The 144,179-nt window shown below is 37.4% G+C and overlaps 1 protein-coding gene across 6 annotated transcripts; it reads right to left on the bottom strand.

Moving 5' to 3' along the window:
- Window positions 1-11,010: 11,010 nt before the first annotated feature.
- On the bottom strand, window positions 11,011-111,299 carry VPS13A (vacuolar protein sorting 13 homolog A). 6 transcript variants are annotated; one of them, XM_069880796.1, is made up of 73 exons: window positions 111,152-111,298; window positions 104,843-104,886; window positions 104,350-104,392; window positions 103,295-103,390; window positions 102,913-103,014; window positions 102,125-102,234; window positions 99,406-99,465; window positions 98,604-98,663; window positions 98,296-98,376; window positions 97,816-97,873; window positions 95,516-95,643; window positions 95,199-95,305; window positions 94,352-94,523; window positions 93,926-93,988; window positions 92,970-93,105; window positions 92,235-92,329; window positions 91,058-91,200; window positions 89,548-89,749; window positions 89,344-89,458; window positions 87,152-87,288; window positions 84,554-84,686; window positions 83,673-83,790; window positions 78,899-79,037; window positions 75,402-75,486; window positions 73,552-73,724; window positions 72,186-72,342; window positions 71,729-71,808; window positions 71,447-71,506; window positions 71,191-71,347; window positions 69,082-69,198; window positions 68,894-68,997; window positions 68,331-68,498; window positions 67,401-67,708; window positions 66,505-66,652; window positions 65,517-65,667; window positions 63,112-63,236; window positions 62,050-62,219; window positions 61,256-61,476; window positions 59,821-60,053; window positions 58,810-58,902; window positions 57,260-57,616; window positions 56,404-56,505; window positions 54,987-55,145; window positions 54,607-54,868; window positions 53,516-53,676; window positions 52,279-52,382; window positions 50,744-51,041; window positions 48,588-48,983; window positions 48,003-48,107; window positions 47,762-47,908; window positions 42,500-42,535; window positions 41,343-41,471; window positions 40,523-40,656; window positions 38,693-38,822; window positions 38,113-38,348; window positions 37,350-37,503; window positions 36,350-36,496; window positions 35,719-35,800; window positions 34,334-34,403; window positions 34,094-34,199; window positions 32,007-32,120; window positions 29,614-29,759; window positions 29,420-29,501; window positions 28,315-28,428; window positions 27,781-27,856; window positions 27,521-27,684; window positions 27,113-27,158; window positions 26,731-26,854; window positions 25,585-25,699; window positions 18,407-18,492; window positions 17,679-17,802; window positions 16,085-16,159; window positions 11,011-13,950 (listed from the first exon to the last, which is right to left on the bottom strand). In XM_069880796.1, the coding sequence occupies exons 1-73, from the start codon at window positions 111,249-111,251 to the stop codon at window positions 13,900-13,902; spliced, it is 9,624 nt and encodes a 3,207-aa protein (XP_069736897.1). In that variant the 5' UTR covers window positions 111,252-111,298; the 3' UTR covers window positions 11,011-13,899. The 6 variants fall into 6 exon arrangements, with proteins under 6 accessions (XP_069736897.1, XP_069736896.1, XP_069736898.1 ...); XM_069880795.1 differs by having other exon boundaries at window positions 42,500-42,538; XM_069880797.1 differs by lacking the exon at window positions 42,500-42,535 and having other exon boundaries at window positions 111,152-111,297.
- Window positions 111,300-144,179: the final 32,880 nt, after the last annotated feature.

The raw sequence follows: 144,179 nt of genomic DNA on the forward strand, positions 1-144,179 counted from the left end.
GCTTTCATGTCAGATTATCCACCTCTAATTCATTTTTTTTAGTGTTTCCTCAGGATGAGGAAGACACACCCATGGAGTGATTCTATTTTATAATCACAGGGTGCAGGGTGCTTTAAGTAATATTTTGCTTCATTGTAGGATATTTTTTTCTTTGAATTATGACTGTGAGACTAGCTGTCAGTGTTCATTTATGAAATGAAAGACTAATCTGAATTATTTTCAAAAAAAAGATTTTTCCTAATGTCACATGGCTCTTGGCCACATAAGGGGACTGAGGTTTACAGATGTATGCACTTGGAATAAATTTCTTTTCATAAGGACCTGATAAGAAAGCTGATTTTTAAGATACAGTTACATTAAGCCCTCTTTAGATACATACAAAGTTTTAGCATGGAGTGAAGCTTGAGTCAGCCCGAGTCAAAATGCAGTGATGCATATTTGCATGTCAGTGCCCTTTCTTTTCTCTAGAAAAGGATATCTGTTCTGTGACTTCAATGAATCGGAAAAGGAGTTACTCATAATCCAAAATATTCTGCACGTCTTTCATCAGATAAGATTGGAAGTATGGTAGTTACTGCCAAGACACAGGGTCTTTAATCTGTTGTTTTATATACAACATCTAAATAAAGTATAAATCACAGGTGAAGCTCTTCCTACATAGTTCTAGATCAGTAGTGAGATCTGGTCATAGTCATAGAACAGAAAAATGTATTCAATAGACAATATTACCTGTCTTGCTAACATAGTTATGTTGCATAAAATGAATAAAACTGTTATAGATTACATTATATCTGTAAAGAACCTACAAAAATACTAACAGGAATGTTTATACCATGATGCATTTTAAACTGTTTTACATCGATTAACAATTTACAGCATACCAATAACTATAGCAGTTACGCTTAAAGATTTTAACTACTATTAAAAAAATGCCCAGTTTAATAAAAATCGGAAGAGTTGACATTTGGTTCTGTGTAACAGAATACCTGTAAAATCAAAGATAAATTCCAGTCATGGAGAATTTTCCTAGGTATTATGACTGCTTTGCAAGCCTTTAATATGAAAACTCAGAAGAGTAGTATATTCACAGCATTTTGGAGATTTACAATACTAACTCCAGAAGTCCTGTTTTCTGATTGATCTTTATCTTGCTCTCAATGACTAGATTAACAGGCCTATGTGTATTCAGATTTCACAGTTCAGACCCAAAATTTTACTGCCCCAATCACTGCAGCATGATAAATTCTTTTGTATCTCTTAAAGACAAAACTTACATTTATCTTTGCAATATATTTTACACTTAACAGCAAAGACAAAAGCTTTCAGACTGCTAGGTACTAAGTACACTGCATGATTACAGTGACAAGTCAGACTTAATGAAGTTAATTAGAGAATAATTTATGTTAGAAAAGACCTTAAAAATCACTGAGTCCCAACATTAATCTAACCCTGTCAAATCCATCATTAAACCACGTCCCTTAGCACTACATCCACATTTCTGTTAAATAACTCCATGGATGGTGACTCAACCACTTCCCTGGGCAGCCTGTTCCAATGCTTGACAACCCTATTAGTGAAGATATTTTTTCTGATATCCAATCTAAATCTCCCCTGGCATAACTTGAGGCTGTCTCCTCTCCTCCTATCATTTGTTACTTGGGAGAAGAGGCAGACAGTCAACTCTGGCCTCGCTGCAACCTCCTTTCAGGTCGTTGTAGAGGCCTATAAGGTCTCTCTTCAGCCTCCTCTTCTCCAGGCTAAACAACCTCAGTTCCCTCAGCTGCTCTTTGTGACTTGTGCTGTAGACCCTTTGGCATTTTTGTTGATCTCTGAACACACTCCAGCCCCTCAATGTCTTTCTTGTACTGAGGGTCCCAAAACTGAGCACAGTATTCAAGGTGCAGTCTCACCAGCACCATGTACAGGGACAAAATAATTTCCCTGGTCCTGCTGGCCATGCTGTTTCTGATACAAGCCAGGATGCTGTTGGCCTTGGCCATCTGGGCACACTGCTGACACAAATTAAGAGATAGGTTCACTCTGATTTTATTAGCATGTGTCTGTTGGCCTGTGGTACACAACAAATTTTAAAGCCGGAGCGATGAAACAAACTAATTTTAGGCTTTTTGAACATACTGGAACCATCATCAGTCCCAGTTGTGAGGTCAACACAGCTGGTATGTAACTCAGTTTCCTTTGGGGAAAATAATGAAAAACAGCTGTGCAAAATATATGGACAACAAGCAGGCAGGTCAGACTGTTCAGTTATGTGAAAAGCTTAGGATATAAATAAAAATTAAGACAAGTCTCCCCCCATCCTCATAGAATCATAGAATCACCAGGTTGGAAGAGACCCACCGGATCATCAAGTCCAACCATTCCTATCAAACACTAAACCATGCCCCTCAGCACCTCGTCCACCTATCCCTTAAACACCTCCACAGAAGGTAACTCAACCACCTCCCTGGGCAGCCTTTTCCAGTGCCAAATGACCCTTTCTGTGAATTTTTTTTTCCTAATGTCCAGCCTAAACCTCCCCTGGCAGAGCTTGAGGCCATTCCCTCTTGTCCTGTCCCCTGTCACATGGGAGAAGAGGCCAGCACCCTCCTCTCCACAACTTCCTTTTAGGTAGTTGTAGAGAGCAATGAGGTCTCCCCTCAGCCTCCTCTTCTCCAGGCTAAGCAACCCCAGCTCTCTCAGCCGTTCCTCATAAGGCCTGTTCTCCAGCCCCTTCACCAGCTTCGTTGCTCTTCTCTGGACTCGCTCCAGAGCCTCAACATCCTTCTTGTGGTGAGGGGCCCTGAACTGAACACAGTATTCAAGGAGCGGTCTTTTCATAGAATTTGTGAAAACGTTATTGTTGCACGAGAACAGAAAATTTACATTTCTGGTTTTGCCAAGGCTGAGAAGTAACAGGCTTAAAATTCAGCAACGAATATTTAAATTAGGCATTTATAGTAAACTTTAACTCAGAATGGTTACACACAGGCAATCTGTTCCTGTGTGTTAGGCATTATCATTCTTGATAGGTGTTTGTCTGCCTTCTTCAGTATAGGATTATTTAAGAACAAAAAGGATCTACTGTAGCCTCATTTTCTAATAAATCAGCCACAACTGATACTTAGTTTTATTTTAAATTTCATTAAATCTTCCTGTTACTGTTAATTACAATTGAGCTCTCAATAGCAATTTACTACATTACTGGTGAGGAGGAATTTTTTTACTATTAAGAAAAGTCTTTTCTGAGTAAGTGGCAACATTAACTGTACGATTTATTTTGAAGCCCAAATGTGAAGGATGTCTGGGCAGCAAGAGGAGAACATATCGACACCAGCAAAGGAAAAGGGGGGAATTAGTGGAATTAGTGCTGAAATAAAGGTAGTTTGCGCTACCACCGTGTTGTATGATTCGGAATACACCTTATGCTTTCTGTAGGCCTTGCTAGGATTTTCTATGCTCTAATGTTGCCTTCTAGTGGAGGGAAGATAGATTGCAGAGAGGAATACTGGGCATTGGTTTTCTGTGTCTTGCTCACACACAGCTCATTTATTGAGACACAGGAATGTCATGCTAGAATTTAATCCTAGCCATGAAAAGCACAAAAGCCTTATGAAACTAAGGGGGTAAAGCTGAGAGTGATTGCATGGGAAGATGAGAAACTAAATGTGTCATCTTTTATGTAAAAAATATTTAAGTTTGAAGGACTAATGTTTGTAGCACCTTCCATTAAATACTTTTCTGAATTCTGTCCAGCAACCTTTCACATTTGTGAGCAATATTAGCATCACAGATGAACTGACAGGGTTTAGGCATTGTTGGTAAACATTATGACGAGCACTGATATTTATACTTGTGCTCAAATTGTAATTTTGATGTTTATTTGGGGGCAAGAATAAAGGTAATTAAAAGAAAATTAATAATCTTGGGTGTGAGCTGATTGTCTATGGAACACTCAGGGATCATCTCTTGACTAGTATTATTCTGCTTGAGATGTACATACAAGTCTCAGTTAAAGGGTTTTATTGTTTTATACCTGCAACAATTGCACTAAGGCCTTTCAAAACTCCATTTGTTTAGTTACTTCTGTGGAACGCTTCTGTGATTGCTAGTTAGTACTTCAGTATTGAATCTATGTGATTAATCTATGATTGATAGTGCATTAATCTTGTTTCTGCTGTGTATTTAACTTTTCGGTTATCTTACTGACCTTAATTGTATTGCTGTGCCCTCATTTGTGCCAACTCTCAGCAAGATACTTAAGAGTCCCAGCGGCAACTACAGGAATTATTGAGTATCCTTTTGACTTAGAAAATATTATATTTAGGTAAGACTGACTGTCAAATGGTTCGGTATACAATTACAGAAGTAATTGCTGCAACTTTACTTTTAAGGTCCTTTAAACTTTTGCATTCCCTGTGTGTTACATGCATTTGAAGCCCTTTTAGTCTCCAAAGTCAATACAGTAACTTAAGGTGTGTTCCAAAACATTCCTTTTGAAATGTACATCACATGAAAAAAAGCTTTGCAATTCTAATAGCTCAGTTTCTGTGTATTCTGAACTATTAGCTTAATTAAAAGCCTTGGATGGAGGAGTGCAGAGGCAAGGTATGTGTCATAATATGAGTGCTCATATCCGGATGTAGTTTAATTCTATTTATCAAATATTTTTTGCCTCCTGACTGTAACTGTTTGGAAGAGAAGACCCTAATAGATATGATAAAGACCTCAAGTGAATTTACAGCTTTCAGTTAGATAAACTTAGGGAAGGGAGTTGGAGACACAGCAGGAAGGATGAGTTAAAAGAAAGAAAAAAAAAAACAAAACAGTGGAGGGTCATGATAGTAGGTGCTTCTATTCTATGTAAAATATACATATGCATGTTCAGTGAAACTAAGAGAAACAAATGCACTCCAAGTTGAAAGAAAGTCTGAGAACCACTTTAAAGTTATTTTACCTGCTGGCAAATTATTAATCTATTGCAACACATGGTGCAACCGATTTTTAAAAAAAAATTCCAAATTGCTGAATTTATATGTTCTTCCACATAACCACCCATTTCAGCATGAACAAACACCTGCCTGCAGTTACAATTGAAAACCAGAATCTATTCTGATAACATATGGTCAGGCCAGCCTAACTGATTTTGTTGTTTGTTTTTTCTTGGAAAATGGAATGTTCCAGGGAACACACTGACCTGGACAAAATGTGAGAGACTTACAAAACTGTCAGCAAAACCATAGGAATTTTATTTGGAACTAAGATATTTGTGAGCATTTTGATTGTTTTGAGTAGTAAGATATGACTACACTGGGTTGTTATTCTTTTAGGGGAGTGAGGGGAGAGGGAGATTTTACAGTGTGTGGGAAACCAAAATTGAATATGTTGACCTCTGCCTTTGCTAAAACTTCTACCAACACAAAAGAAAACCCAGAATTATGTTTTGAATTGTGCCCCAAGTGGCTTAGCTAGGATAAAGTTAATTTTCAATTTTCTTCATATTAGCTAATATGGTTATGTGTTTTAGATTTGTAACCAAAACAGTTTCAATCATATTACGGTGTTTTAGCTTTTACTGTACAGTGCTCACATAGCACCAAGGCCTTCTCCACTCCTCTGCCCCCCAAGTGAATAGACTGGGAGGTGACTTAGAGTCTGGGAGTGGTATCAGCCAGGCAGATAACATGAACTAGCCAAGAACTTATTTCATGCCATATAAAGTCATGCTTAATAATAAAAAATAGAAGGGGCTTTGGGGAGTCTGGCCATTGTTTTCTCAAGAAACGGCTGTGCATCAGCCTATACACAGGACATGGTGAGTGGTTGCTTTCGCATCACTTGTGTTTTCTTTATCTCTTCTTTCACTTACCCTTCACTTATTAAACTTTTTTGGTTTTTAACACTGAATCCATGTTTTATTGCACTTACTCTTTCTTTTCTTTCTCCCTGCCCATCCATGGTGTAGAGGGGAGGTGAGCAAGTGGCTGCATTGTGCTTACCTGACCACCAGGATTAACCCACACCACCACTGAAGAACAGTGAAAGCTGTAGCACTACAGCAAGTCAGTCAAGTTTAAATGTTAAACAGAACATAGAAGATATTAAGATACACTTTTAACAGTTCAAGCCTATCCCAGATAAGCATTGTTACAAGGCCTTTGGATATACTTCAAGTACCTTATGAAAATGGACAGAAAGAAGGAGGTTGATTCATTGTTTTGGAAGTGTTACTTCCATAGTTTTTTTAGTTGCATTAAGTTAATATGATCAAGTGTTGGCAGAATGTGACAATGAGGTAAGGAGTGGGGGTAGACAAGGTACAGAAAAAGATGTGTGCTTTTTAGTAAAAGCAGCATTCGCATGTCTTCATCTGCTCTAGAGTGCTGTCGTCAGCAATAACCAGATGTTGTAGAGAAGGATGCAAAAAAGAAAACAGTAGGCAATTAGGTAGAAGCATATTGGTGGAACTGCATTACTTGTGGTAGTGGTTGATTAACATCCTGCAGTAAAAGAATTCCTTCAAATGTCAGTCATTCAAACACAATTAGTACTATTCAAACTCTAAAGCCTAAAAGCTCTTACAGATCACTTCTTCAGCATGTTTGAAATGCGAAAAGCATACCCTACTTCACTTGCTGAAGTGTCACAACATCTAGTGTAGCTGAGACATAGTTTTCAAATTTGCCTGTCATCTTTCAATGACTGAACAACTTCAGTAATAGTGATTTTCTATTTCCTTTCACTGTCTTGAACATTTTATTACTTTGGACATTAGGAAATAAATAACAAACTGATTGTCATTTCCAGAAACTCCAAACAGCAATTTCTGAATGCAGTGTTCCTTAGATCTCTCTTGAAATGGACAGGTTATATTATTTGTATAAATGAGTACATATGGTCTTAACCTTCAGCTGTGTTAACTGTATGTTAGTATCAGATATTTGCCCTGATACACTCTGCTTCAGCTATCACTGTGAGGTCTGAAGAGGTTTTCATAGAGCAGCAGTCCATGGCTGTTCACTAACTCCTAGAAGAATTAGAATAATTTCTATTATTAAGGCTTAGCTTGGTTTCACATGCCATCATGCCATTCATAGAGGTGATAAAAAACCCAGTGAATACAAGGATATAGAACATGAAGAGTAATGGTCAACCAATGCATTGCAATTGTGTTTAATAAAAACAGTATTTATAAAAAAGCTTTCAAAAAACCCTCTATGATCTCTGGATGATGTGATTTGTATATGATACTGTCTAAAGAATGTAATTTCCAATTAAGTTTTGTTGTTGTAGAATTGAATGGAAGACAGAAGACAGCAAGGCCTTATTTAAAATTACCACTATCTATCCTTGGCTTCTGAATTCTTCAGTCATTCTGTCTTTAAATAAAAAAAAAGATCTGCTAGAAAAGAAAATCATGTATTCTCATCTAATTAGTTACTTTCCAGAATACACAGGTAAGCATTTACCCCACACTATCTTTAAAAAGTCATATTTAAACCAATTAGTTTTCCTCATGAAATAGAACACACGAAGTGGAACTATGCAATATATTTGATATCTATGCTTTTCTGCTTTGTCCTGTAAAATACAAACTTAAGTTACTCAGTTGTACGGGGACTTTATTTACTGGAGCATTGTGTAGAGTCTTAAGAGATTTCATGCAGGCATCCTTTTGCCTTTAGAGTGGCATGATCACTGATTATAAGAAGCAACACCTGCAGTATCAAGAGACATGGGGAAGAGGCTATTAATCCAACTCCACATGGACTAAAACCCCATAGTATACTTTGGTATTCATTGTTGTAACTTGTTATCTATATAGAAGTCCAAAGTTACAAAAGCACTCTTGAATAACATTCCTTAAGAAGTGTTACTGATACTTAAAGACAAGACACCAAAGCAATGATGAAATTAATCACAGGTGTATTCCACTACTTAATATAGCATTATATTCTGCAAGACATATCATGTTGAATCCTTCAATTAATAATTAAAAGAGTTATAATGTATTACTAGCTACCAAAACAACATATATTCCTTTCTTGGCCGAAGAGAATCTTGTTTACTCTGTGTGTTTTAGAAAACTTAATTTCTCTAACAGTCTTTGAAATACTGCAGTGATATAGGAAACTATAAACATATGCTGGGTAATTGCAGTTGTGTAGACTTTTATTAAAAAATCACTTTGACTGAAAAAGTTTACCATTGAAAAGAACACACTCCACAACTTTTAAAAGGAGTGTTATAACAACTTTTGCTCCACTAACATATGAATGAGATAATGTGGGAAAGGGACTATGCTTTTATGGTAATTTGACATCTAACTATGAAATTAGCCTGTTAAGGTACAGTCTGTATGTTTCTTCCTTGACCCACAGCTTTTAACTGTTCAAAACCACTGATTTTGCTTTTGACTAGGATCTAAGCAAGATATTCAAGCTACCAGAGATTTCATTTTGAAGCTGTACCAGGATCAGAATCCAGACAAAGGGGAAGTAACCTATTCCCACTTCACTTCTGCCACAGACACAGAAAATACTCATTTCATCTTTGCTGCCATCAAGGACAGGATTCTACAATTAAACCTGAGGAAGCTCAACCTGGTTTAAAGTAAAAACATGGTTGCAGCCACAAATATGGCTTAGTCATTGCACAGCATATATTAGTATTAAAAAAAGGTGTCTTTTCAATACCAAAAATGAATTTATACTTACTGAAGGAAAAGAAAATGGAATAAAAAACCTTTAAATAATGAGTTTCAAAGGTTACTACTTAAGGTATACATTTAAAATTTTGTATTCTTATTTCTTGTATGAGTTTTGTTTGCAAGTTAATTTTTGACAGCTGCAGGAATAGAGAATGCACATAACTACATTGCTGTCCAGGTGCTATTTTCTTAAGGTTTTTTCTTTTTTTCCTTTATTTAGCAATTACAATGAAGCTTATAAGTTTCAAGCTATGATGCCTTAAAAATGACAAGTTAGGGCTATTTTAGGGTAGCAGACATTTTTATATTCTTGTTCTAAACAATGTAGTTAAAGACTAGGGTAAAACTATTACACTGTTTAGAAACTTCTTAGTACTCTTGCTAGGCCAAATCCATTAATATTCTATAAATCATTAGAAAACATTAATAGATGACTCTTGCACATCACTGCCTTTTTGTTCAAGTGTCGTGCAACAATCAAAAACCTGTCACAGTTAAGGAATGACAGATTAAAATCTTGTAGGCAGGCCATGGAATTTACTATTTTCTGAAGGGGAAAAGCATTTCTCAAATTGCGTGGCATTTATCAAACGTTCTCAGCATTCACTGCCACATGAACTCAAGAGATCATCTGCAGGTGACTGTGATAATCTAAGCCTTACATTCTTCTGAGTCACTAACATAAGCTGGTTTTTGTACTTTGCATTTTCATGTCTTTGAGCTTCCCAGGTAGTTTTGCATGGATTATAAAAAAGCCTGTCCTCTAGAAGATTTCCAGCCAATTTCCCATTTCCTCCACTCTCTGCCCAGAGAATTCTTCACTGGGTCAAAAATTCTTAGACAAAATAATAAAGACCTTAGAGGAATCTCGAGAGTGTTTTAGTAGAACAGCCTGTTATTAGCAGTAATTCAGCCCAAAAGATGTGCTGAGGTTCTCCTGCATTTTAATACATGAAAATTCCATTTTTCCAAGAAGAAATTATAGACATAGTTTTTACGGTCAGCATGAAATAGCAATTTTTATGCAGTATAGAAAAATAAACATGTTACACTGATTTTTCAGCTTGCATACTGCGCCTCTATATTCAGCCAGGTTAACAGCTCTCGTAATTCAATCCTGTGAAAAGCACATCCTGACCTTCCACTGCCCACCAAAAAATGTTTACCATTTCACATATTAAACGGCAGAGTTCCCTGTTGTCCAGCAGTACAAAGAAGTAAAGCATGTCCACGGCTGCTTTTGGTTGCTAAGGAGAAAACAGCCTGTAACATTTAATTAATTTGTTCTTTCTTAAGTGTTGGAACAAGCAGTAGAATTCTCTTCTTACACTGCTTTAATGGTTTTTTTTGTTAGGGAAGTACAGTGACCTGTATGTTGTGCCCACACTAGAGAATAGCAGTAATAAATACTGAGGGAACAGTGCAGTACACCCTGGGATAAGGTACAGGCTATACTGCCACTTGCTGAAACAGAAGCAGCCAAGGAGGAGTGAGAGAAAGCATGGAACATAACAGCATGTCTGTGCATATATCCCTGAAAATGTCATACTACCCACCCTCAGAAGTACTGACATCATGGCAAGTCCTCAGATTTGCTGTCCTAAACTAACCATTGTTGCTCAAAAAATAATTCAAAAGCATTTTGTATCATTAAATACTTGCAAACAAGCCAAAAGACTTACCATCATATTAAGGTATGTTATGTATTTATTTAAACTGTTTTACATCAGCAGACTAATTAGGAAACTTAGGGTTTATAGAGCATATTCTTGAATTTGAACTAAGTGTTAAATATTAATTACCATTGCACAGTAATACTAATCTTTTCTTGACTGGCGTGTGGTATTTGTTATTTGCAGATACGTGGCTAAAAATAATGCAGAAGCAACAAGGATCCTTGAAGTGATCTGTTTGGAAATGTGAGTGTATTTTGCAAAGGACTAAAGATAATAAACAGCTAATGGTTTATGTACAGAACTTTTTTGGGAGAAAAAGAGGATTTCATAAGAATCTGGTTTTTTTAATGCAGCAAAAGATCTATTTTAAGAGGAGCTTACAAATATAAATCCAGTTACTAAAAACCTGTCCTTTTAATAAACCACAGGTAAAGAGTAAAGTCTGTATTTTGCTTTCACTGAGACAGTTGCATCAGAAACTTGACCTTGTGATCTCAGAGATGGGATTTTACTTATTTTATCAATTTCTACCTATGTAATTACTTATGGCATTCAGTAATAGCAGTACCTGTTTTACCTGTTAATTAAAGCAGTACATAAAGAAAACAAGTAATAATCACATTCGAATCCAATAAAATTCAGTTTCACTTTATTCAAGGTGATGAACAAGTCTGGGGGTGAAAGGGTGTAGAGGAGTGTAGAAACCAAGAAAGCCATGCCATTCAAAGCCATGCAGCTAAACAAAGACACTTAGAAATGTTTCAGCAATGTGTCTAGCATGTTTGATTTTATGTTTGGTTTATTATCAGTTCCTTAGAGGTAATTCTAACTCTTAATGAACTGCTACTGAGAACCCAAATGACATTTCCCAAAGGTATTGAGTTTAGGTAACATTCGTCTAGAGGATAAACTGTTCTTCAGTAAAGGCCATGGTATACTTTTCAACACCACAGAGGGCAGACCTAAATGCCTACATTTTTGTTTTCACTGAGATCCCCTTGTCTAATAGCATACACATTTTTAATAAAAAATAATCTATTCTGCCTTCTTGTTGAAAAAAATATGCATATTGAAATAAGAAACGAGGCACAGCAGAGCAGATATCTCAAACAACTTAGACTAAGCCATAAAACCACACAATGGCAGAAGTCTGAATACCTTTCTCCTTGCTCCAGCCTGATGTGTAGCTAAAACAGAGAATATAATTGTGCCATTTCCTGACAGACACAATTCATAACTTTATGGGGAAAGTATTAGGAAAAAACAAAGGAAAAAGATACAATTTACTGACTAGAAAAAGGGAACTACAGAAAATCATGTTGTGGAGACAAGGAGGGAGGTGAGGGAAAGCTACCATGTTGACTTTTGAGCACTTCCAGTGTCTTAGATCTTGTGTTAAGGCTTTTAGTTAGCATGGAAGATCAAAATATTTTGTACTCTATAGGAAAAATGCAATTTTTGAGGCAATTGTTACATTTCCTCAAAAAAAGAGTTTAAGCACAGACACACACATTTAAAATAAATCAACATTAATGGTTAAATTGTTGAAATATTACTGAAGAGCCAGCTGGGAGTTGAGAATCACTCAAACTATGAGTTTGCTAGTAAAAGACATGTAAGAAAATGTAGAAACAAAAGAGATAACAATAACTGATATAGAGGCTCTGTGAAGAAAAAGTATTTAGAATAGGGTATATTGAAAAGCTACATTAATCATAACGTATGAAGCACATGCAACAGTTAGAAGAAGTGAATGTTGCAGTAGATACTTAGGAAATACTGGGGACAGAGAGAGAGGAGGAGACAACACATTAATCAAGAATCAAGATCATTATAAGGCTATTACTTGAACTATCATGCCTAAGATGAAAAGCGAACAATGAAAAAAAAGAAATTCCAAGTACAGAATGCTACTCAGTGCAACTAATAACACTACTTATCTAAGGCAAAGTATTCTATTAGCATAGTTTGGTATGATTATAACCTGAGTTAATACTCTTGGTACGTGCTTGGTGTACAAACAAGTGGAGTAACACAGTCATTGCCATAGTTTGGAGTTCTCTTACAATCTTTTGACTCAATTTACAATTTCTGGGAAAAATTACAGAACTGCATATATTTTGTAATCTGCTAAATGGTTACTCAACACCAAAAACAAGACTTAGAGTAAATTAAAGAACCGCAATCGTATGTTAGCATGCTAGTAATTTTAGATATTACAGTAATGCAACAGTTAGGATATTTCAAGCACCATCAGCAATCCTGTAGCTTAAACCATGTAGCTATAAATGTTTCAAACAATTGTTCAGAAAGAATGTTTTGGCAGTAGGTACTTACTGTATGTACCAGATATTCTGAAGACTTTGAAATGGGAATTTATGGAAACCTTCATGTAATAGTATACTGTCTCCTGTACTACTTATATCACCTCCAGCCAACGGTTATTCAATAATACTATTTGTACTGTATCTAAGAAATACAGAGAATTCCACACATTCAGGCTCTCCCTATTAGAGTTTTGCTGTCTGGATATGAAACAAAAACATTTCATTAGGTAAGAAAAGTTCACAAAAGCAACTGTGAAATATTATATATATTATTTAATAGAAATTTGACTTTATTAGTCACTTGTTTAGCACACAATACTGTGTAATCCAAGGCATTTATTTTTGGTATGCAACAGTGCATTTATAACCCCATAAACTCCTTGAGCTGCAAGACTATCAGTAACTTTTATTTAAAATAACAGACTTAAATATTTTTAGTGCAGATATATTAATTATTCCCATTATACATTTTTGTAAACTTATATTTTCTGTGAGTATTGACAGAGGTGCTGCAACATTTCCTTGAGTAGAATATAAAAAAGTTTATACTAGAAGTGATACTGTATTGTAAATTCATTGTGACCTGGTCCACTCATTTACAAAAGGAAAGCATTATTATTAAGCAAGCAGCCACTCCTGTGATCACCTAAACTAGACTTGTCCGGTCAGTGCCCTCCTTCTTAAAATCTGAGTTATAAGACTAGTGAATATTAAGTTAACATTTCCTTTGATAAAGAAGTTTTAATTTCAGCACAGCCTCAAGTCATATGAAAACTAAGACAGAAAATAAGTAGTGATTTTCAGAATCAAATAAAAGCTGAAGTATTTGCTCTTAATAGTATCGTAAGAATTATTAGAGTTCAATTTCAATGTCAAATGTCATGCTAAAACAAATTAATTTTGCACTGTATTTATAAAAAATGAAATCTGGAATTTTTATGTTTAAAAAACCAAACCAAACAAGCCAAAACTTGGCAGATTTTTTTTTATCACTAGATTTTTGTAACTTAAGGTCACCTATTTTTGTGATATAGCCAATAGACTGTTGCAACTGCAGTAAACAATTTCATAAATCATCCTTCCCTCCCGATTCTTCCTTTGTTGATGATATTCAAAGAGTTTTGCTTGTTAAACAGGAATTAAAAGGTAGCTGTTCAGTGTTCTCTGTATTTTCGTGCATCTTCATTCATTACAATTTTGGCTGAGTCTCCCTCACTTCTTCCAGTTTAGAAAGAATCCACTGTGTGAGAAAAAGGAAAAGCATTTACTCAGTAAAACCAATACAAAGCAGCTGAAAATTAAGATTGGGTTGGCCAGACACTTCAATACCTGCTCTCTTCCTGAGTTTTAACACAGTGCTCAAAATTCTGCTGTAGATTATAGAAGTCCAGTTTTCACACAAGAAAGTGGAGGAGTTCTTGTACCAGTATCTGACATTGAGTACCATAACTAATTAAACTTACTAAGTTGATATTTCAGTCTCCTGGTCTGTATTTGAATGAATGATATTTTTAAAAAATAAATTACATCATGATTTCACCCACATAATTATTAATGCTCTGCAGTAGTCTACAACTAGACAAATCACACATGACAACAGAGAAGTAAGGATAACAGAAGGCAGGACAAGACTAGGTTGCAGAAATACAGTTATTTGGAAAGAAGCTTTCTTTAACTGTATTGAGTTTCTTTTTGGGATTTTCAAATTTGCATTTACTGAACACAAAGAAATTAGTTTCCCAGGAGCCTTTAAAAAAAAAAAAAAAAAGCATGGGGAAAGAGACAGTGACATGGAAACCTAGGACAGGAGATAAAAGTTATACGATAGATTTGCCATAAGAAAGCTGTGTAATGCTTTGTGTAATCCTTTCAAGGAAGAGGAAAGATTATTACAAATCAGATTCTGTTACCAGATCATGTTGTGTGTTACAGATTTTTAGTATCCCTTCCACCACATGGCAAGATCTCCACCCTCAAGGAAACCACACCTTCTGTTCAGCAGGATGATGAAGGTTTGAAGGAAGAGTTGGCCATTCAAAAAATTACTGAAAACATCAGAATACAGCACTTCTCACAGATGGAACAACCTTGTAGTGTCCACTAGACTGACACAACATTCAGTAGTGTCACTGAAATGACCTTACACCCCTTTAACCATGAAGGATGCAAGTTTCATTTGCACTGTTCCTAAAACACTTCTCTCCATGTCATCTCTCTAGGTACACAAGCTCAAGTGTCAGAATTGTAGAAGTGAGGCATAGGCTAAACAGCCCAGAAGTGACTCTCAAAGACTTTCAGTAGGATACCCCCTATGGCCCCGACGGCAATTTTTAAATGAATTCATTAAGTATTCCCTCTCCAAGATAAAATCACATTCCTCACCAAGCCTGTCTGAAAGTGACACACAACCTTTTCAGCTTTCTTCTCCTTGCTTAAGACTTATGACATACATAATACCAGGCACTAATTTGATTTCTGATATTGTTCCCAATTTAGCTGGGCCGTAGATGGGATTCCCTTCCCACACAGACTACTGGACCCGAATGCTGCCTCTGCTCCACCACAGCCAGAAAGAAAAAAAAAGAGGAGCTCAGTACCTCCAAAGTGTACAGACAAGTCATATTCTGCATAGGGCCCTTAAATACCTTGACAATATTTGTAATGCTTCTGAGGTGAGAGTCAAATGGTATCACTCAGCTATGGTTAGGAACTACCCTCATTATGACAAAACCAACTTGAACTGTTGATATAATGCAACTTTTGCAGGCTGTTTCAAAGAGTAGTCCCAGGGTAACACATCACACTGGTGTATTATATACGTAAAACTAATTCATTGTTTGGGAAAATAATTAGCTGCACTAATAAAAGCAAGGCAGAACTTTTGCAACTGACTGCCTTCATAGTTCTGGTATCAGACCTGAACTGTTTGCACTGTCTGCAAAAACTATTTGTGTTTCTTTTAGGGATTTTCTTCATTCTTCAATCAAAAGAGTATATTGAGGAACAGAGGAATGACATTCCCACTCCCCTGGTTCCCAGAATTAAACCGGGAGTAATTTGCAAATACTTTTTGTTTTATTAAAACATACTATTATAATTCACATTCTTGCTCATTTTTGTGATAGCAGTGGTGTTAAATCAGCCATCTGAAAGACAGTTATAACTCCAAAGATTTATGTAATGAAAAGTTTGTTCCTGGAATTCCATTGATTCTTCACATTCAGTAGTGAATAGATCATTGCTATTTACATCTGTGTAACAGCTGTGTGCAAATACTGAAGTTTAGATACAAAGTAGTTTCAGGTCAAGAATATTTGTTACACTTTTTAAACCAAATTTAGCATAGCATAATTGTAGCAATATTTTGACATTACCTTTGCATCCTCTGGACTCTTAAAATTAATAATTTTTCCAAATTCTTTGGCATGGAACACAGACTTAACTCGTTCCTAAAACAAAAAAAATAAAATAAAACACAAACCAAAAAACAAGCAGTGATTCTTCAAATGTTATGACTAAGATGTTATTTACCATTAAGGCAGCTATACGGTTCAGACAGCAATGTGTACCCAGTATCCTAATCTGAGTATGTTAAAATTGCATGCACAAACCCTGAGAAACTTAATTTTCTGCATGAAAACACAGTGAAATGGAACACTCTACTAAGAACAGACTTCCCTTCTTATCACGTTGTTCCTGGAGGCCGGACTATAAAAGTGTGTAGGAATGGAAGGCAGATAATGGAGTAGGCGGGGTAATAAAATTCAATTTTCCTTAAGATTGTAAGTTTTCACTCTAAGTCATTACTTGGGTGTACATTCCACCAATACTAACTTGCAAGTAGTGATCTTAGGCAGTGAAAATAGCAAGTTAGGCTTCAGAAATAAAAGATAAGCAGTGCATTGCAAAATACAGTTTTCAACCACAGATTTCAATAAAGAGCATACTGCAGACATGTGAATGGACTGAAATGACTGCTGTATAGAGGTAAAGATGGCTATGTTATTCAGTATTGTCTAAAATGGCAGAAACTCTTAAGAATTTTGTCCTGTAAAAGTTCACTTGCAGTCAGAAATCCAGTTTGGAGGATTCCAAACCAATATATAGCTCTGCCTGTCATGCTCGCTGCAACAGAAACAAATAATCTGAGTGTAAAACTGAATGACTTTGTAAGCTGCCAAGACTGACCTGACAACCAAGATGTGTAACTATACATATGAAATTTGTTAAAAAACAGAAACAAACCAAAACACTGGCAGGTTAAATTTATTGACTGAAAATAAATTCGGTGACCATCACAACAAGAATTTAAGAATTTTTTTTTTGAAGGAACTTTGCTTCTCTAAGTACTTTCTGTCACCAAGAGTCATCTTTGTATGTCATTGGCTATATACCAGGGAAAGAAAATTTTGAGAAAAATTGCAACTGAGAGCAACATTCTTCAAGTTGCATTCAAAGGGATTAGCATATGTCATCACAGTTTTTATGAAGACATTAATAGCTTATTACACTTTTGAAGATTACGAGCAAATGGGAAAAAAAATCCTTGAAGCACAGCACATGCAAATGTATTGCTCTGATATATTTCTATCTTTTGGATCACAACAAGGTAGATTTCCACATATTGGCATATTCCCACAGTGCAGAAGCATGTAAAAATACTCTGCAATTTTCTGAAAGAGTTTTGTTATATCACTATTTTTCAAACTATGAATATATCACAAACTGGCATATTCAAACAAAACAAATTTCTAAGGTTCAAGGAGTAACTTCTTCTGTGAACACCAAGTCACCATTCTTCTTAGAACAGCCAGAAGCTAGTTATTTGAAGAGTGTGTCAATACCAAATTTCAACTCCCTTCTGGGAGTACACCTCAACTAGAAGAAAGATCAAGAAACAGGAATTAAGTTGAATGTTATAAACACTAACACAAAAAGAAAACAAAAAACATGATTAAATTAACATACCTTTGCTTCAATCCGTAATCTTCTGCCATCAACAATAAATGGTTCTTTGGTAAATTCATCAAAAGTGTATTGCCACTCACACGTCAGCTGTCCAAATGTCCCTTTTGTCACAAATAACACACCACTAGACAACAGAAAATAATAATTTTAAATTTAATGTAATAATACTTAAAATATATCAAACTACTTTAGCTCTAGTGAAGTCATTCATTGTTCCAGAAGAGATCTCATCTAATAACAAACAACAATCATATAGCATACTTTCCAAAAGAGTGAATTTTCCACTTTCTTCTAACTTTATGTAAAGTACTATGTTTTATAGTGAAACTGTAACGCTGCCTCTAGCTGTACTTCTACAAGAAGTTGTACAGACTTTTTACTGGGCAAGGATGCCTCATACTCCACTGTTAAGACACAGAGTCTGTTCCTGTAATTATCCTTTTTCCTTCAACATACTAATTTACACAGTTCCATTGACTTCAGCCTAAAGAGATATATAACATTCCTTTTCTCTCCTTTCACACAAATTACTGACACTCAAAATCACAGATTCTTGTGCTGAACAATGTCATTGTTGAACAAGCTTATTAGGCATGCCTTCCCCATTATTTTATCTACATACAAAATGACAGGCATGTCAAAGCATGGCTACAGATCAACAATTACCAAGGCACACATACTTTGATGATAGTTTTAAGTACTTATTATTTAGAGTGAAAACAGTTTACCTTTTTGTCACCATTAACATATCCGTACTGTTGACCATAGCATGCGCAATATATCTGAGTTTTGCAAATCTTCCATTTTCAATTTTCTAAAAAGAGATAAAAGTTTTATAACTTCAAATACACTAGTACAAATTAATGTAGTAATTTAGTGCTTAAAATCTATTTATCCCCGAGAAGTATAAATTATAACAGAGCATATAGCATGTTTCAAGACTCACTTTCCTGCATATTTTTAGTACAGGCCAAATTTCTTGTGACCAAAACAGTCCTGAGACAACAAAAGAAATAAGGATTCATATTCCAATTTATGCCAAGTCACTTCCAAAAATTTGAAGCAATTAAATCTGGTAATAAATCTATACATAAGTGCACATTAGAGCCCACTATCATGAATACAGTGGGACTAAATAAAGCACTTGAGATAAAGCTTAACCCTTCTCCATATCCTTGTGTTTCCCATGAACTTACTTAATTTTTTCATAGAATCATAGAATAACCAGGTTGGAGGAGACCCACCGGATCATCGAGTCCAACCATTCATTTTCCTGCAATTGCTGTGAATATTGTAGCAGGCTATTCTGTAATAGCTAATAAATTTAAAATATTTAAAATATTTAGAATATGACAGCAGAATAATATTTAAAAAGAGGCTCTGTAACTTTAACATGACTTGTCAACCATTGCATTTCTGGCTTTCTCAGCAATAAGTGATTAAAGTAGTGATCAGATTAAGATTGCTGCATCTTAGATGGGAACAGCAACATGACTGCATACTTCCCATCTCTTAGAAATCGGAAGCAAAACCAAATCACTGTAAACAAATATGATTCAATAAACCATTAAGTACAAACATATGCAGGCTGTCATTTAAAAACATGCAGGCTAGTTCTCAATACAGATAAACTAGAAAAAAAAAAACATGTAATAAGTATTCATCACCACTGTAAAACAAAAAAACTTAATTAGGCCTATACTACAACTTGAAATTTGGCTGTGTGGGTAACTCCACTTGTCCAAAGATATTTCTTTAAGTGATACCTTCCCTCATAGATGCTTATTATGTACTGACTAAAATGCAAGAATATTTGAGTAATACGTTCCAAAAAGATAGCTTTCCAGAAAGCTCTTAGAAATTTCAGACTATTGGAAGCTCTCAGAAACTTCAGATTATTTCTCTCACCCTCATCATCACAAATATTGATCATGGGCCTACTTGGGTAGGTCACTTCTTGAATTCACTTCTCCAAGAGGTAGTCTAAGGGGCAGGATGCAAACAGCAAGAAGAATGGCATAAGAAATGAGAAATTAAGGCCTTCAAAACCTGAGATTATTAAATTTTTATTTTTAGAAACTTCTTATTCAGGCTTTGTTTAGGGGCTGCCATGCCTCTGATTTGAGTCTCTCCCTGCCATGTCACCCCACTGTAATTTACTTACTTTACCAAAAATGAATTGAGAATTATGAAAATCATTATGGAATTACAGTGTTTAACTGTCATGCAGGTTGCAATCCTAAACAAAAGCTATTTCAATGTCCACCAAATTCCACAAAAAGTATTTCATTGTACTAAGACAAACAAGTGATTTGCTCAACACAAAAGTATTGTTAACATGTGGTATGTGCTAAGCTAACTACTCATTGTCAGTTATGTGTCAAAGATCATAAACTCAAGTTATCTGCATTCTGTAGACAACAGACATTAATTGGGAAATAAATCACAGGAAAATGGTGCATGATCCACTTGCAAAGGTAACAATCTATGCCAATACTGAACAGTAATTACTTCCAAATTTTCTGCCTAAATTTTCCAATTTTTCTACTCTTCATTTACAGTCTTTATCCCTTTCAGCATTTGACTTGCATCTATTCATTAGGATATACACCATACACCAATTTACTGCCGGTAACTCTTATATCAAGATTGTTACGGTGCTCTACCAAAGCACCTGATATAAATCACACATGAAAGAATATATAATTGATCCATCAATACATAAATATGCATAAATATGTTGTTCAACTTGTTCTGCAGCTCACAGCAGAAAACTTGTCAACCTGAGCTGAAAGGATCGAACTTAACCCTGGAGTTCTCAGCAAAAGCAGTACTGGACTTCAAATTCAATGCACCACTGAAAACATGAAGAAAAAAAAGATGCGCAGCCAACTATTAAAATACATTAAAGAATGGGGGGCGGGAACAAAAACCCAGGCTGGCACAAAACCACACCCACTGTCAGTGAAGGAAGTGTTGGTATGCAAACTGCTCCAGGAGCTTCACCTCTACAAATCAATGGGCCCTAACAATACCCACCCAAGGGTGTTAAGAGAACAGGCAGATGTACTAGGCGGCTCTCTGTAATATTCAAGAAGTCAGGGAGATTGGAGGACATCTCAGAAGACTGCAAGAAGGCTAATGTCACCCTCACTCAGAAGAAGGGCTTGAAGGAGCATCCAGGAAGTTATGGGCCCATCAGTCTTACTTCAGACCTTGAGAAATCTATAGAATGAATCCTCTGGGGGCTACAGCAAGTTAAACGAAGCATGGGATAGGGAAAAGCCAGCACAGACTCACCACAAGCAAATATTTTCTGACAAACCTGACCGCCTTATATGACAATAACTGGCTGGGTTGATGCGAAGCAAGTAGTGGACATTGTCATCTTGGATTTCTCCAGGGCTTTTGATAGAGTTTTCCATAGCCTCCTCCTAGAGAAACTGACGCATTATGGGCTACACAAGTGGCCTGTGCAGTGAGTGGGGAACTGGCTGGCAAGGGGCACCTGGAGGCTGGTGGTGAACAGCTCATTTTCAACCTGGCAATCAGTTACAAGTGGGGTTCCTCTGGAATCTCTGTAAGTGATCTGGAAGATGAGATGAAGTGTACCCTGATGAAGCTTGCTGATGATACCAAACTGAGTGGGAAGTGGACACCCTGGAAAGGAGAGCCAGCCTGTAGGGAGACTGGGATAGGCTGAAAGAGTGGGCTAACAACAACCTTTTGTAGAACGAACCAGGACAAGTGTAAGGTCCTGGGGAAAAACAGAATCCATGAGCACAGCTCAGGCTGGGAGCTATGCAGCTGGGAAGCAGCTCTGTGGAAAGGGACCTAGGAGTCCTGGTGAAAAGCAGCTCAATGAGTTAACAGTGTGCTGCTGCAGCAAAGGAAAGCCAACAAAATACTGGGTAGCTTCAACAAGGCCATCACCAGCAGAAATAAAGAAGTAATGATCCCACACCTTCAGGACATGCTTCTAATACTGTTTTCAGTTTTGGTCCCTGCTCTACAATAAGGATGAGGACAGGCTGTACAGCATCTGGAGAATGGCCACAAAGAACACTGAAGGTCAGGGAAGCCTGCTGTATGAGGAAAGGCTGAGAGAACTGGGTTTGTTCAGCCTCGAGAAAAGAAGGCTTAGGGGAAACCTCATTACCATGTGCCAGTATACAGAGTGGCTAGAAAGAATATGAAGACTCTCCTCCTACAAGGAATCACATGGAAAACAGGACAGGTAATGGGTATAAGTTACTCCTGGGGGAATTCCAATTGGATACAAGAGGAAAAGATACTCACAAAGAGAACAATCAGCCACTGGAATAATCTTCCCCAGGAAGCTGTGGATTCCCCAACGCTGGACAATTATAAAAGATTCAGCAGGACGGATGCTGGGCCATCTTGTCTAGGCCATGCTTTTGCCATGAAAGGTTGGACCAGATGATCCTTGAGGTCTCTTCCAAGCTGGCATTCTACGATTTTACTATCTAAGATTCCCTGGCTCATTGCCCAAGAAATCAGGCTGTACAGCAGCTTTTGAAGGCACAGAGCTAGAATAGGCAGTCTTACAGATTTTAATGGTTCTTCCCTCAGAATTTTGATAACTGCAAGACAAAGCTCTTAATGCTTTGCAGCAATTCTGACTGTTCAGATGCTGGCGGAAGAGTTAGTTCTTACTACAGTATCTATTGATAAGTATCTATTGCAAGGCATCTTCAAAAATGGAACACAAACCACAAAATTTAGCAACAAACTCCTCAGAAAAGAATGAGAAAACTGTGCAAGCATTCCAGGGAATACAGAATAGAACAGCTGAAGAAATAAGTAACTTGTAAAGCTATATTGTAAAATTTATGATACAGAATTATAGTGGTTCATTGTTAGGTTTTTTTGCCCCCTCTTAGATAAACAGAAAGCTAAATACTTCTGCGTGTTACATACATTTTACTACACAGAACCTTGTAAGAGACTTAGTATTTTCTCCAGTTACCTGTGATTCTACATAGGGTTTAGTTCTGGGGTAGATTTTTTTAGATTTTTTTGTTGCTATGAAAACAATAAAAATATTGATTTAAGAACCAAATAAGTTAGTCACAACCAAAAATAACTAAATAAACCACTATTTCACAAATCTGAGAATTCAAAAGATACACAAAATAACTACTTAAAAATAAAGGTAAAAGAAATTATAAATAAAAAAATTAAAGGCTTATATTAAATCTTGCTTTCAAAATATATGTATGTTTTAAATACTTTTTATAGGCCATATACTGGTTTTACATAATCTAGTTCTGGGGAACATGAGACACGACGTTAGAACAGAACAGATTCATCCATTCTCAATATATTTTGGACATGTTTATTGTGGAAAAGCAGACAAAATACTTTCGAAATATGAAATAAAACCATCAAACAGCATTTTAACATCAATAATGACTGTACAACTCAGTAAAGTTTCACTAAACAAATTGAAAAGCATTCCATCTAGCAAATTATAAATAAAACCTGCCAAATACTTATGTAAATGCAGAAACATTAAATACACTTCAAAGAAACATAAACTCTTAGTCACAGTATTACTATTTCTTCATTTCACTCAATACTATGTTCACCTAATATCCAGTTTTACTTTTAAGACTATTTGTATTACATTCTTTGCTCCTTTGCCTAGCACTCATCATCATACAGTTTATTCCTCCACATGGTATTTTTCAGTTTCGAAAATAAGAATTTAATATCAGACAATTTCAGTTTCTCAGTGGGAAGTATAACAGCAACATTTAGTACTTAAAGGTCGAAAGAAAGTGACAAAGGCCATGTTTATCTTCTACAGTCCATATTACCCTAACTGTCATCATCATCATCATCACTACTATTGAGAGTCTTATTCCATTCCCTGTAGGCCTGTCTTTTCTGAAGGCATGGTAAGGGAAGAAGAAAGTAGAAACATTAGTTTAGAAGTGTTAGTTTGTCCAACATATGTGTTAATTAAAGCAAAATAAAACCTGAGAAAACAAATTATAAAGTGATATCCTAATCTAGGACACAGTATGAGCACATGAAATCACCTATCTCCCATTTACTTTAATCAGTATATATAATGTCTCAACTGCTAAGAAGTTTTATTCCAATCTAATACAGTAACCTGCTGAAAATGCTCCAATATGGTGACTGCAGTGGGGCCAGTCACCAGACCTGTATGCATAGAAATCGTACAAAACAGGAGAATAACCTTAAGAAAACATGCTTTGGATAAATAAACTGCTTTGGATAGGGGACATATAATACACTGAGTCTCATGCAAGATAAGGAAATACCTCTAAAATGAAAAAGATTTAGAACCAAAAACATTAGTACACTTGAAGATAAAATGACTTTAAGACATCAATCACAATATATCAGAAATTAATGTCTGAAAAATATTTACACAATTTACTATTTTCTCTTTTCACTGTCTACCGGAAGAATCACAACTCTGGAGCTTTCACATCTCCTCAAGAGTAGTTCTGCCTTAGAATTGTCAGTAGTGAAACCGAATATGAAGCATACTATTTTCCTAATTTATCTACTTTCAAATGGTGGCTGCCACCACAAAATACTACAAGCACTACACAAAGCAATGCCTTTATGCTTTCATAAGATGTATAAAGGAAGGTGGTGGTATTGAACTCAACCACAGAAGAAGAAAACAGAATTACATATTGCATTGCAAAACTTTTTACAGGTTTCTCAGAAAAGAAAAACAACCAATCCCAAACACAAATAAATTTAAGAAGCAAAAGCAATGCAAAGCTATTAGAGAAGTCTGCACTTTACAGATGACTCCGCTGACTTGCAAACACTATTTTACTGATACACTTTGAAACACAAAAGAGTATGTTATGGAATTAATTTTCTTACCAAAAAAAAGGAGAAAAATGAGCAAGAAAGTTTATGCCACTCATGAGCAGTACCTTGTAACTATGCTATAGTTAAGGATACACTGTTTTACAACACTGGCTTTATATTGGAGAGCACAGGTTAAAGCTACCTCACTAGAAAAAAAGGCAGATGCATTCTATTTATTATCAAAGAGCTTTCACAGTCTGCTGAACTAGATCACCAGTGAATGGTACATAGCTGAGATGCCCTAAACAGGACAATCCCTTCTCCCAGAAAACAAAAGCCACACTAATGAAACACCAAAGAAACAGAAACAACCAGACTGGTTGGTTAACATTAAACAAATGGCTATGGCAATTCTCAAAACAGTCTAAAAAGTCCCCTCAAAGCAAACTTCATTATTAACTATTTCTTCAGAAGCTATTTCCGTATGACTTTTCCAACATTTCCCTGGCACACTGCGAATCCTTCAATGTGTATTTTAAAAACACTGTTTACATTCATGTATATCATTAATTACTATTTTATTTCTTAAGTTTGAATATCTGTAAGATGCAGTTTTACTTCCAACAAAGCAAAAAAACAGAAACTTTGTCAGCTGCATAGGAGTCTGTTTAAAATGCTATTTTATGTAAAACTGACATAAAAAACTTACTGTTTAAAATGTATATTATAAAATTACTGAAAAAATATCTGTGTTCATCATCACTGTTTATCAAAAATAAAAATGAAAGACAAAGTTTTTAACTACACAAAGCTGCTTCTTCTTTCAAAATGCTCTAAATCTTGCACAAACCTATACAGAAACACTGATATAAATTAGTGTCTTTTTCAAAAGCTGCATCACAAAAGCTAAATCACTAAAGTGATCATAAGCTTAAGAAATTAAACGGAACTTTTTGACTACTGAGTTACTACATGAAGAGGTGGTAAGGAATTTAAGAAATGGGAAATTCGGTAAAATGTTTATTTCAACATATGATGAGTTAAAATGTTATGCCAAATTATCTTTCACTTTCTTCACCTGTAACATTTGACTTCCAGCTCCATCTCTTAATCTGTACGGTCTAATAACTCCATCTTCACCAAAGAAGCGAGGTGGGCGCAAGCTTACCACATCTTCTGATGAATCTGCAACTCTGAAAATAGAGCAGCAAATTTAAAGTATGTGTCAATATCCATACTCAGCTATAATATTTAGCAAAGGCTCTGAATTATTTTAAATACAAATTAAATTCAAGTACTAGTACAGCAACTGTTGTTGTCTCTAAATGTGTTTTTGATTAAGAACAGACAGTAGATATTCTATGGAACAGTAATACATTTTACTCAGAAATCTATTTCAGAGAATGATTATTATCAAAGTAGATGGCACAAGGCAGCACAAAACTGCAATACTCAAACGCTAATTAAGTATTGTCCTTCAAAACTTCTAAATTTAAGACTCTGTGTCACACAGAAGTTCTGCTTGATATTTTTCTTGCATTTCTTTGCTAAAGAACTTGTAGTAGAAAGCCAGAAGAAAACTGCCAATTTTACGGCAGCAAAAGTGGGCCAGCTCACTAAGAGCAGGGCCGTTAAACAACTGTATTCAGACAGAGCTACTAAATGCCCCCTCAAAATACTTTCTCCTTCTTCTTTACATATTACAGCATGAGACAAATTACAGCAATACATTTACTAAAGTGACTATTATGGTATTCAATATATAGTCTTAGCAGTTTTCAGCCTGAATAATCAGGACAGATACTGTCATGACCTGGTAGTCTTGGAAGTAATCTCACATAGTAAGAATAATATAAAAAGTAACATTTGATGCAGCAGAGAAGTCCTTTGTCCCTGTATATCTGGGTTAAAAGGTAAAAAAAAAAAATCAGCAATCAAATGAAATCTCATCACTAAGACTTTTAAACTACTTTATTTGGTAGTGCTAGAAATACCCAAGATCTGATGTTGTGTTTTTAAGTGCTATTAACTGTGTAATTTTTAAAGAATTGCCTATTATATAAATAACAATATAGATAAGACTTTTTTTCTATCTCATCTGTATTGACAAAGTTGAAAGATCCAGAAAGACTGACGCAGAAGAGATACAAAGATACAATGTATTATTGCTGTTATTGCTGCCTGTTTCATGCAATATGTCACTCTTCATACTTACTTTACTTACTTTTTAATACCCTGAAATGTGCTGCTGGCCATGTCTATGATTCCTCCAGTAGGCCGAGCTACTGCTCCCACTAAGCCTTTTCCAACACCCTTGAAAAAACCAGCTGCTCCTTCCTTCTGGGCTCCTAAAAGGATTAAGAGCAGCAAATCATCACAAAACACTGAGATTTTTGTAAAATCGTAGTAAACTTCATGACCATTTAATTACAAATCTTATTTGATATGCAGCTACATAGTCTCTTCCACACAAAGTTCATATAAACAACATTTAAACTAAAAGTCAGTAGGAATATAAAATCTTTATCAATATTTATAGAATATAATCAAGTATCAAGGATTTACCATCAAATGAATAGTTAATGCATCAGAAGACCTAAACTTACCTCTTATTGGTTTTGTAACTATTCCTGTTATGCCACTGACAAAACCCTACCAAGAAAAACAAAAGAGACATTACAAATACAGCTTTTATTTTGTTTTGTTGTTGGTTTTTTTTAACATATTTTTCGCTTTTCTTATTACTTCATTGGTGAATAACCTCAAAGTACATCTGTTGGAGTATTCTAAAATTCACTACAAGTTAACAGAATTAGAGGCACCTACTTCACAGTTCCTACCTTCTCTTCTACCCTCATATATTCTTCTTCGAAATTACTACTCAATTGCGGATGTACTTCTGCAAAACCAGAACTAAAAGAGGGACAAGTGTCTAGTGAGCACAGCAGCTCCTATATCTGTTACTCTTGCCTGCACAAAACCTATTAAAATTTTTATCTTTTTTTTCTCCTTACAGAAACTAATCCTTTTCCACCACGAGTGATACCCTCTCTCAGACCAGTGGGTTGTTTATTCATAGCTTCTCTCCTTTTCTGCTGGTAATCCTCATCCATAGTTATTGCAGCTACTCCTTTTGCCATAGCACCAGTGATTCTCGATGCAGCACCAGCCAATCCACCTGTTGGAACATAAAGTAAAATGTTAATGCAATTTACAAATATTAACCTATATTGCTTATTATTTAGTATACTGTCATGATAATGCTGAAACTTACCAACAGCTCCCCCTACTAGTGCTTTAAGTCCTAGTGCCATTCCTTCTATAAACTCTTCAGGACCCTGGATGGCTCCCTAAGAAAAAGAAAAAAAAGTATTTCTGATAAGCTTCAAATAGAATGCATTACATTTTTTTTAAAACTTATGTTTTTATTGGAATTCATAGATAACAAAGAGAACAAGAGCACAAGACTGAGTGAAAACGTGTGAAAGTGCCCATGAGAGCACCTATAAGGGAAAGATTATTTCAAAATATCAATATGTTCCCTGAAGGCTGCTTATTTTAAGGAAAATTTAAGAAGAGTTTTTATGGAAAAAAAGCAAATTTATTTCAAAATAAGAACTATAAGGAAGAGGTTTTTGTTAATTAACACAAATGTACTACTCTCTCCCTTTTATCTGACCTTTCCAATAACGTTTCCTGGCACTTTCACTTTAAATTTTCAATTCTAAATCTAACATTAAAACCAGAAAAGACATTAATATATACACACTTGTGCTACATTTCATAACAAGGCAGCAGAAAGTTTTACCTGGTAAGGTTCATAGAAGAATGCTTCTACTCCTTCAGACAAGCCTCTTATGAATCCAAATGGATTACCCAGTACGTCAAGGCCAAGAATAAGAACATACATTTGTTTAATAGCCTAAAATAAAGACATTCATTAATTAAAATATTTCAGAAATTACACTGAAACGAAGTGTAGTATATGCAGATGAAAGAGTGAAAATAACATGAATTTAACACAAACTCCTCACAATTATTAGGAAAAGTAGAAGGAGATGTATTAAACAGGATCTTACAATAAGTAAAACACATTAAGTCAGCCAAATAAAAATTACTTCTTAACAAAGAACTGACATTAATGCGCTTGAGATTTTACAAAACAAGTATTACCTGCATATTTCTCATACTACAGGACAAAATTTGGTCTGTTTGCATATACTGACAAAATACTGTTTGATTGTCACTGCAAAACATTATAACCACATCTATATGAAGTGTAATTAGATTATTTTTTTTTAAAGCTGAGCAACTCCTAGGAGATTGCAAATTTCCTCTCTGGGAAAAGGAAGGGTGAGAGCACAACAGATAACTTGTTCCCCAATTGAAACTCTTTACGGTCATCTTCTCCTTTAAATATGGACAGAGCTCTAAATTAAATATGTCAAATGAAGCCTTATTATTAATGATGGATGGATAGAAAAAGACTAGTTCTTTTACGCAAAAGCATGTCTGCTGGATTCTCTTCACTGGACGACATGACCTGAACAGTACACAACAGCCAAAGAGAGATCATAATTCATATATTACTAACATGCAAGAAAACACATTAATAGAGCAGAACTGATATCAAACTATCAGAGCTGTATGCCTGCTTCCAGCATGCATCCCAGCAAGCTGTTTTGTTATGCACGCCACTTTTCCTGTAGTCATAATTTGAAAGCAGTACTTGCCCCCCTAATAAAGGCAATAGACTCTATCTAATGAGTAATTGTTTTGTATGTGTTTGTATATTTAACCTCTATACAAAACATATGAAACTGAATTGTATCTTTTTCCACAGAACCAAAGCGCACAGTAGTGCTTTCAAAACATAAATTTATTGAAAAATATTGAAATTTATTTATTCTAACCTGTTTTGAATAATGTCTTCGAACTGCTGACTGGAGCTGTTGTGTAGTACAGAAGTGATAGCTGAGTTCAAAGAATGCCAACCTAAAAAAAAAGAAAAGAGAAAAATTAAGTCCTTACTAAGAAGAGCAATCTAATACATGTAATATTAGTTTAATATTTGCAAGTAATCCTTACAATTTAATTTTTAACCTACTTAAAGACAACATCTTGTACATCTGTGAGGGTGGCCCCTATACTCTTCAGCAGGAGATTCAAGGACTGTAGTGGTATCAATTCATTCTTTCTTTCTTCTTTGTTACTGTCTTCTCCACCCGTACTGAGTGAAAAGCTTAAGTGTAACTAAAGGATAAAAATGAGATTGGGATATAAAGTGGTTGTTTATCGGAAGCATAATATGTCTATCTTCATCATCTTTTAGATAATTTAAAACTTGATATAAGACATTTCCAGTCTTCATTGAAACCAGTCTGACCTCACAGCAGAGAACATAAATACATTATATAAACTAATAAAAAATGAGTGACATTTAAAAACGAAACCAAATAACTGGAACTTCATTTAAGAAAACAAGAACATGAAATTGCTAACTTATGTTTTCAGGTAAGACTTCTAGAATCTTTTACCTATAATTTAGGTTATTGGCTCATTTACAAAATATTTTCTTTCTACAACTGATACCCCAAACCAAAGCAGACTGGAATGGCAACACAGCATGGTGTAAAAGTGAGAATGAGTAATCAAAACCTAAGAACAAATAAATTTTAACACAATTTTTGCAGCTGATAAATACTAGAACATGTATACAAGAAGAAAAAAAACCCCAAAACCCTCTGCAGAACTGAATTCACCAAAGCATTTGTTTCACAGAAATTAAGGCGACAGTCTCAAAACTGCTCAAAGCGCTTTATAGTGTATTCAGCAGTTTTCAAAATCAGATAAAAAGAAGTGATGCCTGTTTACAGTTTTCTGAAGGCACTACCACACGCCATTTATTAATTTATAGTATTACAGAGCTTAACTATAGCTCATTTCAAAGATCATAGAATCATAGAATGGTGTGGGCTGGAAGGAACATTAAAGACCATCTAGTTCCAACCCCCCTGCTATGGAGAGGGGCACCTACCACAAGGCCAAATCCTGGCCTTGGACACCTCTAAGGAGGGGGCATCCACAACTTCTCTGGGCAACCTGTTGGGAGTGCCTCACCGCCTTCACAATAAAAAAAATTAATCCTAATATTTAATCTAAATCTCCCTTCTTCAGCTCCAAACTGTTAACTCTCATCCTACAATTACACTCTCTGATAAAGAATCGCTCTCCATCTTTCCTGTAGGCTCCCTTTAAGCACTAGAAGGTTGTTATAAGGTCTCCTCTCACCCCTCTCTTCTCCAGGCTGAACAAGCCCAACTCTCTAAACCTGCTCTCACAGGGCAGGCGTTGTAGGTCTCTGATGATCTCCATTGCCCTCCTCTAGACTCACTCTAACAGATCCAAGTCCTTCCTGTGCTGAGGAACCCAGAATTGAAACCAGTACTCCAGGTGAGGTCTCACAAGAGCAGAACAGAGGTGGGGAATCACCTCCCTTGACCTGTTGGTCACAATTCTTTTGATGCAGCCCAGAAAGAAAGCTCATTTTGCAGAAACACTGCACTTAATTCACAGCTCTACACTGACTTCATAACTATTAAAAACAAATCTTTTATTAGAATTTGAAGTTCTTTAATTCCATCCTACCTCCTCATTATTTTTGTCAAATACGACAGAATACATTAAAACAAACCTTTTGCTTACTTTCTATCAAAGTGTTCACTTCATTATCTTAACTCATAAAGGGCATTTTATTTCTGCCAAGCCCTGAGCAGTTATTGTAATAAAAAAAATGGAGACATACCTATGAGCATCTAGAGGAAGATACACTGAAACAGCTAATAAGTATACTGGGAATGAGTTTAGGCTAAAGTGTTTACATAAAGCTAGCCAAGCATTTCCTGGAATTACCTTTTCTAATAGTGGATCGTTTCTAACATCTTACCAGATATTGTATAGAGGTGAAACCATTCCTTGATCTATTACCCATAGGATGGAGGTGAAATTCTCCTACGAAGAACTGTTATAGAGCCTAGAAAGTACCATCATAGCTTTAACATCAGCTACATAATAATCAAAAAACGAAGACCAGTAAGCTAAAAATGCATGAGAGGTAGATTTGGACAAACATGCTGTTGTTCCCACGTAAGCATCCAAATACTGTTCAACAGTACCTGAATATTTATGGGAATGGCAAAATAGCCAAAATAAACACACAAACTAGAGCATTTTGTGAGGATCACTTAAATAAAAAAACCCAATTACTGTATGTGAAGGAAGCAATGGACAGGAATGAAATATTTTTTGATGTAAATATTTAAAAATATTAATGTAAACCCCATATAAGTTAGTGGTTACAATGAAAACACTTTTCTGGAACATTTGTATTTTATTTTTTATCATTTCTATGGGTTTTTTATTTCCAGTGCCTACTATCCTGCAGGAGAGAAAAACCCTTCCATCAGAGAGCAAACACAGGCTATACTGTGAAAGGTATACCTTAATCGGAGAGATATGAAAGTATTCATACAAGCTGATTTGTGACGTATCCATTGACGACACGCTCATCAGTTCTTCTTGAAGAGATTCAACATCCTTTTTGAAAAGTTCAAGCTGTGAATGCATTTTGAAACAATGAATATTTAGACTATATGAAAGTACTATGCATTTGTCAGTGATGCAATACATTGAGTAATACTATTTATACTCTCACGACCTTATTTTTTTAATTAAGACTCAACATTTCAGAGGATTTGACTAGTTTGTTTGATGCCTTTCTTTGTATAAAGAGGAAACATATACAAAGACAACCCAAGGTACATCTATTTAATAGGGGTTTTTTTAATCTATTTTTATGCAAATAATGCTGTTTAAACTTTCAAGTGCAGACAGTTTTTACAGAAGACATATATACACACTTCTGAACGTATCCTACAGTGCATAGGTTTTTAAATACAAAAAACAGAGTAAAGACTATTTTCTGTTACATACAATCTAGACTACTACATACTCTGAGAAGACCTACATCTATCCCTTTTCTCCTTCAAAACACAAGAGTTCCTTTCCGGAAGTTCTGAAGACACATACAAAAAAACATTTTAAGATTTTTAAATAATAACAATTCTAAAGCTACAGTCAGAAAAGACTTAACAGTCAAAGAAAGTGAAGCTGTAACTGAAAACAATGTGAGAAATCCTTTCAGAATGGTAAACCCAGGTATAACTTTGCTATTAATACTTAAAAAGCTAAACAGTGAAGGCAATAAATGTTAAGTAGGAAACAAATCCTAAAAATATGCCTTGCAATTCCACTAAAAATGAAAGTACAGAAGAGGGTGTCCTCTAATCTCTGGATTCAGTGATTCAGCTCACAATGCTGATCTGAAATAATTCATCCTTCAACAGGGAGGAGAAAGAGAGAGAGAATAAAACACAACAATGCATTTTTTCCACTACACAACCATGCATTGAAAATTAACCTAACTCTTCAAATTTTAGAAATCACAGGCAAAACTGGCACCAATAGATGCAACAGTCTGTATGCCCTAGCACACTGCTGGACCCACATGTTTAGAATACATATTCTTGCATGTGAAAATACAGCAATGTTTCTGAAACAATGCTAAAGTAACATTATTAATGTTCGTTAAATATCTGCTTTGTTTAAAGAACCTTTCAAATTTCTCCTTCATTTTTCACTAGCAGCATTTCTGAGATGCAGACTAAATGGGTACACTATCTGCTAAATAAATAATTATCAGTTCATTGTGTACTGACATTCAAACTTCAATAATCTTATCAAATAGAGCATGCCCAATGTACGTCAGAATGGCATTGTAACTACGCCGCTTACCAGCTTTTTTCTTTCCCCCCTCTGGCAAATCCAAGGAACTCTGGCTCTTCTGTTGCCTTACCGTTGTATCTGAAGTTTTCATTATTATTTCCCAAGCAGACTACCTTGCACTCCATATTATCACATCTACTGTTCCTGTGTACAAACTCTTCAATTCTCCCTGTATGTTAATGCAATTCCTTCCCACTACCCTCTCTCCACTTAGTATGAATGCGTCAACACCACCTCCCAATTTTTCAATTTTGCATAAAAAAACTGAAGACGGTTCCACTTCCTATGCAATCTCTCACTTCGTCACTCTTACATTCTCTTGCTCTTACAAGCAGGTAAGTTTTGGGAACTTCCTGGCCAGGATCTTCCTAGATTTATTTTTACCTTTACTTTTTTAAATAAGCTGCATTAAGGAAAACAGTATTATTTTCACTTCCTCCTTGTCTGGCGTTCTTAATTAACTGATCCCTCAGGCATTATAAAGACCAAAGAATCTACAAAGAATCTAGCATTAGTTTAATTCTTTTCAGGTTTTGAAGCCTTCTTCGCATAACATACAAGATTAGAATAAAGTTTACTGTCTGCCTTAGACAATGGTAACTCCTAAAAACCTCACAGCTTCATATTAGACACAGCAATTAAACAGTGTTATGAACATAGAACACTAAGGCGTTTTTTTTAATACAAGTTGAATAATTACAAACTTAAAATCTATTAATCTTTAAACAACAAAAGGTTTCTACCTCTTGGTCACTTGGCACATCAGCCTGTGTAAAGAATTCAGCCAGCGCATATAGAAAGCCAAGATCTAATCTGAGATCCATCTCTTGAATCAGGACCTTAAAATATCTGCAAATGAAGCAAAAAACAGTTATTAAGGTTTTCTATGAAAATGCTTAGTACAAAACTTAATTAATAATAACTTTAAGGCTTGATTAAACGTAATCAATAGTAAAAGAGATGGAATGTGTCAAAATACTTACTTAATATGAGATATTTGTGAATGTCCTGCAGTCCTCATGACAATACTGACATCAGTGAATGGTTTTGGCGCTATGAAGTTGTAAAACAAGAAACCAGCACAGATTTTTACATGCTATGCATATCTTTATATTTTTAACTTCAATATGTCATATGTTCAGGATTTTCTCAATCCTGTAATGTGGGATTATATAATGGATATGACTAGCAAATAACTAAGTCAGGAAAAAGAGCAGGAACAGAAAGGAATAGGAAGACAAGGATGAAATGGAACATCAAAATTTTGTGTCACTCATCTTTCAAAATATACCATTTTCATTTAAAAACAACTAATATTGATATAATCTTAGACTTAAATAATTTCCCTAGTCATGGAACAGGGTTTTCCAACAGCTGATACTAACATATAAACTAAAAAACAACAAAAAAAAGAATTCCACAGATTTATGCACTCCAGCTTGAAACTGTTCATATTTAGAATTAACAGCTGACATCTTATTAGATTCTGTACAAAATTACAAGCAGTATTATTTGTTTCAATCAAGAATCCCTCCTGAAATTACTCTGGTCTTTCTAGCAAGTTTCACCCTAACAAGTTTATGGAAGACTGCGGTTGATCACATAGTATACTGACTGAGCTCTGCATTCCAAATAATAAAGAAGCTGGAAGGCCATATACAAAACAGGCAAAATATAATTTGCCAACTACAGAGCTAAGAAATGGTGCCTTACATAGTAATTTTGAGTTTAGGTTGGCACTGGCGTACATTTCTAATTAGTTAAGATTATTTCAGCTAAATCTCTAGGTGATCTATTGCATGCAAGCAAAACAAAAACAGCAACACCAATATAGTTAAATTGTCTTATTTGCGGCAGTAGGGAAAATACTAGATGACTAAAGATAAAAAGTGAATCCTTACTGCCACAGAACTCCAAACGCAAATAATACAGAAATGACGCAGCAGATTCACTACTACCAAAAGAAACAATAATTTGATTCCTTCTTATTTTCAGCAGGCAACTGTTTTCCTGTACTAGTCATCATTAAGTTTTAATTGTGGTCTGAATGCAACTGCCAAGAGGCCATTTCAGGTTTGAGCCAAATGTAGCTTTGAGGTTACACAGTCCAAGAATGCTGAATAAGCATGTCAAGATGATGTGCTTAAAAGGTATGATATTAATGGATGAATAATTCTGATTGTTAACTGTTCAAATAGTTTTCTGTATAGCTTCTGTGTAGAGAAAACTTTTCTAACATTAGTATTTGTGTTTCCTACAGTCCGCAAGCTTATACAGACTTTCTCTGATAAATATGACATGGTTAACTTCAGTACAAGCAAGTTAACTTATCATTAATTATGGATTATGTTAAACTAGAACAACAAACCTGAATCCAGGGTGATGGACTTTGGAGGTTTAATAGGATAGAACACAAAGGGAAATATGGCTCCAGGAATCTGGTTTTGAATCTAATAGGGGTAAGGATAGGACAAGGTGCAGCATGTTAGGTTTTCAACAGCGATATATTTTAAAATCAGGACAAACACAGGAATAATGAACACTACCTGTAGCATTCCACCAGTTCAAAAGAAGAAGAAAAATCCACTATCACAATTCAAAATATTGCTTTTTTCCCCAACACTAAATAACCAATGGAACAGTCTAGAAAAATGTCTCAGTTGGTGGTAATAAATGGCCCACAGAATTTTTACAAAGGACTTGTTTTTAAAATCTTGGAACATATGCAAGACAACAAATCATACCATTTTTTTATTTTGCTGTTAGTTGAAAAGAAAAGGCACAAGAAAAAGCATGAAAGATGGATGATAAAAGTTTTTCCTCAACAGTCACAGTTGTTTGGGTTTTTTTTCCCAGAAGCATCTAAGCAGTAGTAAAAGCCAATGAGTACAATTAAATTTAAAAAATGACAAATCCAAATAATTCTAAAAACAAATCCAGGTTTCCAGAAAAGTTGCTCTTTCTTAATAAATAACTCACTGTTTTTTGACAAGACTCACCTGTATCCTGTAAATTTGAATTCTGAAAGATTTCTGATGTGCAGATGAACTGTATTCCACTTTTAAAGCTGGCAGATAATTCCTTCTGATTGGAATCTCATTTGGTTGCTGAATTTTCATGTTCATTCCATTAGGAGTTAAACATACCTATTGAATTATTAAAGAAAACTTAGTATGCTACACGTTTCAAAAGACTGTTTTTTACAATATGAAGTTTACATTGTTCATTAACATTGCAAACATAGCTTAGCAGTAAAAGTTTTGCAGCTTTTAAGTCAGATGACATAAATTTCCTTTATTCAAAACAATCAAATTTTGTTACAAATTTCAACAGAGGTAAATACAAAAAAAGTATTTGGGGGATTACCACCATTTAATACATGGCATTCTAGAGGAAAGGCAGAGTAGTATAGTACTACAGTATATCAGAAAGATTAGCTCATTTATTTATCTACAATTCAGTTCTAATGAATGACTAGCATTTATCCACAGACAAGGACAGCAACATTTGTAGCATAATGTGCTTCTATGTTCCAGAATAATTCCTGGAATGATTCTTTCAAATGTATGTGGTTGAATGACAAATTTGAATTATCCCAGTATAAGGCAGTTGAAACATAAAAGATTTGGCGCTAAAAGAAACCAACCAACCCAAAACTAAAACAATGCCCACCTTCCCAGTAAAACAAAAGAACCGAGTGCAAATCCTCTTTAGTGTAGCTTTATGCATATTTAGTACCACGACATGCAAATATGTTACACTTTGATCTCAAAGTCAGATGCTAACAACAAAAAACCTATAGCAAGCTTTCAAAAGTTTATGGATTTTCCTTCCAAAACCTTTTTTTCTCAACAGAAATAAAGGAGGGTTTTGAAATGGATTAGACAAATCAATCATCTCAATTTTCAGTGAAAATTTCTTCAAATATGACAAAACTGATACTTTTTTTTGTCTTGTACGTACACATAAACAATAGTACTGGAGAACTATCAGTATTACCAAAACATTTGATTCCAATTCAACAATCTTGTTTTCTGAAGGAGTTAGTTCACTGTAATCTTTGAATTCTTGTTCTAATTTATCAGTCTGCTTGATACTCATTGGTCTCCATCTTGATTTTTTCTTGGGTTTTGTCTCCCAGACCACATCAGAACTTGGAAAACAAAACAAAGGTCAAAGAGAGAAGAATTAGCTATTCCAAAACAAGTTTTACCTACCATAGTATAGGTTCTAACAGGATATAACTACAGAATGGGAAATCACATCATAAAGCATATTTACTGTAGTAAATAAGAGTAATCCAAATCACCCACTGCCTAAAGGATTAGAGTCTTAGATAATTTCTCAATCAAAAATAAAAAAGATCTACAAGCTGGTACTGCCATCAGAAATTTAAACACAAAATTCAGCAACTTGCTGCTGTAATGAAGATAGAAAAACCCACAGAACTTACTCCTTAAAAGCCTATTATCACTCCCCAAATTACACGAGCAGGAAACATTTCTGTTCAATGTATTGGGAAGTTTCTACGCAGAGTTACGATCAGGTGTTACAAAAAAAGGTACATCCAAATACAAAAAGGATATGTATTAATATAAAACAGTGAAAATATTTCTTATTACAACAGGAAAACATAATGATTTAATTTTAAATACTCTTACTCAGGCCTATTTTTCCTCCTCCATCACACCCCAAAATTGAACTCAGTGAGTGAAAATACCTCAAGTTCACATTTTAGTCTACAGGGAGACAATTATGTTACCTTGTAATTCCAATGTAGGACACCTCCTGCTTTGTATAGTTATTAACCAACGAAATTCCAACATCTTGCAATGAAAGAACAATTTCCTGTTCTGCTAGTTCTGCTTTTACACTTTCATACGTCAATTTAAATACATTCTTATCTTCAGTGATTAGGACAATACGCTGCAAACCTTCAAAAAACGACACTAAATAGACCACTTTTCTGCAGTCCAGGCTGAATATTTCCATTTTGTCCTAAGAATAAGAGAGGAAAACTTTTACAACTCTATTCATCATTCTACCCCTCAAGCAAATGCAAAAGTCTTAGCAACACTAACAACAACAGAAGACATTTTTAGTAAGTACAGGAAAACTAATTATCAGCAGCCTCTCACACACATACCTGCATCTGAACTAAAGACAAGGCTTACTGGCACAAGCTCCAGCAAACTTAGTGCTGTTACTGTTCTGTGTTTGAACCTCATATATGAGATTGCCGATCATGCTCATTACATACACATACAGATTCTTATACATACACTGATGACTAGGATAATAAATTAGACAGCATTAAAAGGAGATTTAGATAATAAATGTACCTCTTTTGGGGTGATTTCCTCAGTTCTATTTCCACATTTCCATTTCAATTTTCTAGATCCTGCTGGGTCCGCCCACGTATACAGTACTGCCTTATTTGCCTGAAGACAGTCTTCCAATTCACTGAGGGAGCTAGAAAAAAGTAGTGTTAAACTAAAATGTCAATTAATATTTTGTGCCAATGAGTTCTGCATTCTAGCATTTCAACAAGAGCACTTTAATTTATTTTTTTTTAATAGTGAAAAGGAAAACTTAAAACAACTTTGCAGGAAAAAACCAGGCACAAAACAATTCTCAGCAGAATAATAAAAATAGGATTTATACTTCAAATATATATGTATACTTCAGAAATAAAGAATAAACAGTAGATTTTAAATACTCATTTTCTTCCCCACTTGTGACAATTAGGGAAACATTAAGTAGAGGTGGGGGCGAAAAACAGACAGTACAGCTTACAAGCTGAAAGGAAAATTCAGGATTAGTGCTGTCTAACATTAATATTCCAAGAGAAGAAAAGTGTGTTCAAAATCCATTGTTTAGGAAAGGCTTCCCCTACATGATTTGTTGAAGGGAAAGAACTCCAGTGTTTAGCATCCGGATACAGTGGATATTTTCAGATAAACAAACTTTAAACTCATTCCCCGTCACAGTTAAAAATTAGCAGACTTGCCTTTTAAAGCTCTCTGAAAGGAGCCTACCCCAGAATGGAAAGCAGAGAAGGAGGTGCTGATCTGTTCTCCCTGGTATCTAGTGATAGGACATACGGCAATGGCTCAAAGTCTCACCAGGGGAGGTTTAGACTGGACATGGAGAAGCATTTCTTTACCAAGAGGGTGGTGAAACACTGGAACAGGCCTCCTAGAGAGGTGGTTGACACCACAAGCCTGTCATTGTTCAAGAGGCATTTGGAGAATGCCCTTAATAACATGCTTTAACTCTTGGTCAGCCCTGAAGTGGTCAGATTAACTTGTTGTAGGTCCCTTCCAACTAAAGGATTCTATTCATTACTAAAGATACATATGTACCCATTAAATTTACACTAGGAATGCCCAAAAGCCAGCTAAAAGACACAGATTACTAATCTTTACAGATTAAAAAAATTACTGTATTCTTCAGACGAAGAGGAATGTTCAGCTGCAAGCTTAATTTGACTAGCAGCTCTTGATTCTTGAAGTAAATATCTTGAAACAACACTCATCTGATTCACTGAAAGAAAAAACTGTAGAGGCTGTTTGGCTTTTAAAAAGAAACAGGTCAAAAATGCCATGGATATCCTTATACTTCTCAGCACTGTATAACAACTGCATACAGTAGCAAAGACATCCCAACTTGAGAAAAGAACCAGTATAGCTGCCTCTAAGTGCACAATGAAACTTTCACTCACTGAAGATAACTCTTATTTGTTAAAATAATCTTAGTTTTAGTCTGGTTTGATAAATTTAATCTAACCACCTATGCATTTTTCAGTCCATTCCCTCATCCCTCTTGATTTTTTAACCCATTCTTTCAGCTAAATCTTGACTAAATATAATAGAATATTAAAAGTTTCAAACATAATAATGCTTACAACTCATTTGTTATTATTCTGCACAGTCAGCACTTGCACAGTTCCATAAAAGCCAAGCAGATCTCCCAACAGGGAAGTAGAGGCCAACAGTAATATAACAGTTGTTCCGCTTCCATTTACAAGCAAGACATTTTTGAGTGTTCAGACAAAATTAGACAGTCGTTTCTTTAAAAATACGCTTCTTAAGAAACAGGCATGCTTACAGTACATGAATAACGGTTGATGTCTCCATGCAGACATCCACATTGAAACTCTTTTTACATACCTTTGTCCATATTCAATGATTTCCTCTTTAGTATGGTTTATCAACAGAAAAGGAGCAGCACCGTCATGGTAATTAGAAAAGGTAATCACTGTGGAATGTTCAGTCAGGTTAACATCCACAGTAATTCCTCCAAGCTATTAGATGTAAAAATAATAATGTAAACAACAGTGGAATGTAATTCTAGTAAATCAAAAGTAAAATAAATATTTTGGAAAACTTTTATTTTCATAGAAGCATCACACAGTCAAACAACTACTAACGTATATTTAAAATATTTTCATGATCTAACTACTAGGTAACAGGCATTGCACTTAGTAACCAAAACCATGGAGTTCTGTACTACCAAGATTTAAGCTAGTGGTAGAGGAATCTTCCTTGAACCATTCATACTCAGTAATGCTGTCCACAGCTTTCTACTATTAAGTACACTCGTATATTTAAATACTACTGCTAGATCAAACTGTATGCAATACAAAAGTTAAAAGACAAAGTTACTTTTCAAAGTAAATTAGTGATACTTTAGAACTAATATAAATACTTCTCAGCCTCAGCTAGAGAACATCATCAAAACAATCTGTGTTTCAGCTTCTATAGACCTGCTTTGCAAGGAAGCGCTTAAAATGGAACATCTACTTAAATCTGCATTTACACGTACAGGAAAGAGAGCATGAAAATGAAAATAATACAATTGTGCTTACACAGTCTTTTCCCCAGCTAAGGTTTTTCACTACTTGATTTTATAGGAAGACAGAAATTTTGAGAATGGGAATTAAACAGTCATTGACGTTGTTTTACCTAATTTCCAAGGGCATTCATTTACCTTGTTGTCCAAATGCAGCAGCAGACAGTTTTCTTGCTTATCAAAGTTTATCTTCTTTGGGGGGAGCTCAGAATTTTCAACTCTAACAAGCAGTTTGTTGGCATCACTTTCAGGCCAAAATGGAATGCACTAGAAAAAATATGAGATACTTTAAAGTAAGTGACAAAACAAACTAGATTCTAAAGGGCATCCCTCTCAGCCCAAACTTAATTTACTAAAACACTACCCAAAAATGTAGTGAGTTGGATCAGAAACTATTAAAAACCCTAGAAGTAATTACTTACCTGAACACAATAAATTGAAAGGAAGTCAGAAATAATTCATATGACAGTAAAGGAACCAAGGAGTTAAGGAACTACAAGTGAAAACAGTAAGACTTCATATCCGAACAAAGTAGTTTTAGAATGGATAAATGTATACAAAATCTAGAATGTAAAGCTGAGCATGGCTACAACAATGAAATGGCGAAGCTTGTTAAAAAAAAAAGAAAGAAAAAAGCCAATTAAAAATACTGTTCTTCCACTGACAGGCCAAATAGGTATAAATTACAAATCAATCTTACAGGGACAGTCAGTGAAAAAAGGGATAATAGGATAAATACAACCCATAGTAACTTGAGTATGCAGGACATCAGTACACTAGCTGCTTTTTTGAAATATTTTATATATATATATATATATATAAAAAAAATACATACAGACATACATACACATATACCCACACATATATGTGGACATATAACATACATAAATAACATACGAAGCATTAGGTGGTTAAATCAGAGAGCATGTTCTGCTATCCATATCCACAACTGACATCACAGCCATTCTGGGTTTAAAAATCCCACAATCTCTCTTCAATAGTTTACGTGCCAAATGGATAATACAGGGAGTCATGGAAGACAGAAGTTTTAATTGTAACTAATGAAAATTTTCCAGCTAAGAGTCCTGCCATGGGAACAAGCTATTACCAACAATAACTGTCAACATCTGTCTACACAGACCGTTTTCCTATATTTCAAACTGTTCCCCTGCAACATCCAAAACTTTAGGAGAATCTTTCTCCAACACAGGTCAAGAGCTGAAATGTTTATACTTAATTGCATCTGAATCCTTGAATTAAATCTTCAATGGTGAAAAACTAGTTCACCAACTTACCATGCCACTAAGTTCCCTTTCCCATTGTTTCTCACACCACAGGAAGCAGGAAGACAAAGGAAAAAAATATAGTTAAACAGCAAAACTGAGGGTGTTACCTACATCAAAATGTACCCTACACACAAAGAAAATTTAAATTGCATTGTAAACTATCAAAAAATATAGCAATAAAGTTTCAACATGGAAATTAGGAGAGCTCAAAGAAAATTGAAGGAGAATCAGTCAATAGTAACTGAAAGTCCAAGATCAAAACCAACATAAGTAAAAAGAATTGGGTAAAAAAGGAGTTACAGAATCAACTACGAAAAAAGAAGAAAAATATGTTTTCAATAGTCTTTAGCCACAGAATGTGTCACAATGATGCTGTTTCCAAATGTTTTGCCACACACTCAATAAGTGTTTCATCAGATTATATATTTATATACCAATCTCCATTCCTTAATAGTATCTTTGATACATGTTTAACAGTGGTCTCACACATAGTCTCCTGCAATGTTTTCTTTCTTTCTTTCTCCGAGGGTGTTGGTCAACTGTCTTGCACTATCCCTAACTCAAAGGACTGTCCTTAGAAGGCAAAGCCATTTCATACTGATTACCGTCCAACAACTTCTATTAAAAGTTTTGAAGAACAATGGATTTTTCTAAGAAAATTTTTAAATATATTTCTGATGGATTGACTGCTTTCCATACAGAGAATATGTTCAAGGGAGACACATCTTTCTACATAAAGATTCCTCTTCCCCCGAGAAGACAGGCTATCTGTTACTAAGAAAGAAGAGTGGATATAAAAGAAAAGCAGCAGGAAGGATTCTGCTTAACTTAAAATGACAAAAACAATGAGGGGAGAGAGGGAGCAAACTGATACGAATTACCATTTCAACAAGTTGGTTATTTCTTTAAAGAACAATCTAATATAAAAGTATAAATTGAGTAGTCAAAAGAAATCACAGACATAATTAAAAAATATCCAGGCTAGCTGGATAGCAGAATTTAATAGCTCAAGAATAGAATCAGATGAAAACTTATTCTTGGAAATCTGTCCTGGATGCCCAAAGACAGACCCATAGGGGCTGGTCTCTACCTAGATTTAGAAGAGATAAAGAAATACACTGGACTGAGCAACTAGTGTCACCACACTGATTTCTAGAGACTTCTTATCAAAAGGGAAAATATCACCACAATGTGGAAATGAAAGCAATTTGGGGAGTGAAGTTCAGCATAATTTAGGAGGGGATACAGATTCCTTTGTTGACGTCTACTACTCCTTGTGTTAAACTACCTTATCTAATCTTTCAAAAGATAGCAGGAGTGATCCTGAAATCTACACTCCTCCTTCATAACTTAAAGGAGACTAAGACCAATTAGACCAGTTAATACAATTTGTGAACAGAGAAGGCCTTGTGGGGCATGTGGCAGTAGGAGGACACCTAGGACAAAGTGATCATGAGATGATAGGGTTGTCTGTTCTAGGTGAAGTGAAGAGGGTGGTTAGTAGGACAGTAGCATGAAACTTCCAGAGGGCAGACTTTGAACTCTTCAGAAGGCTGGTTGGCAAAGTCTCATGGGAGACAGTACTTAAGGGCAAGGGAGCCCATGGGGCCTGGGAGCTCTGCAAAAAGGAAATCCTAGCAGCTCAGGAGAAAGCCATCCGCATGTTATGGAAAAAAAGCCAGCAGGGGAAAAAAACAGCTTGGTTGAACAGAGAGATCTTGAGTGATATCAAGAAGAGGAGAAATGTTCATGAGCTCTGGAAGAGGGGACAGGCCTCTTGGGTGGACTACAGGAAGGAAGTGAGATTGTGTAGAGAAAAAATCAGAAGGGCTAAGGCTCAACGAGAAATCAGATTGGCAAAGTCTGTGAAAGACAACAAAAAATCCTTCTATAAATATATAAATAATAAAAGGAGGACTAGGGAGACCATACAGTCCCTATTGGACACAGAAGGAACAACAGTGACAGGGGATGAGGAAAAGGCTGAGGTACTTAATGCCTTCTTTGGCTCAGTCTTTAATTGTAAAGAAAGTCGTTCCGTCTGTGTACAAACCCAGGAGCTAGAGGAGCAAAATGAGGCTCCCATGATCCAAGAGGAGGTGGTCAGAGCCTTGCTAGCCCGACTAGACACCCACAAGTCTATGGGGCTGGATGGGATTCATGCAAGGGTATTGAAGGGCCTGGAGGATGTGCTGGCCAAACCCCTTTCCATCATATTCCAACAGTCCTGGAAGACTGGGGAAGTCCCACTGGACTGGAGGCTGGCTGATGTTGTGCCCATCTACAAGAAGGGTCGCAGGGAGGACCCAGGAAACTACAGGCCTGTCAGTCTGACCTCAATGCCAGGGAAAGTCATGGAACAGGTGATCCTGAGCGCTACCATGAAGCACATGCAAGAGAACTGGGTGATCAACACGGGTTCACAAAAGGCAGGTCTTGCCAAACTAACCTGATCGCCTTCTATGACAAAGTGACTCGGCTGCTGGATGAGGGAAAGGCTGTGGATGTGGTCTTCCTGGACTTCAGTAAAGCCTTCGACACAGTTACTCACAGCATTCTGCTTGAGAAACTGTCAGCCTCTGGCCTGGACAGGCGCACACTCTCCTGGGTGGAAAACTGGTTGGATGGCCAGGCCCAGAGAGTGGTGGTAAATGGTGTGAAATCCAGCTGGAGGCCAGTGACAAGTGGGGTTCCCCAGGGCTCAGTGCTGGGTCCAGCCCTGTTCAATGTCTTTATTAATGACCTGGATGAAGGCATTGAGGGCACCCTTAGCAAGTTTGCAGACGACACTAAGCTGGGTGGAAGTGTTGATCTGCTAGAGGGCAGGGAGCCTCTCCAAAGGGATCTGAACAGGCTGGACCGCTGGGCAGAGTCCAATCGCATGAGGTTTAACACGGCCAAATGCCGGGTCCTGCACTTGGGGCACAACAACCCTATGCTGTGCTACAGACTAGGAGAAGTCTGTCTAGAAAGCTGCCTGGAGGAGAGGGACCTGGGGGTGTTGGTTGACAGCCGACTGAATATGAGCCAGCAGTGTGCCCAGGTGGCCAAGAAGGCCAATGGCATCTTGGCTTTTATCAGAAACGGCGTGACCAGCAGGTCCAGGGAGGTTATTCTCCCTCTGTACTCAGCACTGGTGAGACCGCTCCGCGAATCTTGTGTTCAGTTCTGGGCCCCTCACCACAAGAAGGATGTTGAGGCTCTGGAGCGAGTCCAGAGAAGAGCGACAAAGCTGGTGAAGGGGCTGGAGAACAGGCCTTATGAGGAAAGGCTGAGAGAGCTGGGGTTGTTTAGCCTGGACAAGAGGAGGCTGAGGGGAAACCTCATTGCTCTCTACAACTACCTGAAAGGAGGTTGTAGAGAGGAGAGTGCTGGCCTCTTCTCCCAGGTGACAGGGGACAGGACAAGAGGGAATGGCCTCAAGCTCTGCCAGGGGAGGTTTAGGCTGGACATTAGGAAAAAATTCTTCACAGAAAGGGTCATTGGGCACTGGAACAGGCTGCCCAGGGAGGTCGTTGAGTCACCTTCCCTGGAGGTGTTTAAGGCATGGGTGGATGAGGTGCTAAGGGGCATGGTTTAGTGTTTGATAGGAATGGTTGGACTCTATGATCCAGTGGGTCTCTTCCAACCTGGTTATTCTATGACTATGAATTACAAAATACCTGAGAAATAGTGATGTTTGTGGGACAGGCTAAAAAATTCTGTAAACAAACAGTTAAGCAGCCAACAGAAGAAAACCACATATTATATATGTAGCAATGTATTTGAACTTTCAAAACTATTATCTTCCAAGTTTTTGCAGAAAATTTTCAAAAAGTTCCTACAAAATAATTCCATTTATTCTAGTACCTCTGTAACAAATACAAACCACAAAGCACCAAGAAGTAATAAAGTCTGACTACATTTTCTCAGAGTACGAAGTCAGATATCAAGTAGCCCAGCCCACTACACACAAACCTTTGTCATTTCAGAGCTTTATCAACAAACTAGGTGACAAATCATGCATGTAAAGAACCCAAAAAACTATGCAGAGTCAAACAAAAATTTCATTCAGAGTAACACAAGAATATCAGGAAATAGAACAAATGTGTAGGCTTATGACAAACAGTCTATTCTGGAGTAAAAGCAAAGAATTTTATTTTTTTTTAATAATTATAAACATTATGGGAAGCTGAACTGACCAAACACTTAAAAATCTAAACATCTTTGTGTACACCTTAACAAAAATCACGATAGAAGAATGACACGAATAAAATGAGCGAAGTACTATCAATTTCATAAACTGAAAGAATAATAGGTAAATGGTATTTATCCATTAAAGATAAAAAGCACACTTAAGAAGCATGTGTTTAAGGTACCAAAAATGCAACAAAAAGACATAGTTACAAATCTGATTTAAAATTTTATTTTACTGTTATTTTAGTTTGCAAGCATTTTTGGTACCCATTTTTAGTATCAGCAGTGCTAAAGAAAATCTAGAGTGTCTCCAACCACACAATTTGTTAGCATCTGTGTTTTGGATATGCTCTCTTCAAGACACATCGGAAGAGGTGAGATTTCACTCTTCCCAGAAGGCAGTGTAGATCACTCTTCAGCTTTCATAGACCTTCAATACTATCCCAAAGGTTGCATTTCCTACATGTCCTGAAGGAAGGTAGAATGGCCTCAAAACACATAGGAAAATTAGCTGTGGGATGCTGCAGTTGAAATAGCCAAGCTGCACTTCCACTTTGCAACAGTCTAGAACTCAGCAGCACAGTCAAAAGCCAAAAAGGCATTTCCATACCACTTGGCCTGGAAGCCAGTGATGTCTCTCTAGAAATGATGCATTAAGCACCAAATGCCAGTAGTGAGACTATTCCCAGAACAGTTTGGAGCTATCTGAATTGATCCAGATGAGGAATTTTCTTCCTTTATGAAAGCAGCATGACACGTACCCAGTCAGTCAAACCATTCTATCAGATACTACTGCAAAAACTCAACAGAAATGTCAGTGCCATTGCAGAGAGAGCTAATACAGTAACAGTAAAGGTCTTTTTCTCATACTATTTATGATGCACATAAGAGAAAACATGCCAATTACAATGTAAACCAGCTTTATGGTGTGTCCTAAGGTAACAACGAGTAAAAGCAACAGGACACACAACTTATTGAAAAAATACAATGTCTTCAGACACTATGCACTGCTTATCTTCCACCAGTGAGTGTTCAATTCAATCTTTTTTCCCCTTTTAGAGAAACAAATTAGAATAGCTTCCTTTGTAAGTTTACCTGTTGCAAAACAATAGGAATCCACTTTTCCTTGCCTTCTTCAGCTACTTCCAAAGTGTATTTGCTTCTATTTGAGATCATAAAAAATGGAGTGAAAGTTACAATTCTAGTAATATTAAAACTGCTGTTGTTTATGGTGACACCAACCTGTAAATAGAAACACACTGTTAGAAGCACACTGCTCTTTTCTTACATTTGAATCTCCTCAAAGTGATAAATTTGAAAGACAAATTTAACTCACTTGATATTCCTTTTTATGACTCTTGCATTTCACAGAACCATGACTTCCAACAGTGTCCAGTGAAAACGGATCAGACAGTTCACTGTCAGTTACCATAAGCTGCACCTATGAAGAAGCACCCTGAATTAACTTTCAATTTACAGACACTGACGACATTTAAAATCATATATACAAGAATACATATACATAAAACGAATAAGGAAATACTGGTGTTTCTACTAAGATTCCAAGACATAACAATTGCCAATATTGTCTCAAAGATATTTTCTAGTCCCCTTTGTTAAAAGTTACATGGACTAAGCATTATAAGATACTCCAGAGGAAGCAACCACAAGGATCCTTTCCAAAACTCATCCCAATTAAAATCTCGAAGGCAAATCAACAGTCTTGAAATCCCTCGTGCCATTCATTCATCACAAACATAACTGACACCAACATTATTTAAAATATCTTTAGACAGAGTTATAGTAGGTGTCATGCCCTTTGCGGAGCACGGCATAGTTCAGTAACTTTAAAGGTTAAAAAATGCTTTCATACAACAACATAGGGGAGTACAGAGCTGTCAGGTTTTACAAAATATAATACCTTGTTATTTTGGAGGAAGTTTTTGGGCTGGAAAGAAAAAAGAAGCGGCTTTTTGTAATCTGGAGGATGCTTGCGGTGAATACCATCCGCTTTGTATTGCAGTAGTCGACCAGTTTTATTTACCATCCAGTATGGACTGTGAATTGCTATAACCATCTGCCCAGTTGTGTAGGTCACGTGGACAGCAATATCCAGTTCAGTCTTATCCAACTCCGTGATGCAGTAAAACGTTGTGAAGGTGATATCAGATAGATTGCTCTTTATATGGTACTCACTTTTCCAATTTTGATCAAGATAGTTAAGCAACTGTAAATCTAGTTTTGTTTGATCCAACACTGCATTATGAATCTGGGCTGAACATCCTTCTTGCAGAGTGTCACAGTTGTTCCCACTTCCCTTTAAAATAAAATCCAAATAGCGTAAACGAGTCACACAAAATTCACCTCAAGTCTTCTTTTCTAGCTAGCTTTGAAAATGAAGACACAAGTTGTTAAGCAGAATTTTAAAATGCTTATTATGCTATTTAACTCTCACAGACTCAGAACCATTTAGGTTGGAAAAGAGCTTTAATAAAAGTCCAGCATTAACCTAAGACTGCCAAGTCCACCAGTAAAACCATGTCCCTAAGCGCCACGTCTACATATCTTTTTACATACCTCCAGGGATGGTGACTCAACCACTTCCCTGGGCGGCCTCTTCCAATACTTGACAAGCATTTCAGTGAAGAATTTTTTCCAAATATCCAATCTAAACGTCCTCTGGTGCAGCTTGAGGCCATTTCCCCTATTCCTACAACTTGTCAGTTGCGAGAAGAGACGAACAGCTGCCTCAATACAACCTTCTTTCAGGTACTTGTAGAGAGTGACTAGGTCTCTCCTCAGCCTCCTTTTCTGCCGTCAGTTCCCCCAGCTGCTTCCCGTAACAGATGTGCTCCAGACCCTTCACCAGCTTCATTGCCCTCCTCTTGACACGCTCCAGCACTTCAATGTCTTTCTTTTGGTGGAGGGGCTCATAACTGAACACGGCATTCAAGGTACAGCCTCACCAGCACCAACTACAGTGTGACAATCACTTCCCTAGTCCTGCAGGCCACACTATTTCTAATAAAAGCTAGGATGCTGTTGGCCTTCTTGTTAAATTCTTAAACACCTACTTTAATAGAAAAAAAACCAACACCCAACTATGACAGTCATCAATATTTAATGCAAAAAAAACCCCTGTCAAATTAAAATACATAGTCATGCTTAAATGACAGAGATCCTCAATTCAATATTTCTTTCAGCAAATCTAAATTTTTAATAGACATACAAAAAAGCATCCATTAGTTCCATACATTTGGTAAAGGCCACAGTCTTTGGTTCTAGTAATTGTGCATTTGTGATAAAATCTGATGATTAAATTTTACTGCTTGAGTTCAAATACTAAATATTAAGACCATTTGAAAAAAATTATTCATTGTCTCCCATCGACACTTCCATTTTCCTAAGTCTATATGAGGAAGCAGTTGGACAAAACCACAGGAGATCCACAGAACGAAATGTTCAGTGCTCAGGAACCAATGTCCAACACTGTAAATGTCTTCAGTGTTCTGCTTGAGACTGGCTGTCATCTGGTCCTGGAATGAATATCTGTTAACAGTCAAAGTGCATCTAATCATTTAATTTCACCTGAAAAGAACATACTGCCTGACACTAGACTGCAATTCAAGCCAAAACCTGGAGAAAAGGCAGGTTTGTGACTTCATTTAAAAGCACGCTACTGCAAAAAATCAGTGACAGCACATAAAATACTACTGTAGGTTCACCCAGTTAATGTCATCTGAGGCAGTAACAATTCACAGGAAAATCTACACTGTTTAATTAGGCTCGAGCTGCACCTGAGCGACAAAAAGTGACTCACAGGGCTGAACTTGTATAGTCTAAGTTTTACTTTGCATATGTGTCTACTTATGATTAAAATTACTACTTTTCATATTCTGGTACCATTTCATTTCTGTAGATACAGTCTTGCCCTTACAAGATCTGTAAGCTTCCTTCACAAACACTCTACAGAAGTCTGCTCTTTTAACATCTATTTGTAAACACATCTCAAACAGCTGGTCAGTTTTCATATAACAGATATGAAACATAATAAAAAAATCACACATTAAAAATTACCTCTATAGAATAAGCTATCTGATAAGGGAGAAGATTGTGGAGAAGAACCGAAGGCCATAAATGAACAACATATGGAAAATCCCATTGATCTTCCGCACATGATGAAGATGTCAATGTGTCTTTTACAGGAACAATATTGATGATAAGTGAGTGGTTAGTTGACCTCACAGACTGGCATTTCCTTTGTAATAAACTGTCAACATTTTTCATAATTTCATCAAATGTAATTCCTTCACACATATCATATTCTCTATCTGCTCCACTTTCATTGGCTAGTGGTTGCAAACTCAGTACGGATCTGTAAATGAAAACATTTTTTAGACACTCAATATGAGACTGAATTGTTCAATTATAAAAAAAGTACTATGCAAAACAAACATTCTAGTACTATTTGAATGTTGGAAGACTTCTGATAGTAATTCAGTGCCTGCCTTCATCTTGCTTAAAGGACAAAGTAAAAAGCGGTCTGGATTGCAAAAGTTCACGGAACTGCACCTGAGAGAGCTGCTTGTTCCGTATTTCCACATAATTCCCTTGGAAAAAAGGGACTGTTGGAGATTCTCATGAAGAAGCTAATGAACTTCCTTATAAGTGCTGTTGTATTCCTGTTCTAAGCAAAAAGTCTGGTTAAAAAATTCACTCCTATCTCAGATCTGCAGAAAGTGCCCTTCTTTCCAGTACAAAGCATGAAGTTCATAGATTGTTTACGTATATGGCTTCTGTAAGGCAACTTTTTGTAATCCAACCAAGCTGCTTGTAAGCTGCTCTTTGACTGAAAATTTTTATCAGTAAATATTTTCTGACTGCCTAGAAGGAATCACCCATTTATCTGTGCAATGAATCAGAATGTCACTAAACCTTATTAAATAAAATACAGCAAATTGCAATTTATTTAATGAAAAGCTATCACTTTAAAAAATGGGGAAAGTTTTGGGGGGAAAACAGAAGGAAAAAGTCTCTGTACTTACAATAAACAATCAAAGCAAACATATCTGCCTAGAAGTTGGTGACAGTTCAGCTAAATCGTACAAACAAACTCACTGCAGTTTTAGGTGGTTATTAGCTTGGCTTGAAGGTGCTTACACCATAGCTATGTGGGGAGCCTATTGTTTCTAAGGTTGGCAAGCCTTTTTCTATAGCTGTGATAGGAATTTAAACAAATTAATTTCTATTTTTCACTTCCGAATCACGTTAAAAGCAGAAGCCCTTAAAAAAAAAAAAGCTGTAATACATCACTAAGAAGAGAAGTCTGTAATGTGTGGATAATAATCACTGTGTCCTAGAACCTAATCTAGCGTGTTTGGTAAAGTGGATTTCAAAAGATTTACAGTTCAAGCATTACACACTATTCTGTTTAACTCAGACTAGATGCTCAGAGAAGTTTCTACCCGACAATGATAGTACAGTATTAATTATTAATTATCAGTATTAGGTAGTAAAGGCAAACAATTTTATTGTACTCATATAATTAAACACAAAGAATTAACAACTTATATGTGTGTTCCATGTTAAAAAAAAAAAATGCAATAATGTACCTGTAAGAGGACAGTGGTATGTTGAATTCATTTGCTGGTGAAGCAGTTCCTAAACATCTTCCTTCCTCAAAAATATTTAATGGGATTGAAAAATGATTCCTTATCTACATGAAATAAAAATACAGCCACATACATTAGGAAAAACTGGAAAGACAGTGTTTTGAGCCTAATAGAGCACAGAACGAGAACTCCCTCATTGTTCACGTTATCTGTTTACTATTCAAGGTCAGTTATTTAAAAAAAACCGTCTAATAGCAGCAAATCCCCTTAAATGCTTTGGTTGTGCAGTTGAATGCTCTCCTTTAATTATGGAATTAACAGCTGTAAAATTCTTCTCAAGGAGAAACATAAAGCCCTGTAAAACCAAAGACAAGTAAACCTGAACTACAGCAACAACATTCCGAAGAACCTTCTCATAAATAAATACATATATATATATATGTATGTAAAAGGACATGGGGGGTCAAAATCCATATGGCAGAAAACACAAGGGAAATCAAACACTTTAAGGGTAAGCTACCCACGCTCTTTACAATTTTGGGGTTATATAGTTGTCTTGTTCTTTGCAAAGAGTTGGTTTGGGTTTTTTTTCTTTTCAGGTTTAATTTAAAACCATTATTGGCTGTAGAAGAAAAAACTAAAATTTAATTGAGGTAAGAATAAAACAGTAAATCTCTACTAACCAAGTCATAAATCACTGGGCAAAAACCAGCAAGTCAAACGCAACAGGGACACTACCACTACAGCATACTCATACCTGGCCACCTCCTGGTACTTGTAAACTACATAACGTCTGTCAAAAATACTACTGAATCAAAAAATATACATGCTTGAAGGGCTCACTCCCCAGCTGACTCGTTAACAAATTCGAAATTTATGTAACAATTGTACAGCATGAAGAAAAAAGAAATAATCTTATAGGCAGATAATCTTGCAGAATCAAGGCAAGTTTAAGAGAGCAATGCAAATAATTCTAAAAGATTAAAGTTTGAGATAGTACCAGAATATATTACTGATTAATTATCCTGATCTAAAATCTGGTACATTTCTACCCTCATCCCATCTTCTGTCTTTGCCACTTCAAAAAAGCTATTTACTTTTAAAATCTCCTCTAAATTACAATATACAACAAATGAATATTTAAGATTTTTTAGATGTTTATTTAAAGACAACAGAATCATTTTCATTCATTAGCAAATTAAAACAATGAAATTATAATACATAGAAATATAATAACCTGAATGGGAGAACGTATCGTTATCATCTTGCTTCCTTCAACAGTATCGATTTGGCAGACAATGGACCTTTCAACACCTGATTCCTCATGTCTCACTCTGTAAATACATCGACCAACTTTTGTCAACGGAATCTTCTCCACAGTGGAATGATTATGTGGACCTAGAATTTGCAATATGAGAAATTAAAGACTCAAAAGAAGCATCAAGATCGATTTGAAAGACAGAAATATTAATTCAATGGAATTTTCAGTATCATTCAATCTATTACAAAAAATAAATCTGAAGAAAAAAAGTACAATTATCACTTCTAATATTCCAGTCTCGCAGCACTACTAAGGAAACAGCAAAGATTCTATTTTCACCACAGGAAAAAAAGAGTGAGTCAGTGACTCAAATGTTTATATGGGTTTTGCCACTACAAATAAAATTAGTGCCTAAAGAGAAATGTTTACACATGTAATGTTTACAAGGTGTAATGGCTTACTAACAAGGTACTGCTTATATAAAGTGTGAAAACAATTCAAATAATAAATCATTATGGGTAAGCCCAACTGAAGTATCAGTTTTGGAAAACTGACAATTGTTACAACAAAACCAGCGTAAATTGTTAACACTTATCCATTAAAACCAGCTGAATTTTACTTTTAGCTTTAACTGTGTTTTTCTTCAAGTTATTTAAAACAATCTTTTCTTAAAAACATCCTTCTTGAGGGTAACTTCTTAGCGGACACACATATAAACAGGCCTCAGAATTCTACAAAAAAAATTACTTCGGGCAGCTTAATTCTGCATTAGCATGTGAACAGAAACAAAAATATTTATTGCAGTAAAATTACGAAATAAAGATTAGTTACCTAAATAATTTATAACAATAGAAAACGTATGCTACAAAAACTAAAGCATGATACATGTAACTTTTAGCTGTAAAGATTAATGCAGGATTTCAAATACCGCCATACATGTAGAATCCAAAGAAATGCATCTTTCATATTATGTAGTTCTCCAATACTTACTGACTTACAGAAGATGCAGTATTATGCATAATACAGTATTTACAGAAACAGAAGATGTATGGAGTTTTAAAACTTACAGATCTGAATGTAAAACCTCTTGCTACTCAGAGTTGTCATTGCTGTGAACTGATCGCTCTCATTTTTAGTTCTGACAAATTCCATATTTAAATTCTCTCCATCTCGTAAACGAAATGTTTTTATTCCTAATTCAACATTCAGGACACTAAAGGAATCACTAGGGAAGACAGTGATGGGAAGTCCTAAAGAGTTTATTATTACAAATGGTGCTCGGTCTTTTTTGAAGATGTCTGAGGTTTGAGTAGCTGCTTCAGCAAATGCCTAGAAAACAAAGATTAGACACAAAATACAAATACAGTGAATAAAACTTCATCAAGATGATCTTTGCAAACATTCATTTAACAATTCTGACACTGCACAGTCACATATTCTCTCTTACCGTGCCCAAGTTACTCAACATTTGCAGTCCACATTTGGATAGTGTAATGTTCAGCTGGTCTTTTGAGGTAACATTTATTACTGTTTTATATTCTGGAACTTTGTAGTTCTCTTCTTCTGCATCTGATTCAACCAACGCTTTCTTAGCCTTCTTTTTCATCTGAAAGGAAATTTTTGAAGAATTCTTATTTAACTACTCCTTCTGCAGAAGCAAGTTTCACTTCAAGACTCTTCCTATCTTGCATGTCCTGCCATGGTCATAGTTTTGGGGTTTATTTGTTCATGTTTTTATTCAAAAAGGAAGAGAGAAAAAAGGCAGCAAGAGGCAAAAGATCTATTTCAGACATCAATGAAACTTCAATAACAGTAACTAATTTAATCACTAGTCAGAAATAAAGAGCATACACTTATATACTAACTGCTAACATATAAGGTAAATGCCTCATGAAAACATTCATCATACCATGTCTAATAAGACTGTGTAAAAGCTATTACACGTAATTGATTTCCTACTCTTAAAACTCCAAACTTAAACTTTGTATGTTGCCAAACTAAATACTTATTTTGAATGTATTTTGTTTCTTTGCAGGAAAAATAATAAAAATCACATGTAATATATTTTCTGGCCCTCAACATTTCTGGAAATCATATATTTCCAAATGTTATACTTCAAATCTGGGCAAGAAGATATAAAGTTTGACTCACTATCACTATATTATCTGCATTAAGTCTCTGGAAAATTCTTAGGAATATTTTTAACAGTCATTTCTTAATTGCAATGTCTTAGTCCATAATTTCTACCCTTCTGAGTAGAAGTTGTTTGATCACCACAGACTTAGGGAAAGAATGATTCATCCATTCTCAGTAAACTAACAGGTTAATAATACTCCAAAACAATGCAATAAAACAGTTAAGAATGAAGAAGGAAAGAAAACCAACCTCTCTTTCCTTGAATATATGGTTATCTACTTTGAGATCAGAATCTAGACTATTTCCTTGTAAAAGATGAAATGGAAGTGGTAAGAACTATTCCCATGGTGGACTTTGTGCTAGTACATAACCAGTTTTTCCAATATTTTTTGCTACAGACACTTCCATGGAACAAGATGAGTGGTCTTCTATCTTTCCAAAGTCACTGAACGCTTCATTAACACATGACATAACTTTAGAAAAATAAAGCCATTCTGATTATCTAGTGCAACTGGAATCAAATCTTCCTGCCACCTGAAAGACACTTGTTTAAAAAGATCTGTGATAGGCGCAAGACCTGTTTTCATTCACTAATTGGTCAAAAAGGCTCAATAACCAAGAAAAAGGAATAAAACTGTTAATTAGTCTCAGAAATGAAAGGTGCAGAGCATTTGTTTTTTTCTAAAGTACTAAAATAGAAAATTATAGTTCAGCTTTGGAAAACATACCTTGATTTCAAGAATCCATGGTTTGAATAAATCTGTTTTTTCAACCTCTAGTGGTTCAAGCAAAGGTTCCCATACCCCGAACATCTCATTAAAATAGTGTACCTATTGAAATGCAAAAGTTAAGAAAAAAATTAGGAAATTAGACACAACTTTTAAATCAAAAAGAACTCTACAGATGTTGAAAGACTTAAAATTCTGATTTACAAGTATTATATTACTGAAATAATTAATAAAAATTTATATTCAGATTTCACTTTCAACTTCCACCATAAGATGAAGCAAATGCATTAGAAAAATAAATGAGGTTGCTAAGTCTGTACTGCAAAAACTGGTTCATTCCCGAATGAGTGGTATAAGGTGTGCCACTTAAAATGTAATTCTGCCTTAAACTGTAGGCAGTGGAAGTCTAAAGTACTACAAATAAAGAAGACACAACCTACAACAACCACTGAATTTTAGGTCACTAATATGCAAATACCAGACAGTTTGAACATTTTATGTACAATACTAGTACCACATGTACATTATGGAAATGACACGAGTAGATTCTACTGTAATCTTAAATTAAGATTGTCAAAGATGTTTAACCAGTTGCTACTCCAAAATTTAATATTGATGCAACAGGCCTTTGGGAACTCACATCAACTGTAAACATGAGGTCGTATAACACCAATTAATGCCATTAACACATAACATCCAACGCATTAGATTATCATTTTAACTACCTTAGCACTTCATTCAGTATCTGCAGGAGTTTACTCACCAAATACATGGATTATTTTTCTTTTATTGTCTAAATAACATAAGCTTTCTTAAGACACTATACTTGTTCTTTTTCTTACGTATGATTCCTCACCTCTAGCTCAAGACGAGAACGTAAGTTGATTAGAGTACTCCAATTTTTTACTTCTCCAAGAAATGAGGACTTGGCTAAAAGCATTGGTACAGTTCGGTGCCCAACACCAGCTTCAAGCGTGAGAAAAACAGATTCTATATTCATTTTCAATGACTCTCCCGTGGGAATCAGTTCAGTGGCTGGATTTGTATCTTTATTTTCATTTGACTCCTCAAGAAACCACATTTTGAGATTTTTTATATCTTTCTTGTTCCACAAGTCTGGAGGAATTTGACTTATCTCTTCTTCTGCTGTTTCTGCAGTTTGATAAAAGGCTGATGTAATAGTAATTACTGTGTTTATGATTATTGGTGAAACCTACAAGTAAGAAATTGGAACAAATGCAAATGAGAAACTGTTCCAGGAAGGAGTCAGCAACTTCCAGATACAAAATTCTAATGAATTGTTATGCTACCAGAACAATTCTGTTCTCTGCAGGGCTCTTATGTTTGCAAACTCTTTCCTTCCCACAAGCTACAGCCCAGCCCATTCAGATTTTCAACCTCTGCCTTTCTTCCAGATCGAAGATTTCTAAATTACGTCATCCAACACTATCTAAACACCTTGAAAATTTTCTCTGTACATCAGGTCATTTTATAAAACACAGATTCCAAACGCAAAAGTAACATGATTGCCAATTTTTCATTTTGGGTTTTTTTTTTTCACACGCTAAACAGGTAGATGACCTCATGAAGAACAGAAACAATTCCCCACTTAGAATCATAGAATCACCAGGTTGGAAGAGACCCACCGGATCATAGAGTCCAACCATTCCTATCAAACACTAAACCATGCCCCTTAGCACCTCGTCCACCCATGCCTTAAACACCTCCAGGGAAGGTGGCTCAACCACCTCCCTGGGCAGCCTGTTCCAGTGCCCAATGACCCTTTCTGTGAAGAATTTTTTCCTAATGTCCAGCCTAAACCTCCCCTGGCAGAGCTTGAGGCCATTCCCTCTTGTCCTGTCCCCTGTCACCTGGGAGAAGAGGCCAGCACTCTCCTCTCTACAACCTCCTTTCAGGTAGTTGTAGAGAGCAATGAGGTTTCCCCTCAGCCTCCTCTTGTCCAGGCTAAACAACCCCAGCTCTCTCAGCCGCCCCTCGTAAGACCTGTTCTCCAGCCCCTTCACCAGCTTTGTCGCTCTTCTCTGGACTCGCTCCAGAGCCTCAACATCCTTCTTGTGGTGAGGGGCCCTGAACTGAACACAGGATTCAAGGAGTGGTCTCACCAGTGCCGAGTACGGAGGGAGAATAACCTCCCTGGACCTGCTGGTCACGATGTTTCTGATAAAAGCCAAGATGCCATTGGCCTTCTTGGCCACCTGGGCACACTGCTGGCTCATATTCAGGCGGCTGTCAACCAACACCCCCAGGTCCCTCTCCTCCAGGCAGCTTTCTCAGTCATGCCTGATGGTGGTTTTTTTTTTTGAAGAAACATATCCTACAAACAACTTCAAAGCCTTCTAAGCAGGAAGGAGTAGAGAACTAAAAATATGATAAAAGTCCACCTACTTTTATTGTTAGAGACTTAATCATTAGATCAGCTGTCTGTGGATTAGCACCTGACTGTTTCATTTCAAAGAAGAAGTCACATGGCTGTAATACCTATGCAAAAGAGTAAAAACGCATATTAAGTAGAGGAAAAAAAATCTTTTTAAAATCATATACTTTTAAACACCACACAAAAAAAGTCACCATTATTTGCTTCTTCAAAATTAAGAGTAATCTGAAGACTAATGACATGTTCAAATGTAAAGGAAAAAGAAGTACCAGAATGGCTGAGGCGATTATTCTCGATCATTAAATATTCAAACATTAGCTACAGTAAAATGCATTACACTTCAGTAATACCATTCTTTTGGTAAAGTCAGCAGGGGTCTTCACATCATCATGTCTGTGACTTCCGAGAAGAATCAGACTTTTCAGTTAAAGGCCAAGACAACAACAACAGTTACAGATTTCCTGAATAAATATTGTTTGAATCACAGTCTCTGAGATCCAGCTTTATTTTACAATCAGTGCTTACACATTCACTCTCACTTTTTGATTCTGCTGCCAGAACACAAACAGGCAATTTAATATAATGGATCTATGGACCTCAACACCAATGAACTTACCCTAAGTAACCTATTTCATAGCATCTACTTCCCATTCTGTCTGTGACCCTTTGCTATTTGCTTACATAGCTATTTAATCTGAAGTTTCAAACTGAAAGTATTCAAAATTTACTACACTGTACATGAAATAACATACAATCAAAATTGTATTTATTTTATTTATTTTGGGTTATAAGAGATTATTAATATACTGCTCTTAATTTCAGCTTCTCATAGATAGCCACATATCAAGATTGCACTTCTTGGCACACCAGACAAAACAGAATAAAACCAACAAAATAAGTTAGCCACAAAATTTTACTCATGTCTGTAATGCACAGTCTAATGATAAAAGCTTCAGAATTAACTTGCATTCTAGTAGTTACACCACACCTTTTAAATACAAACTGGATGTCTGCAAACTCACCGTAGTAATATTCCCTTTCCTTTTTTCTGGAAGAAATGGACAAGCTTTCACTTGTATCTCTTTAACAGCGGCTGTCATGCTATACTTGTCAGGACTATTTTTAATGAAGACCTCACACTGTGTTGTAACCACCAATGCAGGAGCATCACTTCTTGTTAAATCAGCTACAAACACAATCTCTGGATTTTTAACAATGATGTTCATTTCCATTGTAGTTACAGGCTGTACAGGTGCTTCAAAAATATAAATTAGATTAGATTAACTGGTCAAAGATTGAATTGTCATTATTTACATCTGTCTTAAAACTTACAGAGAAGATTTAAAGATTTAGCAATAAAATCTAGCATAACTGGTGTCAGAAAACCTGTAGATCCTTGCAACTAGCTTATTTCTAGGCTCTTCACTAGAGATACTAAACTATTAAAGCTTTAATTACTTTCAGGTACAACAGAAGATTGCATTTTGGCAAAGGAACTTTGTGGAAATGTAAGCAGTATCACCACTGTTATTACCTCTGATACTAGCAAATTTATCAGTTTTACTAAAAATTTACATCAACCAGCTATGATAGGATGTTATGAAAACCCTGACCACATTTTCTGCTCTCTGCAGGTGTAAAACGCACATTTTTCCACAGAACAATAATGCAGCATTTACTATTGCTTGATGATACTATTCACAGTACCAATATACTCCTGCGTAAGACTTCCTAATTTGTTTAGATTTTGTTCATCTACTAAATTATCACAGAAGACCTAGCTGAGGTGGACACAACTAAGATATTCAGAGCACAGGAAACCAAAAACAGAAAAAAGGGACTTGGTTTGCAGACCTGATGTGAATTACCTGCAGTTTGGAAGCATAAAGCACCCATTTCCTGCTCTGATGCTGTAACATACTTATTTCTGATGTCAGGTATAGGGTCCTACACTAGAAAGATCAAAGCAGGCACTCAAGCTATGTTTCCTGATGTAGGGAGAAATGCACATCAGTAGGCAAATGAAATGACAACATTGTTAGGCAGCAATGTCTGAATTAATTTTTAAGCATTATATAATATGCTCCATCATTTTGAAGAAGCATAAAAATTATGATGGTATTAATTATCATTGCAAACTTTGCTGAGACTGTAAGATAGACAAACAAATCTAGAGAGTGCCAGCTGTAATTGTTCTTTCCCATTTTATTTCAGAAGTCCATTTTTATGCATTTCCTTTGTCTGGTAAGACAAAGGTTCCTTTGCAAATAAAGACCAAGGGACATGAACCATTTTCCATGATGCAAGTAAAGAAACATCAATGGTTAAAGAAGTTGTTCTATACACACAATCACAGGAAATACTATAAAAGCAGTATTATGATTTTTAAAATAGCATTAAAATACCAAAGTTAAATGGGTATTTAAATACAAATTTTTCAATAGTTCCAGTATATACCTTGCTCCTTCAAAGGTAATGACTGTTTGAGATTTCTCTGTGCAGCAGCACTTTCTGCATTAGCCTTTAGGAATATATCTGCAACAGTAAGTAGAAACTCCATGCTCGCACAAAGGTATATCTCTTGAACAACAACGTCAAGAGCAGTGCCATCTCTTCCTTGCTTATAGCTTATATCCACCATAACTTTCTTTTCAAATCCATGTTTCATTTCCACCATCCTGAAAGACCATTAACGTGACATTTAAAAAGACAACAAACCCCAGCCACAACTACTTAAAACACTCAAGATTCTCACTCCATCTGCAATACACTAACAAGAGTAAATTTAAGAAGTAACGTCAAAAGATTTAAAACATGACCAATAAAAACATTAACAAAAATTCTATAAAACCTCAAATATTTGGACTCCCACGCATTGGCAACTAAAGGTGATCATAATTTTAACAAGTCAAACCATCACAATTACTTGTTTACAGAATCGAAAGCATCACACTTTATTGAAGTTTGTTACTCTTAATGAAAAAAAGTAAATCTTGTCTCCCTTAACCAGTGGTAAGGCTGAAAACGAAATTTGCTTCTGAATACAATTATTAGTTTCATATTTAAGGTTTGCTTCTAGTATTTATGTTGATGTCTCCAAATACATGGACAAAAGGCAAATAAAACACAAGTCTAGAGTAACATGTACTTTAACAATGATTAACAACTGTAGTTTTAACTGAATACTAAGATGGAAAGATATGGAACTCTGTCAGATTCCAATAAATAGTAGCTCATGTCAAAATGCAGACCTTGGTGTAGCCTTCTGGATTGACTGTCTTTTATCATCTAATGTACAGTTTGCCAGCTTGACTGAAGCATTCATTGAACCATCCGATAACATTTTGACTGCGGCTGACATCAAAACTAACTTAAACTCTGCAAGCTTCAAAAGGTCATCTCTCTGATCCAAATTTGTAACCTGTTTAAATCAAATGAAAATAGGTTTGTAGATTTGCTTACAGGTAATTGAAATAAAACACAGTAATGATATACAGCTTTATTCTAACAGGTAATATTTCTAACAAGCATAACTTTAATGAACCCACTGGTAAAAAAAAAAAACAAAAATAAATAATACACAGTGAAAACTGAAAAAGGTAAAGCTGTAGTATCCTACCAGCTTGTTAAAATAAGCTTACATTAGTGAGAAGGACACAATGTTTAAAAGAACGTAGAACTGTCATATGAAATTTTGGTTCCTTTGCATAAGCAAAAATACCAAGTAAGTAATTAATTTTTGTCTCTTTAGACTACATAGTGGTTAGTCAGGTACTAGAAAACCATTCAAAACAAAATAACAGACTATAAGTTCACAACAAAACGTTACCAAACTTTTAGTTAGAAATTTGTTGAGTTTTTTAAATTTAAACCAAAAAGAATAAAAATGCATTACTATTGTAATATAAATTTACAATCTCTCCCCACAGTTTTATGTGTCTGTCCACACGTGTGTGAAACTAAAGAATGTGTGGCATTTCTTCGCACTTTTTCTTCCTAAACTGTATTTTAAAATAAGATAAGAGCTCAGCAACTTTTCAGTCAGATCACAAAAGATGCCATGTATTACGTGCTGCTACAGGTCATTCTTTCCTTCAATATCTACCATATAACTTAGTTACTTAACTTAGTTATATATACTTAGTTATATAACTTAGTTATATGGTAGCTGACTTCCATTTCCATCATGTTTGTGACTATTGCTAGAAATCACTTTCTCTACTCATAAATTAAACTACTCCTATTCAGAATTTCCAGAACTCTAGGGAGCCTTAAAGCTGTTTCTTCCTCTTTGTAAACGAAATTATATTTACCTGTTTTGAATTTGGACTATACAATACTAACTTTAGAGAGTCAAATCTGAAGTCCAGTTTTAGTGTCGTTTTTATCTTCACAGGTGAATGTAATTCCACTACTGCTGATGTCACAACAGTTACACCTTTCAGAAATAAGAAAAACTTTAATATGAAAGGAAGTTACGCGAGTGCAATTAAGAAAAAGAATCCATGCTTAGAATACATTTATCGTGCTCTTTGTAGTAACTTTTGGCAAAATCATAGAACGTTTGAAATAATAAAATACTCTGCTTATATAGTCTATGTCTACGGGGCCAGATGGGGTTCATGCAAGGGTATTGAAGGGCCTGGAGGATGTGCTGGCCAAACCCCTTTCCATCATATTCCAACAGTCCTGGAAGACTGGGGAAGTCCCACTGGACTGGAGGCTGGCTGATGTTGTGCCCATCTACAAGAAGGGTCGCAGGGAGGACCCAGGAAACTATAGGCCTGTCAGTCTGACCTCAATGCCAGGGAAAGTCATGGAACAGGTGATCTTGAGTGCTACCATGAAGCACATGCAAGAGAACTGGGTGATCAACACGGGTTCACAAAAGGCAGGTCTTGCCAAACTAACCTGATCGCCTTCTATGACAAAGTGACTCGGCTGCTGGATGAGGGAAAGGCTGTGGATGTGGTCTTCCTGGACTTCAGTAAAGCCTTTGACACAGTTTCTCACAGCATTCTGCTTGAGAAACTGTCAGCCTCTGGCCTGGACAGGCACACACTCTCCTGGGTGGAAAACTGGTTGGATGGCTGGGCCCAGAGAGTGGTGGTAAATGGTGTGAAATCCAGCTGGAGGCCAGTGACAAGTGGGGTTCCCCAGGGCTCAGTGCTGGGTCCAGCCCTGTTCAATGTCTTTATTAATGACCTGGATGAAGGCATTGAGGGCACCCTTAGCAAGTTTGCAGACGACATTAAGCTGGGTGGAAGTGTTGATCTGCCGGAGGGCAGGGAGGCTCTGCAAAGGGATCTGAACAGGCTGGACCGCTGGGCAGAGTCCAATGGCATGAGGTTTAACACGGCCAAATGCCGGGTCCTGCACTTGGGGCACAACAACCCTATGCTGTGCTACAGACTAGGAGAAGTCTGTCTAGAAAGCTGCCTGGAGGAGAGGGACCTGGGGGTGTTGGTTGACAGCCGCCTGAATATGAGCCAGCAGTGTGCCCAGGTGGCCAAGAAGGCCAATGGCATCTTGGCTTTTATCAGAAACGGCGTGACCAGCAGGTCCAGGGAGGTTATTCTCCCTCTGTACTCGGCACTGGTGAGACCGCTCCGCGAATCCTGTGTTCAGTTCTGGGCCCCTCACCACAAGAAGGATGTTGAGGCTCTGGAGAGAGTCCAGAGAAGAGCGACAAAGCTGGTGAAGGGGCTGGAGAACAGGCCTTATGAGGAAAGGCTGAGAGAGCTGGGGTTGTTTAGCCTGGACAAGAGGAGGCTGAGGGGAAACCTCATTGCTCTCTACAACTACCTGAAAGGAGGTTGTAGAGAGGAGAGTGCTGGCCTCTTCTCCCAGGTGACAGGGGACAGGACAAGAGGGAATGGCCTCAAGCTCTGCCAGGGGAGGTTTAGGCTGGACATTAGGAAAAAATTCTTCACAGAAAGGGTCATTGGGCACTGGAACAGGCTGCCCAGGGAGGTGGTTGAGCCACCTTCCCTGGAGGTGTTTAAGGCATGGGTGGATGAGGTACTAAGGGGCATGGTTTAGTGTTTGATAGGAATGGTTGGACTCGATGATCCGGTGGGTCTCTTCCAACCTGGTTATTCTACGATCCTATGATTCTATGTGCATTTTTTACCATCTTTATGACACAAATGTACCACTTCCCTTGATGTTATAGGATACTGAGTGTAAGAACGTTACAAATAATACAAGTTTGTCCCATCTTGCCACATTTTTGCTATTTTTCTACATTTAATAGAAGAGCTGGAGAAAAGATTCTGTTCTTAACCTTGTTCTTTCAGTGTGTTCTGAACAGTTTATGGGCAATCATGCCTACTGAATAGGAACAACTTTTAGGGATCTAAAACTAAACAACAACAGAACACAGGAAATAGTAAAATAGCAACTTTCCAAATTTGGGATGTTACCAAATCCAACTGACAGACTTCCAGGTACTTACCACATTATTGTCAGTAGAACAAGACCGTCCTTACACTAACACATCCTGCACCAAAACTCATTACAATAGCCCATTTGCGCCTATTCATTATCATTATTGTTACGTATAGTTCACACCACAATGTCAAGATAACAGAGGCATACTGTTGAAAACAACTTAATCTGGCATCCTTTCACAAAGAAACAAACAACAGTTTCTATTAGAAACAAACTGCCAGTCATACCTAAAAATGCAAGACCACACAATTTGAGGAAACATTACCTGCAGATTGCTGTGAAGTACTATGCATAACACTGCTATGGCTAGTCATGTCTTTCGGTTCTGGTAAAGATGTGGATGAAGCAGAGCTTCCACCTATATTTTCATTCAGTGTCCTCAATATTGTGGTAATGTCTTCCTGACTGAGAATTAGCTTAGAAAAGGATTGTTATTAAACTCAGAACAATTCCATTCATGAATCTTTTGGTAGCTAAAACGTAAGTTTACAAATAAACAGATAAACCAAATTAATCTCAGATACTAGAGTCAGATATCAGAGTCTCTGTTCTCTGTACCAATCTCTCTGTTCAGGAAACAGAAGAGTCACATCCATACATCCTCTTACAGTAAATTCTAGAAGTCATTCACACATTAGTTTGGTTTTGTCCATAAATTTCTTTACAAAGCTACAATTTAGAAATCAAATGTTAAAGGTCATACATGTATAGATTGACTTACTGCTGCTCAGAACAGTTATCTGCTTATAGTCACAAAGTAGTTTACAGTAATTTTACTAGTTCTATTTAAAAATTTCACATACTCATTTTCCTCAAAGAACTGACACGCTTTGTATATTTTTATGCTAAATTTAAATGAGCACAAGCATTAACTCATATGCAGGCTTGTCACAGATATGAATTCAAGACATGATGGCGCTGTTAATGGACAGATCAATAAAACTCAACTTTTTCCAATCCTCTGTTGAAAGATACTGATAGATAAAAGTCAACTGTAAAAGCATACTGATTTCTAATCAGCAACAGTAACATTCAGTACAAAGCGTGCTCACTGTATCACCAATGAAATATAGACCTTAATAGTAAGATATAAAGCTATTCACTTCCCTTTTCACCAATAAACAAAGTCCCCTCTATCTATATGTGTTGTAATCAAACAATATCCAAACTAAGGAACTTGGGCATTTATGGACATAAAAATGCTTCAATTCTGCATGCAACTTTAGCAGCTGCTTTCAGAAATGACTGCTTACATTCATAGGCTTGAGTCGGCCAGATATTTCAATATCAGGAACTTCATTATACCATGCAGCAGCTAAATTTCGTTCAACAGCTACTTCCAGATTGAGTGGTTGCAGCAACTGTACTTCAGTTTGCAACAAGCCCTGCTCATAGCATGATCTGCAGAAAAAAAAAAATACAGTCTGACATATTTCACTTACACATTCTAAGCAGTACAAATACATTTCTGTATTTTCCTCACTGTTTTGAATAGTACTGTAAAACAGTTTTCACACTATTCCTAGTATCTCTAGTTAAAGCCTTACTGCACCAACTAGGCAACTTTTCCTGGCAGGGAGGAGGCATGACAGGCATATACCACAGGCACACAACATAGTAACTTCCAAGTTAAGACCTCTTCCTTCTTCCACCATTGGAGAGCAACTCCTCCTTTCAGTATCCTTCAACCATGTCTGAAAATCCCCTTCCCTTTCCCCCACCAATCCCCTGCACCAAGGCCCACTCTCAAATATCACTTCATAGTTATCTGACCCGTTATCTTTCCTGCTATGTATAGCTTGAAAATCCCACCAAAACTGCCATTTAAAAATGGGCATAACCTGCCTCAAAGTAGTGAATGATGCTTAAGTATTATTCTACACGATGTTCCCTTAACAAACGTTTGCTTCTGTTCAAAGATACATAGAATACTATTTCTTCTAAGCTACACATTTCAATTGTTTTTACATATTTTTTATTAATTAGATGTTATGTTTCAAGATTAGTGTATCTGTGAACCACCAAACATTAAATAATTATTTTGATAACAACTTCTCACAGCTCTCCAATTTAAGTATACCAAAAGAACTACATGAATTTACAAAAAAAAAACCCAAACAAACAAACAAACAAAAAAATCACACATTACCTGTACAACTTCAGTTCACTCAATTTCACTGTCATAGAGTCAATAACAGGTGGAAGATTATACCGTGTTTTCGTTTTAGCGATAAAGAATTGGTTTTTCACAGTGATTAGACCAAGATCAGCCACCAGGACATTTGCAGACATTGCTGACTGTGGAACTATCACAACAGGTGCTTTAATATTGATATCCAATGCCAAACGGGAACTACGCTCTGCTAGTTCTTTTACACCAGTAGCTGCTTTCTCTGCAGCTTGAACAGTTGCCTCAGTAAGAGCTTCCTTGGCTGCTTGAAAGTTATTTATAAAAGCCTAGGAAAAGAACAAAGATCTTGGGAATTTTGTTAAGAATCACATAAAATTCAAAAACACTAAGAATCATTGGTTTTTTAATAGCAAAACACCTTAAAATACTACTTTTTCTAGGCACTTTTTCAGAACTCTTTAATAAAGCATATACCTATATGAATAAATTTCATATATATAAAAATATGAAATAAATAAATAAGTATTTGGCATCTGGTAACAGCAATGATCTTATAACATAACTTGTATGAATTAGACTTTATTTGCCTATATGGAGAATAAAAGATACATTTACTTACCAGAATTCATGGAAAAAGAATTATTTACTTATATTTCAGTGTTATAAACTATGAATAGTGTTCATATCTAAAAGCTGCCATAAGTCATTTAAAGAGGAAAAATTACCAAAAATAATACAAATATTGTTGCTTAGACACCTACTACACAATAATAAACATATAGACAAGAGAAGTAAGTATCCCAACCACCAATTCCACTCAAGTTTTACAATATTATATAATAGTTCTTATACAAACAGGCACTACCCCATAAGGGATGCTTTATTGTTTTGTAGCTCTGAGAAAGTTATCTGAATACTAATGAACCTTAACTGGAAAATTTTACTTACTAAAACAGATGCAACAAACTTGTTGACAAAAACTACTTGAATACACCCAACAGTCAGGTAAATACGATTGTCAACAACATCCATATTTGTATATGCCATGCCATCTGTAGCATTCACATATGATACCATTCTAAAGTTGAAGACTTCTTTTCCTGTGATATAAAGAGCCTTAGAAAGAAAGAAAACCAAAATCTCTTCTGTAAAAAACTTCTGCTGGAGAAACTGAATTCCAAAATAAAATGTAGTACCCCACACATCCAAGACATTTTTACTTCAATTATCTCAACAATAAATCATTAAAAACAATAATCCTTGATAACGCTGAAAATACCCAGTTGGATGAGCAGCTGGGCATCACAGTCACAGAAAATCTACGGCAGCCTAGCAATCACTAGTTGTAAGGGCAACATCGGTCTGCCTATAGAGAATAATGTTCCCAGCAAATATATGAAATGTTATTTAAAAAAAATAAAAATCACAGTTAAATATTAAAGTTCACAAAGTTAAGTTCAATTTCGCATCTATATTCCATTCAGATGTCAATAACACATGCAAATGCATACCTTTTTATACAACGCTGTCTCATCAGAATCCACAATAATGATGTTCTTTAATTTTGCAGTCACTTCTGTTGCTGCTTTCTTCATGATAACTTGGCTATCTAGACCTTTAAAAAGAAAAAACATTCAAAATCTAAAGATTCTTCTGGTTAGGAAGCTTTGTTCCTCTGTGATTGAAGTTTTGTTCCTACCTTGAATGTGAATTTCAGCTATTCTGTGTTTTTTCTCTCTAATAAAGATACGTAAACAGGATAAATCTGCACAGATATTGAGGTCAATAACATCTTCATACTTCGATTTTTTTGATGCTATGGGAAACAGAAAGTAAGAAAAATTACACTTCTTCAAGAAAGATATGTAATACTTTAGTATCCCTTCCCCAAAGTGTAGTTTGTATCAAGCCAGCACCACCAACAAAATGCCCTGGACTATCAAGTATGACACAAAAGAATTGTATATACAGGGTTGTATACACAGAAGTCCTCATAGGTGTCACAAACTGTGGCAATCAACATCAGTATTTTATTAACTGTAAGAAGTACATTTAATGTATATCTACATAGCACAATGCAAAATTATAGAGAGATTATTCAGGACTAAACAGTTTACCTCAAATAGTGGTAACATTGTTACTACATTAATACACCATTCTGTCTGGTCTGTTGATTAATCATCTGCAATCAATGGTCTTGTTGACATATGGCAGGTGACTTTTTATTAAGTATCCATAACCTATACTTTCTAAGCTTAAGTTTTAAACACGAAAACATTTAAACATCGTATATGTAATGCCATCTGCAGCATTCACTAAAGATATCACTCTAAAGTTGAGGACTTCTCTACTATAAAGGCTTCAGCCTACAGAAGAGAAGGGTCCAGGGAGATCTTACAGTGGCCTTGCAGTACTTATGAGGGGCCTACAGGAAAGATGCGCAAGGATTCTTATTCATCAAAGAGTAGTGACAGGATGAGGCGAATGATTTTAAGCTGAAAGATTGTGGATTTAGATTAGACATAAGGAAGGAATTCTTCATGATGAGGGTGGTGAGGCAGCGGAACAGGTTCCCCAGAGAAGTCATGGATGCCCAGTCCCTGGAGATGTTCAAGGTCACGATGGATGAGGCTTTGAGCAACCTATCTAGTAGAAGCTGATCCTGCCATGGCAGGGGGGGTTGGAACTAGATGATCTTTTTACAAACATTTCCAGATAAAAACTTCATTGCAAAAATACTTTTCTCATTAATTCACAGAATGGTTTGGGTTGGAAGGGACCTTAAAGATTATCTAGTTCCATCGCCCTGCCATGGGCAAGGACACTTCCCACTAGATAGGTTGCTCTTTTTTTCACCCAGCAGAGGGTATGCCTGTCCAGGCCAGTGGCAGCCAGCATCTCAAGCTTCTCAATACTATGAAACACAGTGCCAAAGGCTTTACTGAACTCAAAGTATACTACATCCACAGCTTTTCCCTCATCTATTATTAACAGGTAAGCTCATGTCAAGCTTCTCCTCAACCACCACCCCCAAGTCCTTCTATGCTGGTCTCAACCATTTTGTCCCTCATCCTGTATTGAAACCGAGCAGTGCCCCAACCCAGGTGTAGGACCTTGCACTTTCCCTTGTTGAACCTCATGGGGTTCACAAAGGCCCACTTCTACAGTTTGTCCAGGTCCATCTGCAAAATTGCTGAGCGTACACTTGATCTTGCTCTATATATCATCAATGAAAATATTAAACAGCTCTGGTCCCAATACAGACTTCTGAGGGTCCACTTGTCATGGACCTCCGTATGGACATCAAGCCATTGACCACCACTCTCTGGATGCAACCACCCAAGTAACTCCTTATCCACCAAACAGTCAACCCATCAAGTCCATGTCTCTCCAATTTAGAAAGAAGGATGTTGTGGGCTTTACAGAAGCTCATTTATGGGAGAACGCCATTAGGAACACAGTGACTGCCAGTAAGCAACCATTCAATGCAGGTTATCATAACTAAGTGAACGTGAACATGCATGTTAAAAAAAAAGAAGCTAGTATTTCTACCTCAGGGAAAGTCAACAGCTGCAACATCTACACTGTCTCATTAATTATAGTTATTCCTCACCTACACGCTTCCAGCCACAGAACAAGAACATATCCATGTGAATCCACAAATAGTATTCCAAGGACTAATATTCTTATTACCACTTAAATTAAAAAAGCCTGTTAAGTGGATAAGTAAATATAACCTAAAAAAAAAATTCTCATCTCAAAAGTCATTGACAGGCTTGCAAAAAGAGAAAAGAGTAAAGAAACTCACTTAATTTCTTAAGAACATCCTTCTTCTCTTCTGTTTTTTCATGGACTGGTTCTTCTGCAACTTTAGTTTCTTGTTTGGGTAGAAGATTATTCAGATAGTTCATAGCATTCAGCAGAGTTTCAGTATGCAAATGAATATCTAGAGATGAAAAGTTGACCTAAAAGAACAAATAGTGTTTGTTCTTTTATGTTTGTTTATCCAATATGCCTCTCTTCCCACAATGAGAAAATTACATTAAAAAAAAAAGATATCATACCTTAATTTTCTGTAGAACATTCTGATAGGCAGTTTTCAGTTCTGGTCCATTAATATCAGCCTATTCCATAAGAACAAATAATGAGAAGTTTTCAAATTTCAGAGAGAATTTATTTCAAAAACTACTACAACTTATGATAATAGGGAGCAGATAAACTTTGCACATGACACAGAGTATGTTAAGGAATAAATAAGTGAAGAAAAACTTTCAACAAATTCTCTATAATACCAAACTGTGTATGACTGGCTTACAATTCAAAAGCAAAGCCTCCTCTTTTCTCACCTTTATATACTCCAGAGTGAGAAGATCATCTTCTACGTTATCCAAAGTAGTAATTATGTAAACCGGCTTGCCATCATCATCTTAAAAAAAACCCCGAAAGAATAAAAAAAAGATTACTTTTTTTAAAAGAAAAAAATCTACAAGTTTTTCACAACTCTTTTAATTTCCTATGGACTAGAAACTAGGTTATTGTTATTATTATCTAATCACAAAACCTCTTCTGCAGACCTAAAATAGTTAGATGTCTCTACTAAATCATCAGCATTAGAACATATTTAACAAAGCACAACTATAACTAGGAGAATGACTTCTGGAATTACTTTTCCCTTCCTCCCCCACCACACAATGTCAGAAGAAAATCTTCCTCAGTTGACAAAAGAAAGCCCTACAGGCTTTTTGAAGACAAATTCACAGGGTTACTTGTGAATAGTTTTTCCATCAGGCTATAAGTACTTACCGATATACTCTGGGCACAGCAAACAAACTTCACGAAGGAAAGCATTTGCAGTCATGTCAAATGTTCTTAATTTCAGTTCAGTGCCTAACCCAACAATTTCAAGCTGCAGCACAGGTGTTTCAGTATTACTGGTAAGACGACATAATTTAATTAAGACCTAAAAACCCCAAACAAATAAAAAAAAAAACAGTAAAAAAAATCCTCTTAGTTTTTAGATAGGATTATATATTCACATACTTTGTACTGATTAATGTGTTCTGATCATTGAACTTTAAATGCCCTGGAAAAAAATAAACAGGTCAACAAGAAAAATTGCTAGAATATTGTTTGCTGCTACTGTAACAACTTTGAATATGCATACGCATAATACCAAAGTTATACTTACATCCACTACTTTTTTTTTAAAAAAAAACAACAACTCTGTAAAAGACTTTGTAATGTTCAGCCCAGTCAAAACTAGATTTTTCAGCCAGCATGAAGAGTTCACTGCTTTCATTGGAACATCATCAAACTCTCCTGGAAAGAGTTAGATTCCCAAACTGAGTATCAGGTGAGTTTTCCTACTTTTTCACCCACGCATAGCAAAGATGATGTTAAATAAACACATAGCTGAGCTACTGTTACCTGGCTTTTAACCAAAGCAAAACAAAAATAAGTATTATTCCTTTCTACATAATGCCCTCTACAAACAGGGAAAACCAAACCCAAACCAAACAAGTCATTTTAAACTAAAAAGCCAACAAACAGATAAGGTAATTTGTAAAAACACAACTGAGAAGCTATTTTCTTATGGATTGTAAGACAGTTTCCATTAGAGAATAGTGTAGAATACAGCATCTGTCTTCCCAATAGCAGTTCTTAAAAAAGCCTTGTCATCACACAAACCACAGTACATATCAATCTTATTTTACGTATTTTCTGCAAGGTGTAGTCTATACTAAGATATGCCTCAAGTTGAACACCTCACAGTGAACACCTTACAGATTCAGGCATAAGGGAAACAGCCTGTGAAAAACTGGAGTAGAAGAATAAAGTGCTTGTTACAAGATGAAACTAATGAAGTTCTCCCCACTGTCAACAGCAATAATAGGAAAATACTTGTCAAAACCTACATCTTAAGCCAAAACAAATACATAATGTGATTTTTGAGTGACAGGTGGGTAAAGGAAATTCAGTCATAAAAGGACTTGGGAAGAAAAGTGAATAAATTAAAGCATTTCAGTCATGACATGAGCAGAAGCCTAACTGTGACTTCAAAAACACAATAGTTTCAGCAAGAAATGTAGAATCAATACTTCCGTAGACATGAACAAAAGAGGGGAAAAACACAGTTCAGATGTACTTCAGAGAAAAAAAATTACTTTACCTCAGCTACTTCAAACCTTAGCTGAAATTCTGTCATATTTTTCAAAGATTCTTGTTTATGTAGTTTTTTTCGCCTTGTACTGTTAACTCGCTTGAGGGAACCAGATGAGGCTTCAAAAAATGGCATGTCTTCCACAGGACTACTTAGAGCATCATAAAATTCTTCTTCTGATTCTAAGGATTAATTCACAACATTACATATACATTTTTTTAAATAGGCAATATTTTGCAGTACTATGACCTAGAATTTTTATGTCTAAATCTATAAAAACTTACACGTGCAAGTACAGGAAGGTCACCTAGCTGATAATTAGGAACCTAAGCCTGTTTCTATAATTAGCTCTGCTCCTGCCTCCAAAATTTTTCAACACATCTAGAGCTCACATCATCATAAATAAGTTCTCATCAACTGAAGTCCTTCACCAGCATTCTCTCACTATTGGCTGTACAAAAGACAGCACAACCCATATCGTCTCTCGTGGGCACTGACAGCTTAATAGTTTGTTGGTCTAACTGCTGCTGGCAGGACAGAAGCCTCACTAAGACTAGCACTACTTTGGACCTCATTCTAGAAGAGACTCCTAACACTATCAAGCCTTTAATACACCTGTTTATTACATAAGTAAAACCAAAACAAAGACTGCACCATCTTTTAAGGCTCTTGCTTCACTTTAAAACCATAAATAGCAGAGCTAATTGGGAAAGAAGTATCCTCCTTGCAACAAAACTGAACAAATTACATTAAGAGGCATTTTCTAAGGTTTAAAAGCACCATTGAATGAGTCTGAAGACAGAAAAATAACGTGAATAATTTAAAATGAATGCACAGCTGTCTGCATTATAAACTAAAACCCAAACCTGATTCAATCTAAATCTAGTTACTACTTTCTCAAACTAATTGTTGCTAGTGTTTGCTCTCATCTCATCCTAAATTTTAAGAATTGAAAAACACTTGCTCTCTACCTTCGAGCACTTACAGGAACTCATAGAAACAAAAATATGAAGATACACAGATACATATTTCCATGCATACTGTACACACGTCGAATTTAAAACAATGAAGTAGGTGTAAAAATAACTTTGCTGATAATTTTGCTAGTGTTTGCAGACCACATTTATTAATGAGAGAGAAGAAAAAGTATTGCTCTCTATTTCTCTAGTTGAACATTCTGGCATGACAAAGGTGACTGACAATGAAATAACACTGATACATTCAATTATTTTTCAAATGTAACTACTAGATGGAACACCACTATCTAGCTAAGCTGCTTGAACATGACAATCTAGCTAAGCTGTTTGAACAGCAAGGCAGCATTAAACATTACTAATTTCTCCACAGCTTGATCTTGTAGGAGTCAAAATGATGTTTGTTTCTTACAACACAATAGTTTTACAGTTGTTTCAGTACCTCCTAATTTAAATAAATTCAGCTAAGTACAAGAGAAATCCTGCAGCACAAGAAAATAACTAAAATCATCATCAGAGGACTAAATACATATTGAAGGAAAAAGTACATAGGTACTTCTTCAGATGATCTGAGTAGATTTTTGTAGTAACATATGGAAAGAAAAAAAATAAGCAAATCAATCCTACAAAACAAGCATTTTACTGTTTTGCCTTCAAAATGGGAACAGTAAGAACATGCACACAGAATTTTACTGCTATAAGAAAATAAACAGGTATTTTGTATAGCGTGAATTACAACAAGGTGCACAGAATAAAACACTACCCAACCTTTAAAAGCTTGAAACAAAACCACAAAGTCCTTTACTCTCAGAGAAACAAATTAATTCAATGAACTCAAAAACCTGACTAGTTTATTAAATTAGACTTTAAAATAGATTGTAGTACCTGACTCAGCAAATGAATGAAGATCCAAAACAGGAAACACATCTTGTGATAAATGTGGTGCTGAGAGTACAGGGGATATTGCAGCCTGAAACAGGAAAGACCATAACTGATTGGTCATGCTCTTGCATATGCAAGTTTTACAACGTAAGGAAACTGGCCGAATTTTAAGTGCAAATCATTACAGTTAAAAAATTCTGTTACTGAAATTAAAAGCAGGGGAGAAATCAGGCCTAAATTAGTTAGAAGTAGTATGGGCTGCACATTCATCTAGCAGGGAACATGGCAAAGAGGTTCAAACATCTTCACAAGACAGACAGAAACAACAAACCATATGAAAACTCAAAACCTAGTTCCTCACAGGACTACAGTATGGTAATTTCAGAAAATAGTAAAATATCAACTATTCAGAATGAAAATCAAATTATACTAGTGGTAGGCGGTGGGGGGGGAAGAGCTAGAGAAAAGACCACCAGAGCTGCAGAACTGTTTCTAAGTTTTATAGAATTATAGAATCATTTAGGCTGGAAAAGACATGGAATCATGGCATTTAGGTTGGGAAAGACTTTTAAATCAAGACCAACCTTTAATCTAGCACTGCCAAGTCCACCATTAAACCATGTCCCTAACCACTCTCTAGGCTGAACAACCTCAGTTCCCTCAGATGCTCCTCATAAGACTTGCGCTCCAGACACTTTACTGGCTTCACTGTCTTTCTTTGCACACGCTCCACCCCTAGATGTCTTCCTTGTAGTAAGGGGCCCAAAACTGAATACAGGACCCAAGGTGGGGCCTCACCAATGCCAAGTATAGGGGCAGCATCACTTCCTTGGTCCTGCTGGCCACGCCGTTTCTGATACAGGCCAAGACGCTGTTGGCACACTGCTGGCTCATATTCAGCCAGCTGTCAGCCTATTCAGCCTATTCAGCCAGTGACCCTATTTGTAGGATGTAGTATTTGGCCTTGTTGGATCTCCTTTCTTGTATATCTGGGTAAACAGATGCTAGTACGGTCCTTAACTGTAAGATGCTGTTATCGCAAACCAGAGCAATAACTGAAATTGTGTGAAATGCCACTGTTTTTCCACTAGAGTGAACAAAAAGACAAGAATCTTCACTCTGTATGGTATCATATGACAGATCTAAATTCTCTTAGAGAAGGTACCTAAATGGTTTTATTCACAAAAGCCAAATTTCCCATCAAACCTCAGAAAACAGTCTTGATTGTCTGCATTTGTAAAGAACTCTCAGTTGTGTATTTACAACACAAGCCTTGCTCAGAGCACTAAAGTAAGGAGAGATGAGTGCATTGTCTGCATATTCATTTTCTTGAGTGTGCTCGGCTCCAGACTACATAGACAGTGGTTTTGAGGGTTTTGTTCCACATTACAGCTACTTTCAAGGCCCAGCCTCAGACACTATACAACAACTCACAGTATTTTACAGAAATCTAAGTATCATGGCAACAAAGAAACACTGTTCTTCCAAAGTTGTTCCCAGGGCTCCATTTTTCATCTCACTCTTCACACTTCAACAGACTTCACAGTAACAAATCATGAGATATAAAGTCTTCCATGCTGACATGGAGAGCTTTCCTGCAGTGAAGAACAAGGAAGTGCCACACGCAAAAACTGTTCTGAAGAGTCTTCTGGTTTTGGGCTACAAGAACAATTCCTTTTCTAACTCAAAATGTAAACAACAAAGTACACATGAGGAGCTCTGAAAAAGGATTTCACATCTTTTTCAGTTCAGAAGTGATGTGACAGCAACAAAGCCCAGAAATTCACCTACAAGGATGAAAGCATGTTAGTATATCTGCCCTCTTCAAAGCAGTAAACTCACTCAACTGAATTTAATACCAGCAATTACAGTCCACCAAGTTCTGCAGGAGATGGAAGCAGACAAGTTTAACCATAGGTTTTAATATATATGCAGCATATACTGCAAGAACATTCACACTGGCTCAACAGCCTCTCCTCATCTCATTCTGTACGTTACAAGAAATGTACAGCTAATACTAAGCACATGAAAGTCAATTAAAATACTTTAAATATAATAGTTGAATGATATAATTGAATTTAAGCATAGGCAACATTATAAAGTACAGGATGATCAACTTATATGAGTACATTTTATTTATGTAAAACTGAAATCCCATCACTTATCCATGAAGAAAGTTAGTCTGGGATAGTTGTACAAAACAAAAGCTAGAACAGTTTTTGGCTAGAGATACTATGAAGAGTGAAAGAGCAGGTCAGACTAACTAGAATTCTCATGTCACCACTAAACAGATAGCAGGAAGTACATGTTGAAGGGAAACAATCTTTACTCATTACATACTTTCAATATGGATATACGTCTACTCATGTGCATTTTCAGTTATTCAATATTATGCTAACACCATCCACAGAAAACACTGCCTAGACTGCAGCAACAGCCATCAGGAACATGGCAGAATAATTTTTATAAACATGGAAAGATAATTATTAAGTAATCTTAAAAAAAAATCCAAAGATGACCATTACTCCTTTAGAATCAAGTACTCAAAAAATTAAATAATAGATAATTAGAAGCATTACAAATGACAGAAAAATGTATAGCCCAATTTTGTCTTTGTCCTTGTGATTTCACATATATTCAAATGACAGGATTGCTTTAAAGATACATAAACATAGCCAGACCACACAGACTGCAGTCATGTCAAAAATTAGCAATTAGGAATTTATTTCCTAGCTTTGTTAAAAGCAGCTCAAATAGGAAGGTAAAATATACTTTTCAGAGGAGTAACAAGGAAGCGGCAATCCTCTGTCCTGAAGAAAGTATAAAACCGTAACCTAAACCATTTTTTTCTAGGGAAAAGGGGTGGATAAATAGGGAGAGAACTCATTCCAAGCCCCTAAACCTTAGAAACGCAAAGTAGAGCTGTCAGCCACTCAGGTACATGGTATAACTGAGTAAAGGAAAGCTCAGAAGAGCAGTGAAGACTGCCTCTTCTGCCAGGCAGGCACTGCTTAGCCAACATTAGCCACAGATGGTGGATATTTTTTGTCTGAAAGATAATCTCCTAAGATCTACATAATACTTCAACTGTAAAAACTGCAATGTTTCAAACTTTTCTTCTCTAAATAGAGCAGCTGAATCATAATTCCACAGCATTCTGACATGTGTGTAAATTTGAAGGTACAATTAAAGAAGGTATAATTCAACAAAAGTGAAGACATTTGTTAATTGAGATTAACATGAGCTACAAAGTAATTCCAGAGTAGTCAAAATCTGGGTGGTTTTTTTTTAAATTTTAAGTTCAATTACTAAACAACCATCTCATAATTACTGGCTAATGATCACAACAACAAGCAAAACTTTTAGACAATTAGTCAGGTTTTTCAGGAGGTACTAAGTAAATGCTTATTCTCCACTGTTGTGCTCCTCTCAAAATTCCAATGCGAACAGCAACAAGCATTTTTCTGGTAATTCATGAAATGTTTTTTTCCCAAACTTACCTCAGTTATTTTTGGAGGAGAACCAGTAGCAGGAGCACTTTCTGGCTTAGGAATGCTATCAATTAGCTCCAAGATACTCGTCAGCTTCTGGTCTGATATTTGGACAGAAAGTAGAGGGAGCTGTCCTGACAATTTGAACCTGTTTTGTAAACAATCAAAGTTATCTTAAAACTATGCCATTCAAATTTAACATTAACTTTCATCAGCAAAACACAAGTCCTCCTTGTTAGAAAATCACTCACCTAACCATTGTATGTTGCACACAGAAGAGTTACTTAACCAGCAAATACCCAGTTATTAATAAAATTTATATTTCCATTTGATACAATGTCTACTAATAACCACCTCTATATGGCTACATAAAACTTATTTTCCCCACAATCAGAAAGTGTTCTCTCTTGTTTGAATATTTAATTTAACTACTTGTAATAAATCAAATAACTGAGACTTTACACACTGTTTTACAGAAGAAAAGGCAGACAGGTGCATAAGAATGTCTACAGTCCAAGCCTTCAAGTATAACAAGTACTTCCTAGAAGTTATGCATATTTAAGCTGAATCTAGCAGTATCCAAGGTACTTACTACAGCAATAAATGGCACAGCTATAAAGGACTTAAAAGAATAAAATATCAGTCTTCCAGTCTTAAAGCAGTAAAACATATTTTAAGCCTGTCTGAATAGTAGAATCATCTTAAACACTCATATTGACCTTTTGAAGACCTAAAACCCAGTGCAGTTTCTTACAGAAGTGAGCAGACAACTGGCTCTAAGAACATAATTACGCTTTTGTTACAACCTTTACCTAGAACAGAGGTCTGCATAACAGTCTCCAACAACTGGGCAGCACCAGATGCTCAACACATGGGGTGCAAAGGACAGAACTTGCTATTTCCTCCTAGTTCTGCTGTGTTAACTCACAGCTCAGTCTTCAAAACCACATAAAATATAATACATTGGAAAAGATACGCGGACAAAAATTCCACAATTTCCAATCACCCTCAACTAACTTTAAGACTATATGAGTAACTCGAAAAACAGCTTCTCAAACCTCTGCAAGCAAAGCACAAAATCTCGAGTTTTCTACATTCATTACTTTCTTCACATCCTTAAATTCTTAAGGAATTAATTCTTGACTACTTTTGATTGTTATTCTCAATTCCAGTTCTGTCGGAGATACATTTAGACTTCTTTTTTTCTTTTTTCCTTCTTTCATTTTGACAGAGAGGGGTTGGGTAGCAGCATAGCTGCTGAGTCTGATTGATGAATATTTGTGCAATAGACAATCCATGCATTTACATTTAACAGACACAGAACGGATCCATACGAGGACTACGAAGACGATGAAAGGGAACCTCTGCTATGAAGTCAGATAGAGATAGTTGGGGTTGTTCAGCCTGGAGAAGAAAGGGCTCTGGGGAGACCTTATAGCAGTCTTTTAGTACCTAAAGAAGGCCTACAAGAAAGCCGGGCACAGACTATTTACATGGGAATGTAGAGGGGGAATGGCTTTTAATGGGAAGGCGGAAGGTTCGGATTAGACAACAGGAAGAAATTCTTCATGATGAAGTTGGTGAGGCAACTGGCACAGGTTGCCTGCGGAAGTTGTGGATGCCCCCTCCCTGGAATTGTTCAAAACAAAGTTGGCTGGGGCCTTGGGCAGCCTGGTCTAGTGGGAAATGTCCCTGCACATGGCAGTGGGATTGGAACTGGTTGATCTTTACGGTCCCTTCCAACCCAAGCAATTCTGTGATCCTGTGCATCCCAAATAAACCCAGACTCACTACACTGCTCTTTTAACAAAAGCTTTTAAGGTTCAGAAAACATCTGGAACTGGAATACAATTATTACAAATTTGTGCAGACTAAGATGCAGAAGAGATAACTACTTCAATTGATGCAGAAATCTGTGCAGAAACTTCTTCCAAGTTTAGGCTGATTATATTTAGAGAGAAGGAAATGTTAAGGACACCATTCTCTACGTTCCAAATTGGTACATTCGTCCACGTAAGAATTTATTGGTTTAATGAATGCTATTATATAAAAGGATGTTCTTTATATTGGTATCCTAATACTGGCTTCATACACCTTCAAGAACCAGATGTCAAACTTCCAGATATTTTCTTCAGAAAATGGGGATAACAGATCACAGGATAAAAAAAAAAAAAATTTAGAAAACCCCACACTTACACAAGCTAGAGAACTAGAATCATATTAGTATTTCCAAATGTGAAGTGACAGAAACTGTTAGCAACATTGCATCCTGTTCTCAGAAATGAAAGGCAGATATTCAGATCAGTGATATAGTGGTCTGAAAATTGCATAAATTAGTTTCAAGGCAGTAGCATAACAAAGCCAGCACAACATCAATATGAACTCATTACTAGTTTTGAACAACAAATTAACAAGGAATTCAACTAAATTCAATGGTCACCAAGGGTAGTATAAACAAAATTTAAAAAATACAGACACCAAATTATCTGCATTTTAGATACCTGAAAGTAAATCAGGTGCACTCCAAACTAAGGGATTCATTCATAAAATTCTATTGCAGTAAATAAGGCAGTTTTTGAACTAGTTTTTGCTGTAGAATAAAGATTTTCCCACTCATCTTTCTCAAGAAACTATGCTGTTCTACAACACATTTCCAAACATTAATGAAAGCAAGCTCAGGAAAAATATAATGCTGGCTTATGAAAATTGGAAAACTTATGAAAATTGGAGTATAAAGGAATAGCTACATGTATACTTAAAATATATTTATCTATGTGCAACTGATGTGAGCAATGCTGATGCATGAGGCCTATTCAACAATAATTACAAAAATCTAGTTTAGGGGATTTTTGTTGCTGTAAGAGCTATTAGCTAAATTTTATCATTTATGCACAACATAATGTAAAGATCAACAGCACCTAAATATTTGTACATACATACTCATTAACTGACCATTCTTAAAAACAAAACAAGATTGTGCAGTGATAGGAAAAGAGTTGGCATTTGAAGCTACATTGGCACTGATAATATTGATGGGTTTGTTCAGTCAAAGCTAGAGACCAACACAAAATAGAGCATTTGTCATTTTAACTGATTTGGGAAATATGTAAACCAAACACAAAATTTATCGTACAATCCTAACATGATATATATTAAACAGAAATTCACGATTTTCAGACTGAAGGCTTTCCTAAATCTCAAAGCAAGAAGGAGGAGCAGCAAGCCCCTAAAAAAAGTGTCAAATCACTACCACTGGGTAAAAAGCTACTGTTATCAGTCATTTAAAGTCTGGTAGATGACTCTAGAGTATTGTACCCTCTGCAGAATGCATCCTGGAAGCACCTGGAGACTGAGCTAGACACAAATGAACAAGTTCATGAACAGAAATAATAGCCACTGGGGAAAAGTTTCCCAGAATCACTTCAGACACAAACTGCCAAAAAGCGAATCAAGCCAGTGGCCAAAACAATACTACAACAGTTGTTCTCATTAACAGCAGACACTCCCTAAAATGGGTTAAAATAGCATAACTTGGAGATGTCCATTTTAAACCTACCTTAAAACAACATTCTGTTTATGACAGAAGAAATTAAATCTCACTTTCCTTCCCTGAACTTTGACATAAAAAGACATATTCATAAGAGTTGTACTTCTATTATCTCATCTTCACCATCAGAGAAAAGGTGAGGAGGGAAGAAATTAGAATCTTTTTGTAAAAAGTCAAGCAACAAAATTCAGCATCTGGCCTCCCCACTTTCCAGAAGGTGGCACCATTATACTATGCAATCAGTGACCTGTCTTTACAATACAGAGCGCTGGTGAGGTACAGTATTTTTAGGGCTTTTTTCTGGCTAAGCAAATCCTAGATTCTGTGTAATTTTTTTATTTTATAAACGGCCTCTTGATTTTGCTTACTGTACTAAACAACTTTATGCAACAGCCTATGTCTATTTTATGCTACTAAGTTTCAGAAGTGCCTAGCTAAAATTTGAATTTCCAGCAGTCTTAAGAATTAAGCAAGTATATGCTAGCTTGTTGTAACATAAGAATATGATTCTTAATACTGACTTAATAAACCAAATTACCTTGTATGCATCAACGTGCTAGTCATGATCTACTTTAGAACTGATTGGAGGAGAGTCCTTATCAGTCTTCATCACATATCAATGAAGATGCACTTTCCAAAATACATGCAAAGTTCATCTTTGCCTCTTTAACTCAGTGATCATGAATATCAAACATTTCATCATTAATAGTAACACACATTTTCCTCAGATTAAGTACAATTTCCATAAACAAAAGGGGTTTTGCTAAATAAGGTCAAGTGCAAACTAAATGCATTAAGAGGTGTTTTCCTGAAAAGTGTCTTCTAGCAGGTAAATAAATAAGATTAACAGCCTCAATAAAAGAGAGGGAATATATCTGACAGCTTGTTACAGAATATTTTTATGATATTTATAGAAGACACTTTACATGCTCAGATTTTTTGCCCCTCACTATTTCCCATGAGAACTGAAATGTAGCTGTTAGAAAGACTTAATTAGAACACACAGTAATGTATTTAATAAAAATCTTTAAATTATTATACATACTTATAACAACAGAACATTTTGTCATGTCTTCAGTATGTGGCAACTCTGTATTTCACGATTAAGGTATTTTACTTCAAGAGTCACACATGGCCAATATAAAATAGCACAAGAATAATTAGGTCATTGGTTTTCTTATTTTCCCCTATAAAAGTCATTTACCACAAACTTTTAAAATAGAAAGACATGCATACTTGGGCATTCTTGCATCTGTAACAACCATAGCCCTGCTAAATTCCACTTTTACATCCAAGGGCTGCAAGATATGTTGAGATGAATATTTCAGCTTCCGAGCCTCTTGCCAGTTCTCATCTAGAGAAGCAAAGAAAACCTAAGTTTGAACATTGAAAGAGATTTCGCCTCATTAGATATATTACCAAATTAAAGTATCTGGTATTATTTAGTATAGATAGCTAAAAAATCAGGTGACGTCTCTTGCAGATCTATCAATACATATATAATATACAAGACCCTAATTTCAGGCACACAAGACTACTCACTTTCTACCGTTCACAGCTAAACAGCTACCTCATCCACACCGCAGACTTCTAGCTCTTAAAATGCATGGTACTGGGAGTTAAGGCTCTGGATTCCCCTCTGGAACCAGAGGGTTACGAATTAAAAGCTTAAGACTTCTCTGGTTCTGATTTTTTACACTGTTAGTCCCACAATTACTAGTAGAAGTTTCCTTCATTAAGGGATTCTGATCCTTTCTTCACCCTCACAAAACGATCAAACACACAAATATTCCTGGATTCTACTTAAAATTTGGAGTGGAGGGCCCTGAAGGAAAATAACAGAAATAAACAAATTTACATTTACCATGCAAAAAATTAAATTAGATGTCTCCAAGGATTTACTGTAAGTTTATTTAGCAAAAGCTAAGGTTGGAATCTAAGGCCTAAAGATATGTTTTGGAAATTGGTAATATTTTCATAGGCCCGAGTTTAGAAAGACTTTTAAAGACTTAATTCCCAAAGATCCTCAACTGCTTCAAGTTAAAAATATAAAAGGCACATTGACCACCAAAAAACTTTAACTCACACAGAGAAAGATTACTTTCATCAACACTTACCATGTTTGCTGTACAGTAACTGTATACTGCTCAGCTGGATATCAAAAACATCATAGGCTCTTGACATTATATCTTCAATGGTGCTTTGTCCTACTTTGAGTTCTGATAAATCAGAACGACTTTTGCTTTCCATCTTAAAAAGGAAAAAAATCACAAAAAGTATAATTTTCAAAAACATTCAAAGCATTATTTCTACAAATAATTATTTGTCATGGTGGGATCAAGTAAGTTCAAAGTCTTCATTATAAAGGCCACAGTCTTGCAAGTATCAAATCAGAGAAAATATCTAAAAACTATATCCTATATAAAAAAGCGGAGTGTTAAACTCCATTTCTCCTTCAAATAAAGAAACAAAAAACTATTTTAAACTGTTTAAGCTTTATACAATTATTTGATATAGAATAATTTTAATAAGTGACTCATGCACCCAAGTCTCAGCTCCCTTGTAATCAGTAGAATAAATCTTCCATTTCACCTTTGTATGTGCCCTCTCTGCTGTTCATGTCTGACAAAGCATGGCTGTCCTTATCCTTAAATGTCTAATAATTTTGGATCCATACCTGGTTTTGTCAGACCCATGTAATATTCAAGATAAGGTTCATAACCGTGAAAGAGGTTTAAATACTAGTGTCTTAAGACATAGCATTACTTTCTGCAGTACTACTGAACTATTACTATTTTTACATTAAAAGTACCTTGCAGAATGAAAATTCAGAATTACGAAATTAATAATGCCTGTGCAACCTTGATCAAGCCCATATATGTACCTCCAGTGAGATGCAGCTTTAATTTTACATGTCATTTGGGGCTTGGCCTTATTCAGTACATAACTAAGAGAAAGAGACTATTTGCTTTGCACTAAGTATTCCTCCAACGCATCACCTACATACCCCCTTAAGCATATGTCAGTCAAAGTGAACACAGAATTACTAATCATATCTTAAGAAATACCTAACTTTTTTCTTTTGGTATTGCCCAATTCCTTCATCTTGCTTTCTAATTTTTATTGAAGGACAGGAACCAACTCAAGAATCACTATGAAAATTACTCATCCGTTTCAGAAAAAAAATATCTCACAGACATCTACTGGAGTCTGATTTTGAAACGTGTTCTCTCATTTATTATGCTGAGAGCAATTTCCTGTAGGTGTAGCAGAGGAGGTGGGCTGTTCTCTTCCTTCCCTTTCATTAGATCTGGGAGGCACTCTCAAGCACACAACCAATATACAGACTGATTACTGAATTCCAAGTGTCTACTAATGGACCAGCATTCAGAAGAGCTGGCAAGATTATTAGCTACTAAGGGACCTGGTTGTAAATCTGAATTATTTTTAATATCTACACAGCAATGTTTTCCACTAATTCCACTTCCTGAAGCACTAGATACCTTCTGAAAGGTACATACATGCTCAGAAAGTCTGTAGCAGAGGCATAGAAAACTCACTTCACTTTATCAAGATTTTAAGTTTTGAAACAAATTCTTATTAAAAAAAGCAGATAAGGCAATCTAAACATACAGTTAAGTGGCAGAATCTTTCTTACCCAGAATATAATTTAGAAAAATAAAATAAAATCACCTGTATATGTGTAAGATCACTTCCTACAGGTCAGTCAGATCTGTTCCTGCTCATCTTAGGGACAAGTTTTATAGCTGACTTTCCAAACCTGGAACATGGATCTGTACCAGTTTATTAAGCTGCACTCCTACTGGCTTCAGTAAGAGCTTCAAGTAGCACCAGAGCCCCAGATTCACTGCATAGAAATGAAGAGTTTCTTCACAATGAAGAAACCAAGCTTCTTTACGATGAGGGTGGTGAGGCTCTGGCACAGGTTGCCCGGGGAAGTTGTGGATGCCCCATCCCTGGAGGTGTTCAAGGCTTAGTTGGATGGGGCCTTGGGCAGCCTGACCTAGTGGGAGGTGTCCCTGCCAATGGCAGCGGGGCTGGAATCAGATGATCTTTAAGGTCCCTTCCAACTAAAACCATTCTATGATTATATGGTGAACACAAGTTCACCAATGAGTAAGAAAAGTTCACAAATAAGTAATAATATGAAGGAAGTCTCTATGATTTTATAGTGCTAAATTATTATTTTTAAATATATCATTAAACTACCTTTTTTACTTTTCCTTTACAGTATCTCAAACATATCTCTAATTTTATCGCAGTTTACTAGAACTTGTCAATATGCTTACTAGTCTCATTTTAAACTAAACTGAATACCCGAAAGGCAACTGATAACAAGAATAGTAGCAATATTAAACACAGGAAGATCATTTAATCATTTAAGTAAGAAGCTTACTATTTCATATTCTAAGGTAAAAAGTTGTTAGACATTTTCCACATAACAGTTCAAAGCATCAACAATGGTTTCATTTCATGTGAGGATTATTTTCTAACGTAGAAAAGAATCTACTGAGCAGAAGAGTTCAATAATTTCTGCCTTGACTGGAAAGCAGTTGAAAATAAACAGCCAATACATAAACTGCATGAGGAACTTTCACTTAACTGGTCAGCAAAATACAAATTAAAGAAGTGGAAATCACATAAGAGCCAAAACATCCTTTTCAGTAAGTTAACCTCATTGGGTAAGTACCTACTTTAAGACTACCAAGATCCAGAAGCAGTAAATTTGATGTACGGTCATAGAATCCTTTTTGTGGAACAATGATGTATGAAGCCATGAGGTTAATCTTGAGGTCAAGAACTTTCTGGGTTTCAATAACATATAGCAAACCTGAAAGATCATGTAATTAGTAAATATAAACAAATTAATCCATACAGAAGCTATGTAATTAAAAAGCTATAAAAACAAATTCAAATCTAACGTCAAATGAGCTGTGAATGCTAGATAACTAAGTCTAATTGCAGTTACAGATGCTCCTCAGATTTCTTCTGAAATAACAGTTACAGGCAGTCTTAAAGGAAGCACCAAGCAGATGAACTGATGACAGCAAACAATGCTAATGGACAAGTAGAGACAGCAACAGGACACACGCAAATCCAAAAAAGCTTCACACTAAGCAGAAATTAAATGAGAACTGCAGTATGTACTACTACTACTTGGAAACTGCCGAGTTAACCCACTGTGCTCCGTAGATTCAGAGATTTAATTGTTCTAGAGGTTCTTATTGGAAGTATGCAACCGCACTGGCCAAACTGCTAGTGTTATTACTTCTGAAATACTGAAGTTTACACTGATTCGGCTGACAACCACCTCAAGCTTGAAGATTAGCAAATATATAGGTCTTACAAAATTAATGTTCAAAAATCACGCAATTAGTTGGGAAATTCGGATTGTAAGAACATTTGAGACCAATTTCTGACTTCTTTTAGAAACATAGAATAGAATCATTAAGGTTGGAAAAGATCTCGAAGATCATCAACTCCAACTGTAAGCCCAATCACATTTTTTTTTATTTTTGTGCTCATCTGAGGGCAAATGCATGCTCCTGCTTCAAGTTCGCACTAAAAAGTCTTAGGATGGAGCCACAATCCATTAAATATTTACAAGGTGCAACAAACTGATGATCGCAGTAGAGATAATAAATTCTGAAGATGACAACATTACACTGCAGTATACTCAGACTGGTAGGAAAGAATTAAAACTGTTCCAACTGTATCAAAGGCTGTCTCACCAGAGGACAGCCAGATTATCAAGTGAATAACTAGCACAACATTTCAGGATTTCCAAAATAACTAACTAATTTTTAAAGAGACTAAGTTTTTTTTCAGGGTTCAATGCTTAACTACACTTGAGTGATGTAGGAAGTTCAAGAACAGACTTCATTTTTTCCTGCATTTGGGAAGACTACATAGTTGAGTCCATAAAGAGAATTCTGGGAACGGGAAACAACTCTTTTGGTATAGCAAGTTCCTTCATTTTGCAGCTCACAGCTCCCCAGTGAATATCTTCTCGCACTTGAAACAGAAGTATTAAGAATTATTTCCTAAGAAGGACTGCAATTCTGAACATATTAATTATATTGCTATGACTTGGGGTTGTTTTTTTTTCCTTCTATAATTAATTCATATATGAAATTTCCTCTTAGCACCATCTCCCATCCACTCAGACAGTACACAGTGCTTGACACATCTCTGATCTATATAGCCTCAGACATGCTTACTGGAACAAGATAATTCCACAAATCTCAGTCTTAAAAATATTCACATTTTAATTCATGTCATGAAATATAAGATCTCTAGAGATAAAAATGAAACGAAAACTAGAGGAATGGCTTTAACATCAAGTAATTGGGAGACAGATAAATATAATTCACATTACTTGATCTCAGCCAACCCAGGTCAAAAATCAACATTAATTGAGCAATAAAGAAAGTAGAAAACACCTACACAAAGACTTATAGTTTCCTGAAAACCAACAACTCTGGAAAGAATTTAGGGGTTTCATTAGCGAACCAATACCTCAGTATCAGTTTGTGAAGAATATGAAACAATTAAGACTATTTAAATACTAAGATAAACAAAACAGAAAGGCTGGAAGTCATAAACTTCTGCTTGGAGTACAACAGTATAAATACTGAAATATACCCTTAGAGTGTACAGCATATTTTATAAAGAAAGTTTAAGCTGAAAAAGAAACATGTATAAAATTACACAATACATGGAACAGCTGGTTCGTAATGAGATTTAAGAACTGAGCTTATTTAGGTAGTATGTTAGAAAGCTATGACTTGGATCCATGCACTCCCATACCGAAAGAGATAAAATTTTCATTCTCCTAAAGTCTAAAATCTGTCAAAGTGTGCAACCAAAAGACCACAGCACTCACCTGTCGATGTTTTTTCACGGAACTCTTCAAGCTTCATCAGGGTTGCTGATGTCAATTGCTCTAAATGAACATCTTTTGGAGGTCTGAAGAAGTCCACTAAGCTATTTATTGTCATCTGTTAAAATAAAGCAAAAATAATACATGGGAAATTTACTATTACATAAGATTTTTCATGATTTACAACCAATTCAAATTTTTACTTACTGCATCATATACTATTTCCAGTGGCTGCGATTCAATTCTGAGCCTCTGATCTGCTTTCTCATCCAAAGGATTAGTCTCAAACATTATGCTTAAGAGTGAAGTACTCTCATCCGAATAGACTGTCCGAGAAGATAGAAGACAAGGTGTACACTTTTCTCGAGACACGCCTGTAACTTCAAGTGAGGTAATTTCTGTTTCAAATCTGTAAAGAATGGTAAGCAGTAAGTGCAGATGTAATACCCACCTGGTTAAGTACAGTTACATGGTAAGAACATAAGGAATGAGCGGAAAGAAAAAAAAACCCACAAGAACAAAACAACAGCATATCTCTATTCTACCTCAAATACAGTCTAAGTCTTAGATATAGATAGATAAGCTTAGTTTAAGGATAAAACACATATCCCACGGGTTAACTGTTTCCAACTCACTATCTTCTGTGTCTATTAGCCATCACTGACTAAGTATGAAAGGGAATCCAAGTTATCCACTTCCAGTACTTTACTTCAGGACGGGTGGCAGGGCAGGGAAGAGACATGAAAATGGGACTTCTGTAGTATAAATTCAGGAATTAGATGGCACAGCTTATACTGCAGAGCAGAGACACAGCAGAGTCAAGAGGTCCAGTGCAAAGAAATAAAAGAAATACTACAAACGGAGCACAAGATTAATAGCCTCATTACACTGAGGAAGTATTTTTAGGTGTTAGATTTATTTTCAGTACCCTGCCCACCTCTTTAACAGCTCTAACTTGAATATCTGAATTACCTAACAAACAAAAGTAAAGCATTTCACTGTAAAACCATAATATTTTCTTCCCTTTTTCTCAGTTTGATAGTTCTATTAGGGTCACTTAGATGCACAGGGGAAGACAGAAATGCTGCAGCAAATCTTTTTTTAAAAAGCCCTATGCATAAAACTCAGCAAGATCAATAGCATCTTAATATCATACATACATTATACTAATATGTCCCCTAAGTAGAGAGGACAAGGCTTGAAAAAGTAAGTCTACCCTTCCCCAGAATTTTTATGTCATGACATGTGAAATGAAAAGATTACACATATTGCTTCTTTTCATTATCTACTGTGAAAGCACAAAGCCCAGCCAAAATTATCAGTTACAGCCTTCTGCAAATCTAAAAGCTCATCTGAAAACTCAAGAATTTTTCAGTTAAGTTAAATGCCTCCACACAAGTAGTTGTGGTATCACCTTGCTCAGTTAAAGTTTCAAAAGGAGTAACAGTCACTCTTCAAAGCAAGAAACAAGTTAGCAGCTGGGTTGCTTGTAAGTAACAATGGTAAACTGACAAAAAAAAAGCAGGGTACTGCTCAAAACACTGAAGCTGGAGATAGTCACAGAGACAATATCCATTTGCTTTGCCTATCAGTCAGAATGAATTGTGCCCCAACTACACAGTGAAAAATGGAAGTTAAATGTCACAACAGAGCATTAAATGCCTATTAGTGGTCATTAACACTGCATAAGGAGCAGAAAAGTTTGACAGAAGTTCACCTTATTGCTTGTGCACCTGGTCGTTGGGTAAACACTGTACTCAAGCCAGTTAATGCAAATTCTACCAGCTCAGGACTTTGCTTGTTTTCTCTTATTGATATAGACATGCTTAGTAACTTCACAGAGAACTTCATGGCTTCATACTAGATACACAAGAAACACAACAATGGATTATAAAATACATTCACATATACATTTTGATACAGTTTATGAAAAGGTAAAAAACACAAATACCAGTTTGATACTATTTTTCTAGTGCTATAAACAGTTTGTGTCATAGCTGGTGTTAAAAGTCATTCCCAAATAGTCATTACAAAGAAGCAGGGTAAGTAGACTGTGCTTACAAACGTGTCTTTGTGTTTCTACACCGCATAGGGGCCTACAGGAAAGCTGCAAAGGGACTGTTTACACAGGCTTGTAGTGACAGGACAAGAGGGAACAGGTATAAACTGGAGAAGGGCAGGTGGAGAAGGGCTCTAAACTGGTGTTCAGGGCCAGGTTGGATGGGGCCTTGGGTACCCCAATCTAGATGGATGTCCCTGCCCATGGCAGGGGGATTGGAACAAGATGATCTTTAAGGTCCCTTCCAATCCTAACTATTCTCCAAGTCTGTGATTCTGTGACATAGAGCTGGAAGGCAGTCCATTGTACCATACATCATCTCCATGATCTCACATAAAGATGGCTTATCAGACTACTTATGAATGGGTCAAAAATACCACTCTTCCCCACTACAAGCCCTCAATCATCTCTTTCCTTACATACTCACCTACTCTTCCTCATCAACTAACACTCATACTTAAGATTCCAGTAAATCACTTAATGCACTTTTTTTTAAAAGGTTTCTGAATGTTTCAAGAGGACATATTAAGCACTTCATAACTTAAACAACAATATACTACTTACATGATTTTATTCTACCTAGATTGAGCAAAATTGCATTTGGAATTCTTTCAGAAAGTCCAAAGTAAGCTCTATTACCACTTTCCTGAAACTACATCCAAGGATGTCCCATTCTGTACAAGGCCAGCATGCAGTAACTTTTAATTAAATTGTCAGAGCAGTACTCAAATACAGAGACAGAGCCTCAAGCACTCTTGGAAGTGATTTTCTATCATCACTTCCAGATTTTTTATTAGCTACCAATTGTTTGGTATCATAGTGAGTTATAACTTACTGATTTTGGAAGGGTTGGATCCACAGCTGTTTCACTGTACCCAATTGCTGCATAAAGTTTAGCCTTCTCCTCAGGTGTCATCAGCTCTTCAAGACCTGTTACATTACAAGAGGTTAGTTAAACTCAACGTAAGTAACTGAAAAACTCAAACACTCGCTCTACGCTTCAACAGTGATTTATAACATACAGTAGATACCATCTAGAATTAGTAAAAGCAAAAGTCTCCTTAATCCTACTTTAAAATGCAGTTATCCTTTTATTCTGACCTACTCTATTTCCTACCTTGCTAACAACAGACGTAACCTTTTTTGTTTACATTCCACGTTCCACAACCTTTACTAGGTGTCCCGTACTTAAGTAAATCAAACCCTAATACACTGCATAAAATAGCCAAATTATAAAATGAGTGAAATTAAAATTGTTTACATTCCATTAACTGCTACTGTTTTCTAGCGCTGTCTTCAAATCCCCACACACAGTATAACACACAGACAAATATGAAAGCTGTGGCTAAGGAAAGCACAATCTGAAGACAGCTCAAAGACCTGTGGAAGGAAATGTAAGACACCTCTGTAACACGGAGTTAACTCCAACAGCAAAAAAGACTAAGAGAAAATGCAGAAGTCAATAATTCCATAGCTCAAATACTAAAGAAATTCAAAGCTCTACTGTTTGGGACCTATTATTCTGATAAGTCATTTTTAATAACAGAAAAACACCAAAAAATGAACATACTTGAACCCTTTACTTCTTGTTTTTGTTCATTCTTTTTTTCACTTGACCAGTTCCACATCCAACTAAACCAGCCACCCGAATTTTCATCATCTTGTTTTACTCCGGGTCTGTAGATCTTTAATCCAGCTTTAGTTGCCTGAAATTAAAAACACACCAACATGTAATTTTCTTCATGCTTCTTCCTTCCATTTATTAACAAAATGTAGACCCAAGACATGCTTTAATACATCAAAGCATCATTAGATGACCATTGAAAAGGCATGTTACTTTCTAGTTTTCCTTCTAATAACTTTTCCAAGTGCACAGTGCATCATCAGACCATTCCTCACCCATGTAAAATCTATCATCTTTATGAATAAAAGGAGTAAGTAAAAGGCAGCTGATTAAAAGACTGAAAGAAAGGGAGAATCAAACCCATCATGATCTATTCTGTGACTCTCAAGTTACATTATTTTGCCTAATGGTAGTATCTACTTAAATGTATTCTCTATTTGCTGTATGCTAAGTAACATTTGCAAATAGTAACAAGAAGTCAACATATTACATATAAAGGTCTTCAGTCTACATAACAGGGTATCAGGAAGGAAAGGAATAAACTAGTTTTCTAGGCTTTTGGGAGCAGGAGGGGAAAAGCCTTAAGCTTTGGTTATAATGGTTTCCAACGTGACTTATCCTATCATCCTTTGACCTTATTTTCCACAGATCTTCCTTAACAAAAGTGGAAAGAAATTTATCCTAGATCAGTTATTCTGAAGGAGCAGTATACGGAGATGTTTAATTTTTGCTTAATTACAAGCTGAAAGTAAACACACTTTATAATAACAAATGTGAAATATAAATAAAACAGACTGTATGAAATACAAATCAAACAAAAGGATTAAAATGCATCTCCCTAAAATCTCCACAACCTCACGTTGCAGTAATTTCTAAGAATCACTTAAATAATAAAATTTTACCTCAACTTCTGCTTGTTGCCTTGCTAGAGTGATGTTAAAAATATCCAAGGCCTTTTCGAATTCCTAGAAAGGAGGTGAGAAATCATTTTGACAGTTTCATTTGATTAGATTTAACCGCTCAGTTTTACAGGAAATGACAGTAGACAACTCTTTTACTGCAACTCAAGTTAATTTGCTCAAGCGGAAAACAACAAAAAAAAAACTGGAAAAGAAAAGCACATCTATATTTCTTCACTGCTGTTTCTAAAAAATTATCTAATACGTTTATTAATATTACTCACAGAGAAACACACAAATGAAGTTGCAAGCCTGGCCACCTAAAACTGTATTTTAACTTAGTACTGACCGGGGAACATGCACGCATCCAAGTTCAAGAAAAAAGCAGGATAAAAAAAAATTTTACATTTTTAAAAGAAAATAGCTAACCTCCAGTACTTTTAAGATCTCTTCACTAGGTTTTTTTGATGTTATCTTTGTTTTATACAACTCTTTGTAATTCTTCACTTGTTTCCTATGGTGCTGAATATGTTCCCATGACCACATTTGGAGTTTAGGTTGTACATTTACCTCAAGGATGCCATAAATAACGTATTTCCACCTAAAAGGAAAGCCAAATGAAGTATAGTTTATATTTCTTTGGAAATACTGAAAAGATATTTAAAGCTATGTGAATTCCTACTTCAAGTTGTAAAAGAGTGAAGCCTCTTATATAATATCACACTTCTGATCAGTAGTGGAACTGAAGGATTTTAATATTTTCCACAGAAAGTTGACAGGTTACTGTTTCCTAAAATTAAAAAGTAACCTTGTACAAAAAGTGCCCACAAATATATAGCTGTGTGTGAGAAAGTAAAACATACTCATAAGGAGTCTTCCGAAAAGAAATTAAATCTCTGCCCACTGTGTTGAAAAGGTTTGCTGGTTTTATATAATAGTTATGGCCTTCTAATAATACGTAACATACAGTGGGGTCTCCATCAAAACATAGTTAGGATATTAAAATACTATCAGATTTCAATTTCTGAATGATAACAGTCTTGAAGACAGCAAATTCAGGCTGTCAAATATTTTGTCCCCCATTTTGGTCAGAGGCCCTCTGCAATTTTCTTCTACGCTTCACCTGAAAAAACAAACAAACAGTAAAAAAAAAAACAAGAACAAAAGAGAAGATTTTGTCTCAAGAGAAAATTAATTCTAACCTCCTTAAGTAAGAAACAGTCCCCCAGTAATTATTACAAATAACAAATTATTTCCAAAGTCTGAGGTGGCCTACCATGTCTTTGCATTGTCGTGTAATGGAACATCTGGTCTGTATTTCCTATATGGCAGATTTCGAGTCATCATATCAATAGACTCAAGAAGCTCCATAACACTGAAGTACTAAAAAAAAAAATAAAGTAATCAAACTGAGCATTACTGAGAACATGAATCCAGACTCTCTTTACAAAGAAAGAAACTTACAAAGAAAAATTACTAAGAAGTTACTTGATTCTGAACGTCTATCATAAAATTTCTGACTGCTTTTCTCATTATTCTTTCAAACTAACACTTTTACCACATTACATATAACTTCAGAGAAACAGTTTATACCTGTGGCTTATTGAATTCAACAGTTATATCCTGTAAATTTACATCTAAATCCATTTTCGGCGATGAAAAGTCAACATCAGATCGAGGATTCATAAGGAGTTTGGCTCTAGCTGAAATGGGGCGGAATACTAAAAAACAGAAGTTGATATAAAAAATGCAATTAAATTATATAAGACTTGCATAAGTAATACACAATACCTATCAGCTGAAGTCATGGTAGATTATTTATTTAAAAATGCTAGACATAATCAGCATAGCTTAAAATATAATACAACCTATACTGCAGATCTGGAGCGTAGGGAGGCTCTGCAAAGGAGTCTGAACAGGCTGGACTGCTGGGCTGAGACCAACGGCATGAGGTTTAACACGGCCAAATGCCGGGTCCTGCACTTGGGGCACAACAACCCTGTGCAGTGCTACAGACTAGGAGAAGTCTGTCTAGAAAGCTGCCTGGAGGAGAGGGACCTGGGGGTGTTGGTTGACAGCCGACTGAACAGGAACCAGCAGTGTGCCCAGGTGGCCAAGAAGGCCAATGGGCATCTTGGCTTGTATCAGAAATGGTGTGACCAGCAGGTCCAGGGTGGTTATTCTCCCCCTGTACTCGGCACTGGTGAGACCGCTTCTCGAATAGTGTGTTCAGTTCTGGGCCCCTCACCACAAGAAGGATGTTGAGGCTCTGGAGCGAGTCCAGAGAACAGGTGACAGGACGAAAGGGAATGGCCTCAAGCTCTGCCAGGGGAGGTTCAGGCTGGACATCAGGAAGAAGTTTTTCACGGAAAGGGTCACTGAGCACTGGAACAGGTTGCCCAGAGAGGTGCTTGAGTCACCTTCCCTGGAGGTGCTTAAGGGATGGGTGGACAAGGTGCTGAGGGGAAGGGTTTAGTATTTGATAGGAATGCTTGGACTCAATGATCTGATGGGTCTTTTCCAACCTGGTGATTCTAGGATTCTATGATTCAATTTCCAGCTTTCTTCTAGCAACATCTGCAGAACAAATATTTGTGGAGAATTCTCACAATATTTCCTTCATGCAGTTACATGGCAGATGTTTTACTTAATAGATTATATTTGCAAAAAATATAAACAGCTTATAGCTAAGCCAAAAAAGTTACAACACAAGATAGTTTCAAAACCAGTTCTTATTTCACTATAATAACTCCTATTCCATAAGGAGATAATTTTTTATGTTACCGATGTTTTACACTGTTTGATAATGCATTCACAATAGTGGATAAAATCAAACATTCCACATTTCTAAATCTAACATTAAGCATGAACAAAAATCAATATGGATCCCACATAAAATGAAGCACATCACATGAAAAATAGTCCAAGTAGAAACTTATTATCTGTTCCACAATTTGGCAGTATTTCAGTTTTCATCCTTATGTGTAAACATTATGTTTGCATTTAGATCAAACAACAGGAACAGCCTTTGTGCTTACTACCTTTCTATTTATGTCTCAATTTAGAAAGAGTTGTTCTAGAATAGCAAGAATTTTCATTTACCACAAAATATCAGCATGATGCAATCATTTCAGCTTCTGCATTTCTGATGGCACTGCTGAATTTTAAGAGAGTAAATGCTGATCCTACAAATTTGCTTACAACTACTGATCTTTTATGTAAAGACTTAAGACAGCTCATGACGTTTAAACTTACTTTCTTATAAGAAGAGTCAAAGCTAGCAACTGGAAAGATGAAACATCAGAAGAAATTACTAAATAGTCTTCTGGCAGGCAAATACGCTTCCTCTCTCAAGCAAAGGCAGCAAGAAAAACCCAGAAAACTAACAGTGCTCTTTTTGGATCCTGGCTATAATGAACTGAGGACTTGCTTCCTAGAGAATAAGCCACTTCAAGGGACATTCTGCCTTGTAAAATAGTTAATAACAATCACACAGATGCACATGAGAAATCCACCTCTAACAAAAAAAACATACACCTCACGCAAGGCAGGAGACCTCAAACCCATTAATATATTACTCAAACCAATCTGATATACAAAACTTACATGATGCAAATATTGCTAAATTTCTTAAGATAAGGGATTATCAACAGGTGAACAGTAAAGGCTTACATATGACATTCCATTACAATGAAACGACTCAAGATTCATATTTTAATCAAAGCCTTTAAGGCCACAGATAAGGTACTGCACTGGCAGTCCTACAAAAGAACTAAACTGTACTCCTTACTAAAACTTTTGAGTAACAGCCAAAGTAGCAACCTCTGAGATGCATTAAAAAAGAAAACTGAAGTATACACTTAGACTACAAATAAGAATAAAATACCACTTACCAAAATCATAACCTTCTGGAATCACACTCTGGCTGGCAATTCCCTGTTTTAAGTTAACCTACATGCAAAATGGAGTTAAAAAGAAATCATATTTTTATTTCATGACAAAGTTTTATATTATAAAAGTCAGCACTTTAATACAGGTTTCAAGTAAACCCTCTGACATAGTACAATCCAGAACATTCATCTACGTTTGAAACAGATTAAGACTTCCATTTTTAGCTAATAAAATCAATGAAAAGTAAGATTACCATATATTGTGTATAATTTTGTAATTGGCAAGAGACTTTTCCTTCACCTTCTCAGATAAGGACTGTGCAACCACCACATAAAAACATTAATATTTACTATTTTTCCTAAATAAGTTATTAGTAACCAGACAATTCTCTGGGCCACTGACACATTGGAAGCAGAATTTAGTGTGAAGCCTGCTTTGGTACGAACTGGAATACTAGATACATTATCTCAAGCTTTACTTACCAATGACTCCTCACAACCACCATGGTAGAACATCTCAGATTTCACATTCCAGTAAGCAAAAAGGTTATCCAGTCGTACAAGCTGAAATTACAGCAGAACATACGTACTGACACTTGAAAATTTGAGATCAATAATTTGGACACCACAAAGTCTGGATGAATAAAAATACACAGAATGGTCCTTGCACATTACACTTTCTATTTCAGAGCCTAATCAGCTACACGTTTTCTTGATCCCACTTTCAGTGATAGGAACTCTAATTCAGCTTGTTTAATTAAAAATTCTTTCGCATACAGTCTGTACTGTACCTTATAGAACAACTTGGCAGTTTCATCATGTAAACATGGATTCCAATTCTTATCTGAGGTCTGAAATGAGAATTAAAAGAAGTTATTCCAAAGAAATTATTCCAATATCCATAATATGTGAGGAAAAAGAAAGAGAAGAACATAATCATAATTAAAACAATGGGATGTTATCTTCTGATTTAAGATTATTAAATTATTACTTTAAGCAGAAATTTCATAAGGCTCTTTCACCCACAAAAATACACACATGTACACGCAGTGACTGACAGGCTGCACACAAGAAACAAAAGATTCTTTAAAATTCCATTTTCAGTATTGCAAACTGTTCTCCTTTCCACCGATAATTTAGGGAAACTCTTTGGAAAGGGATGAACAAGGAGATAACATTCTTTTTATAATTCTGGAAGAAGAATTATTTTGAAACAAGGTACAAACCTCTTTGTTTCCTCCTCAATATCAAATAGTAACTTCCTTTCTTGGGGCTCATGGCAGTTTCAGTAAAATATTCATAGATTCTGAATAGCACAAATATGGGTAAGTTTGGTGGCAAAAGAAGTGTAGCAGGCAGCTTTAAGAATTTGCTCCCACAGGTCTTCTGCAATGCTAGCATTTGATCTTTAATGTCACACCCACCACAATATTCAGGCTGGATTTGATAAACGCAGTACTTTTCATTGTACACCGCTCATGATTACAGGTATACTTTCATTAGATCGTATGGTACAGCACAAAAACTGACAAAAATGTATATTAACCTATCAGTATATATTCAACAATCTTTTCAAATTAAAAATAATATTACCTGCAAACTTAGATTCTGAAGGGAAATCCCAAATGACAAGGGGTTATTCCGGTTTGTAATCTAGCAGAGCAGGAGGAAAACACAAAAAAATTTATCTTATGCCCTAAATTTACAGAATTTCACAGAATCACTAGGTTGGAAAAGACCCCCAGGATCATTGAGTCCAACGATTCATATCAACCACTAAACCATGCCCCTCAGCACCTCGTCCACCCATCCCTTAAATACCTCCAGGGAAGGTGACTCAACCACTTCCCTGGGCAGCCTCTGCCAGTGCCTGATGACTTTTCGGTGAAAAATTTCTTTTGCATGCCTAATCTGAACCTGCCCTGGTGCAGCTTGAGGCCATTGCCCCTTGTCCTGTCCCCTGACACCTCGGAGAAGAGGCCAGCTCCCTCCTCTCTACAACCTCCTTTCAGGTAGTTGTAAAGAGCAATGAGGTCTCCTCTCAGCCTCCTCCAGGCTAAACAACCCCTGCTCTGTGAGCCATTCCTCATAAGGCCTGTTCTCCAGTCCCTTCACCAGCTTTGTCGCTCTTCTCTGGACTCGCTCCAGAGCCTCAACATCCTTCTTGTGGTGAAGGGCCCAGAACTGAACACAGGATTCGAGGAGCGGTCTCACCAGTGCCGAGTACAGAGGGAGAATAACCTCCCTGGACCTGCTGGCCACGCTGCTTCTGATACAAGCCAAGATGCCCACTGGCCTTCTTGGCCACCTGGGCACACTGCTGCCTCATCTTCAGTCGGATGTCAACCAACACCTCCAGGCCCTTCTCCTCTGGGCGGCTTTCTAGCCACTGTTCCCCTAGTCTGTAGCACTGCACAGGGTTGCTGTGCCCCAAGCACTTGGCCTTGTTAAACCTCATGCCACTGGACTCAGCCCAGCGGTCCAGCCTGTTCAGACTCCTTTGCAGAACCTCCCTACCCTCCAGCAGATCAACACTTCCAGCCAGCTTACTGTCATCAGCAGACTTACTTAGGATGCATTCAATCCCCTCATTCAGGTCATTGACAGACACTGAACAGGGCTGGACCCAGCACTGAGCCCTGGGGACACCACTTGTGACTGGCCTCCAGCTGGAGTTAACACCATTTAGCACAACTTTCTGGGCCCGGCCATCCAACCAGTTTTCCACCCAGGAGAGCCTTTGCCTGCCCAGGGCAGAGGCTGACAGTTTCCTAAGCAGAATGCTGTGAGAAACTGTGTCAAAGGCTTCACTGAAATCCAAGAAGACTACACCCAGAGACTTTCCATCATCCATTAAGTGGGTCACCTTGTTATAGAAAGCAATCAGGTTAGTTTGGCAAGACCTGCCTTTCATGAACCACACTGACTGGGCCTGATCATCCAGTTACCTTGCATAGAATCATAGAATAACCAGGTTGGAAGAGACCCACCGGATCATAGAGTCCAACCATTCCTATCAAACACTAAACCATGCCCCTCAGCACCTTGTCCACCCATCCTTTAAACACCTCCAGGGAAGGTGACTCAACCACCTCCCTGGGCAGCCTGTTCCAGTGCCCGATAACCCTTTCTGTGAAGAATTTTTTCCTAATGTCCAGCCTAAACCTCCCCTGGCGGAGCTTGAGGCCATTCCCTCTTGTCCTGTCCCCCGTCACTTGGCAGAAGAGGGCAGCACCCTCCTCTCTACAACCTCCTTTCAGGTAGTTGTAGAGAGCAATGAGGTCTCCCCTCAGCCTCCTCTTCTCCAGGCTAAACAACCCCAGCTCTCTCAGCTGCTCCTCGTAAGACCTGCTCTCCAGCCCCCTCAGCAGTTTTGTTGCTCTTCTCTGGACTCGCTCCAGAGCCTCAACATCCTTCTTGTGGTGAGGGGCCCAGAACTGAACACACTATTCGAGAAGCGGTCTCACCAGTGCCGAGTACAAAGGGAGAATAACCTCCCTGGACCTGCTGGTCACACCGTTTCTGATACAAGCCAAGATGCCATTGGCCTTCTTGGCCACCTGGGCACACTGCTGGTTCCTGTTCAGTCGGCTGTCAACCAACACCCCCAGGTCCCTCTCCTCCAGGCAGCTTTCTAGACAGACTTCTCCTAGTCTGTAGCACTGCACAGGGTTGTTGTGCCCCAAGTGCAGGACCTGGCATTTGGCCTTGTTAAACCTCATGCCATTGGACTCTGCCCAGCGGTCCAGCCTGTTCAGATCCCTTTGCAGAGCCTCCCTACCCTCCAGCAGATCAACACTTCCACCCAGCTTAGTGTCGTCCGCAAACTTGCTAAGGGTGCACTCGATGCCTTCATCCAGGTCATTGATAAAGACATTGAACAGGGCTGGACCCAGCACTGAGCCCTGGGGAACCCCACTTGTCACTGGCCTCCAGCTGGATTTCACACCACTCTCTGGGCCCGGCCATCCAACCAGTTTTCCACCCAGGAGAGTGTGCGCCTGTCCAGGCCAGAGGCTGACAGTTTCTCAAGCAGAATGCTGTGAGAAACTGTGTCAAAGGCTTTACTCTATGATAGCACTCAAGATCACCTGTTGCATGACTTTCCCTGGCACTGAGGTCAGATTGACAGGCCAGTAAGAGACATTTATATCACATTTGTTTGTTGGGGATTTTTTAAGACTATGAAATTCCCAGGAATTCATTAGGATTCTCTCAACATGGAAAGGAATGGGGAGAAAAGAAATCCGACAGATTCCTAATTTCACATTACAGTGCACAACCCCCAGCTCAGATACACAAAAGTACTTACATCATCTTCATATCGAACGTGGATGTTGGAAATTTTCACCTGGAGATTTTTGATGACCTGAGTGACTAGTTTTTCTACAAAAGTGTCTTGTTTCTCTTCTTTCACTTTATCTAAGTTAAAAGAAAACAATTTAATCTTTGGCTTGCAGCAAAGTATTTTTAAAACTACACTAGAGAAAATAATAACAAAGTCTGTAGAATAGATACTTAATTTTTATATTACATTGTACTCTAGCTGTATAAAAACATGTCCTTTCAGAAAAATGTAGTATGTTCATAGCCTCACAGCAGACTATTTCATCCTTATTACCAGCTGCATTAGGAATTAGGTTGTTCATAGAGATGAATTCTACCCACTGATACTTAAGCTGGCCAATATGTATTTCTTGAAACTAATAAAAAGTTGAATTTAAGGTAAGATGTAACACGTATAAAAGAAGAAATTAAATAGAATCTTTAAAAAGTGTAACCATAAAAATTGTTTGCTATTGGAAACAAAGTTGTTTCCTATGAAAGAAGAGGAAAAGAAAGGGTTAGGCAATACAAAATAAGCAAGCAGTATTTCATAACCCTTAGTTATGTGAGATCATGCCAGTACCTGATCAATTTATTTTCAGGATGCCTGTTCTGTAATACTGATGTTAGCAACACCTAAAAATGTTTAACTAACAGGTTTTCAAATATCAAGAGGAAAATAAGAATCTAAAACTCTATAAGCAGCAAATCCAGCACATTTCTGGGTTAAAACAGACAAATACCACCACTTTCATCAGCATTTCCCATTCTCACCTTGGTCAGCTATTTTCTGCTTTGCTTCTTCTATCCTTTGCAGTTCCCTTTGTCTTGCTTCCAAGAGCTGCCTGGCTTCTTTTTCAGCATCATACTTTATGCCTAAATACACAATGCAAAAAGGTATGAAATAAAAATTATTACACATTTTTTTGAAGACTGCTTCAAAAGCAATAATTTTCACATTTTGTTAATAGTTACGTAACAGCAAAAAATTAGGTGACTAAGTGTAAAAAAACAAAAGACACCCCATTCCCGTTACCTAACTGTATTGAGTAAGAGCAGCTACCAATAATAAAGCTCATGAAAACAATAAACCATTCAAGGTACTTCAGAAATTCCAACAACCTATATCCACTTTTTTTCTTCTGCATTAACTTACTGGCTGTGGGCACAATAAGCAAATAAACGCCATCAAGAACTGCCTCAACAGGTTGAGTATAAAGGTTTTGCCATGGAATCTGTAGGTTAAGTTGACCTACAAACACAAAAGGAAAAGGTTGAGGTATACAGTTAAATAACTGACTAGTTAAAAAAAAAATATTCCATAAAATCTCTGAACAATTATTACACTAGCCAGGAAGAAAAAAAAGTGTATCTGAGGCACACATCCTTTGGGTTGTTTGTTTTACACAGCACATAGATAAACACAAGGCAAGTTTTTCCATGGTAGAGGTCCTCTCCTTACTCCCTTGAGTCATATTCCTTCTTCCTAAAAGCAACTTCCCTCTCCTTGCAAATCCACTGCAGAACTCTCATAAACAAGAAAAGTATAAGCAGCTTGTATGTGATCCGTCAACTAAGTACTCCCGAACCCTGAATCTGTAAAACACATTTTACTTTCCTTTTCTGTGGAAAAGAGTCTTAAAGTAGCAGGCAGGTTTTCTGAACATGGAGACTCTGTGATTACAGCATCCCTCATTCTTCATTCAAGTGCCAAATTTAATTAACTATGACATCAGTAACAGGAAAATAAAATCTTCCAGAGTAGATTTAAGGAAAACATAATGGCGTTAGATTTATTTTGCTTGAAGAAACGACTAACTTATACAAGACAATCAATTTGCAATGAAAAAAAAATTAATACTAGCAAAAACAGGAAAGGAGGATAGAAAGAAATGTAAGGCAAAATCAGTTGTGGAATCTTGCTAAGACAAGGGGTGATCCAGTCCCACTCAGTTCCTGTGTTAGGTTCTTTTCTAATTAATATTGAAGGCATTAGACAACAATCCAGAATATTTTAACTTCACAACGGCAGCTCAAGAAAAGGAGTTTCTTCAAAAAGCTTCTTATTCAGAAGAGTCAAACTTCAGTGTGTACAAAGCATTCAAATTAAGGAAACTAGGAAATTACTTGCTTAGGATGCCTAGAGCCACTTGCAAGGCAAAGTAATATGTTTAGTAACTCCTGCATGGGGGTACAATAAATGTAACTTACCGATATGTCCTGCTTTAACTTTAAATGGCACATCCAGCTGACTCTGTAAGAAAGTGGTTTAGAACATTTAAGCTCATTTCAGCAACTTGAGAAGTATTCCTATACAGCAAAAACCTTAACAACACATCTACCTTTCCACTACTAAAAAAAACACTTAAACACTTGCTTGTTCCCCTACATTGGCTACTGATTTAGACTGCTTAGTCATGCTAGACTAAATGCATTCCCAGTGTTTCTAACCTCATGAGCTATAAGGAAAAGTCTTTCGGTATTGTTTTTCAACAAAACATGTTCTTTCAGCAATTGCTAACAGTTTTCAGGGGGGAGAAAAAAAAAGCCAAATGCAGCCAGCACACACATTCTCTTTTAAATTTAATCTCAAATTAACTAGAAAACTCACAAAAGTGCAGAGAATAAGAATGGAAAGAAGAGATACAACCCAAAACATTGTTCAAGAATCATTTCTGCAACAGTTTTACTTTTGCTAACTTACCAGTGCATTTTCTTTTATTTCAAGATTCTTCAGTGCTACAGCTCCTAAAAGCAAAGAAGCCAATAAGTAAAATTACGAAGAGAAAGTAGTTTTGGTGCAAACTAAACATCCTGAAGTCTGCGCCAGTGGTCCATGACAGCTCTTCACTGTAGAAGATATCCACAACTTACATCTCAAATACCCATGGCAGATGATTAGGAACAGACTATTTATTCATCTAACAAAATAATATCTGAGATTTTTTCATGGAGCTTGCATGTCCACAGAAAAGAACCTAAGATTCCTCAAAGTAAAAATCATTGTCATATTTTTTAAGGACCCATCCTGAATTAAAATTTGCATCTTTTTCCTAATCATTTGCTTCTCATGCTTGTGGTAACTTAACAATATTAAATTTAGACTGAATTGTTAGCCCTCAAAAGATCTTACATTTGCAACTTATTTACAGACATTCACACAAAGCATTTCAGTAAATCTATTTTTAAAATGTCTTAAGACAACAATACATTCAGTACCCTGAGAATGCATAAATTCCACTTGCAAGATCTTTTTTTACAATATAGTTGACATTAGACACTTGCCATAGCAAAGGAACATTGCAATGGACCAGGCAACTCAAAAATACATACCTAGTCTGAAGCAATGCCTTCTGCAAATTTTACAAGTAGAACAGAACCCCTGCAATGGTTTCCTCTGAATTAGCTGTACAGTGTTAACACATGCACATGGAACAGACACTTGATATACCTGAGTGGGGACATAAATGAGATTCAGGAAACCAAAAGCAGATTACAGGCCAAGAAAGGAATACAAGTTGAGATTGCAAATGAAGATTTGATTGTCCCAGTAATGCCTTCCTTTCATGGACACAAGTTAGGAATGGCCAAGCATATGGGAAAACAGCTCCAACTGCCAGAAATGTTCTTGCAGTCACATAGTGCCGATGGCATTAGACTACTGTTCAAAGTATCAGCAATTTGTGAAAATTGGATCCTAATCTCAAACATGCATTCATTAGAACAGCTGATTGTTGTTATCTGCTGTGGAAGAGCTGATCCAGTAAACTAATCATCCACCTTGCAGTGCTCACAAAATACTAAAAAGTTGTTAATTATTTAATTTATTCATTGCAACAATCTATTACCACTTTTCAGTACAACTCTATACATCTGACACGTACTACCACTTGCCTCTCAAGAGAAAATACAGCACAAAGAAGGAAGTTTTTTGAAAGCTGGTGGCTCTGCTTTTATGCCTTATATACACACACATTGACAGAAATGTCAGGAAAGGGCGGGCCCAGGGCAGAGCAGGGGGGTTTGTAAATCGAAGAAGACATTCCCAATAGCAATATCTAACTACTATAGCAATTTTTACCTACCACTGGATTCAATTCTACCATAAATTTATTCCCTCATAAAGCTGACACTGCAAAGACTAAACACTCATTAGATAAAGTTTCATCATACATCATACACACACAAAGGAGGAAAAAAAAAAAAGGCACTTGCTTCTCCAAGAAGACACCACTAACCGCAACTGCATTCAAGGCGAATAATTCTAATGGTATCCAGAGCTGAGATCCACGTTTGTAACCAAGTTACACATACAATTTTTGCATGTGAGTTGAGCCATGATAGAAACGTTCACAAGCAGACTCTAAGACTACACAACACATGAAATAGTTCAGTGGGCTTTGTTTCTTTCACTTTCACTGTCAGTGAGGAAAATATTTCCTCTCATTTTCCTCTAATTTATCAAAGGTTTGGCACATTACACATATCAGCTGAGGCACAGTAACTCAAGCTGCAATAATTTGGCAGCCCTAATGCTTCTAAAATCACGGTATGGCAAAGTAAGCAAGGATTATTATCTCAAATATTTAAACAATGTTTTGTAATGGAGAACTATAGCTTTTTCTACCTGAGTAGGTCATGAGGGCAGCAAGTAAACATGACATTTATATTGTTTCAAACAAGAAAGATTTGACAATTCTATATGAAATGTTCAGATTTGGAAGTGGTGTATGTAATTCTTCACCATTTTCCCTACAATTATAATTTTACAAAAATTAATAATAAGTTCAATGCTTTTAGTTAAAATCGCTAGAAGAGATAAAATTAGTAAAACTTCAATCATCTCAATCTTACTGTAAATTGCTGAAAACACATTCACTATATCACAGTTTACAGACAAAAACCTTGACTGAGAACCTAACCATAGCGAACTATCAAAAGCACACAAAGAGCTACTACTGAAGCACTATGTTTTGTACATTTACAAAAACTTTTTTTCTACACTGGAGAAAATACAAGAAAAATTAACTAAACATTCCTGCAAGTAACTGTGAACTATTTCTGAAGTTACTACACCTCTGCTGGCAGCCAATTTTAACACTCCACTCAAAACGCAGTACTTGGCCGCATCACTATCCTCCATCATTGCCAAAACTTAGTCTCTATCACACGCAGCTCTTTTAGCTGCAATGAAACATAGCTCGAAGTGCAGTAGCACCAAATCCTGATTGTTCTGCCAAAGGTAAAAAAAATAAAGGGGAGAAAGGGAGAGCCCTCATACGCAGACACAGGAAAATTAGGGATCAAAGGCCTGTTATAGGATACAACGCAGCTACTGAATTTAACTGTCTTAGAGCATGCCAATGGATTTTAATTGCAAGAATTCCAAAACACCTCAAGATTTAGCTGCTTGATTTGCTGGAACTTCGGGGGCTTTTCTCCACCTTGCAGGCAATTGGATGTTTCTTTGTTTTGACGACAGAAATTCACCCCGTTTGACAGGTTAAAAATTGCCCAACTAAGGGACCTTGAAAACTGTATACACAAATAGTTGGAGTTGTATAAACATCTAGCATTAAACATGCAGACTAACAGCCGAAACAATCATAAAAGCCAGAATGTTTATAAATACCTATGGCATAGTCTAGGATGTATTTAGGTGATATTAGAAAGCAAGTTTTTAGCTGTACTAATCTCTGGACACTAAATAACTCAATAAAATCAAACATTTATAAAAATTCTGGAACAAACAGGTTTATAGTTTTAATTTTAGATACTGAAAATAATCATGAATTTGAGTGCATGAACCAACATCAACTACCAAGGAATCAGCATGCAAAAACATATCTAAAAAAATAGGTAACACACAGTAAGCCATCTTATCAAATAGGCCTAACTGACATTTTGTTACTGATGTCAACAGAAGTTAAAGAGGGGGAGGAATATCAATCCACAGAAAAATCCCACAGATTCAACCTATATGTTTATCACATCTCTATTGCCTTGTAAATGAGGTGGGAGGGCTAGGCAAGACGAGAGAAAGCACGATGACAGATGTCAGAAACTGAAAATACTTGAGGTGGTATCTGATCAGTACCCAACATTTCTGTTCACATGGTTTTACAGAACTCCTGCTTTTTAGCAACAGTGTTGTCAGCTTTTGAACCCCCTTGATAAATTTATACAAAAATCTCCTTTTGCCATTCTTTTCCCAGTTGTGTTTTAAGCATACCTTCTGGAGACAAGCTACAAGCATTTGAGGATCTGAGTGTCTGCCAAAAACCTCCTCTATTGACATCTACTGTAAAACAGGTCATTAAAGGCAACAGAAACTACTACATATCCCTCATTCCTCAGTTAATTCAAATCAGTAACATGTAAGGGGATGTTTGCACCTGCTATACCTAGACAAGGAAAGGTATGTAAATGTAGTACCTTTAATTGGAGTAATAGCTGCAGCCAGAACGAACAGTAGGTAAACATGCTTACAAATGTGTCAATTATCTGCCTGTATCATCCTACTAACACAGATGCCCCAAATAAGAGACACCAGCTATTCAAGTAACAAGTTGTGTTAAGATATGCTTGAGACATTATTTAATAAGCAGGTGTGCCAAGTCAGCACAGAATTAAGTACTGTAAAGGGTCATTCAGAAGGTCTAATCAAGGCACTGAAAAGTTATTTAGATCCAGCCAAAGCAGTGGCATCACAGCCCTTGGTGAAACAACTGTTTGGTCTCCCACAGCATCTGGAAACCTCAACTACACTTCACTCCTCAAACATAAGTGTCAACATCTCACACTGCTTCGGTCACTTCTTCAGGTACTGAAGTACAACTTTATCAGATGCAGACCATTCAAAAATATCTAGCTTATCCAAATACTTTTCTAGCCTGCTTTTCTAAGCCAAGCACTTACACATTTGTTAACACAGTCCACCGAAACTACCGTTTTAAGTAAAGACCAAAACAAGTAAAGGTCAGAAACACTGTTCATCCCAGCATCATCCATCCAGTCTAACACATGAACTTCTTATTCTGCTTCATACTGATGGAGTTCACAAGAAATACTATTTCCTTTCCTGTTATACTCTTTTCCGAGCATTGGCATTTCCAGTGTTGGCCTTTCCTGTTGAAATTACCTTATTTACTTTTACAGTCCTACATTGTCCTTTCTGCATTGCCTTTTACATTTCAGGTCATTCAAACTCCCTTGAATATATAATCATTCAGAGAAAAAAAAATAGGCTTTTTAAAAATTAATATACGATACATGACCTGTGCAGTGATATAACATCCAATAGCACTGGCTATTTGTAACATTTAATCACTACTAAAATATTTCAAAATATTGAATAAATCAATTCAGACTCCAAGTCCAGGATGCAAAAAGCTCCAGGAAAAGCTTCCAAAACCTGATTCATATATATCAGTACCTAAGAACAGAATTAGAGGTAAGGAGACTTCAGAGCTGCAGATATATGAACACACATCTCAGAAAAACTGAACCTCTGTGTTTGCTTTTGCTGATGATGTAGACACTTGGAATTCAAACACAAGATGCACTGGTCACTGCATATGCATCTGCTAATTGCACTTCTCTCACATTTCTTATGCTACCTTACTGCACCTAGACATATTGTTGCTATTTTCTTGCATGTACATTGGTAAAGGAACCTCCACACAGCACATACAACCAGAATACTTCTCCTGCCTTCTCAGCTGGCATTTCAACTTATTCCTACAGACTACTGCTCACCATGCCTAGCACAGCTACTCACAGCTGTGCAAGCACCAAAGACAGTCTCTGTTTCTAAATCTTTAACATCAGAAAAACGAAACACAACAGCTACTCTAGACTTGCAGATATCTTCAGCAATGATACAGATAGTGCGACTGAGTGCACCCTCAGCAAGTCTGCAGATGACACCAAGCTGAGCAGTGCAGTTGCCATGCCAGAAGGATGAGACATCATCCAGAGGGACCTGGACAAGCTTGAGAAGTGAGCACGTGTGAACCTCATGAAGTTCAACTAGGCCAAGTGCAAGGTCCTACACCCGGGCCGGCACAACCCCCAGTTGTGTAGCCAGCAGGTTGAAGGAGGTGATTCTGCCCCTCTATTCTGCTCTTGTGAGACCTCATCTGGGGTATTGTGTCCAGTTCTGCAATCCTCAACATAAGAAGGATATGGAGCTGTTGGAATAGGCCCAGAGGAAGGTTACCAAGATGATCAGAGGACTGGAGCACCTCCCATATGAGGAAAGGCTGAGAGAGTTGGGGTTGTTCAGCCTGGAGAACAGAAGGCTCCGAGGAGATCTTATAGTGACCTTCTAGTACTTGAAGGGAGCCTACAAGAAAGCTGGGGAGGGACTGTTTACAAAGGCTTGTAGCGACAGGAGGAGGGGGAATTGGTATAAAGGAGAGAGGGCCAGATTTAGACTAGACATAAGGAGGGTGGTGTGGCACTGGAACACCTCTACAAGGAAGTTGTGGCTGCCCCACCCGTGGACGTGTTCAAGGCCAGGTTGGATGGGGCCTGATCTAGTTGGAGGCGCCCCTGGCCACGGCAGGTGGGTTGGAACTGGGTGATTTTTAAGGTCCCTTCCAACCCAAACTGTTCTATGCTCCCACAACAGCCACCCCTAGAACGGCACGCCACTGCCCTTTGCAGAGCGGCTGATGACTTCTGCCAGCACGCTTCTCACACGAAAAGGCTATGAGAACCCCAGGTGCTCGATTCCCGTTTCACTTTCCCGGACAGCGGAACGCCCGGGGCCGCGGGCGGCTCCCCAGCCGGGGGGACGCAGCCCGAGCGGGTCGGTGCGGGGCCGCCAAGGCGCGGGGGCCACCAAAGCGCGGGGGCCGCTCGCGCGCCTCGGCCGGGCCCCGCCCCCGTCCCCTCCGCCACTATTTTGAGAGGCCGGGCAGGCGGCTCGCCCCCCCCAGCCCGGGCCCCAAGCGCGGGCGGCTCCTCAGCGCGGCCCGGGCGGCGCCCTCCCCCCGCCAACACGCACCTCCCCAGATGCCCAGCTTCAGCTGAGAGCTGTCCAGGTTCACCACGTAGTCACCGAGGAAACGGTTCAGGACGTCCACAACCAGCGACTCAAACACCATCCTGGCCTCTCCACCCCCGCCCCGGTGGCGGCTGCAGCACTAGCCCCGGCGGCAGCAGCCACGCCGCCGCCCCCCGCGCGCAGGCGCGAGGCCCCGTGGCGGCCGCGGGGCGGTGGGCGGGCGCGGCGGGCAGCGACTCTGTGACTGGGAGGCGGTTCTTCTGATAAACAGCGATGGGGGAGGCCGCGGGTGGCCTGCCGAATGTGTCCGATTGCTGATACTGGTTACGTGGCTTTTGTAGTGGTTCGACATACATATCCACGTAGATTCCGGGAAATGCTGGTTAAGCATAGACATCTTTATAGATTCCCGGAAGCATGTTTTGCCGGGAACTTACTATCACAGCTTAGTCTTGTGTGCACATCAGTGGGTTTGTGTCTTTAGAAGCCTCCGATGATCTTTCTTACGTCCTTCCTTATTGCATCCTCTTGGTGATCTCAGGTCTGTCCTTTGTTCCTGCTGTAGGACTGTTCTTTCAATACTTGATTTGTTGCTTGTTTCAACAAGTAAACAAGCTAAACTCCTGTTACAATTTCTTACTGCAACCTGGCCAAAATTTCACTCTTATTATTCTTTTAATATTACTTAAGCTAATTCATTCCCTTAACGTAATAATTTATTCCTTTCTTCAAAGGTAGTGTTTAGTTTGTCCAAGCAGTTTAAAGGTGATGGCCATTACAATTTTTTTAATACATTTCCACTTCGGTCTCAGCAGGTGTACAAGTTAGGACATCTCTCAGCTGTTTAAAAGCAGCTAGGCTATTATTAGCGTGACCAAACCAAGTTGTATTTAGGATAGGTCTCCAAAGAGCTTGGCTTGCATGCCATCTGCTGACTTGGGCAGCTGCTGACTCAAACTGGAAAATCTGGACCGTGTTTGCCCCGGTGAGCTGGAGCCAAGGCCTCCCCACGCACTGGGTTCCTGTTCTGCCAAGCAGCCACCACACCTTTCTTTGATGATGGCAGAAGAATATAGTTGTCCTTCTGCTTGTTCCTGGAACTGCAACAATTAGGCTTGAAATTTAGTTGAAATGTTTTATTGATAAGAAGACACCCCTGACTCCTTATACCACATGGTATGAGGATTGCATGGCGAGTCTGGGGGGACGGAAGGATGGCTGTGAGGAGCCGCCTGGGCTGCCCGCACTGGACACAGCCGGCTCCAGCCGACCCCCGCAGGACATGGCCAAGTCCCTCAGATGTCCCTCAGCCATGCTCGGGCACCTCTATGATAACATATGTAGGAAACAATAAAAAACACTACCCAGCATCTGTGAGAGAAGTGAGAAACATGTGGGGGAAACGGCCCTGCAGACACCAAGGCCACTGAATAATGAGGGGCAGGAGGTGTGCCAGGCACCAGAGCAGAAGTTCTGCTGCAGCCCATGGAGAAGACCGTGGTGAGGCAGGCTGTTCCCCTGCAGCCCATGAAGGACCCCACACCCAAGCAGGGAGATGTGCTGCGAGGGAAGCTGCAGCCCATAGAGGGCCCACACTGAAGGAGGTTTTCTGCAACAACCTGCATCCTATGTGGAAGCCATGGTGCAGCAGTCTGTATTCCCTCCTGTCAGTGTCACCAAACCTTTGTATGTAATATACTTAATCATAGTATCATAGAATGCTCTGAGTTGGAAGAGGCCTTTATAGGTCATCTAGTCCAACCACCCTACAGTGAGCAGGTATACCTTCAACTAGACCAGGCTTCTTGGAGCCCCATCCAATCTGGAACAGTTTTAGTTACAATGTCTTACTGAGAGCATAGAAATGGGAAGACTGGCAGAGATAATACACTGTTCCATTCCTTTCTATAGTAACTGAAAGAATGCCACCTAAAACTTCTGAACTTCCTTTTCACTACGGCATTTATGTCAATGCATTTCCCTGTTCACCCACCATCTGCCACACCAGCAATGCCTCACCTCCTCCCAACGTGCAGAATTTTGTAATTTACAAAGAAGTAGCTTCATTTAAGAAAATATACTTTTATCAGGGACGTGGTTGTTGCTGTTCTTTGTGTATCAACACAAGCAAGGGGAGAGAGAGAGTGAAACTGAAGAAGGATAAGGGACAACGAGAAAACGTACCCATATGTGGAGTCAGATTATGTATGTGTTTTAGGCAAACACACACATAATATGACTCCACACCATATATGAACACTTAGGTGCCTCTGAAATTTGTTGTGTATTGTTTGAAGAAATTACAGTGTCTGTGTTTCCAGTTGTTGGGTTCAGCACCTTTTTCTCTTGAGAGAAAGTACTAGTGTAAAAAATAAACACTACATTAGAAAGAGATAATTTAGACCAATAAACACGAAAATGCAAGCAGCCACTTGTGCACATTGAATGTAACTGTGTCCGTGCTGTAATACCCATACACGAGAATATTTATACGTGAGGCTTTCTTGGCATTTTTTATACTAGGCCAAACATATTTCTTTGAAGCTGTTTCTAGAAAGAAGTGTGAACGTAGGTCTTTCTTTATTTTGTGACTAAATCACATATCTTGTTATTTAGTTGTGGAAGAGCTAATCGTTAAATCCATTTACATCTATTCCTGTCCACTTACTTTTCTGAAGTCAAGCTTTGGCAGCTCACATCCTCAGTCTTCTTTTCTACCCGTCAGTCTTCCAAATTAACTTTCTTTTGTAAGTCTGGAGCTCCTTAGGTTATAGGTAAAGCTACTTTGTCTTATGCAGATATTCTGCAGAAGGCATTCTTAAGCAGAAAAGTCCTATGTTAAGTAGCATTTGTATTGATCAGAAGGACAAAATTTTAATTTTGTTACTGCAGTTAAAATTTGTTTTGATATGATGGATCTTTCCACTGCCCAAAATAGGGGTCAATCTTCCACAACAGTCAGCTAGACTTAAACCTCTCCACCTTACTGTTGATAAGCTGCTAGGCCTAGTGAGGCAACCATGGATAAACACATGATTTCTAATAGCTGCTCTCATATAGTTAGAAATCCGTAAGATTTACAGACTTAACCACGCAAATGGATTCAGTCTTCCTTTTTCCTTCATCCCTCTGCATGCCCCACAGCCCATTAGCACAAGCAGGGGCAGTTGCAGCAGTAGCTGAAAAGTAAGGAACCAGGTGTCTCAGATAGTTGAGTATCTGTGGAGCATCTATCCAGTCACACAAACAAAAATTTCTCGCTGGGATTTGAGAACTGTGTTACATGAATGACAGTCACAGCCACCCAGACAACAGTTTTTCCACTTGAACCAGTGTTCTCTTGTGTTCCTGCAGTCCCCATAGAAATCCATTAACAATCTCTGTGCTTTTCCCAATTTTGTAATCAAAGGTGCTGGTACCTTGATGGCACTTCGCACTCATAACAAAACTGTTTAACACCTGGCTGAGTACTAGCAACCAGGTTTCTGGGTTCTCTGCTCATACCATTCCTTCAAGCTGAGCCTGGAGGCCAGAGTCTTCTCTGTGCCACAGGGGCATCCCACGTCAGTTTACTGCTGACCTTTGCGTGGGCAGTGCTCAGATATCTCGTGACATGACTCAGCATCTCAGAGGTCTGCCAGGACAGCAGGTTATCTTCAGGGTACAGTGCTGTCCTACGCTACAGTCAGCCACTGGCAGCTGCTTGAGTCCCATATTAAGAGTTCAGGCAAGAAAATTTGCTCATAGCAAAAAATGTAAAATATTTTCCTTTGTTTTTAAATTCTCCTCAAAACCTTCTAATTTCTAGAGTGACACAATTTTATTACATGCTGCCATGATTCCTTTTATTTTCATATTCATAAATATGAAAATTCTTCTCCTAGTTTCTTCCATGTTGCAGATAGAGCTTTCAACATGGCTTTGATTCAAACAAACATAAAGGGTGGTGAATAAAACATAGAGTATGTCCTCAAAGCCAAAATTCTGTTAATATCAGTCTTGCAGAGATATAAAAATTCCTGAACTATTTCATGAGCTATTTTAGAATGCATACTGCAGTAAAACCACACATCACAAGGATTACTTATTTCTAAGTCTTTCAGAGTCACATGGTTTTGAATCTGCTTTGGAATCAGCTGAATCATGGTGCAACAAGATTTGCTCTACTTACACAAGCTTTCCCTCAGTACAAGAAGAAATACATCTAAGTCCTAAAGTACTTCAGTTATACATGCAGCAGTGTAGTAACTGTTGAAAAGTGTAGCAATCTTACTTAGGAAGTCCCTAGTACTGAGCTTAAACTGCTTAAATTCTTTGAAACTCAGAGAAAAAAAAACCCTCCTGAATTTTCTGTCTGATCATAGTATGTAATAAAAACTCCAAGGTCTGCTTATCAATAAAATGTTACAGCTTGATTTTAAAGCCAGTTCTTGCAGTTGTAGGAAAAAAACTAAGAGTAATTATGCTCTTCCTGCCATCATCAAAGAAATGAATTCGGTGGTTTGGCAAAACATAAACTCTAAAAGTCTAGGTAGCTTCTGATCCAATTTCCTGACAAGACACAGAGCCTTTTTCTGCAGAATACCTAACAATGTAAACTGTGGCTTTTCCCTTGGTAGATGTGAACTCACTGGTGTCTGCTGGCAGGAATTTTCAGTTGCTCCCATCAATACCATCCAGTACATATACCTAAGTAACTACAGAAGTCCAGCCCTATATGTGAATAGTTAACAGAAACAGACCACGAAGTATAAGATTCCTGCCTTAATTGAAGAGGTGTCATATGGTAAAAGCAGTGAAATTAGTAACTTCGTCTGTGAAATGTGTGCCATGAAAAGCCAGACTCAATAATCAGTGCCAATTTCATTATTAAGTAAAGTATTCTTTGATGCCACGTTGGGCATGCAGGGGATAGCTCCACCTAATGTGTGTGCAACTACTGAAGCTGGTTACATGATTTTTCTACTGGTTAGATATACATATTCATGTAGTTTCCGGGAAACATGTTACATATTCATTGTTTTTCTTGGAATGGGTGTGTCTATTACAATCAGTTCTTGGAATTCGTTTACATAAGTTTCCTCCCCTTGGAGGAAATATGAGCTTTGCCATTTAGGCTGATGTTTTCCATCTTTCTTGTTTTGTTTTGGTAGTTTTCTAATTGAACAACATTGTTATCACTGTTATTATTGATAGTGCTTTTTGTTTCAGAATCAAGAATTGAGACTTTCGAAAAATAATCTTTTTTTTAATGAACATGGGCTATTGCTGTAGAAGTTGGGTATATTTGCCAGGTTCTTACAGCATTCGTTGGTCTTGATGGTTTTTGAGCATTAAAGATCTGGGAATCTTACCTAGAATGAAAACACTTCTTGGCAATGTGGAGTCCCTTTCTTGTGAACTAACATCTTTGTTAGTTGCAATTCTTTCATTTTCACCAGATGGGCTTATTGCAGTGTTTTCATTATTTATTTCAATCAACATAAGTATTTGAAGGATTATGTGTGCTGATAGGGACGTGTTTTGAGATAATATAAGGAAGACGAGTTATGAAAACACAGTTGAAAACATTTATGAAAAAACAGGAGTAACAATGACTATTTAAGCTCTATTTTTTATTTCCATTGGGGTGTTTGAAGCAGATTGCATGAATAAAATACCAGCACATAATGTATAGTCAGCAAAAAATTTGCTAAATGGAATTGTACTGTAACATAGCAGTAGGCAAAAATTCTTCCATGTATTTGGCATACTGGTAGATCTTGTCAATTAAAAAGAACAGATCAAGTACTATACAACATTGTATGTATTTTCTTCATACCCAAAATAAATGGGTATCATTTAAACTGGATTTAGGAATTCAGATTTCCTTTTAAATTTGGTAAATCAGTCATAAACAATGAAAAGCAACATCACACAGGAAGAAAAATAAAATAGAAAATGCTATGTATATATGAAGTAATAGACATTTTTCTTATGATCTAGAAATGCTGATGTGGCACAGTTGGCAGAATGAGTCTAAATCAGACAGCAAGGTTTTTTTGTTATATGTCTTTGTCTTTTTCTTAACTCATGAAGGTGCTTGTCAGGTGACACAAGGCCACACAAATAAAGTTTATTTTGATCAAAACTAATAGACTGATCTGAGAAATTATTGTTGATGGAAAAAGTTAATCTTCACAAAGGGGCACTATCTTCCCTTTCAGCAGAGTATGAAGTTAAGTAGGATACGTGTTTCTACTAGGCCAAGGTTTGCTTTATTTTGGACAAGGGTGCTAGGACTAAACCTGTATAATTTAATGCGATTACACAGGCATTTGTAGGCTACGCACTTGTCATGGACTGCTAATGAAAAGTAGATAAACACAGACCTTTTATAGGCCTAGCTTGATGGTGAATATTTAATTATATCTTGCATTTTGATATCTTGTGTTGTTTATCAAATCAATATAGATTTGTTGAACTTAAAATGTCTTCTAGTTCTCTGATTCTTAATGCCTGTTATGCTGAAAGATTTCAAAAATTTTGTTCACTCAAGACAAATTATTATTTTGAAATGGCTTTAATTTAATCTTTAATTTTTTTTTCATTTAAATGTAGTACCTACTTTACTATCTGGAAAAAACTAAGTTTAGTTAAGTGGTATTATATTTGTAGTTTATCTGTGTTTCTCAGAGCAGGCATGTAGGCAGATTTCATAAATGATGGAAGGAGACATATTTTCATTTGTGGGAATTACATAGTATTTGAATCAGATAATATAGTTGTGCTATTGCATCTGTTCTAATGCAATACTGAAGGTTAGCAGCAGTAAGTAGTGGTCAAATGGTAGTTTGTACAATAGATTTAACCTGTAAGACTGTTTAGTTGGCTAAATGCATGTCTCTAGAGAGGTTCTTTTTTGGTCTGGGAAAAAGTAAGAAGGGAGATAATAGAAAGCAAGTGTGTAGTATCAGATCTGAAGGTCACTGCATGGCCAAATTTTTTTTATCTGTTTCAGTTGGCCAGACCAGAAATATGACTCCTTTTCATGAAGTGTATATTGTTGGGACTGTTTTGCAGTATACATAATTATTTAAATTCTTCTGTGTCATGGGTCAGTTGATAGGACTGTATTAAAACCAAAAAAAGACCTTAAAAGTTGGGACTACATATGAAGGGGGAAAAAGAGTGAGTGGCAAAGCTTAAATGCTAGTGGGAAGAATTTAATGTAGTAGAACCTCTGGATAGTGAACTTGGCACTTATTTTTCTTCCTCACAAGACTTCAAGAGTCAGTGGATAAGCATTTGTCTAGCAACGTTAATGGCATTTAGACTTACAGTTGGAGAGCCATCTTTGTTAAATGACAGAGACAGCACCAGCCCTTTGAGGAGAAGCTGAGAGCGCTGGGGTTGTTTAGTCTGGAGAAAATGAGACTGAGGGGAGACCTTATCCCATTCTACAACTACCTAAAAGCCTAAAAGGAGGTTGTAGTGAGGTGGGTGTTGGTGTCTTCTCCCTCGTAGCTAGTGACAGAAAAAGGGGAAGTGGCCTCAAGATGTTGTGGGGAGATTTACATTGCATATTGGGAAGAATTTCTTTACTGGAAGGGTTGTTAAGCATTAGAATAGGCTGCCCAGACAGTGGTTGAGTCACCATCCCTGGAGGTGTTTAAAAGATGAGTAGATGTCATACTTGCAGAGATGGACTAATGCCAGACTTACCAGGAATGGACTGATGGTTGGACTCAATGATCTTTAAGGTATTTTCCAACCAAAACCATTCTGTTATTCTGTGTGTGATTCTGTGATTTCTCAGCATAGTATTGGATTGATGAGCTTGTGCATTTTCTGGCAGTTTATGTTCAGCAAATAATTACAATTAACATGAATAATCTTGTTATTATATGACCCTTTTTAATTTAAGTGCATGTGGCAAACTTAAATTCTCACAACACCAAGATAGTTGCATTTCAGGTGGAATCAGTCTTTGAAAAGCACCCTTAGCAGTGCAGCTATCATCTAGTAGCAAGTGGTTTGAGTTCTATATGGAAGTAAAGCAAGACTACATGATCTTCCCATATTGTTAATGGCCCAAGATACTAGAGGTAGAAAGTTGAAAAGAGAAGACAGAGCTTGTTGTCAGAGATGTTCTTTCAAGTTTTATCTCTGTCTACAGGGTGAGGAATCAAATGCAAGTAATTTCTAGAAGTCCCAGGAATTAATGCCACATTTGTTTCCCCTTTTAAAAAGCTTGTGATATTAGAATCATAGAATCATAGAATAACCAGGTTGGACAAGACCCACCAGATCATCGAGTCCAACCATTCCTATCAAACACTAAACCATGCCCCTTAGCACCTCATCCACCCGTGCCTTAAACACCTCCAGGGAAGGTGACTCAACCACCTCCCTGGGCAGCCTGTTCCAGTGCCCAATGACCCTTTCTGTGAAAAATTTTTTCCTAATGTCCAGCCTAAATCACCTCCGGTGGAGCTTGAGGCCATTTCGTCTTGTCCTGTCCCCTGTCACTTGGGAGAAGAGGCCAGCACCCTCCTCTCTACAACCTCCTTTCAGGTAGTTGTAGAGAGCAATGAGGTCTCCCCTCAGCCTCGTCTTGTCCAGGCTAAACAACCCCAGCTCTCTCAGCTGTTCCTCATAAGACGTGTTCTCCAGCCCCTTCATATATTGCATTGTATTCATATTGTAATCTATGGAGAGGCTCTGTAGATGGGCTGTGGAAAAACGGCCCTAGAAGGATTATTTGGATGTGGAGTGTTACAACCGTTGTGTGATGGGGTGTTGACTTGCTCAACTCTGCACAGTTCTGAAGGACTGGAGGCATCCTTGCTGTATTTTACTTCCTGGTCTTTCTGCACTGTTACTCACTCTGCAGATGTAAATGAAGACACTTGTGCTATGGCTCAAATGGCAAATCTGAATCCAGTAGTTCCCATGTATGAGCTTTCTCATAGGAAGAGAGTGTAAGAACAGTTGTACTCCAGTTAGAGGGGTCATAGACTGCTGTAGTTAAAATCCACATGACACTAGAGCTTAATTAATTTTAAAATACCTAACCCAGATCTAATTCAAGTCTGTGGTTACTTCTATCATTATATGAGAAAAACTCTAGTGTTCAAACTGCCAAAGCAGCTGATAATTTGTGGCAGGTATCAGTTGAGGAAGCCTGGAATCATCACTATTGAGAAATAGAAGGGCCATGTGGGAAATACAGAGAAGAAACATGGAAAAGCAGATTACCATCCACCTTCAAAACATAAAATTTGCATGTATTGTTTGAGTTTTGTCCCTTACTGTTTGATACTGTAGCTCAAACCACTAGCCCCCTGTGAAGCAAGGCCTGAATTGGTGTGAGCTAGCTTAAGGCTGTCCTTTACTTTATATATAGTGATTTTCTATATCATTCTAGTAAGCCACTGTTAGCATGATTTTTCCTCTTGACTTGTGCCATTAAACATTTTAGGTATAAAAGTGAATACTCAGAATGATGAATTTTTTTTCTTATGAAATGATGAAAAATTGGTGAAATGAAAATTTCTGGAATGATCACGAAGTTGGTGACTCTGTCTGTTTAGATAATTTTAAAATTCTTCCTAATACTGTGTTGGTCCTGACTTTAGCACGTGGTTTTTGCTACAAACCAATGTGTACTGTTTCATTTATTTGGTCAGTAGTATTTGATGAAAGCAGTAACAGTATATTGATCAACACCCATGTACATCTTTGAATCACCTCTTAAATTTTCACGTAGTGAAAATAATTATTTTTGTTATTTTACATCTCTTACCCTCTTTTCTAATATTGTGATAATATTTCACTCATGGTCAATTAGGAACCTAAGTATTCTATTGTAAGAGAATTTATCAAGAGCTTTCAGACTGTCTAGATAGTAGAAAACCCTATCATCTGTTTGTTTTCTCTCCTTTACATTTTAAAAGAGATCTGTTTAAACTGTTTGAAGAATAAGGTAGTGATTCATAACAGACGTTTCTATGCTGCTTCTTGGTTTCTCCCTCATACTGTGATGCAGGGTTCTGTCTAGCAATTTCTGCACTTATTTTTCCTTGTACTAAACTGAGCTTATTTATCTACAAGATCATGAACATGGGTTAATTTTTCAGTGGGGAAAAAATACATGTTATGAGAAGCAGGACTCAAATAACGGTCATTGACTTGTGAAATTGTTTCTCTGCTCAGTTTGACTTCTGCTGGGCAGTGCTCTGTAGTTACAAGAATATATCCTAAAAAAATGCCTGAAGTTGAGCTTGTCATAGGTACCTGGAGTTGCTCAGCTCAACTCTCTAAGTTTTAGTCTACTTGCCTCGATGCCTGTTGAAATTCTCCTTTTGAAGACATGGCCACAAGCTGGCCATACATTATCTGAGGAGCTGTAGCAATAAGGAAGGGATGCTTAGGAATTTGAACTGAAATACAAGGGCATTAAGTGCACACTGCCTCCTGTGCTTCAGAGCCTTCCCAGTGAAATGCATCTGAAACACTTCTACTTTAGGGGGTTCCTTGCATCACAGCAGGAAAATAATAGAATTTTAAAGACTCAGACAACTATGTAACAGGAATTTTCTGAATTCCAGTGGCATTTAGTAGATTTATGCACATGTAGAGGAGGTTGCTTAACAGTCTCTGATCACCAAGCCAAATGATTTCTTGGAAACTGCATTTTCAAACTGAACAGAGCAAGACTGAATTGAGCACTGTGATAAAGAAAATTTGAAGTTAATAAATTGTGATATGGTATTACACACACATTTTAGATTACCAAAGCATTAGCTTGGTCATGTGTCCAGGCTAATAAATAGCTGTAAAGACCAAGTAATTTATTGGTATTTTCTGTGTCTTAAACATTGTGTGAGTGCAGATCTGTGTACAGCTGAGGGGCTTTTCTGAGGCTTCTAGTTCAATGAGAGGGGGAGGTGTAGGAGCAGGCATCACTCCCTGCCCTCTCCTCTCACCTGCAATGGGCAGTGGCTGCCACAGAGGAGGGAAAGTAGGCACAGCAGCAGGCGCTGTCTCCCCCTCCACCTGACAGCTCTATAGCCCGCAGCCTCAATTCAAGAACCTTCCTGAAGGAGTTTCTGCACATGCACAGCAAGACCACCCCTCAAATGCTAATGGGGCATGGACTTGCCCTATAAATAGAAGCTGCCAAGAAGGCATGGTTGGTGTGCCCACCAACCCAATGGAATCAGCCTGAGGAAAGGCTGCCCTAATGAACTACCAGACAACGTATTCCTGTAGCTGCCGGGTGGACCACATTTTCCAGAGGTACTGCCATGTCCCACTGGAGTGGTGACTTTTCTTGCTACTAGTTTCTTTTTTCTCTCACTTATCTTACTGTACCTTCTTTTTTTTCTTGGTGCTATGGTGTATTGAATTGAATCCGAGTTGTGTTGTAGTTTGCTTAGCAGCCTTGGCTGTGTTCAGGGTATCAGACTGATCTGACCAGACTGGGATCTGGTTTTGTGACTTCAGGAAGAGTGCACCTGAGTATCTGGTTTGCTGTTTCAACTGTGTCCAAAGTAAACACTACATTTGAATTTACCCTGGGAGATTTGTTGGCCTTCTCATTTGCCACACAGATATAAAAACACCTTCCGTCTGCGACTGTGTGAAGGAGAGAGGTGCAAACACTGCCGGGGTTGGGAGTGGGCCCTGGCAACCTTTTTTCTTAGAAATGAATGTCCTTGTCAAATTCCAGAACTAGCTTATTTGGAGCTAGATTGCAGGCCCTTGTGCCATTGTTTTGTACTCACATGTATTTTGGTGTTTTGAACCTCGGAATTTAGAGTCTTGTCTCCCACACCTTTGCTGAACTCTTGTTGATTTGTGCCTTGAAAATCACTTTAGAATTGTCCCTATTTCCCCTTCCACTTCCAGTGCTACATTAAGGTTGACTTCCAGTGTCCAAAAACATGACATGGTCCCAGTGTCATAAGGGCTTAAGCCCAAAACCTATTATAGTCTTTTTTTTATTTTTAAGCATCTGGGTTTTATGCAAACATAAGATTTCTATACAGCCTAAGTATACAGAACATCATTCACCAGTAACAATACGCATGTGTATCCTGTAGGACTTTATATAGTAAAACATGATGACTGTCACTGGCAACTTACCAGTAATAAAAATTTCTTATCTATAAATTGTAATTGTGTTATGAATATTTTGCCCTAATTACTTTATTTATGTTGTCAAAACTCAATATTTCATGTATGCTTTTTGTAGACTTGCACCTGTGAGATACTAACTTTGCTATGAAGTTGGATCTTAGAGTTTTTAAAAGTGTTTAATTTTGTGTTTGTCCCAAAGCAGTATTTTGGTTTGAAGGGAAGTCTTTTTAAAATACATCTGTGGATTTTTATAAAACCAGAAGATGGCAGCAAGTGTTGACTAGAATTTTATACCACTAAACCACTTCACAGCTTCAGAGTAAATCAATATCTTTTGTAATGCAAGCATTTGCTTTGAATGTGATGTAAAACAGAAAAGAGCTGATTTACGTTTGCATCAGTACCATTATTCTCGCACAGGGAAGTAAGAGGGCTAATACACTTCAAACAGATTTATCCATTTGAAAAGACTAATGCTGTGAGGGGCTGTCAGTGTGCATATGCCAAACAAATAATGCAATGATCTGTCTTATATATTCCCTCATAATAAAAACCCCCACATGTATAATCATGTTTTTTCTGCTTAGTACCATCTCTGAAGTTTTCTACAATGTGTTTGGAAGATAGTTGATAATTCTGATTGGGCATATCATCCATTGAAAGTATTAATGGGGACAGAAGATACCTCATGTGTTGATTTCGGGATAGTTTAGAATGAGAGTAGTGATTCCATGAAGGTTAGTGGGAACACCTGAAACTGTGAACTAATCTCCTCAGTGTATTAGTCTATCTCTAGTTCTGGAGGGTGGACAGGAACCCAGCTTGGGACTTGAGCAATGAACCAGCAAGTAGAGGTGCAGGAGGCTTGAAGCTTGATTTCTAGATTTTTATTTGGGTATTGTATACGCTGTAATTTTGTGGAAAGGTGGGCATAAACACAGACTATTATCTGCACGTTTTTATTAGTAGAGTACACTTACCTACAGCAACTGATTGAAATAATTTAAAATCTTTCTGGAAATCACATACTAGGCCACACACTAGAGCTAGTGTTGAGTAGATAGGTCAACAGATCATACTGAAGTTAAAAAGTGCTTCCTGCTTAAGATAAATTATGGTGGATCAGACTGGAACTGGGAGAAATATAATGAATTTCAGACATCATTAAATAATAGTTTTGTGATGTCAGCATCCTTTAAAGACCTTGAATTTAAAGAATCGTAGTGTAGCTATTTTGATGTAAGCTTTAAGTATCATCAAAGGTGATTTGGAAGCCACTCGTTATTTTAAAAGCCCTCTGCATATTTTGCTTCATCTGGGCCTTTGTGAGCCTGAAGGGTCTTAATTTATTTTGGTTTTTTGTCAGGAAAACCATCCCATAACTTTGATTATCTTCACTGTCTTTTGGGGCTTTTTTTTTCAGTTTATTTGACCAAGATACAGGAGAGCCATGGGTTTATACAGTGATACATTGGCATCTACTCTGCTGCACCGAGTAGCAGAGTCTGGTACTCTTTTCCCATTAAATCATTTATCGTTAATTAAATCATTAAACATTTGACTTGCTTATCTGTAGCTGCTGATAGTACAACAGTCATGCAGTGGGGAAAGGAAATGAAAGAAAAGTACAACATTTCTTTTGTGTTCCAACAGCCTGTTTAGGTATCCACTACCTTCTCAATAGAATGAATCTTGTCTAGTGGGAAGAGTAGTGAAAAGAAAATGAGAAAAATTTGTGAACTCCAAGGTGAAGTACATTTCAAAGAGTCAAAAGAAAAAAGACCAGATTTTTCTGACTGCTTTGTGTAAGAAAGTTTCTGTCAGAAATTTTGTCAAAGGCTTTACTGAAGTCCAAGAAGACTACACCTCAGAGCCTTTCCCTCATCCAGTAAGTGGGTCACCTTGTCATAGAAAGCGATGAGGTTAGTTTGGCAGGACCCACCTTTCATGAACCCACATTGACTGAGCCTGATCACCTGGCTCTCAAGATGACCTGTTTTCATGACTTTCCCTGACACTGAGGTTAGACTGGCAAGCCTGTAGCTTCCTGGATCCTCCATCTGACTGTTCTTGGAAATGGATATAACATCAGCCACCCTCCAGTCAAATGGAACTTCCCCAGTCAGCCAGGACTGCTGGAAGATGATAGAAAGGGGTTTGGCAAGCACATCTGCCAGCTCCCTCAATACTCTTGGGTGGGTCTCATCTGGCCCCATAGACTTGTGTATGTCTAATTGGCCAAGCAAGTCTCTAGCCACTTTCTCTTGGATCACGGGAGCTTTGTTCTGCTCCTCCAACTGCTGGGTGTGTACACAGAGGGAACAACTTTCCTTACTGTTAAAGACTGAGGCAAAGAAGGCATTAAGCACTTCAGCCTTGTCCTGATCCTTTGTCACAGTTGTTCCCTTTGCATCCAGTAAAGACTGGATATTGTCCCTGGTCTTCCTTTTACTACTGATGTACTTACAGAAAGATTTTTTAGTATCTTTCACCAAATTGGCCAGTCTGATCTGTAGCTAGGCTTTAGCCCTCCTGATTCTAACTCTGCATGATCTCACTTCCTCCCTGTAGTCCACCCAAGATGCCTGTCCCTTCTTCTAGAGCTCATAGACATTCCTCTTCTTTATGATGTTCCCCCCAGATCTCCCTGCTCAACCAAGCTGGTTTTTTTCCCTGCTGACTCATCTTCCGGCACATGGGGACAGCTCGCTCCTGTGCTGCCAGGATTTCCTTCTTCTGGAAGAGCACCCAGCCCTCTTGGGCTCCCTTGCCCTTAAAGAGTGTCTCCCATGGGACTTTATCAACCAACCTTCTGAACAGTCCAGAGTCTGCCCTTTGGAAGTTCAAGGTGGCCGTTCTACTAACGCACCTCCTCACCTCACTTAGAACTGAGAATTCTACCATCTCATGATCGCTTTGTCCTAGGCGTCCTCCAAGCATCACATCCCCCACAAGGCCTTCTCTGTTCACAAACAGCAGGCCCAGGAGGGTGCCTTCCCTTGTCAGTTCACTTACCAGTTGTGTGAGGAAGTTGTCTTCATATACTCCAGGATCCTCCTAGATTGCTTCCTCTCTGCTGTATTGTACTTCCAGCAGACATCTGGTAGATTAAAGTCTCCCACAAGGACAAGAGATAGCGATCTTGAGACTTCTCCCAAATGTTTGTAGAAGAGCTCATCAGCTTCTTCTGTTTGGCTAGGTGGTCTATAACAGATTCCCAACACAACATCTGCCTTCTTGTGAGCTCCTCTGATTTTTACCCACAGACACTCAATCCTGTCATCACCATAATCAAACTCAAGGGTATCAAAGCACTCTCTAACAAAAGGCTGCCCCACCACCTCTCCTACCTTTCCTGTCCCACCTAAAATGTTTATACCCTACCATAGCAGCACTCCAGTTATGAGTCATCCCACCACGTTTCCCTGATGGCAACTACATCATAGCCTCCGTGCCCTACAATAGCTTCTAATTGCTCCTGTTTATTGCCCATGTGCATTGGTGTAGATGCACTTCAGGTGGGCTGTTAGTCCCTCAGCTCTCATGAAGAGAGTAGTGTTCATTCCCAAATTACTGGTCCTTGGATTATCTAACCCATCTGTGTCAATTACATCTTTTCCATCACAAGATGTACTGACCTCCACTTGTTCTGAGTTGATATACTGCGGGTCCTCGCCAGTACACAATCTCTCAGGCACTGGAGTGCCATTTCCTGGCTCACTTCTGTCTAGCCTGGCTTCATCCCCCTCCCCTTTCACATCTAGTTTAAAACTCTGTTAATGAGCCTTGCTAGATTTTTGGTAAGAAATTTTGTACCCCTAGGAGACAAGCATGCCCCATCCCTGGTAAGTAAGCCTGGAGGTGTATAGGCAAGTCCATGATCCAAGAACCCAAAGTTTTGCTCCTCACACTAGGTTTGGAGCTAGGTATTTACTGACTAATTTTTCTTGCTCTGTCCCTCTTCATTCCCTGTTGTCAGAATGGTGGAGGTAAACAGTGCTTGTGCCCTGGAGCCCTTCACTGTTCGGCCCAGAACCCTGAAGTTCCTCTTAATTGCCCTCAGCTCCCTCCTCTGGATATCATTATTGCCTACTTGGAACACTAACAGAGGGTAATAACCTGTAGGCTTTACCAGGGAAGGAAGCTTTCTTATGGAGTTTTTCACAGAGGCCCCAGGCAGGCAGCAGCCCTCCCCGTGAAGTGGGTCCGGTCTGCAGGTAGGGCCTTCTGTTCCCTTCAGAAGGGAATTCCCCAAGAAAATCACTCTTCTTTTTCTCAGAGGTTGTTTTGATGGTCGTTTGAGGATGGCGCAGCCTAGGCTGCCGGAGCCATCCTCCTGCTCTATGGAGTTTGATTCCACTTGCAGCACTTAGTATCTATTCTGCAAGGCAACCTGGGAGTTTGTTGTCTGAATGGGGACAACGGGCTTTCTGCGCCAGGCAGGAACTTGCCGCCATTCCCCCTCTTTTTTCTCCTCAGTCTTACATTTAGTGCATGGAGAGTTCTGTGCCCGCTCTGGCTACCTGCTTGGTTTGTAAGAGGGAGTATAGGGTGTTGTTCCACTGGTCTGTCTCCCTCTCACATTCCCTAATGGTCCTCAGTCCAGTTACTTCCTCTCTTAGCTCTGACACCAAGCGGAGGGGTTCCCGCACGCAAGCACAGCTTCCACAAGTGAAGTTAGTACCAGTGGTGTGAGTCAGCATGAGAGGGGGGCACTCCCTGCAGCCCAGTGTCTGCGTGGCTGCATGTGCCCACTGAGGCTCTGTCTGGATGGATGCATCAGTCCTGGCTGATGCAGCACCTGGAGCAGCCTTAATTTTATGCTGGGTGGCCACCATCGTCCTCAGTCCCTTCTGACTGGCCTCCAGCCCCTCTTTGCTCGCCCTGCCCACTCGAACTGCCACTCAAGCTGCCCTGTTTTTCTAACATGCCAGGATCCTGTTTGCCATGCTTCTGTTTGCCACACTCCTGTTCGCAGTACTCCCTGGGGACCTAGAGTCATAGCAGGAAGAAATGGTAAAGAGGACAATTAACACGTTTAATCGTCTGCTACTACAGACAGCAGTAAGTTAAATGTCCCTTTTTCAAAACTGGTTACAACAGTCTTAGTTCTTGCAGCAAAACAGTGAGTGCTTTCTTCAGAACTAAACATTTGCAAGAGTGGAAAGGTGAAGTTTCGGAAGTCTGCCGCTACAGTCAAATGTAAATTAACATTTAGTACTTCGTTGACTAACTCAGCTTCTTTGAAGAGTGAAGCCTGCTTATTTACACCATGGTGGATTCACAAAATCCACTCATTTACTTCAGATATTTTGTAGTGCTGCTCAGTCAACTGGAGAAACAAGATATTGGTAATTGAGAATGAATGTCAAGTAGTGTCAAGACTCCTGAGTTCATAAAGCTGATAACTCTTTGTGTGATTGCATTTATCTCTCTACAACAGATATGATCTCGCTCTTTACCAGCCTTTGACAGAAGAAGATGTATTATTCAACTGCTCACGCAGCAACACTGGTGCTATGTTGTTTGTTTCTAAAGATAAGCAACACTGCAAAATTGCATAAATGAAGAAAACAAAAATTAGACATGGATTTTGAAGGCATATTGCATCTAACAGAAAAGAAAAAGTCACATAATAAATGCAAATCAGTAAAGTATGAGAATATCAGGATTGGTTTCCTGACTATACGAATGATGAACTCTCACGCCTAGTAATGTTTCATAATTTCTGTCTCTTGCTTCCATTTTCACAGGAAATCTGAGGTCTGCAGGCCAAATGTGTTTTAAAGCCTGACCTTATTTTTATCAGCTCTTCAATAACATACCTTTTTCATTTTAAATAGATTTCTATTGCCACATCTCAAGAAAGCTCTGTGGTAAGCCAGCAGCCAGTTACACTTACCGTACAAAAATTCATGTCCTGACCAAAATCTGCAGTATTCCTGGTTTTTATCTCTGCTCACTTTATCTCTTCTTCAACTATCTTTCTTCATTTGTCTCGTTGGGGTGTTTCCTTTGCTATGTTATTAAGTATTCAAGGGTTCAAAAGCATGAGTGGAGTTCTCCTCTCTAAGTCTATTCAATTATCTCCAGCTTCAGTGTGGGTGTCTCCTTCCAGGAAGGTGGATACAATCAAAGTTCACAGTCTGTAAGTTCCAATAACTGATCTTCAAGTAGACATGATATCCCAACACTCATTATTAAAAGTTTGGTGGTTGTTTAATTGTAAGAAATGGATAGGATGAAATAATTGGCATTTGCTGGGTCCTTAAACTACCTTTATTAGCTTTATTATGTGTAATTATTTTTTACCCCCATTCTGTGTTTGTATGCATTTTTGGCGTTTTCTGTAATCACTTTGCTTGCTAAAAGAACTTTGTTTAGTTCTATATGAAATTGCAACCTCTAGTTAACCACCTTTGCAGCAATTGGTGCTGAAGTGCGTTCACTGGAACGGCCCTTAGACTGCAGAGTATATTCACCACCAGTGGTGAAACCTAACAAATTAGTATGCAATGATAACCATATAATTAATTTAACATGGATATATAAGGATATTTACTACTCCTTCAGTTTTCCGGAGTTTCAGTATAATACTGTATCATCTTATCTAAGACAGGAAAAATGAATAGTTATTTTACCTTAGTATTCAGTCTTCCATGTGACATACATTTAAACATGGCTATTTGGCTTATAGCGTTTATGTAGACTCTACCACTTCTTTTGTACCTGTCAAGGCGTATCACCAAGAATCAAATTACAGCTTGTTCTGGCAATAGACAGAACAGCCATACATGACAGTGTGAAGATACATGCCTATTATCTGCTGCAAACCTTGCCTGTCTTGAGATCTGTGAAAAATACACAGATTAAAAAGAAACTTGAATTTTCTACTTCTCCGCCCCACCACCCCCATCCCCACCATAACTTTACACTGATAAATGCGTGGAATTTCGTGTATTTACTTTTGAAAGAATTTTACTGTGTGTTTCCTCTGGATTCTAGCTCTTTCAAATGCAAGAATCTATTTTGTTACATTCCCAGTAAAAACGTCTCTGGAAATCCTGGAATGTCACATTGAGAAATGCCTTCCAAACTAATGTATTTGGAATTCAGATTTACTTAAATCAGTTTTTGCCTAGGACAAAAGAAAAGGTATTTTTCATAAATTCAATATATATACCTCTGTTGTCCAGCCTGAAAATGAAGATAGTCCCCTACCTTCCTTCCCATGGCAAGAGTTCCTTTAGCAGACATAACCATTACATAAATTAATGCTGAAGTTGACAATATGAGCCCACAGTTGCCCAGAATCTTTTCTAGAACTGCAGGAATGAGAAAAACCACTATGTGGTAGGTTGACTTTGGCTGGACACCAGGTGCCCACCAAGAAGCTCTACCCTTCCTCCTTCTCAGCTGGACAGGGGAGAAAAGTAGTGCTCATGAGCAAAGATAAGGACAGAGAGATCCATCAGCAAGTACTGTCATGGGCAGCTGAGATTCAGCTTGGGGAAATTAATTTAATTTGCTACCAGTCAAAAGTCAGAGTAGGGTAACTAGAAATAAAATCAAATCTTGAAATACCTTCCCCTTACCACTCCTCTCTTTTGGGCTTCAACTTCACTTCTCATATCTCTACCTTCTGCCATCAAGAAGCACAGTAGGATGAAGAATGGGGAGGTGCAGTCAATTCATCACATGTTATCTCTTCCTCTCCTTTCTTCTCACTGTCTTCCCTTGCTCAAGCACGGGATCCCAGCCACAAGAGACAGTCCTCCATGAACTTCTCCAACATGGATGTGGTGTGTGGACACTGACTAGACACCAGGTGCCCACCAAGCTGCTCTATAACTGCCCTCCTCAGCAGGACAACTGGAGAGAAAAGAAGATAGAAAAAACCTCATGGTTCAAGATAAAGACAGTTTAATAAAGCAAAAGGAAAGGCCACGAGTGGAGGCAAAGAAAAATGAAAAATTTATTCGCTACTTCCCATCACCAGGAGACGTCCAGCCACTTCCTGGGATGTAAGGTTTCAATGCACATAGTGGTTACTCCAGAAGGCAAATGTTATAATAACAAACACCCCGCCTTTCCCTCCTTTCTCTTAGCTTATACTGCTGAGTAATATATATTCCATATGGTATGGAATATTCCTTTGGTCAGTTTAGGTCAGGTGTCCTGGCTATGTCATCTTCCAAGATCTTACCCATCACAGAATCATAGAATAACCAGGTTGGAAGAGATCCACCGGATCATCAAGTCCAACCATTCCTATCAAACACTAAACCATGCCCCTTACCACCTCGTCCACCCATGCCTTAAACACCTCCAGGGAAGGTGACTCAACCACCTCCCTGGGCAGCCTGTTCCAGTGCCCAATGACCCTTTCTGTGAAAAAATTTTTCCTAATGTCCTAGAAGGACATCCCTAGAAAGGAAGACATTGTAGAGACAGCCTTGGTGCTAGACAGCAGCCAGAACACTGATGTATCATCAACACTGGTCATATTTCAGGAATGTATGGTCTGCTACATTATTCTGTGGATGTTTGAAAACTCTTACATATCAAATTATAAATATATGCCACTAAAACTTCACTTACTAAGAATTTTATTTCAACATGTTGGTGTTTTGTATCTTTGTACATACAATAAATATTTCTAAAATCAAATACTATATATTGTATTATTTTAAGACTATAATTATTTCCTAAGTGTATATAAATATATATACGTATATACACCTCAAGATTGCATCACATGCCTTATGAATTAACAACTGTTGTTCATATATTATAGTGAATGTAACAATGCCTAAATGGAATCTTGCCATGTATATTAGTTAATTCAAAGCTGAGCATTCACAGTGCCACATAAATAGGGAATGCTGAACTATGGCATTAATGAAATTAATTCACTGTGGCAATTTGAGCAACTTTCAACTTTTTATTACAAAGTGAGAGAGTAAGTCGAAACTGAAGAGGAATTCAGCTGTTAGAAGTTGTTTGAAGCCCATTGAGCATGAGCCAGGCTGCTGAATAATGCAGACAAGATAATGAACTGGAGATAAATGATCCCAAGTGGGCCCCTGCTGAGTGTCAGGAGAATATGTTTATATGGTAGATTTATTATCTTAACATCTTTTTGCAGTGACCTCCAATTTAGAGGAAATACCTGAAACATTTATAATCTGTGTGGTTTTATTTGGAACTGCAGGACAATGTTATTATTATTTATCTGGAACAGCTGTGAGTAGTTATCTGCTGGAGATATAGAATCAGCTTGCTAAATTCTTTCAGGTATGTGAAAGTAATTAAAACAGATTCTCAGTAGGAATCGCAGTCAAATCTGTTCTTGATCAAGCAGTTAAGACTGGCAACTTATCTTTAAGGCAACCAACCCACTAACTCCTGCAAAGGTTGTTTCTTGGAGTCTACTCCTTTTTTTAATAGAAAAACTTCACCCTTATAAACATTGATATAAACACCCTTATAAACATTGGTGGGTCTCTTCCAACCTGGTTATTCTGTGATTCTGTGATTCTGTGTGATACTATTATTCATTTCATGTCTATGCCTACTATTTCAATAAAGAAATATAGGGCTTCCATACAGAATTAACCAGTGTCACTTGAATGTTATGAAGTATTAGTGTCAACAGCTCCATTATGGTTCCTTCATCAGAGACTGAACAGTGGCAGAACTTCACTCTTTATAGGTGCAGTATAAGTAATACTCAGAAAAGCATTTCAGACTCAAACGTTGGTTCCCTATATTTTTCTTTTAACTCCATAAACTACTTAATGTCCACTGCGTTATACTATGTTCCACTCTCAAGCAGCTCCTGAGTGAAGGGCAGAGCAGTGAATGTTGCTTACCTCAGTTTTAGCAAGGCATTTGACACTGCCTCTTGTAGTCTCCTCATAAACAAGCTGACAAAGTACGAGTTAGTTAAGTGGAGAGTGAGATGGACTGGAAACTAGGTGAATGGTTAGGCCCAGAGGGTTGTGATCACTAGTGTTTTACCTCAGAGGACAATACCAGGCCTAGTACTGTTTAACGTGTCATCAATAACCTGGACATTAAGACAAAGCACATCCTCCAACAAGTTTTCAGATTATGCAAAAGCAAGAAGAATGCCAGAGGCACCTTGACATGCCGGAGAAATGGGCTGGGAGTTATCTGATGAAGCACAAAAAGGGGTAGTGCAACATTTGGGAAGCACAATCCCATGCACCAGTACATGCTGGGGGCTTCCCAGCTGGAAATCAGCTTTGCAGAAAAGGACCTGGGGGTCCTGGTGGACGCAGGTCAGGTTGCCAACAGCCTTGAGAGCTGCAATAGGTAGAGTGCTGCCAGCAGATTGAGTGAGGTAAGCCATCCTCTCTGTTCAGGACTGGTGAGATACATTTCAACTGCTAGGTGTAGTGTTTGGCTCCCTAGTAAACAAAAGATATGAACATATTGGACTGAGTCCAGTGCAGGGTCACAAAGGTCATGAAAGGACTGGAGTATCTTCTGCATGAGGAGAGGCTGAGACAGCTGAGACTGTCCAGCCTGGAGAAGAGAAGGCTCAGGGAGATCTTATCCATGTACATAAACGCCTCATGGGAGGTAACAGAGAAGGGGAAGCCAGCCTCTTCTTAGGGCAATGGGCACAAATTAAAACTGTGACGTTTCATCTGGATGCCAGAAAATATTTTTATACCATGGAGGTGGCCAGACACTGTCAGAGGTTGCCCTGAGAGATTGTGGAGTTTTCTTCTGTGTTGATACTCAAAACCCAACTGGATGTAGTCCTGGGCAACCTGTTCTAGGTGGCCCTGCTTGAGCAGAGGTTTGTGTAGGATGATCTCAAGTCCTTCCCTGCTTCAATAGTTCTGTGATTGTACAATTCTGAGTAGTTTCTGGGAAAGGCCAGAAAAATATGCTTCTTCCTTGCTCACATACAGTGTGTCTGTGCACTGCTATTGTTTTCAAAAACAGAAGTTTAGCTACTGATTTCTTCAGGTAATAGTGATACAGGTACTTATGTGGATCTGGTTTGGTGGTGAGAAGGCAGGAAGAGGAGAAGAAGGAAATGGGAGATGTATTTTTAATACGTTATTTGTTTATTCTGCACAAGGCCATCACCAGTTTTTATCAGTATGGCACACATTTCAGTAAACAAATGGTATTTAACAAGTTCATTTGAACCTGTACATACTGAACAATTAATATGTTTTAATATTGAAATGAGATGGTGATATTTTATGTGGTATTTAACATCTATTCATAAATAATCATGCATACAAACATATTAAGTCACTTAGAACTCTAATTAGTAATTTTCAAGTCCTGGTAACCTTCAGGAGTCAATTGGAATATCCTATTCTGCCTACTTGACCTTAATAAAACTTTCAAAGAAGGGGCAGCATGTGCTTTTTAATCTGCTTCTCAATGGCTAGTAGTAAATAAATGAACATGAGGTTAGTGGGCATGACAAATTAATATTCACACTGACAACTTATAAACAAGCATCGCTTAGGGAATTACTATATGAATATATACAAGCAATTATATGTTTTAAATTATTTATTTCATTTTCCAAATAATATACCACTGAAGTGGAAATTGATAAAAAGAGAATACAAATACAATATTATATCAACTTTTTACTGAACTTATTAAGTGGAGGGCCTTTTAATGAGGAAATTAATGAATGAAGCAGTTCATTATGGCTAAGCATTCTTTGTGGTTGTTAAGAATTTGTCAGCATAGACCTGTTGTAGTCAGTTTAATTACAATTAATATCTTATCTTGAATTCTATCTCCATTCATATCTGAGAAACAAATGCAAACCCTATTACATGATCAAAGTTCATCAGATAGGGTGAGTTGCTGATGACCTTGTATTTTATTCATCTTCACATTCATATTTATCAGTTTTTGCAAGAACTAAAGTCAATCTTCTAATATTTTGAAAAAATCAAATACATTTATTCATACTATATTATCCAATCTCTTGTTCATCTTGGAAGCTGGATCCTTGTGTTGAAGATGAAATATCTCAACAACTTTAGCACCCTTTTTCAAGTGCAGTTACCACCATTTTATGGCTATATTAATAAGGAGAATTACTGTCTTAGTCTCTAAGATTTACTGTAAGATTCACTAGACTGTGTAATTTGAACTGATTTTATTTACCAAAAGATTGTAGTCTATTGTAATCACAGTTTAGTCTGTTAGTTGCCTACATTCTTTTTCTGTGCTTCTGCCTGTGAACTGATGTGTGGGGAGTATGTTTTAATTAGTTTCTGTTTCTAAGGGCCTATCAGTCATCAATGGCCCATAATTCCCAGTATTTGACTCTACATGGAATCAGTTAAATCTTGTCTACACTAGTAGTTCAGTCTGAAATAGTCCTCACATTGTCTTTGGCTCTGTGGTACTGGTTAACTTAATACTATGATTTAATTCCCCTATTTTCTTAAGCAAATAACTAAAAAAAAAAACCCATATGGTCAGTCTATCCATCTGTAATTTCTTTCCTTTTTTGAGTACTTTGGCTTATTTCAGCCAAGCCTCTGCCTTTACAGAGAATTAGAGGTCTGAAAAGTGTGAAATTTCTTCAACATTCATGAAGACCAATGCCTGAGTGAAAAACTGAGCAAGATACTGGGGTGATGGTCTTCAGGGAATATAGGACACAGATCTGTAGTGCCCTAGCTTTGGCTTACACAGTTTGAAAACAAAATGTTTTGCCATTAATAAGAAAGGAACTAGAGCAAGATGTAATGGTTTATCTCTGTCAAGGAATGTAATGTAATATAATGTAATGTTTGTTGAAGTAGAGTGGATTCTTGACTGAAGTTTCTAAAAGTGCCTGTATTGAACTGTTACAGTGCACTTTTAAAAGTGCGTTTATTCTCATCCATTGCACTAGTACTGTGTCCCATAATTTGAGTTATATGGTAACAGCTTGGGTTTGTTGAACGTTGTTAAACCTCATCCTCATTAGCTGCAGAAGTCAGGAAAGATCTATAAGAGGAGAAGTAGCAGCTGCTGAGTGTGGAAAGGAGATTTCCAGGGCAGAGGACTGAATTCCATCCCGTTCCCTTTTCTGGAGCCTCTGAGATGACACTGGACGAGAACACTAAGCCAACATCCTTACAGATGGCTAAGGGTTCCTCATATTTGACATACTTAGGGAAAATTCTGTTTACATTTGAGTCAGCTGAGAACATATGGGATGATCTGGAAACATAAAAAAAAGTCATCTAATTCTTATACTTATTAACATAATCTAACAGTAATATGAACATAAAAATACAGTCTCTGGACCCCTTGAAAGAGCCAGGTTCTTAATTGTAAAGGGAAGTAGTGGAGGGGCTTTTTACAAAGGCATGTAGTGCTAGGATAAGGGGGAATGGTTTTAAGTTGGAGAGGAAAGATTTAGATTAGACATCAGAAAGAAATTCTTCACTCTGAGAGTGGTGAAGGACTGGCACAGGTTGCGCAGGGAAGCTGTGGAAGTGTTCAAGGCTTGGTTGGATGGGGCCTGGGGCAGCCTGATCTAGTGGGACGTGTCCTAGTCCATGGCAGGGGGGTTGATCTTTACAGTCCCTTCCAACCCAAACTATTCTATGATTCTATCACTTTCCTGTAACTTCTTATCACTCTTCAGTTCTTATCAAAATAAAAATTGTGAATGAATACTACTACATCATTCTTTTCAACCAGAATGGCCTTCTGATGTCACTATTTGAGAAAAGAGGCTTAACTGATCACCATATACCACAGAAAGAACCGATCTCCCTTCCTTCCTCCCTTCCTCCCTTCCTCCTTTCCTCCCTTCCTCCTTTCCTCCCTTCCTCCCTTCCTTCTCTTTCCTTTTTTGGTGCTTGCCTCACAACCAAACAGTGGCACATGACCTTGTTTGAATCTCAGTTCTGTGTCCAAGTATCCCAGCTAAACGAACCCATCTCTTTACATCATATATCACGTATGAAACCAAAAACTACTTTACCTAAATTTATTTCCATCAGGAGAATGTTTTTCAGCCACAAGCATTTATGCTGTTCTTCACAGGTTTTGTGATGTTTTTCAACACCAAAATTATGTGAGTTCAGTTCAACTTGTACCACTGTGTGTGTTTGGGGGTGGAAACCCAAAATCTTGTGAAATCCAGCAAATTATTCTTTCTTGTGCATTTTTTTCCATAACTGTGAAGAATTTAAATTTTCCTGCTAATTTGAAGACCATCTCATTTCATTTCAAATCCCTGGCATAACCAGAGACAAGTGTACTTCATTGGTGTATAAAACCGGTGAAATCAAAATAAGTAGTCTGTGTAAGTGGTAGACTTGAAAGATCACACTTCAGTTATGATTTCCCATAGGTATTTGGGGTCATATGTTTAAGAGCTTGTGATGTACTTCAAAATTATGTCTTTCAGCAGTCTCCACTACTGACTTCATGAGTCTGCCCTTTTGAATGCACCCTCTATCATATTTATGATGTTGTCTTACTTAAACTGAGTGCTAATCTGAGCCTACTGCAGGCTTGACTGTACTGTGACTATTGTGAGTCCCATGGGGAAATCATGGGGCTGAGCCACAATTTCTGTGCTATATTGGTGACTTTGTAACATACCTCCAGGTTATATCTGAGTATTGTCACTCTCTTCCCCCTTGGTATTTCCATGGTACTCTTTCTACAACTCTTTCTTTTTCTTTCTTTCTTTTCATTCATATTGATTATCACAAGATCATCCTCCTACTTTAGTTACTGTACCACATTGTTGCAAACCTCTGCTTAAAGAAGATTTTTAAAATCTCATCTCAAATTCTCTATGCTTGCTTCCTATTCAGCATATCAAATTTCAAACCTCTCTTTGCTTATCTTTTCCTCCTACTTGCTTTCACTCTGCCTCTGCTCACAAGTGCTTATATTCATCAGATTTTGATTTAACAATTCTTGGTCATAAATGGATCTCCTTTTGTGCATGGTTCAAGCTCCCTGTTACAACCCATAAGAATCCTACCTTACCCAAATTCACCTTACCTCTAAAACTTACTTCAGCTTTTTGGTGTATAGTATTTTTTAACAACCAATATAATTATATTTCTCTAATTATATAGAAATTCTTTTATTTGTATAAACGCTATGCAATTTGTCTGTTGTTATTCCCCTTCTGATCTCTGTGGTAACAGGCTCTTCAGATCAAAGCTGTCTCAGGTACCCAGATGGCATTATTCATAGTGCTGCTGGAATAATTTTCATTACAAAGTAACTTAACTATATAATCACACCATCACTACTCTACTTTCATGGAAATATGAAAAACATTATGCTAAGAAGCATTTTCAAAAGATAAACAAAACCAATTAAAGCATGCACCTCTTTTCTGTTTGTTTATTCATGTAAGATCTCTAGTTTATAATTGCTTTAAAAAGGCTATCTCTAATGCTAGTCATGGACATTGCAAAAACTATACAGGCCTAAAGATGATTGCAAGCTAGAAAGAAATAATTCCTGGGATCAGATCCTCCCTTGCTGACATTTACTATAGCCACTTACATTTGTGCGAGATAAGCATGAGCACCTGAGTAAAGCTCTGCATTCACTTTCATTGGTGACCATTTGTACTGTATTTTTTTCTGGGATAAATAGCTTCAAAAGATCATGAATCAACACCCTGAAAAAGTCTGGATTACCTGCAGTGATCTAGTACTACCTGCTTATGTTGATGGTGTTTTCTGAAGTCTCTTTCTGTGTAAATGGGTGGAACAACAGAGATAACTGAGTCTAAAGGAAACTTCACAGCTACAGCTGCAAATGCAGGAGTATTGGCAGAACTATTGGAAGTGACAATTCCTGTGTGCTTCACTGGTATACTGATACTTGGACATAGGTGATTTCTCATCTCATAAATTAATGACAATGATAAAACTGCTGGATAAATGCAGCCTAACTTTTCAGTCCTCACTTAAATAGGAACTCTATTTGTCTGCTCAGTATTTGCTGGGATTATGATTTCTGCATTGCTCTGGTTTTAGCATCTCTTTATTGATTTCTGTGTACAGTCAAAGAAAAGGAGGAGGAAATTGAGTGTAACAGGGTGTAATTATTTCTGTACTATTCAAAAAGATATAAGTAGGAATAGTTTCACAGAAGAATGTGTATGCCTGGACCAGGTAGCAGAATCCAGAGCCGTGGGTTTAGATGCTCATTCTCCCCACAGAAAATATTTTCTACAAAATGAGATACATCAAAGTTTCTTCAATGAGATGACTAATATAGCCAGTGATGACTGTTAAGGCCCATTCCTTTATTTTATGGCTGGAGATGATGTATGTCCTGGTTTCCAGCAACTCTGTGGTATAGCATTCACTCAAGATGCATGAGACCTAGTTCAGCTCCTGTGTAAGGAGAGTGAAATTTCCTGTCTTCCTGCAGCATGATGTTAATTAGCTATTCCTTGCCACATGCAGCAGTAAGACTTTTCCTGGGTGGCTAAATTCTGTTGACTGGAAATCAGACCAGCCAGATGCAGAAAGATAGCGAAATGCTCAGTCCTAGCCCTTGCTGTCTCTATTATGTGCACAGAGACTGAAACCCCAACCGCTTTTCTCAGAAGGCAAAAGATTCCTGAACTGTCATGTTGTTAACATCATCTCCTAGCAGCTATGTAGTATGACAAAAACAGAAGACTTTGTTGAGACCAAGAAGAAACTGTCAGATTCACTCATTAAGTGATAAAGAAGGCAATCCTGTGGAGTCTCTAGCTGTAACCAGTTATTCTGCTCTGTTCAGAGGGAAAAGTCAGGAGCTAGGCAGACTTCTGCCATCCCCTCTTCCATTCCCTGGGCTCCCACCCCTTGTGTTAACAAACAGCAGCCTCTGGGCCACTCTGAACTGGTCCCCAGCTGCTAGCAGTGCAAGCATTGTAGTGACAGTACCTGCAGAATTTTTGGGTTTGCTGTTTGATGAAATTTTCTCATGAAATCACATATACTGTATATTTCAATTAAATAAAGTGTATCTCTATATATAATATTTATGTTATTTTCTTATCAGGATATTGGATAGTCTAATGAAATGGTATAAAGCTGATGCTAATGTTTACCTCTGCCTGCTAGGAAGGGGTATCTCTACTTACTCCAAGTGGCTAATCTACTTTAATATGGTTGATCCCTAGGCAATTGTTGAGTATGTGCCAGAAATACAGCACATACCTGCAATTCTGTGCATAGAACTGACAGATTTATAGTTTTTCCGACTGCTGGTGAAGTCATGGGGACTTATGCTTTTGATATTAGTAGAGACAATGGTAGAGCTATGACACTTCCTTGACTGTAGCTTTATTTACCTTGACTATTGTAAGGGGTCTTTTTAACTTCTGTTCCAAAAGACACGGATTCAGTGGTACGGACTGGCACAGATGGGCCTGTGCTCCATCCTAAGCTTTTTCATATCTAAAAGACACAGAGGTAAAAAGACTGCAGATAGTGACACAGCACAGAATCTCTGTTGTATTTCAGCAGTCGTTCCTCAGTTTTAGACATATTTTTTATTTAATCTTCCTTCATTGTTCAATATTTGTTTTATGATCACCAGGAAGGTAGTTGTGGAAGCCCATAATGTTTCTCATGGGGATGCAGTCAGAACCATAACTCAGTAATAAGCATAAATTAGGGTATAGCTCTTGTTAACCTCACGCTAGAAAGCGAAAAAAACCCACAGAGAATGTGTCTCTTAAAATAAACTTTAATAGCCATCAAACAAAGACAATAAAGGGGGAGATAATGTGCAATTGAAAGAGCCCATGGATAATGGTTATTTGTGCTGGTAATATAAAATAGATGTCAAGAACTTGAGAGGAACAAAAATATACTAAAAAAGAGAAATTTTCTGCTTCAAACTCATTAAGTGTCGTTATGGAGCTTTTATCTGTGTAATATTTAGAGAAAGGACAAAAGCAGTTTTGGTACTGAAATGATGAGAACTGATAGAGAGCAGGATTACAAAAATCCCAGTAGCAGATATTTCTACGAAGTCTGTTCTCAAAGTTAATGAGATTATAAACGTGATGTATATCAGATTACATTTTAGATAGAAACTAGTTTTAGATTTGTGGTTATAAAGACTTTGAACTTTGACAGTTTATACTTTCAAAAGGCAAAGAAAGATTTGTGAGTCCTGGGGAACACGGAGCTCAGGAGTTTTGAATGGCTGGAGTTAGCAGTACTCTGCTGCGGACCAAGTGTGTTTTGTGCAATAGATAAAATGGAAGGTTTGTCCTATATGCTGCATTTTGATGATAGTGGAAGAGGATATTGCTCTGCTTTTTTTTTGTGGTAATAATCCCTAAGCATAAAGATCCATGATTCAGTAAGGTATGGATGCTTTACTTTTGGATACCCCCATGTGCTTTTAGGAAACCCATTCCGTTATGTGACAGACCTGTCTATTTAACGTTCACATCGACAAGCTGTTTAGGTCATGTTTTGTATTTCTGTGGCACACCCCCATTCTTTATGTGCACACACACATGAATGGAATTCTGTGTTGTTTATTTGGAGCACAAAAGTCTACTGTTTTGATGGACTTCGACACAAAATTCTTATGTCACAAATTCACTAGAAAATAATGTGGATAATTTGGGTTTAGTTGTTTTGTGAAAGATTAGACTACTGGCTTTGCAAGGTAAACTGTGTAGAAATGCTCTCTCACAATCTCTCAGGTGTTTCAACAACTTTTTTTTTTCTCTTCATTAAAGCAAAGATAATTCATCACAGAACTGTTGCTCCATCGCTAGCTTGGTGGGATTCTTCAGCAGAATTGTTTGCAGCATTTTCATAGCTGTTTCCTTGCTGCAGTTGCAAGAGGAGAATTTTGCAAATGTTGTGTACCTTTACCCATTTGATTCTTATCAGTCTCCATGTTGCAAAGCAATCTTCCATATCATCTTCTTAAGGTTTGTTATTTTAACTGCAAGACTACTGTCTTGAGTTGAAGACAAATGCAAAATAGCCTGGTCATGTTTGCTGTTTGTCCCATGCAGCTTACCTGATCAGTTGCTGCTAGAGTGAGTGTATTACAAATACTCATCCTTCAAGGCAAGTGAAAAGGGTAGCCTGTAACTTCAGTAGTGTCACTGGGAATATATCTGACCTCGCACCTCCAATCCTGACATTGTTTAAGCATATCCCACAACTAGTGAATTTCAATTATTTGTACAGAGGAGCCATTCATAATTGCCTGGTGTAAGCCTGCCTTTAGGATGCAAAGCAGAAAACAATGAAAATGCTACACTGACAAATTAAAACAGCAGCACTTAAATGTATAAATTAACTGGGCCTCTTTTCACAGCTTTCTCTTTCTATTCTGAGAGGCCTCAGTCTAGTGACATCAAAGACAGGATTATGTGAGAAGATAAAAACTTGATCTAATGTTCATGTTTGAAGTCATGAAAGTCCTCTTCTCTCCAAGCCAAAATAACCCTCCTTATAACACAATGAGCCAGGGTCCTGGTGCGGGGGGGGAAGGTTTCAGCAAGGCACTGGGAATATCTCTGAAAAGCCAAAGAGTTGTACATTAAGCCATAATCTTCCCAAATGTGCCAAAAGATTGTATGCAGGCTTTGGAAGCTTTGTCCTGTTGATTGATTTGTTAAGTCTTTCTTTTAACTGAAGAATGTGATTATGCATGTGACTGCATTGGCCTTTAATGAGAGTTCAACCTGTTTCCCCTCCTTGTAGGGAAATCTACATCATGATATATGAGGAAGTAACGGGGAATGCTAAAACACAATGTCATCTAGGAGTTCACTGTGTCATATTGTATTAGCTTCTGTGCATGTTACATTCCATTTCTGATATATCTGATACACTGCCTACAGATTACAAAAATAAGATTTAGAATGTATGGTAAAACCATGGGCTTTTTATTCTTTGAGACTTCTTCTTCTCAATGAGGAAGTCTTCTTACATTCAAATATTCTCTCGTGGTGAAATTATCTATTCTGAGTCCCTAAAAATCATCTGAATCCAAATTTTCACCTTGTACAGGTGTATAGCTTCTATGTTTCGTAAAGAAGACTTTTGTTTTAATGTAAGCCTCTCAAAAACACATGCCCCTCAGAAGTTCTTGTTCTTAAAATAGTGAAACAACTATCATTAGCTTGGAGAGGTTTTCAACAGGACAAAGCAAGTGCTTTTGTCCAGGTAAATATGCGTGCCAAATCCTTTAAGATTTTATAAACATCAGATACTAGTGAGAATGTTGGCCATTTGTACAATCTATGATCCTGCTATATGGTCCTCTCTTTGCCTTGCTGCCTATGATGCATATTCACTAAAAGAAGAGATAGAGATATAACAGTCTTTCGGATCATAACTATGGACAATAAGATTTAACAATCCACATGAAAAATAGGGGACTGATATACCATATATCTGATACACCCCACAGCCTCAGTTCCAGCATTTGACAATTCACAATAATGTTACCATATGCAGTTCAGCTGGTGGTGGAAGATTTCTCAGTGGCATATTTCAATGACTTTAAAATAATGTATCTTTATAAGTATTACTACTGTTTATTTTCCTTATATCTACGCTTCCAGGCAAACAGCTATGTTTTTATAGAAATATTGGAACACATATATTTCACTCAGTTTTAATTATTATGGCAAATTGAATACAACAATGTGATTTTGTACTGGGTCTGTTTGTATGATCCATGTAGCTACATATTTTGATGGCTAAAAAGTAGTTTAATTTCTTGCTTTTACAGCTTTCTTCAGGTACATACAATTTCTAACTGGCAATTCCCAAACTCTCTACCTAGCTATATCTATTACTTGTAAGGTCATTGCTCCTTTATCCTACCGAGTTTAAGTCATTAAATGCATCCTGCC

The sequence above is a fragment of the Phaenicophaeus curvirostris genome, chromosome Z, assembly GCF_032191515.1.
Source record: "Phaenicophaeus curvirostris isolate KB17595 chromosome Z, BPBGC_Pcur_1.0, whole genome shotgun sequence".
NCBI lineage: Eukaryota > Metazoa > Chordata > Aves > Cuculiformes > Cuculidae > Phaenicophaeus > Phaenicophaeus curvirostris.

Bases quoted from the DNA above. Each gene is read 5' to 3' on its own strand.
- VPS13A (XM_069880795.1), bottom strand. From the start codon at position 111,251: ATGGTGTTTGAGTCGCTGGTTGTGGACGTCCTGAACCGTTTCCTCGGT. The intron at 71,348-71,446 runs GTATGATATCTT...TTGTTCTTTTAG, and splicing joins ATGTTCTACAGAAAATTAAG to GTCAACTTTTCATCTCTAGA. The intron at 41,472-42,499 runs GTAAGTTGGTGA...TATTTTTTCTAG, and splicing joins AAAGGGAACTTAGTGGCATG to TGCATTCCATTTTGGCCTGA.